Source organism: Anser cygnoides, chromosome 1, assembly GCF_040182565.1.
Source record: "Anser cygnoides isolate HZ-2024a breed goose chromosome 1, Taihu_goose_T2T_genome, whole genome shotgun sequence".
Taxonomy (NCBI): domain Eukaryota; kingdom Metazoa; phylum Chordata; class Aves; order Anseriformes; family Anatidae; genus Anser; species Anser cygnoides.
Genome location: NC_089873.1, coordinates 59644312 through 59788490, shown reverse-complemented (window position 1 = coordinate 59788490; position 144179 = coordinate 59644312). Strand labels below are relative to the sequence as shown.

General features: G+C 42.8%; 1 protein-coding gene and 1 long non-coding RNA gene across 2 annotated transcripts; one reads left to right on the top strand and one right to left on the bottom strand.

Moving 5' to 3' along the window:
• Positions 1-45085: 45085 nt before the first annotated feature.
• On the top strand, positions 45086-137139 carry STAB2 (stabilin 2). Its single transcript, XM_066997429.1, has 69 exons — positions 45086-45190; positions 49559-49692; positions 50477-50592; positions 55358-55443; positions 56329-56398; positions 58686-58781; positions 59085-59210; positions 60917-61113; positions 62118-62251; positions 67601-67734; positions 70392-70474; positions 70981-71130; positions 72361-72504; positions 73264-73326; positions 73419-73538; positions 73988-74041; positions 75158-75238; positions 76073-76225; positions 78614-78676; positions 79467-79550; positions 81057-81143; positions 81662-81773; positions 83014-83194; positions 84194-84287; positions 85090-85248; positions 85631-85726; positions 86454-86549; positions 87557-87604; positions 90024-90160; positions 90515-90629; positions 91575-91652; positions 91831-91923; positions 92027-92134; positions 94537-94668; positions 95694-95819; positions 97212-97268; positions 98825-98920; positions 99443-99638; positions 100199-100294; positions 101241-101286; positions 101980-102056; positions 103570-103695; positions 104249-104322; positions 106256-106327; positions 108249-108368; positions 108736-108783; positions 109913-109996; positions 110075-110221; positions 110629-110760; positions 111096-111155; positions 111680-111856; positions 111936-112025; positions 112845-112991; positions 114178-114234; positions 114980-115103; positions 115368-115517; positions 118071-118175; positions 118630-118737; positions 119385-119578; positions 121679-121820; positions 122185-122318; positions 123320-123485; positions 123709-123815; positions 124139-124258; positions 125157-125315; positions 127507-127614; positions 129760-129888; positions 134350-134469; positions 135131-137139. The coding sequence occupies exons 1-69, from the start codon at positions 45104-45106 to the stop codon at positions 135179-135181; spliced, it is 7656 nt and encodes a 2551-aa protein (XP_066853530.1). The 5' UTR covers positions 45086-45103; the 3' UTR covers positions 135182-137139.
• On the bottom strand, positions 76731-117525 carry LOC125185038 (uncharacterized). The gene is made up of 3 exons (XR_007169901.2): positions 116775-117525; positions 78348-78426; positions 76731-78266 (listed from the first exon to the last, which is right to left on the bottom strand). It is a non-coding gene; the product is annotated as an uncharacterized lncRNA (long non-coding RNA).
• Positions 137140-144179: the final 7040 nt, after the last annotated feature.

Below are 144179 nucleotides of genomic sequence, written 5' to 3'. Positions count from 1 at the left end.
GGACAGCGACAGGACCCGAGGGAACGGCATGGAGCTGGGACAGGGGAGGGTCAGGCTGGGTGTTAGGAAAAGGCTCTGCACTGAGAGGGTGATCAGGTACCGGGACAGGCTCCCCAGGGCAGTGGTCACAGCACCGACCCTGCTAGAGTTCAAGAAGCATTTCGACAACACTCTCAGACACATGATCTGATTTTTACATAGTCCTGTGTGGAGCCAGAAGTTTGCCCTGATGATCCTTGTGGGTTCCTTCCAACTCAAGATATTCTACGATTCTACGAACTTAAGCCAATGCTTTGTCCAGCCAAAGGCACCAGGGCACTTTCTGCACAGCTATTTTTGGCAGGCACTATAGCATTAGAGACACTAAAATATTTGGGATAAAAATGCTACCCTTTGCGCTGTGGGCCAGCACCAGCCCGTACTAGCAGTTGCACAGAAGTCTTCATAGGGAGCATGAAACTACACCGTAATTTCATGGGCAGCCTCTACAATGGCCTCTGTGAAAACTGATGCATATAGCATTAAAGGTTGTTACCAGGGTATTTTGCTTTCCCATGATAACATGCCTACCTCAGCTGGTTACTTCAGTAGCACCTGGTGCCATGTACACCCTGCATGGACCCAGCAGTCACTGCCATTCCTGGGATGCTTGAGCCCACCCCGCAGGAAGGAGACATTAGGAAGAAAGACCTGCAATAGTTGCTCAGAGACAAGGCAGGGGGGTCTCTGCAGCAAGCACCAGAGAATAAAAAACACTAAACACCATTAAACCTGCGCAGAGTTTCCAGTAGCAGGCCAGCGGTGGGAGTTAGGAACTGTCTACAGGCATCCTCGTATTTAACACTGTTTCACCCTTCACATTTCTTGAAGTCTACAGACTTCACGGCTTGGCACACCAGCCATAAACGTAAAGATTTTTTATGTTGCAGTTTTGTTGTGCCTTTACCACTAAGAAAAATGAATATATATATTAAAAGCCCAGAAACCTTGAAAGACAAAGTTTAGGGCAGCAACGACTGCACTGTCTGAGTTTTTATACATATATGTATAAACAGAGCACATATATGTTGCCCAAATAAATTTAAAGTTTCAATAAAACATAATACACCCCAAAATCAGACCCTCTTCCATTGCACGGAGGCCTCACAGTGTCCTTGCATATGCTGAAAAGACCCAGTGACAGCTGGCGAGGTCATTGTAAATGAGGGAAAAAGAGAGTCTTGTGTCCATTACCAAATGGCAACAACTAATCACTGTCACATCATGATGTGGTTCTGAACTGTCCATAGGTTTATTGTGGCCATTAACCTATTCAAATATTCTACTTGAGGAGAAAAAAGTCTGGGGCCCAGTCTGGATCCCTGAGTCTTCTGTAGTCCTTTCAACCACTACAAAGTCACTGTAAAACAGCACCAAATGAGATCACATCGATGCAAAACAAATACACTGAGGCAAGCTAGAGCTTGAGTATATAGCATATTACTGTCTACAGCACTCATGCTTGATCTTTTACCCTGCAAGCAATGCAAGTAGCTTCTGCAGCTTCCGCTGAAAATCAGGCTCTCTGGTATTTACTGGGCAGTAAGGGAAGCTCAGCAGGGAGCTGACTAGCCTCACACGCTGCTTCGCCCCATGGCAGCTTGCTCATGCCACCAAGCTTTCAAACTGATGGTACTTTATGGCCACCTTGCTATAGTGCAAATAGCTACTCTGGAGCAAAGAAAGGGTCAAACAAACTGCAGGAAGGAGGGACAGGAATTGCCTCTTTCCTCCTATTTTGGAGTTAATGCTCTTTTTTATGTATTTACATTATCTTAACAATAGGGGATTGATTCCCCCACTGATTTTCTTATGGGCTGTCAGCACTGTTGAGAATGACACATAAGCAGTATCATCACAATATATTTTAAGTGAGATTCATGAATCCAAGCAAACGTTAACTTAGGGATAGATTGTTGGGGGGGGATGTTGCTTGTGTTTGTTTTTTTTTTTTTTTGCCTGAAGGAAATGAACCGTATGAATGTGAGACAAAACAATATTATATTAGGCATATGCCTACACTGCATGAGGCTGACACTGCGAGAGCACTGCATGCAGCCACTACCATACCTAGAATAAAATCATATCCAGTAACCAAATAGACAGCAGGACATCCCACCAGTGAACATTACACAAATCTTTATATACAGAAAAGTTCCTGACATTATATAATCAACACTCTTCAGTGGTCAGACACAGTGGGAAGTCCCTGCATCTTTGCAGCTCATGACAGAACCCGGTTTATCCTCAAAGACAACGTAGGAAAGGATGAAGGTTAAGGCACATATCTGTGTCTGTGTTTCAGAGGGCTTAAAATTGCAACAGTCAGGGCACTCTGTGACTTTTAGAGATGACATCAGTTTTGCCTGATTACCCAGCTGTGGATGCACCCCAGCTATCCCTGTGCACCCAGCTTAGGTACTGTGAGAGTGGCAGGAGGGGCAGCCTAGCAGTGTTTTCTTCATCCCCCCCCCCAGCGCTGAACTGCCACAGTAACACCAACAGTACCTAAGCTACCTAATATGCATCCAGGTGATATATGATCATATGATCTTCACAAGGATCTTCTTCTCTTGGAGAGGAACCAACACTGTCCACCCAAGGAACCTAACCTGATCATCCCAATTTGCCCTTCTAGCATCTCCACTGCTGAAGATGCAGTGTTCCTGACTCGAACATGCTCAATATGTATCTGACCTGTCTAAAATAGTCTTTGTGATGCATCTCCAACTAAAAAATAAGGAAAAAATACTACTTTTAGTGTCTGTCTAGCTAATAATCACTTTAAAAACTCAGTGTCATTTTGTGGTTTTAAGGCATATAATTCTGTAAAGATGTGATCTCAGATGAAATTCCTAGGTGGTGCTCTAGCAAATGGTAAAATAATGATCTTTTGTAATAACCAAAGTAGTTATCTCATGGACAAATTCATCCCTTTGCACTCTTCTTAAACTGATATCATAAAAAAAAAAAAAAAGTATTCAGCATAGGAGAAATTGTCAGAAAAATATCAATGAAAATACAAACAATACTCAGTCAATGAAATAGTTGAAAATAATTTATCAGAGTATGAACCCACACTCTTGTGCATGATGTGTAGTGTACTGGTGACACTTAATGCATCTGCCCCTCTATAGCTGCATTTTATTTAACACTCTGGAAGTACAAATGCTTCCCCACTAGTGGAACCACATAGTTTCCAAAAGCTGTCTTCCATTGAGAGGACAATTGTTTTCTATAGAGATGAGAAACAAATACCCATGACCCACGTCACCTTGCCCCAGCAGGCTTTTGCTGTGGCTTCCTCTGTGCAAATACAACAAAGTCTGGCAGCAGTCAATCCTGCCAGCCCACACTGAGCCACCACAGAGTGCATAGCTATTTACCCTTCCTATTAATCTGTCAGTGTTCTAGTCAAACACGTAAAACAATATGGTGTGTGCATATCTGGACTAGTCATTGCTAAGTTACTGAGGAGCAACATGAATGACTGGAAAACCATGCAACAAACTATAACGCTAGATTTTTAAGGTATGGAATATTGAAGTTTTCAATTGTCAGTGCAAAGGAAGCAGCCATGGTGTTCGTAGCATGGTGACAATAATGTGAAAGCTAAAAAGTAGACCCAGTCTGCTTCTTTCAGTGTACAATAAATGGGTGCTGTTTGTTTTGCTCAGATGCAGATTTAATCCCGGCTCTTTTATAGGCTCCCTGTTCTGTGCAGAACAGGAAACAATTAGAAAACTTGGGATCCTCTTCGTCAGTTTACTCCACGCAACCAGACTGTTGCCACCATGCGGAAACCAATGACTGCAGTTACCAGGGATGTGGCAGGGCCCTATTTCGAAATTGAAATACTATTTACTTATGAACCCTGTTTGACAAACCTGGCTGAATCCAAAAACCACATAGTGGATAGCTCCATAGCATCTGCTCAGCCCTCCTTACTCAGATAAATTCAGATCAGTTGTAGCTGTTCTTGCCCAGAAGAGCATCTTTAAGACTGAGTTAGTACATGCTGTCAGACTGATGAATCAAGCACACTGCTTGCCTTTCTCAAAGCAATAATCTTATTTTAAGATGCTACAACACTCTGTCAGAGCTGAAAATTCACACTGCCTGCTATCTCTTTAATTTGTTTCCTTGTCATGAACAAAAGGAAGACCGTGTATATGAGAAAGCAGAAACAGAGGATATAGGTCAAAGGGTATATTCTGAGTGTCAGGAAGACTTTATCTCAAACCAGAATAGTCTTTCTACAGTCAGCAAAATCCCCAGAGCCAATGAGAACTGAAAAAAAAAAAAAGAAAAAAAAAAAGTATTACTGTAGACATTTTACTACATTAAATGACAAAGTACAATAGCATTATTTAGCCATTTTCAAAAAGCTTGGTTTATTCTTTGCTTTATGCTCAAGAAAGCAAAGTTCTACCTTAGTATTACAGGAAGACTGTTCTGCTTATGTGCATATGCCTGTATATAAATATGAATGTGTGATTGTATGTGTATATATACCAAATCATGCCAAGCAATTGATAATGAACAAAGGCAAATTAAGGATTCACTTCTGCAAACACTTCCATGTGTAGCTTTATATTTCTAACTAGTCCCATTGACTGCAGTAGTAGTATTTATACATGAAAGTATACAGATGGATAACCCTGAAAGGTTTTGGTCTCCAGATCTCACATGTGATTGCATTAACCGAACCACACAAAGCAGTGAAAAATTCCCAGATCAGGCTGAAAACTAGTGATTTACAAAGTGATAAACTGCAATAATTAATTATGTTGTAATTGTCCAAGCCAACATCTATTTGAACACAAAGTTCATTGCCTGATTAACTTCGAGTTGACCAAAATAAGCCACAGTATATATCTCTGCGGACTTCTGAAAGATGTATGGTCCAGGGGTGTCCAAAAAAGTGCCTGGAACTGATCAAAAGGCAAAGAATATATCTTAATCTCAGTCCGTGCTCAAGCAACAACTAGCAAAGCACATTGAAAGCAGATCCACCCTGCACAATCAATTCTCAAGTACTTTCAGGCAAAATATCACCTTTTCGGTAACTCTCTGCTGGTCCTGCTAAACTTAACTTCGTTATCACAAAGTGCAGGTAAGTGCATCAACATTTCAAAAAGAATCAGAGAACCACAGATTCATTGATAACATCTGTAAGGTGCTAAAGTCTCTAACTGCACATGGCATTGCTATTTCTTTAAATTTGTGAGGAAATGCCATTTATTCACAACCCTGTTATGGGAAGGCCCACACACACTTGGAACAGCAGATGCTCCCCTGACCCAACTGATGCTGCGTGCTAGGATCTAGGAGTGACAGTGTTACCACCAGTGCACACAGTCACAATCAGGTTGTCAGAAAACAATCCCAAGGTTTGTCCAAACCAGTATTTTTGGTTATGCTTTAGCCAAAGACATTAGATTGCCATTTAATTCAGAGTAATTAATGCAGTTGCCAATTTTAAGATAAGCATATCTAACTCAGAATGGGAGAGGAACACATATGTCTACATTTCATTTAAAACTCACAGGAAAGCTTCCCCATATCTTGCTCTCAGAGACTGAGCTACAACCAGTGTTTCTGAACATCCCCTAGGTCTAAATGATGCACACTTAACTGGGACAATTAGACTTGCTGAAACGGGTGAAAATTCCAGAATTGGAGTAGCAAGCCCTTGCTCAGTGATTGCACTGAAGTTTTAAGTGAGTCAAGGCCCTCTGAGTTCCACTGGAAAAAATATATATATTTTTTGGACTGTAGGTGTAATAGGACAAGCCAGACTGCTGTGAAGTTTAAAGTTTGTTTAATTCCTCATTTACCACAGTCACTTCCAACCTTTTCCTATCTGCAGGGCTCTAGAGATGCACAGAGTCACAGGCCTCAGAATACTAATCTTAAACTACCAAGCATTCACTTTGTGGGCCCCTCAGAAATGATCCACAGACCACAAAAGGAAGAACACCAAAATTGTGCCACTGTTTCAAGTGATCTGAAGGCCTGCTTTCCTTAATCATTTGTACCCCAGTTGAAAAAGTCTTGCTTGAATCCAGAGGTCCCCAAATGACTCAACACTTGATAGTTCCAAGCACTGAGGAAAGTCATAGAGCAGATGGGTGATGGCACTCTGATTTCCTTACCTTCGTGTGCACCAATACTGGTACAAATACCATACATAATTATATTGATAATTTAGAAGAGGTAGGTTGAAGTATGGGAGCTGTTAGGGAGTCTTTATCTCCCTTTCCTTTCCTTTTTCCTTTCCTTTCCTCTCCTCTCCTCTCCTCTCCTCTCCTCTCCTCTCCTCTCCTCTCCTCTCCTCTCCTCTCCTCTCCTCTCCTCTCCTCTCCTCTCCTCTCCTCTCCTCTCCTCTCCTCTCCTTTCCTTTCCTTTTTTCCTTTTCATTATTAACAACAGAGTTAATCAAGACAATAATTACCACTGGAAAAGTTTGGAGCAAGTTTAAGACTGAAGACTGAGAGAGATGGATACAGAAGAAGATGATGGTACAAGGATCTAGAGAACCATAGTAAGTTATATTAATGTTTTCTAAGTGCAAGAAAGTTTGTTTTATACAACATTTTAATTTTAGGAAATAACTTATAACTTTGGCTGTTCTGGGAGGAGGAAGAGGTTTCTTCCTGGGCAGAATTCTCCTGGATGCTAGTGAGCACCTTCACTACAAGTCTTAAAAGAAAACAGCTGCCTGTGCTAACATGGAAACATTATCTACCTCCAGAAGTTCTTGGGCTCTGACTCACAGCAGGAGAAATCCTGGGGTGCAGCGATGTGTACTTCAACCCGAAGCTGATGAAGCCAAGGAGCATTTTCATAGGTTCTCTTAATTAAACTTTGTTACCTTATCCCAACATTAAGGAGGAAAAGGGATGTTATTTAACAATCTAATCACATTTAACTGGTTTCTAGTACCTAGGTATCAAAAAAGTCTAGAGTCGAGGATTAGGCACCCTTGGGGTACGTGGTATAAATAAGCCCACTCCTCCACCTTCAGCACAGGTCATTGATGTGCAGGGCATTGGGATTTGGTGGCTGTTTCAGAGACACGCTTCAGGAGGAATAATAGAGTCTTAGCTTCTGCCACATCTCCTCAAAACAGCACTGATATCCTGACGGATTACTAGGTTGATCTTTCCATTTCTCTTTTCATTTCATTTCTCTCTCTCCCAAGCTCAGCATCCTCTAAATGCTGGCATTTGTATTCAGTAATATTTCTGAGGCTTTTTTAAACTCCGTAGTCTCAGATGAGTTAAAAAAAAACACACTATTGTGCACAATTGCGACATGCAGTGTAACTTGAAAACAATGTCTTGCCCCTCTATTTATATATATTTTTTGTGTCCCTTTACAGCTCCCTCTTTGCAAACCACAGGTGTTTGCAGGCATAATGCTCCCAATGCTGTAGAAAAGAGTTTATTGTGAAGAGCCTTTTCTTTGCCACTTGTCCTAAACCTGTTCGCAAAGTGCTACATGCGTTCTACCGATCACCATAAAAATCAAGGAACAAGAAGTCCTCTGTAAGCCTGCCCAGCAGCGCCACTATGACATTGGTTGCGACAGCTTTGTGACCCTGCATTGTTTTCCATTCATTCACAAGCCTTTTTCTCTGCTTTCCTTTTTCTTCCAACTCCCTTCAAAAAAAAAAAAAAAAAAAAAAAAAAAAAGGGTTGGGGCAAAGCCTTTATAGGCATTTTTATCTACTGTAAAAAAAGTGTGTGTGTGCTGGGGTAATAGATTGAAAAAAAAAACACTGTGACAGCTACTTTACAGAACACTGCATGGAGTTACAGTAGTTATAGTTTCAAAAACCACCTGCAAACAAGTGCAGATACCATAGCAAACTGCCCTTAGGATTTCTTTTTTCTTTTTCCTTACATGCTACTTCATTTTCTTTTCTAAGTTCCCTCTTGCCATTCTAAGCCCGAAGTTGCCAATGAATTTATGTGACAGCTATGAAGCTAGTATTAAAATTGTGAATAGTGGCTAACAGTGTTCATGCCCTCAGTGTTAGCATCCTCACACAGCCGTGAATTACAGGGCTGAGGCTGCTGAATGGGGTGGGAGTGAGGGGGGCATGCAGGCTGATGGCTGGGGTTTTCTCTTATTTATCTGTACACTAGCATCCGGAGTAGTGGGGGGGGCAGGGGAAGATGGGGACATGATGGAAACAGTAAAATGAGAACACCAGGGCTCAATCTTATGCATCTGTTGGTGGGAAAGGGACAGAAATGAGCAAAGAGAGAGACGAGGGGCATTTTCACCTGCTTGCCTGTTAGAGAAGGGAATGTAACCGGGAGGGGATGTAGCAGGGACAGGGAGCAAAAGGCCTCAGCTTTTGCTTTCATTTAAACCCGTGTTTGAGCATACTGAAGAAGTCATGGCCAAAAGAAGGTATAGGAGAGGACGGACATGCAAGGAAACAGAACGTCAGATAGGGGTCCTGAAGCTCTCCCTGCAGGGCAGGTGGGACAAATTTGTCCTTCCCCCAGTCTATTTTCTACATGCACACACACAAGCAAGGTTAAGGGGGCAGGATGAAGAGGAAACGAGGTGCACAATGAGCTGGAGGAGGGCACTGTGCCTTGGTGGGTCAGGCTGGGAGCAGAAGGGGCCTCTTCATCTCATCCCCTGTGCCGAAAGGCGGAGAGGGCAGGATGGGGGCTGCAGGGGACAGGGTTAAAGGGTCTTGGGGTGGGGTTGGCTGCCTCTAGAAAAGGCAAATCATGGGCACCCTTTGATTCCCCCCGCTTGCCAAAGACTTTTCAGCAGGGGAGGCAAAAAGAGGTCCCCCGCCAGAGCTGGAGCTGGGTGGGCAGGCTGAGGCAGGCTGCAACGAGGGCAGGGGAAACGGGGAGGGGAGGGGGGGATGTTATTAGCGGCAAAACCTCAAGACCGAAGTTGAAGCCGAAGAAGAGAAAAGGAGCAATATGATCAATATGGTTTCATTGTTGAGCCCCGCTTACCTCGGCGGGAGACCATCTGCTCCCTGTCAATGCATCACCTGCTTCTCTGGGCTGTTGGCTGGGCAACGTGCGGGCGGGGGGATTACGGGGGCTGGGGGCCCGGCGGGGGCTATCCCCCTGCTGCTGGGGCAGGGGGAGGCTTGGTCAGACTAGGTGGGAAGCCAGGCACTCCATGGGGCACGGCTACTTCCAGCGGAGGGGCAGAGGAGGGCAGAAAACAGCCAGGGCATTTCTAGAAATCGTGGCGGTTTCAGGAAGGCGCTTCCTGCCCCTGGAAGTCAGCGTTTTGCTGCACGCGCTGAATTTAGGGATGCATGAATGAGCCTGCCACAATAGATGCTCGGGGAAGAAAGGGCAGCAAAGGGGTCCCCGCAAAGCCAGACACGTCACCGCCACAGCCACCAAAGAAAAGCAAGGCACGGTGCTCTCACATCCCACCAGAAAGAAAATTCAGCACGGAGCAATACATTGAGATTGTGCAAGAGTATTGCTAAGTAATGCTAATGCCACCACAAAATCACTGTGCATTTCCATAGGCTGAATGCAAGGCTCCCCGCTATGCAGTGGCATCAGCCCTGATTTGACTTTTGGATGATTTTGAATATATTTAATATTACACACCTGCCCCCCCATTTTATAAGCAGGTAAATTGCAGCTCCCTGGATCCCAGAGAGAGCAGCACCAAAGTGCTTACCCACTCCATCAGAAACTGTCAGAAGAGACACAAGGTTGCTGGTGTGGGGCACCCCTGGCTCTGCATGAGGACGGGTCTGCCATGGGAGCACCCCAGCACTGAGCACTTCTGCATCTAGTGCAGGAGCAGGCACTGAGGGAAGCTGTGGGCTTGCACTGAAAAATGTGAATTGCCAATACTGTGTCAGAGGCATCAGCTAGGCAGATCTTGTGTGTTAGGCATGAGGTCTAGTTAGACTGTGTTTAATAATAAAAATACTTCCTTGAATGAAGCAAAAAGTAAATTAGCATAGATACCCATGTAAGAGAAAAGTGCCTGCTTCTCCTGTTCTGTGCAATATAATTTGACTGACTTAAGGGGAGGTTGTATTTCCATACACAGGGTTTTATATATATATGTGTTTGTGCATGTTTGCACACATACACACTGTCACACACGCCATCCTCTCAAGACACCTTGCAACTGCCTTTTCCCACAGCCCAGCTCCTGAAGCAGGGCCTGCTGCTCTCTTGTGTTACCGCTGTGGTACAGCTATTCCAAATGTTCACAGACACAGTGTTTGGGTATTTGGCTGCAGACACCGTCTGTGAAGCAGATTCCCCCAAAAGCAGGCTGAGGTTCCTCACCCTTTGGAGCAAAGGAGGGCCCATACGGGGTTATGTCTCTAAGTCAACAGCACCAGGATCTTGGGAAAACCTCAGTCTCCTGGCTAATGAACAAAACTCCTTGGCAACTCTTGCTGGTCTGCTGAGTTTCTCATTAGCAAGTTTTCAGAGCTTTTTTAACTCCAAATAAAAGATCCACGCAAGGATGAGGGGTGAATATATAGGAGTGCATAAGAAATTGAGTTAAAGTTCCACGCTTACAAAGAGTTTTCCTCTTTGGACATCACTCATCAGGGAGCAGATTCCTCAGAGTAAAAGCTATCAGCTACGTTCATTACAAACAACTGTATTTGGGTATTGTTATGCAATGCAAAGCTATAACTAAGTAAGGCCAGGCAACAATTTCCCATTTTAGAAATATCTCTTGCTACACGGAGCCGGTGCAGTCCAGTGGCATGAGCACAGAGAGGCTGAGAGTTTGCGGATGACATGACCTTCAGTGAATCTCATTCTACCACGGTTTCAGTGTCACCATAAGTCAAACAGGGTAGTGCTTAACTCATCCTTATAAGGCGAAATAAGGCCTACCAACCCAACACTTGTAAAGCTCTAGAGCTATGAGATACTACACACATTGTCATTAGAAAATCTGTGAAAATAACAACTTGCTGTAGCTAAAAGTACAGTTACTCTTGTACCTTACAAATAGAGCTGATTGAAGCACCACAGAATATTTTTCCAAACAATTAAATTAAAACATCCAGAACATACAACCCATCAAGATGGAGAAAGGTGTTTTCTTGTTAGTTTTCAATCACTGTTGAAGTAGTTTTTCATGTAACACCACGCTTGCATCTAGGAAATGTTAATGGAGTTTTCTATTGATATGCTGAACACAACAAGAAGTACATGCTTTTAGGTGTCACAGCTAATAGAGCTCACTGCTTGCATGAATCAATAAGGAGAAAACAGGCTCTGAAGGATAGAAAATTTGTTACCCAGAATATTACTTCTTTATTATTTATCATACAGATCAGAACAATCCATGCAGAAGGAATGTGGAATATTTGCATTCTGGGTTTACCTTGCGTTTTAAAAAGTATATTTCTAAGCCAACAAAAGGTTAATGCATCAATTATAAGGTAAATGTGGCAGGAATAGCAAGAATCACTTCTAGGAAAACTGAAATCAATAGGTAGATAACTAATACTGAGAAACAAAGATAAAGCACACATCTCATGACGATGTGTAAAGTGCAACTTCTGAAATCTCCTCTAACAGCTTGTTGGCAAAGTGATTTGTATCTCTAGTGCTAGTTTGTTTTCCTCTTTTTTCCAGAAGAAGTATTTCAATGAATTCATCACTTACAATTCAAGATGTAAAGTGTCAGGGTAGAAAGCTAAAGAACTGTCCTGGTTTATTCAAAGAAAGTGCTTCTCTTATTTCTTCACTCCCTTGTGCACAGATTCACAAAGGCATTGAGAAGACTACATCCACTAGGACATGAGACGCTGAACACCTTTCCCAGTCTGAACCTTGGAAAGACAAACAACTATACCTACCCTGGACAATGGGAGCAAAGTTAACGTTTCTGTGCACTTAAGAAAATAACACATTTAAATTGATGAATATTGCTACAGGGTATGTTGTTAGCTAGAATTCCTCAGCCTTTTTTGCTGCATAGACTGTGTTGATACAGTGCATTTGAATTTATACTAGACTTCTAACTTAGCAAACCATAGCACCTTGTGGAAAAACAGCATGTGTGAAAGGAACATGACATGCATTAGACAACATAAACATTGATTTGTGGACTGATTTCTCAAACTGGAGTGCTTTGTCACAGCAATAAAAGAGAGACCTGCTGAAGTGAGGGGACTACGGAATTTGGAAGTGTTTGGGCCAATCATGAAAAAACAGTGTGCAGGAGGTGAACTGGGAATTATCTTAAAACCTCCTTCCAGTCAGAGGCTGTGTACGAGTACTGAACTTTCTTGCATGAATAAAGTCTGGGATGACCAATGTATTTTGGCTGACGTGCACTCTATTTGGGAATTTCCATATAATATTGATTTTCATCTAACCAGCTAGCCCCTGCAAGACCCCCAGAAATCCACCTGCAAAACTGTATCATTATTCCTATCTAAGTAAACCTATCTAAAGAAAATAGCATTAGCCTGACTGACCATGTTTCAATATTTACGTGAATTAACCTTGTGGTGGAGAACTACAGAACCAGGACAATGGCCATAGAAAAATGCCTTTGGAAATCATATTTTCTATGACTGTATCGAAGATCATAGATCTGCTCAGGTCTGCATTATACATTAAAATGTTTAAGGATGGGGAATGGGGTGGGCTGCAGAATGGCTACTGCAGACTCTAGTCTCTTGTATGCCGTGTGGAGAGATTGAACTTCAAAGGGGCAAGTAGGAGGGAACACCTAAATGAAGATCTGCTGGATGATCACACAGAATAAGAGTGTATCTTTCCACTTTACCTCGAGTAGTAGCCTAAGGACACTAAACTCCAGTACTAGCAGTTAGAAATTATGTATACCCTGGCTGTTGAAAAAAATCCATGACAACAATGTTGACTTGACATTATGGCTCCCAGGCAGCCTTGTGCAGAAGCAAATACACTGAATAAGAGGCATTCTAATGGTGGAAAGTGACTGGTGATGAAGGAAAAACAACTTTTAAGGGATTAGAGAAGGAACTCTGACACTGTGTTTAAATATTTTTGATACAATATGCCACCATCTTTAAGCTGCCCTGTTTAGTATATGTACCTTGTACTCAGAAGTCTTCCTCTTAGCCAGTACTAGCCATGTTTCTGTCAGTGGCAGTACCTCCCAGGATCTCTGGGCAAAACTGGAATTGCGTGTAGCTTTTTGCAAGTGACCTGCTCTCACCAGTTTAAAACACATTGAAGAGCTGGTACCACTTTTACCCTAAGAATGACCTGTGTAAATTTATTTGCATTTTTGTCTGCATTTTGAAGTGAGAATTAGATTTGCAGCATCATTTAGTAGCTAGAAAACATTTCTAACATAAAAGTCTAGCAATGTAGTCTGACATCAAAAGGTCATTCAGAACTGCAGTTTCAAAACAGGGAGTAAAAAAAGCAAACCTGCTTCCTTCTGCAGCTGAGATGTTAATGGCAACCAGCAGTCAATGAAATAATGGGAAGAGAGAGGCTTACACTTAGCCAGGAGGTTAATTCTGGAGAAAAGGGAAAATTAGGCTTCTTGGAATGCAAACCTACAGCTCTGTCCCATGCAAATCACACTATTTCCCCTAAGCTTGGAAAACAGGTTTCAAAATACTGCTATAAGCAAGTCCTGCCTCCAGCCAGAGCTAGAAGTTCCTAAGGAGCTCCCAGAGCTCCCTGGTAGGGGACATGCACTCCTAAAGACACGAGGCTGTATGTGTGTGCTGAAATGGCATCTCCTTGATCTGGTGCCCACAGAGCACTACTTTCATTGGATGTGCTTAACATTAAGCACAGCCATTAGTTTTGAAATCCAGAGGGGGAAAGAAAAAAAAAAAAAAAAAAAGATTAAACAATCCAAAGTGCAAGAAGGCTTTTAAATTTTCTTGTCACAACATTGAACAATTTCAACAAACACAAAATTTTTGCACAGGATAACTTTGATTTTGTAGAACCTGACTGTTTGCTCAGGAAACCATTTTGACAAAAAGGTGATGGCTGCTCTCATAGTCAATTTGCCAATTCAGTGTTCCAGCTATCACAGAGTTACAGAATGGAACGTGGAAGACCCCCAGTCCAACCTCCTGCTTGAGCAGGGCCTGCTGGAGCAGGTTGCCCAGGACCGTGTCATTGGGTTTTGAGTATCTCCACAGATGGGGACTCCACAACATCTCTGGGCAGCCCTCATCATAAAAATAAATAAATAAATAAAGTGCTTTCTTGTGTTCAGAAAAAAATTTCTCATGTTTCAGTTTGTGCCTGTTGCCTCTTGTCCCAGCACCAGGATCAGCAGGATATCCTGCTGATAGCACCAGCTATCAAACAGGAATTTTCCCATACTTCCTTCCAAAAATGTAGGAAATGTATAACCTTCTCACATTTATCAGGCACTTCACTGTTTAAACTAAATTAGTACTCAGGGCCCCATTTAACCTCAAGTCTTCCTTGGGCGTTATTATCAGACAATCTCTGAAAAGAAAGACAGTTTCTGGTGCGAACAAGTTTATATTGTGACAGCTTAAGCTACTATACCTTAAAAAAGAACAATAATGAAACAATAAAGAGAAACAGATGCAGGTAACATCAGTAAGATTTCCTAGTTGCACAGGCCAGCTGTATGCAGGCTGTCATGCATAGGAATTATTTTAATGACCATTTGCTCTCATCTAGCATTTCAACAAAGAAAAGTGGGGGGAGACCTCAGAAAAAAAAAATCATCGGCAGAGAAAGCATAGCTGGGGACACACAAGTCATTTGACACAATCGGCATCACTGAATAAAATGAAGGAGACATAGGGTGTTTTTTAAAGGAACCTAGATGCAGCAAACAGGATGTTTCAGGCGGCAAAGTGAAAATAAGAAGCAAAATCAGAATACTGAAATATGTGGAAAGTTGCAGAAATGACTCAAAGATGATGGTGATATTCCGTATGCAATGCAAAAGGAAGACCTAGGCAGATACAGAGAGCACAGTAGGCACTCGGGAATCTACAGAGGTTAAATTAAACTGCAGTTGAGGGCCCAGGTGAAAGTGTCAGCAGCATGGATGGAAAGAGCACCCTACCTTCATGAGACATAACAGAGGAGCACCAGATGGATTTAGATATAGCACCACAGCAAAGGATAAATGAAAGACAAATTAAAGGCTGAAGAGAAGTTTTGGCAGCATGTTTTTGTTAAACCACTTGAGTCATGAAGCCTCTACTCTTCCTCACCAGAAGACTTGCACAGGTCTGGGTCTGAGCAGAAGCAATCTGCCCACGACAAAGCAACATGGAGGTCAGAATGTTTCCCATCAGTTTTGGTCGCCTTTTCAACAGAGGAAAAACAAACCTCTCTTGTTTGGGTCATGATAGTTACACAGGTTTGCAGGAAGCCCTTCCTGTTAGGATTCACTGACCTATATATATCACTATTTCTTGTGCTATTTTCATTTTTTTCTGACCCACATTATTAGAAGCCATATTCTGTGCGTACAATGCAAGGATGCAAATTTTTTCAGGGTCTCAAGAGATTATCAAGGACTAGTAACAGTACTTCCTTCACTCCTCTATTAATTGGACCCTGGAAGAGCAAAGACTTCCAAAAAATCAATTTCAGAATACAATAAGATTTAAATAATTTAAAAAAAAAAAAAAGTATACTATGTTGTGGTGACTGGTTGCCAGCTAGGAGAAACTTTCTGGTCTTCTCCTACCCAAGGAAACCCTCTGAACAACACATTTCAAGGACATATTTGGCCATTTTCCATCTTCACCTCTTGTCCAAACAATATCCATGAACTGTAGGATGAACTGTAGGCTACACCACTGTTTGCTCTACAGCTGAATGTGTCCACTGTATTCAAAAGCATGTGAAAATCAAACAATATTCAAAAGCCAAAATATGCCAGTGCTGTATGGGCAGCTGTACTGAAACTATAGGTCATAGTAATACATGGGATTATTTTTTTTAAACTCCCAGGCGTCACAGATTTAGCTCTGTGAAACTCAAGCTGGAATGGGTCGTCCTTATTTTCAGAACTGTTTCCATCCTCTCTGTATTATTTCTTAGAAGTTTATTGTTTGTAAGTTCCATACAAATATCCATAAAATCAGTAGTAAATCCACAAAATAAAATTTCATTTTCTCCAAACACCACAACATACAAACATTGTGTCATTCTTCATTTGCACTCAAAAGATTAATCTGTAATAAATATATGTTAGAAAAAGCACATAATACTGAAGTACTTCTTTTAACAGCTTAATTTCTAAAAAATCAAATCACTGGAAAGATAACAGCCTGTCCATTTAGAAGGTAACTTGCATTTCCCTGCAATAGACCTGTGTTGTCATCCTCTTGATGATTTTGCTGTGCGGCCTTGGATCCTGTCTAATTAATTTTGGGGGAAAAAAAATATTACTGGCATGCATGGGACAGTTCAAACTGTACGACGATATGTAAAGGGAGCCTAGAATTTACTCCCCTTTTTGCAAAATTACTTATGGTTGGCAATCAGAAAGCAGAACTCCCTGGACTGCAAGAATAATGCACATTTAATATCTCAGTGCAGCCTCTACTCACATTCAAGCCACGAGTGTACAAAGATGAGATGACGTGAAGCTCTTGCGAATACAACAATCTGTCCACACAGGTAAATAATATTGGGACTGAATTTAGTGATGAGGAAAAATAACTGTGAAAGACGTTGAGCCGGATAATTAGGTGGTAATGAATTCAGAGCTGCGCTTTGTATTCCACTCCAGCACACCGGAGGCGAGTCCAGGCGGGACACGGAGCTGAGCCTCCGCCGCTCCTGTCATGCATCACTGAGGCCGTACGCAGCATGGCCTCATGTTGATTATTGCTGCTTTCTAAGAGGTTGTCAAAACATGTACACTGCCAGCAGGAGACACACTTTTAATAAAACTGCTAGTCTCCAATGATATTTTTCCGTTATGAAAACAGCATCCTTTCATATAGCACGTGCACGTGAGCAAGAGAGCATGTAAACTTATGCAGCAGCATTCCCAGAAAACAGCATTTTCATCACAAGCAAATTGGGTGTTTACAAAAAGTAATGTTCTCTGTGCTGTCTGGTACATGACAATGAGATGATTTATTACAAACTGACAAATACACTCTATTTGCAATGTCAGTAACGTTTTGTTCTGTCAGTCTGTCCCTCCATTTTTCCAATCAATATTTCTTAACTCTGCCACTTTTGATGAGAACAGGCAAGTCCAATTCACTAATGTTTGTTTTGGGGTGGGTGAGTAGGTGGGTGTATGCATGCAGGGATGCATGCGTGTGTGAATGGATGAGGTGTGTAGCACTAAAGTTTTAGATGCTTCCAAAACAATATAATGCAAAAGTCAGAATGGCTCTAGGGGTGCGTTGGGTAGTGTCTTTTGTCTTTTTCTAACAGAAAAGAGGTAGAGATGGGACCCAGCCTGTCCACAACGCCTGCAAAAGTTATATCTGGAAATGTAGATGCAGAGCTGATGTATGCCTATCACCTATGTCCTATTTCAAAAACAAATGAAGCATTCAACAAATACAAATTTGGGTAATTTCTTTGAGATTTAGAGGCCTATTTTTCTAAGCTGAAAACAAGAGCTAAATATGCTGTGGATGCAGTGGGTGTGAGAAGAGGATGAGGTCTCCCTCCATCTAAGCAAGTACCAACAACCACTTGCCCTCATCTCATAGTGTAAATACAGATGAGTGCATAGGTGAAATTACAATTAAATGTCAGAATTTTGAGGCAACTTCTGAAGGGCTGGATGGACATCGCTGTGGAGGAGGCCAGGAGCCCCCTTTTGAAGTCCCTTGAATCACAGAGCTTCAGCCTGAGAGCTTGGCAATGGGAGCGAGGGCTGTGGTGACATAGTGCGTACACCAAGCATCCAGCCCCAGCACAGTGACACTTCTTTCATCACAGGGAAAGAGCAAAAGCAGGATAGCAAGTGATCACTGACCTTTAGCACCAGATTTTTTTTCCCCTTTACGATGCATTTTGTTAAAAGCTGCTTCTAGACAGCTAAATACATAGGTGTTATCTTGTTACTGCAGTCAATTAGGATTGATTTTGTTTTTATGTTCTCCTGTTTCTCATGGTCACTGACTCAATAACAGTGCTAAAGCTTAACTAACTTTCATTTTTTAATCCTCTAATAAATGACCTTATTTAAAAACAAGCTTTATATAACATTCATCAATACCAATGGGAAAAATAACTACAGCCTTTTCAGGAAAGACAAAATAAAAATGGAAAAAATGACTCCAAGAAGCTCATCTTTCACAAACCCAAGTCTATTAATGTATTTGCATTTGCAGGATTTGTCTTTTGGCCCAGTTTATCTAGGGTTTAATTTTAGGTAGAGTCCTTCCCTCTTCCATTAACTTGTTTTTCCTACCACTGTACTCTTCCTTTGTACATCATTCTGCTCTATAGTTTCCGCCACACATCCTTTGTCTGCTCATTGTATGGGCCTTTATTTCTCTGCTGAATTGTTACAAATGTCACAGAACTAGCAAAAGCCCATTTAATTTTTCTTTGCCATAGGAGAGGTTTAAAACCATGTAAAAAAATAAGCTGACAACAAGGAAACCCTTTATTTAAAGGGGAATGCTTTCTCTAAAGTAGTACTGTCAAAAAGGAAAAACATAAAATAAAATAAATAGATAAATAAATAAATAAAGGAATTGTCATATTTTTCCATGCCTCCTCTTTTCCAAGTACCAGAAATAAACTTTCTCAAACCTTGTTGCTAGAGAGGACAAGTGCTGCCCTCTCCTTGCAGCTCGGATTCAAAGATCTGAGCAAAGGTGGCAGTAGGTACAGTGTAGGTATTCCTACAGTAGTATTTGTCTAACCCTATCCAGTTGTGAGTCAGCAATGCTGGTTTTCTTAAGCAGTTGCTTTGTATTTAAATTGACTATTTTCTAAGGATTCCAGGATTCTTTTTTTTTTTTTTTTTTTTTTTTCTGCCCACTACAATGCCTTGAGCAACTTTCTGTCAGGGTGCCCAGTGATTAATAACCATTCACAAGCAGACTAAGATAAGTACTGTGCTCGATTCCTCAGCTGATGGAAATGTTTGTAAACATGGAAGAGAAGAAAAAAAAATTCACATTATTCTGTCATGAGTAGTTAGAGAGCAGGAAACTTGGATGCAGAAACACCCAGCAGCCAGGCATGCACCCATAGAAATGGTTTCCTCTCTTTGCTCAGCCAACAGACAGCAGGAAAAAAAGATTCAAACTCATTTTCAGTTGCTTTCCTTCATGGAGAAATATGAATGCTAATCACAAGGGTTATAGACAAATCAATAGGCAATGTCTATTAGAGTCCTAATTAGCATACATAACCCAATAATTTTGTCTTTGTAAGAGAAGCTGCTTGCTACAGTGTTTTGGGAATCATGCAGCAAGTAGTATCAAAGGGTATTTTCAACATGCTTTTAAGCCCTCTTTTGGGTCATGGGAATTTTTCCTGGATGGCTTTGAGGATCTCTCAGTTCTGGGCTGAGAGACGCATAAACAGAGAGCTTCCCCACATCCCAGAGCAGTTTCCAACCTTGTTAAACCCACCTGATCTCAATCAAAAGGCTCAATACAGTTTCAAACCAAACAGGTAGTTTCCCTTTGCACCAGCAATGCATTTCCTCTTTCCCAGACTACCCATGTGTCTAGTTCAAGTAGTTCCAGAGCAAAGATGAGCTCAGAGGGAGCTCTGATTTTACCTCTCTGTCTAATGCCTTTAGATTTACTGGCCAGAATCCTGCTGCTGGCAGCAAACTGGCTTTTGCTCCGAGGTCCTTCTGCTCACAGAAGTGGCAGTGTTGGGCATCCACACTGGCCTCGTCTCCCCTGGCTCCTAGACAAAGCCTAGGGATCGTTTCTGAACTGCTCAGTGATCTGAGGTGTTCAAATCCAGGGCGTAGTCAGGACCTGACTCCCAGGAAGTTAGTTGTCTCCCAGGAAGATAAAAGATTTAACTTCAGCTCACCCAAAAATGCTTCATCTTTCACTTTGGTTTCTGTTATAGATCTAACACAATACTCCTTGGTGCAGTTTCACACCTAGCCCACTCTGCAAAGATTTAACTGAAACTACTAAAGCACACCAAAATATAGAGCTTACCACTGCTTATAGAAATAATTAGACTTTTTGTTTTATATATAGTCTTCCTCTTTTAGAGGCACACAGTGTTTGCAAGTATGGAATGGTGCACATTTAAAGTCTCCCATATTTCTGGAGAATTTCACCACTGACAGAGCATTTAATTGCTGTTTTCTTAATTGTTTTTACTCCTGGTACACTGTGGTGTTTGGGGAATCCCCTGTGCCTGCAGGAGCACTACTTCATTCAGTCTGTTTCCTAACTTCCAGCACATGGTTTTCAAAGCAGTCCTACTTATGTCCAAGAAACTGCATCCTCAAAGGACTCCAAAATGCCAGAACATCCATATGTTTCACTCTTTACAGAGTAGATGCTCTTAGGCAGAGGCCATCCTTCCCTACATATAACTCTTAAACCAGAAAGGGGATAATCAACGTCATTATCAACATCAAGTTCGGTGACTGACAATGAGGCTATCTCTACCATGCAGTCTATAGTAGCAGGTCACCATGGACTTTGCAGCTAACTCCAGTAGTTCAGGCACCAAAACCAACTGGGCTTCAGCAGCACAAAATGCAATGCGAGCTGCAAAGCTCACTCAGCAGCTGGATAAATGATCATTTCCTCTCTCATGCTGAGACCAGGCTGCTATAGTTAGGTGCTTGCTACAGCTACACAGCAATAGTAACAACTGTGGTTAGCTGAGAGATAGCTCAGCTGTGTCCAGAGGAGTATTCATACTGTTTCATTACAGTTTAGCCATACTAAACATCATATTAGCAAGACCGACATGCTACTAATGCTACATTTGGATTTCCTTGGGCTCTTGTTGTTAGCCAGCACCACATATACATAGAGTGTTCTCAGCTCATTGTTGTTTGTATATCTAGTTTCATCAGTTTACAGGTTATGAACACAAATGTGAGTAATATTATGTATATTTACAGTAAGGGCCATATTCTACACTCAGCGGGTTTCACCCAGTTCCAGTGTCTATTGTATACAAGTGAGGACAGAAGTGAGGACACAGCATCTTCCTAACTATATTAAAAATTTGTGAATCAACAAAACTAAGCCAGACATATTTTACATTCATCTTGTAAGCAGTAAAGAATTCCCCTTTCAAAAAATTGTTCTTCACAAGAATAAACATAGTCAGGTGGGCTTTAGTAACAGTGCATCTAGTAAATTAGGTACACATGAAAAGGCACAGAGCACTTTTTAAAACACTTCAGTGAATTGGGTCTGACTTTTCAAAAGTGTGATCTTACAGGGTGTGCAGCTGATAAGATTTGTATTTCACTTGGAAAATTCATCTTTTCATGAGTGCTAATTACTGAAATAAAGAGAACAGAAATATGTTTAACAATGCTTTGCTAATGATCAAGAACAATGTTTTTTTTCTTTAATGTTTCAATCTAATTCTAAATTTTGTATTAAATGGGCATACAGATGGTTCTATACACTTTCTTAAAAGAATACTGCAGCTATCTTAAATAACTTAGTTCTAGATTTTTTTTTTTTCTGAATGAGAATAAGGGAAACAAGTTTTTCTAAACAATGAACTACCACACTTATATCTAATCCCACTCTTGTCTGTGCTTATATAAACCAGGACAATAACTAAAGCCAATAGGATGACATGGGGTCAAACCAGTTTGAAATCTGAATGAAGACCACACACTTTTCATCCTTTAGAAATCCTCATACCATTTTGTTGTTGATTCTCCTAACTAGGTTTCACTTTAGGGGATTCATATACTCGCATAAGACTGACACACACACACATGAATTTAAGTAAGTTGAAATGAAACAAAAATAAATTGAATTTAAGGGTTTCCTTCAAGGATAAGTCAGACAAGTTATAAGCAGCACGATGCCATTTCCTTTCATGATATACAGTTATTAAAATAGTAGTTTTTATGTAGATTATGAATTGCAAATTGCCATTTTAAAAATTCCTGGTTCTTTATTCACTTTGTGGTGAGCCTACAGGGCTTTCTCAGTTTGACCAAGTCCTCAGGGAAACAGCTCTGTCAGTCTACGGCAGCCAAATGATATAGTCATTGACTCAATAGAAGGGACACCATCTGAGAGCTCACAGACCTCAAGGAACCAGAGGTGGTTTGGGCCTGAGGTGGGTGAAAAAGGAAAAGAATGATTAGAGCAATAGCCCATCACCCAGAAAGTCAATAGAATTAGAAGCCAGGAAAAACAGTACCCTGTTCTGCAGTCAATGACATCTAAGAATCACTGGTTAACACTATCTTTTGAGGTCACAACATGATGTATTAAATAATAACAACCGCAGTATAACTGCTGCAGTAACTTTTTTGTGTGTCTGTATACTTTTTCCTTTGATGTTTAAATTCAGGTGAAAAATAATAACAGGAAACATTCAGTCATGATGCAACCTGTTTCCCTATTTCTTGTAGCTTCCCATGCTCTGCAGTTAAGAACGACTCTCCTTTTTAGTTGTTATAACATGATTTTCTTCTCATTTCATTACTTATTGTAGATCACCAAAATCACTGGTTTTCAAACTTTGTAACGATCTGGTAATAAAACTTAATAAAACCGGGAAGCACAAAAGACCTAGCTAATGCATTCTAATGCTGCAAATGTTAGACTGTTGGTTACTTTACCCTTGAATGATTAAGTTAAGCTTTTCTTTGCAGAAGTGTGGTGAAAATGTACTTCATCTGGCCTCTTAGTAGCTCTTGTATTATGTGTGCAGATCTCTGCCAAAAAAAAGGACTAGCTTTGTTAAATTATTTTCTTAGATGGATGTGCTGTAACCCCTCATATAACTAAACTAGAAATGAAAGTCTTTTCCTTGGTCCAACAGCTGCTTAGCCCTTAGCCTGATACAGAGTACTAAGGAAGTCCAGTTACAGTAGCTGTTGTTATTACAGAAATTGTTCCTTAACTCATGATTATTAACCAGCAGCTGCCTAGTTCTGGCCCAGGAGTGATTATGTTAGTTATTATGCTAGTGAACCACTGCTCTTGCCCTTCCTGCAGGCGGCTGGTGGATGCGGTGCCATGCCCTGGATTGCTTGGGAAAACACCACGTGCAGAGCTGTCAAAGTGATGTGTGAGCGTGGCACAGCAGAGCCCATTTAGAAGGAAGAGTGAAGATCTGCCAGAGCAGAATTGGTGAGCCTGTGGTTGTCGTGTAGAAAATGAAGAAAGAGGCAGATGCCCAGACTAGCCTTGAGCAGCCGGTACCCCTCCCATCCCCCATCCTGCCACCCCACATTAATTGTCCAGCATGGTACAGAATACCCCTTTGGCCAGTTGGGGTCAGCTGTCCTGCTTCTGTCCTCTCCCAGCTTCTGCTGCACCCCCAGCCTCCTCGCTGGCAGGGCAGTGTGAGAAGCTGAAAAGTCCTTGACTCAGTGTAAGCACTGCTCTGCAACAATTAAAACAAGTAGGAGACATTTCTTCTCAGAAAGAGCAGTCAGGCATTGGAATGGGTTGCCCAGGGAAGTGGTGGCATCACTGTTCCTTGGGGTGTTCAAGGAAAGGTTGGACGTGGTGCTTAGGGACATGGTTTAGTGGGTGACATTGGTAGCAGGGTGATGGTTGGACCAGATGATCTTGAAGGTCTTTTCCAACCTTAATGATTCTATGTTACACTGACGAGAGGCTAGAGCCTGAGCTGGAAAACTTCATGTGGAATGTGTGGAACAAGATAGATAAGGCTGCAATTTGCTAGGTCCTGCATTTTTGCCACCTAACCTTAACCATAAAAGTGGCCTAGAAGAAAGCTGGAGAGGGACTCTATCAGGGAGTGTAGCCATGGAACCAGGAATAATGGCTTTGAACAAATGGAGGGGAGATTTAGATTAGATGTGACGTGAGGAAGAAATTCTTCACTTGGAGCACAAAGCACACATGGGAATTAGGGCTGAATATGCACCTTGCTTCTATTCTTTTCCGTAAAGAACAGAATGAAATTACCTAAAAAACAGTGTTAAAATTAAACCCAGGGCACAGAATGGGAGGTGCAGGGCAGTCCCTGTGGCCAAGAGGCAGCCTTTCTCTCTGGCAAGCCAAATGGCCCAGGGGAGACAGCCCCAGAAAAGGGGCCCTCAGACCCCCAACCCTCCTCCTTGTCCACATGAGGGCATCTTCCAGGCCGCTCCCAACACAGCTGCCTTTGGCCACACATGGGCCACTCCATCACAGAGGCTTGCTGAGGTCACAGTGGCCACCACTGCCCCACCTTTGCTGCCAGCCCTATAAAACAGGACCCCTGCAGCTGGCCCACCATTCGCTGAGCATCTGGGCCCTCTGACTGCCAGCTTGTGTGGCAGGAAGAAGACTAGAAGCAGCAAGGTGAGCAGCAGGCCTCCTTGGTGTGCAAGGACTGCGATGCAGTCCGGTGAAGCACCAAGAAGGAATGCACCTGACCAGAAGGAAATGTATCATGGGTGGAGGGATAGCACCGGTGGTACAAGAGACACCAGTGCCCAAGGGACCTCTAGCGCCCAGCCCACAGACAGATACAGGCAGTATTATTGGAACCGCAACAATGCAGGGAACAGGTCGGCCCCTCAAACACCCAGTGACAGGGGGCCTGGGCCTTGCCATAGGAGCAAGGGTGATGTGGGGCGAAGCCAGGAGCATCAGGCAGAGAGCCGCGGGGAGCAGAGGCATGCCCATAGCACAGAACACAGTGCGGGACCCAGTAATGGCCGTAAACCAGATGGCACTGTCGGACCCATGCATGAAAATCAAGCCGACAGTGGCATGGGACCGAGGCGTGGGACTGGACAACCCCCTGGTTCAGCACCCTGGCCTGAGAACATTCCTGATGGGAGGCATCCCGTTTGGGCAGTCCCGGGCAAGGACTGGGTTAGCCTTCTGCCCAGCTCTGTGGAGCCCATGGAGCTGGATCCACCAGATGTGGAGGAACGGATGGAAGTGGATCCACCTCTGCCAGAACAGAGCTGGGACTACCACGGCATGTCTTTGTGCTCTGCCATCCGAGAGCACCAACAGCATCGCAGGAATGCCCAACGAGCCCCATACTCGTTGCTCAGGCTCCATCACAAGCATTAGCTTGGAGCCACCGAACACCACGGACATCCCGCAGGCTTACCTGCAAGATGTCCCGGCAATAAACAACCCTTGCCGATTCTCAGGGGTTGTGTGAGTGCTTCTTTTTTTGGGGGGGAATGAGATAAGGTTGCGCCAGGGGAGGTTTAGGTTGGATATTAGGAAAAACTTCTTTACCAAAAGGGTTGTTAGGGATTGGAATGGGCTGCCCAGGGAAGTGGTTGAGTCACCACTCACTGGAGGTCTTTAAAGGACGTTTAGATGTAGAGTTTAGTGATATGGTTTAGTGGAGGACTCGTTAGTGTTAGGTCAGAGGTTGGACTAGGTGATCTTGAAGGTCTCTTCCAACCTAGGTGATTCTGTGATTCTGTGATTTGAACTGCAATGGAGAATTTTCTTTAGATTTTTTCTTCGTGACATTTTCTGAGTTTTTTTTTTCCTAATTAGATTCATATTTTGTTTCAAGGTTCTTTTCCTTTTTAAATACTAGAGCTCATATCCCTCCCTGTTTGTGGTGTATAGATTTCTTCTGCAGCCTCAGATGGGAGTTTATCATGCCCTTCAACTGCTCATAGTTCATTTTAAACCATAGCTTTGTCCTCTTCAGTTTGAGATAAAAAATCCTTAAAATCAAAGGCTGCTAGTTAGAAGCGCCTACATTTGAAGTCTTCAGCTTTCTTTTTATTTCTGTGAGCCTTGGATGAGCCTGTACAGTCCCCTTTGTTCATTTATAACCACAAAGAAGAGATTCCCTTTCATTTATCAGAACCATAACCACTCAGCTAAAGAAGACAATTTTTATATGTGCTGTTAGGGAGTCACAGACATTTAATGATCTTATAGGCGCATTATGCGCCTCCTTTGAGACCCCTGCTGGGGCTCTGAGCACGGCCGGCCTACACGCAGCAGCCGGCCTGGTCCAACCAAGCTGAACCAAGGCCTGCAGAAGACGTCCGCAAAACATGCCGTCGGGACACTGCCACAGCGCCAAGCCGAGCACGAGCCTGGGGTAAGGCTGCCAAAGCCGCCAGGCTGAACAGGGGGCCAGGCCTAGTCCTGCCTGTGGTGGCATCCAAGCTGTCACTGCCACATGGTGCCCGGGCTGGCCTACAGGAGCCTGAGGAGGGGCACTTGGTATTCTGCAAGGAAGATGGCATTCGCCTATCCGTTGGGAATGAAGGAGCGACGGCGTTTCTATGGGTCCTGCGAGCCTTTTATTTCATTCAGCGCTCCGCTGCCGCACAGCGTGAGCTGACTGAGCCCCAGCAGAGGTTAACGAGCACAACAGCCATCATTTGTGAGGAGTGGGAAAGAGCCATGTGCTGCACCAGCTTCTTTTCAAGGCTCCTGATTTTTTTTTGTCTTCCCACTGGCACAAGGGCAAGCACCCAGCGTAGCTTGTCTTGAGGAGCTTGGCAGCGCTCTCCTGGCCTGGCAGATCTGATGAAGCCAAATAAAGTAATCTGTACATTGTCTATTCCTTCGCTTGGGTGACTTTTAAGATTGGAAGAAAAGGGGCAGGGGGGATAAGACACTTGGATTTGGGGCCCTGTTACCATTCATACCATAAGCATCATGCTTTGGACAAACTAACTGAAATTATCTATTGAAATCCCACCTGTTAAGTAGAAATTATTTTTGAGACAGCTCATTCTCCCCCCATCCTCCTCCCTTCTTTTTTGAGACCATCATTGCATAGATTTATTCTATTCAGCACTCACATTAGCAGATGTGAATGAGGGAATCTGACTGAGCCTGTCAAGGCAAAGAAAGCCATGAAAGAAAAGAGAGAAGAAACATTACACAGTGATAATGGCAGCCACAATGGAAATATGCTGGCGTGAAAACAATTAATGCAATCAGTGCTCTAAGTTCACAGCTTACCCCAAAACCAAGCAGCCCCTGGAAGCACGAAACACTGGAAGCTGATCACAACATTAGGACAAACCCTGAGCTGTGGTGGAAAGTGAAATAAAAAAGGCTTTGCTGCATGCATAAGGCTGCCGCTGCAAGAGCTTTAGCAAGCGGCTGCGTCGACGCAAGCTGCAGAAGCTGACACATGCCCGGGCCTTAGTTGATCAGAGATGTTACTGCCAGGCTTCACCACACCAATGTGCATCAACCCCTGCAACAGCATGACTGGCTGTGAGAGCTGGCCTGAACAGCTTTCCTCTCCTTTTCCGGTGCAAGGATTCGAAATATTTTTTTTTCTTTTTTTTTTTTTCCAACAGAAGGAAAAGTCAAAATCACAAAAAGGTTTGCAAATGATTAGCGAAGCTGTGTCCTCACTTCTGTCCTTCCCAGGGAAGGGGAGGAAGGGCCAGGCAAATTATTTTATTTTAATAAGCTCAAGTGCGCAAAAAAAAAAAAAAAAAGTCATTTAGAAAAGTTTGAATTTGCCGTTTCCTGAAAACAGGCTTTGCTGTGATTAAATACCAGGAAAGAAGAAAGAACATTTTCTGGAGGTTTCTAACTAGCCCAATTGCAGCTACAATTAACTTTAGAAGTTCGTCACAACTGGATTCACACAAGACTAGTAGCACAGCATAATACTTGCACAGCAGAAGCTCCGCTTTCCCACAGCTCACACCACTAATGACCCATGATAGCAGTATGGAGCAAACTCTTTACTAGTCTACATTGGCAACAGGCCTAAAATCAAATTAAAATTCATGACCTAATTTGGATAGTTTTGCCTTCTGGGATTAATATATGACAAAGGAAGAGAAGGGAGAAAAGTGGAAGTTTTCCCCTCTGAGGTGTTATGATGTAGAAACAAACACAGAGGGAGCCCTTCTGATGTCAGTCATCAGATGCATTGACCATCTAAACTGCTAAGCATCTCCTCAGCCTGCAGGGCAGAAACCTGGCATACCAGGGAAAGGAGCTGCCAAGGTTCTCTCCCAATGCTACCAATGATTTCACCCACTCATCTCCTCCATGTCTAGGAGCACCCTAGAAAAGGCACTGGATTTTACCCTGTGCAGCAATCTGATTTAATGTCTTCTCCACCTCAACTGGAGGGGCGTTCTTCAACATGCTGCACAGTTACAGCAGCACTTCTATACAACTGCCACCAGATCTCCCATTTGGTACGTGCCTGTGTATAATTGCTCAAGAGGACATCCAATGAATTTAGCTGGTCCCTGTTGTCTTTTCTCATGTCAGCATTTACTTTTAAAAGAACTTACTAATCTGAATTAAAATACTGTTTTTTTTTTAAGTGGAGGTTTTTATTTTTTATTACTTTTTTTTGGGGGGGGGCGGAGAGTAATTTACAAAGGATCTCTATTTTCTCAAATTACATCTGCATGTATTCTCTGGTAGGTCTCGAGGTGTCTCCCTGAATTACACTATTTCATTTGCATATACATATAGACAGTATGTATACCTATCTCCTTGTATAAATAGAAACGATCCCTCAGAACTCCAAGGAGATTCAAAGGAGATTCATCAGAGTCCTTTTTCTTTCGTTCTTTTTAAAATCACCTCTTCTCTTTGTCGTCATAAACAAGGCTTCCCCCCCCCCCCCCCCTCCCAACCCTTCCCCTTTTGTGAAGTGTAGGCTACCTATCAGTCACTGCTTTAGGCAACAAACTTGTTACACACTGAGGTGATAAATCACTGTCAGGAGGCAGCTATGTATCATTAAATGGGACTTCACCCCACATTAACACAGCAACACCTACAAGTGGATCTGCAATATCCTACTTCACCTGAAAATCCTAAAATGCACAGTTATTTTCCAGAAGTAAGAGACTCCAGTAAGCCTTTTGTCCTTCACATTATCCATGGGAGATGCACATTTCCTCTTGATCCCTAAAAGAGGCCAGGTGCCCCAGGCCAGCCATTCCAGGTCTGGCCCAAGAAATACTCAATGAAGAGAGGGGAAAGAGTAGGTGACATAGATAATCTGTCCCTAAAGATCAAGAGTCAAACAACAGTTTTACAGTTGCAGAAAACAATGTGTTGTAAGTCGGTGCAAACATTCAGCCCTATTGAAAACTCAGCTTGTTAGGAGAAGGTTTGTTGAATGCCAAAAAATAGACCAGGTATCGAGTGCCATAGCAAACATCAACTTTCTAATTTAAGTCCAAGCCCAGGCTTTGTACACATTTGAATTAGTTTACATTCCAAATTTTAATTTCAAAACAAAAAAAATTTATATACATCATTTGATTACCTTATGGCTCTGTGTCATCTGCAGTCCATAAGGCAATACTTAAGATATCCAAAGGAGCATATTTTCTCCACTGTTTTTTGTTCAAAATAGAGCAGACAATATAAACAAGATGTTATAAGCTTGCTATGCTAATTAGATTATTATTAGAATGTGCAACTTCTCACTATTTGACAAAAAAGGAGAGAAAATTAGGAGAGCTGCAGCAAGCCACAGCGTTTGCCAGCTCCCTATTATGACAGGGTGTAAATAGAGGTTAGACTCATGCTTCAGCCTGCAAGGAGGTCACATCAAACTGCTTTCACCCCACAGGCAAGGTGAAAACAAGACCACACATACAAAGAGGAATTGAGCTTCAGCTGGCATGACTGGAACCAATGCCAGTCAAAGAGTTCATTGAACAGTTCAATCATTTATCTTGACAGGATATGATTCTTTTCAGACTCCTTCGAGCACTCAGGCACAGCCAGCTCCTTAAATACTGACACAGTATTTAATAGCTCTAATGATCCACATGAATATTTTGTCTAGAAACTTAACTTTTGATAACAGCAGCTGATATAGCCTCTTACAGCAAACTGTGTTTATCAAACGTTACGGTAATTTATCACTGGGGAAAACAGAATGTTATCTTTTAGGGACAGACTCCAGTTCTTCTTTTTAAATGAAAGTTTTGAGAGGGATTTACAGTGGTCCATACCACACAGGATGCCAGAATATGAATCTGACAACTTTAATGCCAAAATCCCTCTGCCACTTGAGAGGAGGAAGCAGTGCCACTGGACCTCCCATTCAGCAGGGTGTAAGTGGTGCTTTATGCACCCACCCTGCTTAGTCTGAGTTCCAAGTCTGTAATTATTGGAGAATGTTCACATTCTCATTAATTACATTATTGACACATTTTAATTTCTCTACATGGGAAGTCGTTCTTTTAATAAAGAAGATTTAGCAAAAGCTGAAATTAGACCTTAGCAAGTCCCAGTTTTCTTCTAGCTTTGGCCCAGCTGAATGTCTCTCCAATAGAGGAATTGCCAGATTTCACAAGAGTCTTGCCTCAAGAGGGTACAGGGACAAAAGCTTGCAAATTCATAATAGAATTTCTTCTCAGATCCATTCCGTGCTTACCTTCTGGCACTACTAAAACTATGAACACCCTCCCAAAGCTGCATCACATCATGCAGATTTATATTTTACTATTGATTTTAAGGGACATGGGCCCAACACCAATTATTTTTGTCCTATCACCTCTGACATCTCTAGGCCAACCGGACAGAAAGCCTATTCTCTCTTTATAACCAGCTTTGATACATCTCTGTTCTTTTCTTACAACTGTCTACTAACTGGCACTTTTTCTAGCTGCTCCTGGATGGGGTTTGGAAATAACACCTTAAGTCACCCATCACAGGTTTTTCACCACTTCTTCTCAAAATATTTCAGTTATATTCAGGGGCAATTTCTGTACTCTTTGCTGGCACAAAACCACTCTTTGGGCTGCAATGAATACAGCATTCAACCTACCTGACAAATTCAGCTTTGGCATCATTAGCATCTCTCTAAAAACAGTGTGAACTCAGATGATGTAGGTCAAATGTGCCATCTTCTCCAGTCATATTTCAAACATGCTCCTAAACCCAAATCTGCAAAAGGGCTAAAGCACCACACCAAGGGCAGAAGTTAAGGACCTAGGACAAAGACCAGTCCTCACAATTCACCCTGAGCCCTGCAGCACAGCACTACATCCCACTTATAACTACTGGTACAACTGCAGCATTGCTTTTAAAAAGATATTTAAAGTCTTCACTTAGCACTTGGAGAATCCAGCTCACCCCGATACGTTGTACTACGGACTTATTGATCCAACTTTGAAAACTGCGCATTATTTTTCTATCCTGAAATTGTCTAGCAACACCTTCCTCCTACATTACTGCCTTTATTATAGAGGTACTATCTAGCATTTTTGTCATTAATTATCTCTTAGATTTGTGTTATTTAACAGACGTAGACTCATTAATCTCTCACAGAAAGCCAGATTTTACAAGATCTTCATTTTGATAAAGTTCATTGACATTAGTGCATTGAGACAATTAATTATTAATATTAATAACAGTTAAACTTATGTGAATCTCTGTCTGTTCATTCCAAAGTTTGTAATCACCGACACAACCACCAGTGTCAGAAACAGGGAAAATATTTGAAATGATATTTTTGGCCAATGGCTTCCATATGAAAGCTGTTTTGGAAAAAATATATTTTTTTTGTTTCATTTTTCCTCAAAGAAAAAATATTTCATTAAAAATGTTTTGTTTCCCAAAAGTGGGAAAATAAGTGCTTTCCACCAAACAAACAGTTACAGAGATATCCTTTTAGGAGCACACTTTTTCAGCACAGTAGCGCACCCTGTCCCAGGGCTGGTGACACTTTTTGCAGCAATGAGATGATGGATAGACAATGAAAGAGAGCTCAAATCTCCCATTTCCTGAATGACTGCTCTAAAAACTGGGCTGTTCAAGAGAAGACAAATGATAAGTGGTACCAGCAACGCCTCTGGCATGTGAAAATGAAAATATCTGTGTCATCAATGAATGATGTTTGTCCTGAATTTGGCACAGACCACACTCAAAGACTGCCCACTTTGTGGTACAGGTGGAGAAGAGCTGCCCTACTATTTGGTGACAGACAAGGACTATAATATTGTTATCACCAAAGTCAATAACACAACACAACACAAGCTTTCCAAGCATTTATGAAGGACAGGGAGGGATCTCTTCATCTCTCCATCAGGTTATTCAAGCCCAATAAGCGAGATCAGTTCATCAAAGGATGTTTCACCCCTTTTCAGGCTTTGTTGCACTCCTGCCAGACAGGCAGTGTTTCCAGGCACCCACTGTCTTGGCAATCAAGGGGCTCCTCAGGCCCTGGGACAAAAAGCAGTTGCCTGCAGGAATGGAGGTACCCATGCATGCAGGGTTTTTCTGTGGCTCTCACAGTTCCTACTGTGTAAAGAGACTGGGGTGTAAAGACACCCAACTCTGTTGTGATGCTGGGCATTTATATCTTCAGCCTCACTCAGTTCAAGTTTTTAATTGATACAGCAAAATGTCCTAAGCATTAACTTGGTAATAAACCAGAATCACTGAGATTTCTGAATATTTCTGCAAAGGACTTTGCATGACCAAGAGTCTAAGAGACAAAACATCTCAGTGCATCTACCACATGAAAGGCAATTACAGAAAAGCAATCTGTAGCACTTGCTGACAAATAATAATTTAGGAAATGGAAAACAAAATACACCTCACCTGGTATCATAAACTGTAGTTTCACCAAGGGATTTTCATGGTGTTATTAAGTTTGAGAGACAAGCTCAAGTGGTTTAAATAATAGAAAGAAGAAAATACAACTTCCACAATGTTATGTCTCAAAATACACCTCCTTATATGTAATATATGGGGCAGTCTCACTCCAAATACATCTGAGATTTTCTATGTCATGTTCTGCAGATGATACTTGCAGCTCTGTGCAGCTATCTAATTTCCAACCAATCTAAGACATTACGCTGGGGGCAGCATGAGGTTATAGCAACAAGCCAGTCAAAAAACAAATTATTCAAAGACTGCTCAAAATAATACTGTAATTCTATCTATTGTGCAACCTTTGCTTTCAAAGGATAGAACAATATGCTGCTCACTGGACAGGCTTTTCACAAAAAAAAAAAAAAAAGTATAGTTTCAATAGCCTTACCCAACTTAAAAAAAAAAAAAAGATAAATAAATAAATAAATAAATGGTTTGCTTTATTATATTGCTACCATATTATTCTTAGCTCTGCATGAGCCCCAGATAACCAAACACTTCTAATTTCTTTGCCTCAAAGGGCAAAAAATAAATAGCAATGCAAGTCTGCACCAACATCTTGCTTTTGGATAAAGAAAGGATCAATGACATACAAAGCTTTTATGGCAACATGATGACACATCTGAGCACCATGGCTAAGAGACTGAGATAATAGATTTTCTTGTCCAACACTTGCAAGAATAGGATGAGATGATTAAAGATTTGTGAACTCTTTAAGACAGACAGTCTGCTCTTGCAAGGAGTGTAGATCCCCAACTCCACCAGACTTACATCTAGGCATAAGACCCATTCTCTGGTCTGCAGAGCCCTGTACAAATGCCTTTGAAAGAAACCTAGTGAATTATTAACTGACTGAAACACAGGAAATAAAGGAAAGGAATAGAGATTGCCAATTTCTCATATTCGGGAGAAAATACTGGCAAGAAAGTGAATAACTCTGATTCAGGGGTGGACTTAAATCAGTATTTGGACTCTGTAAAAAGACATGGAAGCCTTGTGGCTCCATCTCTGAAACATCAGCTCAATGTTCAAGAGTGGGCAGAAGAGTATATTCAGTGCTAAGAATTTTAAGGAGAATTGAGAATGAAACAGAAACAATGCTGTTTTGTAGCCATATGAATCTATGAAGCACAGCCATCTTGAATGCTGTAGGCAGCTCGGTACATCCAATGTCCAAAGCATCAGAGGAGAACTCATGAAAGCTGTAGCTCGAAGAAGGGAAGAACTCAAGTCAGAGGTCCACAATAACTCCCATATGAGGAGAAACTAAATAAACCATAACGCTTGCACCTCAAGTAGAAATAATGGGCGCAGAGGGGTATGATACAATTTCACAAAGTCACAAAGAGTTTATTAGCTATTTCTCACACTCCAGCAAATAGAAATAACAGTATCTGACAGTAGCTCTGAAATAAAAGAGGTGGGCTTCTTCACACAGCATGCAACTGCATTGTGGAAGTCATTGTCACAAGATGCTATGGAGACAACAAATAAGAATGTGAAAAGTAAGAATATGAAACAGGTAAAAATAGCTGGTTACAGATGGAAGCCTCCACATTTAGCTTGTTTCTTTTACTCTTTTGCTAGACATCCAGCACTGGGCCCTGTCAGGAGGAGGATACCAGACTATGTGAGCCTTTGATTTTACTTGGTGCAGTTGTTGCTATCGTCCTGCATTCTCATATACATTAAGGGTTAAATTCAGAATTCCGCCTTCACTCAGGAGTTTTGCCAAGAACACAAGTTTGGGCATTTTGCCTCCTAAGCACTGTGACAGGAATTAGTTAAATCCGACTTTGTAAGGAACACAGTGCTTAAAACTTGTACTGCTGTCCTTAGTGCTGCTGTCTGTGGGTGCAGGACTGCCATCAGCATAATCTCCTTCACCCTCACTCTTCGATCTTGAAGTATGATAATAACCAAAGAACTTCTCCTATAGAATTCATCCTCACTCTTCCACCATATCTGCTCTTGTTACTTATCAGCAAATCTGGAAACCTTGCTTAATAACAGCATTCAGTCAAACTTTTCATATGGTGTATCCATCATCATACAAAAAAAGGCTGTATTGTATTGATCCTGAATTAACAATAGGGCACTGAAGTGCAAACTATAGCTGCTACTCTGTTTTTGCCAAAATTGTATTTAAAGTAGCTCAAATGCTGAGTAAATATAAAGGGAAATCACATACATGGAACAGGAAATTTTTAGGGTGATAATATACATTGCTTTGTGGTAAAAATTTCCAGAAAGAGTCAGCTTTTATGACTAGACTCAGATGCTATTTACTCACCTAAATAATTATTAGTAGGTTTTCAAAGGAGCTCGGCACTCAGTGTGCTGAAATCTTTTGAAAACCTGGTCATAATAGTCACAATGGGAACTGAGCTCTTTTGAAAAACTACTCACAGCTGAGAGTGCCAAGCCAGAGAAGGCTGGATCTCAGACAGAAAACTTGCATCATAACATCTCTTGAAATACTCAGTGGTTGATGGGAAAAGACGAGTATCTACTCTACCCTCTGACTGCAGCCGGCATCAGATGAACAACCGGTTGTGATTTTTCCATTATATTGATTTCCCAACAGGAAACTTGGGTTCCAAAAAATCCTCTTCTGAGAGAAGATATTGATTTTGAGGCATCAGTTTGATTTTCCCTCAGAACATTATTTCCACACTCAGCAGCTCCCAGGACCTCCAGGCAGCCTGTGCTTCTCAGCTTGTGGATCCACAGAAGCCAAACTACTGAACAGGAAGTAAATGCATTTCTTAAAAATTGTATATCTGTAGAATTCTGTCTAATGGAAACTCGGGAAGGAAACATCTGTGGTCATTCTAGGCCCAGCTCTCAATATCCCCATAAACTCTGCATCTCTTCATGCTTTCTGTTTTCATTGTGATCCTTATGCCCATGGCATGTTTTTTGAGTTACATAGGATCATTTTAGATGCCTCCCGGTATCCCACGTGGCTGCCAGCTGCTGCTCCAGAGGCCACAGCACACACCGGTCTTGAACATCTGAGGATATCTGAAGGGGCACTAAATGTCTGCATTTAGGCACCTGAATTGCTCTGAGTCCTTGCGTTCCTCAGCAGACTTTGAACCCAGTAAGCAAGACAGAAAGGTGACAGATTTTTATTTTTTTTTCCTGCAGTAACATTTCTTCATCTGGACCTGTGAATATTTATTTTCTGAGTTCAAGAAGAACTAAGTTATTCACAATCTGTATGTTTTCTACAAGAAAGAAAAGGCTGCTGCTTCTGGATTCTAGCTAACTGCTGCATGGGAAGTCTAGGAAACAGAGGGTTTTCTGCCCAGGTTCTCTCAACCATCAATTGCTAAGATATCTGGTCTTACCTATCTACAAATGGAAAAATAGAAAATAAAAAAAAAGTTGCACATGCAGAAAAGGCTAAAAGTTTTTAATTTATTTCCACATAAATACATTTTTTTGTTATTTTTAAAGGTAAATGCTTTCCATTCCCTCAAACTTTCTCTTATTGTAGAACCACAATAAAAGGTAATTTAAGAATTTCCTATTTACCCTCTCTACACATCTCATAACACCTGTAATAATTTAAAATCTTTTTTTACCTTGTGTCAATTCCACACAGGCATTTATCACTTTGTATTTTTCAAACATTACCATTTTCATTCCTCAGATCCTTCCAAACCCTTCTATTTCCCCCATGGGACAGGATGATCAGAACTAGACACCCCAGTCAGAGGGATACTCCACTGATACATATAACAGTGAAGCAAACAGAGTTTGTTACTAAAATATTCAGCACACATCTTGAATTACCTATTTGGTCTTCTCTTAGAAAGAAGAGATCCTTCTCTCCCAGAGGTCAAACCAAAAACTAACATTTTGTTCACCTTAGCATATTAACACTATTGAACAAAGTGAGGTTCACAATGTTATGCCACAGCATTCTTCTATAATAATGTAATTTTTCCAGCTGATACCTGAAGTTTTACTGTAATTTCCCATCCACAGGCAATAAGTTTTTATTATTATTTTTTTTATTTTGAAGTTTTAAATTCATTGTCTTACAGTGCTACTCCCTATCTCTAAATAACTACACACAGCTCGTCAGCGTTTGTCACATGTAACTACACAGACAGGGTACAACTCATTGGGGCTGCAGAGCTTTCCAAATTCTGGCTGGTCTAATATCACTGATAATGCACAAGGGATGCCTAAGGAGGGCATGAATGTGAAAGAGTGTCTTTACACTGTGAGAACATCGTTCAGGTGAAATGATGTTAAAATACATTCTCTCATCTTGAGAAACATGCAGTGCTAGATGAGAGACTTGGAAGAATATCTGGCAGGGCCAGGACAATATGCATCTGCAAAGACAAGCGATGCTACTACAGCCAAAGAGTTAACCTTGTTCCAGCTTAGGGTTTCAAATCATCAGGCTTCAGTTTCAATTGTGCATAACCTTGGTGAATTTTTTAAAAGTAAATAAATAAATTCAAAACTCATTTACAGGCATTGTTTTTTTCTTTGTGCATTTTTTTTAATATATACATGTATATACACAAGCATAGTATTTCCACTTCTGAAATTTGAAAACAAGTCAAGAACTCAAAACCTAGAAATCTTCTAATTTATAAACCCTCCATAACCTAGTTTTTTTCTTGTTTTGTGCTACTGCCTCTACTCGCTGACCTGAGTAATCCTCTCGGGGAAACACATTTAATTCTGGTCTCTTCATACTTTTAATTACTTGACTTCTCCAACAAAACTTTCAAAATTGTAGCTTATATATATATATATATGTATATGTATATATACATACATATATTGGACGTGTCATAAACTTGTCTACATTTAAGATGAAGACCAGGCCGGGTTCCCTACTAGTGCCTGCTCACCTCTGTACAGAGCCTGGCGACATGCATGTGCCCTTACAGAGGATTCTTTGCATGAGCGTGCTCAGCCTCATCTCGTTGCCAGCTACACTGGCTTCACACTTGTGTGCTTTTTAGAGTTTCCAGTGTTTTTTTACAGCTGGAATCCCTCGGTGTTCCCATTCCCGGCGGTGGCACCAACGTGCCAGGTGCTAGCCGTGGCTCGGCCTCTGCTGCCCCCCGGTGGCGCCGCGGGGAGGGAGCGCAGCGGCCCCGGAGCGGGCCCGGGCCTGGCCCAGGCCTCAGAGTGGGGGCAGGTGGAAAGGCGGCCGCTGCCCCCTGCCCCTGGGCTGCAGCCTGCGGCAGGACGGAGCTTGTCGGCCCAGAGGGATGGGGGATGCGGGTGAGGAAGGGAGGCCTCCTCCTCAGCATCGTTTCGTACTGCAGCCACCCCCCGCTGCCCGTCCTCGCCCGGAGTGGAGGCAGCCACCACCGCCAAGCCCTGCTTGAACAGGCAGAAAGGAGAAGAGGCGGCCAAAGCAGAAGGAAGAGTGGCTTGTCCACACCTGTGAGCAACAGAGCCAAAAACACAGCTGGAGCTTCCTTACGCCGAGTCCAACTCTGTGGCTTAGGGCAACGGTTTACAACCATTGCTGGGCCCGTGGCCAGGTGACCCATGCAGCCCCCCCTGCTCTTCATGCAACGCCTGATGTCCCTGCGCACAACGTGCTGCCCCTGAGTCACAGATTCAGGACTACTGAAAAAATGCTGCTGTATACTTGTAAAATCCATAGAGCCCAGCACAAAACAGAACCCAGTAGCCTGATGCAAACCACAGCGAGTTTATATATCGGAGGCACAAAGGTGAGGGAATGTATCTTTGTGCTATTCCATTTGTGGAAGTTATGCAAGCTTGTTTTTTGCACAATCTTCTTTCCCAAACAAATTTTGAAATGGTTTTTCCTAGACAAGATAATTGGCTGAAATCAATTCACTATAGCCGTAAACACCCATTTGGATAATTTTATAAAGGCTATATTTAAAAGGGAAAAAAAAAAAAAGTTGATTGTTCCTCATCATTATCTGCAATTCAGTTCTATTACTAGCGAATTATTTACTATATTATGCTAACTTTCTTTAAGTCTGACTGTGCAAAACAAAGTCATTACTATGAAAGCATACAAGCTATATGTAGGCCAAAATTACAGTGAACTACATTGTGAATTACATTGTCTAGAGCAAGGAAGGAAATCAGCAGGTAATAACACCACAGTAATAACAAAGCCTCTGCTTCTTCCCCTGACTGCATGAATTCCTTTATGTTACGGTGCCTGGGATTTCCAAATGTCCCTAGTTCTGACACAGCTGACTGCTAAGATCTGAAAGTTGTGTACCGTGCTCTCTCCTTCTTGTCTGCCATGGGGTTGGAGGAACTAATGCAACATTTGCAGCACCAGAAATCCATGCTCCACATCCCTCTGTCCACCCTAAGTACTGGAATCTCAGAGTTTTCCTGGTATTTTGGCCTTACACTCTGCAACCTTGCAGAAGTGTGGAAATACAAAACACACATACAAACAACCCTACTCTTCTTGCTGTCTGAATGTTTACAAACTATAAAACAGGTTTGATTGAGAATTGCCATCAAGATCCATTTGAGCCACCTTCTGATTTTGTGTAAGCCCACTAGGAGTCATTGCCAGTTTCCAATTTCCTTTGATCGCAACTTAAAGCTGAAGCTTCTTACATGCTGACATTATTACACAAGCAGGCAGATGTTAATTTTGTTTTTGTTTATTTTGGTGTATTTATCCACCATCTCATAATTGTGATTCATTTTATTCCAAATTTTTGTGAGGAGTACGTGTTATATTTGTAGTCCAATAAATAACACTCTTCAGAATCATTAAAACTGGTATGTTGCCAGGAAGAGTCACAGTGCGTGTTCAAAAAAGTCACGATACTGCACCAAGGCAACATCTTCTGCATTTATCATACCATTAGCTGGCAGCAACATGGGCCCAGAGTCTGGTCTCTCAAGAACTGCAATGCAGGAAATGATGCAGAGCAGACACAGGGACACAAAGATGGCTCCAGTAGTTCTTTACACCACCAACACTTCCAGGTCTGGGTTGCTACTTCTTTCCCTTCATCCCCATGGCATCGCCAGCCAGGAGACCTGTAGCCTCATCCCCCTGTACATCTTGGCCTGTCACACAGCTGAACACAGGCAATACTTCCTACAAATCTGGGAGTTATTTGTACATCCCATATCCTGCTGGACCTACAGGACATAGAGCCTTACCAATGGCTAGAGATGAACTTTCATTTTTTTAAGCAGCATGCTATTAAGGCATGAAAGGGTAGAAGCGGTAGCCCTGAGCATGATTTTGTGGTCATTCCTTTTAGAGCACAGTGCTGATTATACACTCAGCCTTACAGCTCACCACCTAACACCACCTTAAAATTCATAGTAAATAACATTGTCTAGGGTTGCGCTGCTGCTCTCCTGATGTCTCCCTAGCAAAGCCCTCTCTGCTATGGCCTCAGCTAGAATGCCTTTTGTTTACAATTTCACCAGCTGAAAGACTCTTTTGAGAACAAAAAAAAAGAGAGAAGAGAAAGAAAGCTGAAGAGGCCACTATGAGGATCTAATCTATGGCTAAGACCACCCCTTGACTGGCAGTCTGCATTGCCATCAGCTGTATGCATCGTGAACGCATTCGGGTTTAGATCAGCTGTCTGTGCCTTCTCCCTCATTAACACCGATAAAAGCGATGGCCTCTGCCGTGTGTGCGGCATTCCTCAGCATACCAGCTGCAGCTCTATCTTAATGCATCCTGTGGGCTTGGAGAATTAATTAGTTCTGATAGTCACCATGTTTCAAAATGACGCCTGTCATAAACCCACAGATAAAATTACACACCCCTAAAACTTTCCACATTGCCCATTCAGACTCTCCGTAGGCCACCATTGGCTTCCTCAGATGTATGGTACTGGAGGGATTTAATTTGCCAAACTTTTTTTTTTTTTTAAGCCTCTTTGTTATGTTCCAATTAAGTCTGTGTTAATCAAAGGCAGTATTTCCCAAATATTTCCCCCTCCCCTTTCCACAAGCCTCCTCCTAGGCAACTTGATGGCTTGTGCCCCCCTTTCTCCCACCTACAATTAGCATTCAGACGTTTCTCTGGGCAGAACCAAAGCCTCCCTCCCCCGAGGAAGCTTTCTTCCTCTGAGCACACTTTATCTTTTCCTACCCTCTGCAAGGTGCTTTATCAGTTTCCAAACAAAGAGAAAAATGACTTCCCTTGGACATGTGGAACCTCAAACCGCAGCTATTCCGACACCCTGAGGACAGTTTTGCTGTGATCAGTCTAAAACACAGGCCACATAGAGCAAAAAATAATAATTTATCTGATGCTCACTTACAAACTACTAAGAATATTAAATTTAGTTCAAGACTGCCCTCAGTCTTGCAATGGCTGCTCAATTCACCCTCTGAGACCTCACAAGTGAAGATATTCCCCAGAGAGAGGAGTTGGACCACGCATTGGGTTCCTCAGCAGAAGCCATTCCTGCAGATAGCATCAGGAAAGTGGCACTGGCTTTTGTTAGGCAGAGTTCATGAGCTTCCATGCTGTAATGATTGTTCTGCTTCAAAATGGTCTTACTTCTTTTTTATTTCTTTCTCCGATTTTTTTTTTTAATATTCTGAAATGGCTGAGCTTTGCATGAGTCTCTGAGAGCTCCTCATGTGTTGTTCAGCTACCTCCAGCTGCACATTCAGAAAGTTCAGGGAAGCAATATACAATGCAAGTCATATAGTCACTAAACAATTAATAATTAAAAAAATAAATGTAAGGAATGATGGAGTTATCAAAACCACATAGGGCTACGTGAGCACTGCAACCACCATGTCAGTATCTCCACTACTTTTTATTCACTTTTAAACTGACCTCCTGTGCCAGTTCCTTGCTCTGAGAAAGAACTATCTTGTTGTTATGGTGAAATAAACTGCGGCACAAAATACTGTTTTCAAAACCACCTACATAAATGAACCACTGCATTTTCTCTGGTTGGTTGACATTTTCAGCCCAGAAATAAAAGGAGCTACTTGGAGAGAGACAGTAGGAGGTTGAAGAAAGTAAAAAGGCAACAAGCTCATGGCTACTTGAAGTAGGAATGCAAGAGCAGGGCAGAGGAAGGCTGTGATGGTCTGCATTACACACAAATGTATACCACAGCAAATGGTATTTTATGGCACACACAATGAGTCTTACTAATCTTTTCCACTGGGCTGCTTGCAGCCTGAAGGCTTTCAGAGGTACAAGGATGACGAGTAGCTGAGACAGGGAGCATCCGAGTGGCCCATATTGCACCAGGGAGCCTTGGCTGGGCTCCTCCACCTTGACTTGCTTCCAGCTTTCAGGTGCATTTGTGCCCAGTCACCATCATTCCACATTCCTTGCTCTTACTACCTTTGCAGATAACTGCATTATCTAAATAAAAAAAAAAAAAAAAGGGAGGGGGGGAGGCAGGGGAGGGAAGAAAAAAACAAGGGAGCCAACTCAACAGACTCATTTCATTTTGACATTTGTAGCTTGAGGCTTCCAAAATTTTTGCTTTCCTTCAGGAACCAAAGAGATCCAAGACTTCTACACCACTTCAGCTGAACAGAGAAAGAGGCACACCACAAAACTAAAATAAAAAATCCTGCAAAAGTCAGGAAGATTGCAGAGTAGGAAATGCAAGAGCATGAAGGTTTCAGCCAAGATATAAGAGCAGCAAGAAAAAGAGCACACAATTGCTTCCACTGACCCTGGAAGAGAACAGTCCCAGAAACGCATGGGCTGGGCAAACAGGACAGGACACGAGCACACCAAGGGCAAGAGCTGGAGTATGTCCAAGACAAAGACAGCATAGATGCATTACTTCACTGGGTAGACATTGCCTCCAAGAGGTGCCTGGAGCCCTCAGCACTCCACGGCCTGGACATCCACAGGGGAAGGGGAAGACGTGCGTCCCAGCCTGCTGAGACCGCCAGAAGACCACTGCTTCTAGAAGCAACAGGTGAAAGAGCAGGCAGGGCCTGCTGCCTGTGCCAACAGCACACCAGCACAGAAAACAGCACTGGAGTCATCAGCTGCCCAGTAGCGTTGTCACCACCAGACAGGCCACTAAGGTGACTTCAAGGCTGCCATCAGCAATGATATCACAACACACAGGCTGCTTCAAGCCTCCTGCTCGCCAGGTGACATATTAGCCTATATTTTTGTCCAGGACAGGACAGGAGCTGGCCAGCCAGTTATAGCCAGCACCTGGTATAGTCTAACCCCTATGAACAAGGAAAATCCCCATCACCAAGAGCACAAAATGGTGGCCGGTCCCTCTGGAGCAGGGCAGTCAGCAAAGGGGCTAGCAGAGACCACACTTGACACGAAGGGAGAGGAAGGAAAGACAAAAAGGGGTTGCTTCACATGAATGCCTACATGGGAGTTAACGGCAGATAACAGAGCGCTGATGTGTGTTGGTTTTTATCTTGATCTACAGCACAGGAAAGGGACGTGCTTGATTTACAGCTCCTTTCAGCACTGCACTGTCTGAAGTGGCAACAGGCAATAAGCCCTGCTGCCCTCCAGCTACTACAGAAGCTGTCAACTCCTGCTGTGACACACATAAAATGTGCTTTGCCCAGGTAGCCATCCTGCCCAAGCTCCAGCAACCTGCCCCCACTGTTGCTGGTGGCACAGCTGTAGAAGAGAGAAGATAAGTTTTATTCCCAAACTTCACATTTATATTCCCTTGAAAAATGTTTTCCAGTATTAGTTTAAAAGCAGAAAGAAAGCCAGATTGCATTCCCACTCGTACAGTTTTCAAGGTAAACAAAAGACCTGGGATCCTCCCACAGGGAAGAAAGGCCAACTTCTAAGTAATCTCAGTGCATGGCATAAAACATCCTCATTCCAGTGCTGACTACTGGAAATGTGAGGGAGCAACGCGTCCTGCTGCACACAGGATGTGGTGACGAGCTGTCATCACTTGGGAGAGATCCTCCAAGGTTTTGCTCTTTTGGAGAAAAAAATGAGTGACTCCTTCCATTAGGCCAGATAGTACATTGTATGCAAAATTGAGGGTGAAAGGCCTTGACCTGAGAAAAGAGAAGTGGCAATTCTCAGGGCCATACATACTGTCAACATGCACGTCACAATCTCTGGCTGCTATCTTGTCTGAAAAAAATAGAAATGATTTACTTTCCTCAACATATAGCAGAAAGGAACAGGATTTGATGAGCATGCAGGAAACATCTTGCCTTGCCATCTCCTACCAGCAATTTTGCAGTATTCAGTCAGAGCATATAACATGAGTAGATTGCTTTGTGTATTATGTGTGTATTATCATTTAGTTCTTTAGGGAATAAAAAAAAAAATCTGTACAACTACATCATGCATTACATTTGTAGTCTAAAGGTGAATGCAGCATCTAGCCAAGACTACAAGAAGGAATCTGGAAGAAAGGTAGGAGAAAACACTGCGCTTACAGCCACTGTGCTTCTGTGGATTGTTCAGTCAAAAACATAACCTAACTTTAAAATACAGGTTTGTATGAAGAAAAAAATATATATATGTAAAACTGGCAAACTGGAGGCAGCCAAATCATTGAGAATTTAAGAAATGAGAAAGGCTGCCCTTACAAGACTGACCAGAGCAGCAGAAAAGAGCAGCACTAGAAAACAGCCAAAGAACTTGCTTTTGGCAACCTACAATGTCCTTTTACTAATCCCTCCCAATCATATGCAAGTAACATAGCTAAGTTAATTTTCTTCTGATAGTTCCAGGAAATCAGGAAATAAGACAAGATGATTCACCAAAAAGGCAAAAAGAATTTTAAAAATCACCCCCCACCCCCCTTTTTTTATCCAGATAACCAAAGCTGGAAAACGTTCTTTTGGCCTCCTGAGATAAAGTCAGGATTTCTCCCTAAACTACAGTCAGGGGACCAACCCTTGCATCATTAGGATTGATAAGACATCTTCCAGAGAGCCTTTGCTCTGCCTAAGATCAGTTGAAAAATGGAATGATAACAAGCACAGCAGTTGCTCCAGTCCTCTCTTCTTGCCCACCTAAAAGAAGAAAACATCTTCTGTCATAACAGTTAAACGTCCTTGGTTTTGTACTGTCAACAGCTTCAGAGAGAGGGATAAATGAACATAGCCCTGTCAGGATATCCTGTCATTCAGTTAGGAAGGGTTTATTCAGCTTTGCAGTGAACACTTTCAGCATAGACCCTGAGTTTTGGAATTTTTCCTGTTTGCAGGGAGGCTTCACATGCTCTCGCTTTTACTCATTTTCCTTCAGGAAGACAAGTGTCGTTTTAAACTACTTGCCTAAGAATCCCGAAGGAATAGCAACTCTAACAATCACTTTCGGTCATAATTTTAGTACTCATGTCTGAAGAGCTCTGAGGAAAAAAAAAAATCAAATTCTTCATGATGGAAAAAAATCCATTTGTTTTATACTTTTTGGCTTTTTTGCTTGCAATGAAACTGTGTTTGACATCGAAAGTCCCAGATCAGGTAAGAAGCAGCTTTTTATTCAAATAATGATTTATTATCTGTCTCTATTACACTATAGGAGTGGCGGTTCGTTCACTGTTATCGAGAGAATTGTTAATAGATACGGTACCTTATAGAAGAAAAAAAAACCTTTAACAGTCACTGATGCCATGTGGCACTGAATTACAAACCAATAGCTATATAATTCAGTCCTCTGAAATAAGATAAATGTATCTGTTTTGTCTGGCTGAGATTTTGACTCAAATGATGTGCCAAATATGCTGAAAAAGCCTCTAAAAATGGTAAACCTGACAAAAAAAGACTGTAGCTGACATTCATCAAAAGCAACAAAAGAAAACCATTTGAATTTCTGATAAGTCAGAAGATGAAAGCAGAAAATTTGTCATTGTGAATATCTGCTCTACTAACCAGAAGGAAGGAATACTATTTCAGAGATATGGGGAAAAAAACTAGGGAATCCAACCATTGAAAGTAATTTTGTGAAGTTATAAACCTATGTAAAATATTTGTAGAGTTTTGTGAAACTAGTGTATGTATCACATACAAATCCTATGCATCTGGGGAATTTCATGAAATCTGTTTTCACCACCCTTGTAGGGAGGCAGAAAGAGTTGTTTTACAAATCCAACCCAGGATTTTGTCCATGAGATAAATATGTACTAATTTAAACTGCCTCACAACATGATGCTTTATATGACTGTGTTCTGGAGAAAAAACACATGTAGAACAGAAAACAAGAGGACAGGGAGAAACTGAAAAAAATAAAAATAAAAAAAAAAAAAGGAAGCCAGTCATTTTTGTTTTTTTTTAATGGAAAAATACTTTGTCAAGTACAAACAAGTACTGGGAAACATGTTATTCCATCTCTCAGAAAGAGCCACTGACAAATCACCTTTCTTCCAATTTCCCTAATGGCAAAAAGAGAAAAGGAGGAAATGGGAGAAAGTGGAAATAACCCTGCCATTTTAAAATAGCTTTTATAGCTGGTGGGAGGGAAACTGTATACAACCTACTTTTATTTAAAATTTATCTTCCATAAAATCTCTTTGAATTTTCTTGTTCCAAAACTAAAATTTTGTGGGATGCCTTTTTTGATGAAAACTGCTGCAGTGAGATCATTTCAGCCGCTCCAACCAACAGCTTTTCAAGTCTGAACCGTACAGCCTCAGACTTGTGATGGCTTCCCCAGGCACCTGCGAGGAGCAGGGCTTAAACAGTCGACTTGGTTAAAGAAATGGAAAAATCAGACAATGCTCTGAATTTATGATGATTCTTCAGCATTAATGGTACTGATTTGCCTCAGTGGAAATATTTATAGGAATTAAGGTCCCCAGACTGCACGTATATGTGGTGTTGTTTCTTGTTCTGGTGCACAAGGAATTTCTCGTTAAGGATGGGCTCTTTGGTGGCTGCACTGGTCCTGAGCACTGGGATTTTGAAAAGGTTGAAGTGCTCAGGTCCCCTCATGTTGCTGCCTCATGATGCAGTTTTGGATGGGAAGCAAGGTGCAGAGATGCTCTAGCTGAGTTTGTGGGAGACACTTTGGACCTGAAGCCCAAAGAGCCAGCTCAGCCCTGGGTCCTGCCAAGAGGACAGGGAGGCTGCTCAGTTCACCTGGCATGGCACTGCTTGCTGTGGCTTTGCCTGTTGTTTACTCTGGCTGTATCTGCATTACACCCACGTGTGGAAAATCTGGAAAAGGGTCTCATTTTTATCTCAAAGATGCCTGAAAAGTATCTGCACTACAGGAAGAGGCTTCATCACCCAAATATAACTCCACCTCATTTGAAAGTTGCCCAAATCAGTTTTCAACAATACATTCGTAAAGACCAAAAACTGACAACTAAATAGCTCTCGAAATGTACTTACAACTGGGCAATCACAATCAAGCAGAGTCCCTCAGAGCTCATGTAACTTAATCTCCTTGTCAGCATCTGGGACACATCCTCACTATCCCCGTTACTGAAACGTGCTGCTGTCACAAACACTGAAGGAAGGATAACCAGCAAAGAGGAGAAGCTGCTGGGATGAAGGCTTCATGTCAGACTAGGAGGCTACAGCACATGTAGAAATCCTACCTTTGGAACCAGTGTACCCACCAAGGGCAACTGTAAGCTTCTGCAACAGCGCACATCCCACATGCACACAGAAGGTCCACATCTAGGCCTGGACAGCACAAGTGTTCATGTGCACTTATTTTGTTTGGAAATTCCTGGGCAGAAATACTGGAGGCTATCACATCAGCAACACAACCACAATGCAGTGGGCTCTGACATTGGAAGTGATGATTTGGGATAGACTCTGCATAGAAAATGACCCAAAGATCTGCTGAGGTGCTGCTGCACAAAGGGTTAGTGGTCAGTCTGCTGAGGTGGGGGACAGAGACCACCTTGCAGGGGGAGAGCACAAGCCCAATTCACATACACTGGCATTGCCCAGCCAGACTGGGTCTGACATTCCCTACCCAGAACGGCTGCTGGAAAACTGAGAAGGATCTGGAGGAAAGCTGGGGAAATGACTCAAGAATTGGGAAACCAGAGTCATAGCGGGGAATTCAAGCAATGCTATTTACTTAGGTGCACAAAGAACATGTACTTTGATCTTCAGCTATGTATTTATAGGAAGGGAGTAGTAAACCTGGTAACAGAACAGTTTGCTACTTGTCATGCAAACTACAGAAGAGCACTGGCAGGAGGCTGAAGCAAACCACTCACAGCTGAATTGTGACAGAAACAACATACCGCGTTTTGCTTCTCCACAAATTGACCAGCCATTTCCAAATCGAATGCTTTTTAAGAGGCCACTTGCTCAAAAAAAATTTCATGCAAGAACCTCCAGTATCCTGTATTATACTCCTCTGGCACAATTGTCCTAGTTTTATAATCTGTAAAGCTACCTCTAACCTCCACAGCCTACTATTAACATATCTAAATATTTCTAAATGGATGATGCTGCTGTAACCGGTCCCTGCATACATACATACACACGAGCATGCACACGTATGGAGCAGGCAGGTACAGCTTTTGAAAATAAACTTTTAAGCATTTCCTCCTGTCAGACTGGCAGTAGTTCAGACATTGTCTTAATTGACTGCTTGCTACTTAATTGAAATGCCATTCAGAGAGTTCACTTCAATCCTGCTGTATCAGATAGGAAGTCTGTCACAGTCAATATTGCTTCAGTGAGTTGAGACCACCTAAATGGTCCATACATAGACATCAGTGGGTAAATGGTTATCTTGGACTAGAAAATTAAGCACTTTACAATACTTCCTCTCCTGCAATGATAGTTTCATCTATTATTTTTGTTGGCTTTTAAAGACTATTTTGCATTACATCACTTCTCTTCACTTGTGAATTATGAACTTGCTTCTAGAAGTACTCACCAGGAAGATAGAAGAGGAAACCAGCATTAAGTGGAGTTCAGCAAACACTTTTGCTTTAAAATAGATGGACTGTTTTAGTAGCAGGAAGCAGAGACATTTTTGTTAAATAGATGTTTTAAAAAAATCTAATTTCTACACTTCAAAATACGGTGCCAAAACTGTGACACTGCCCTAAGCCTTATTTTTTTCCCCTTTTTGCCACCTTCTCAATTCATTTGTCAGATTTGCATTCTCGAAACTCCACAGCAAGCAGCAGGAGCCCTTGGCATTTGAGCTGGAGGGCTATGGCCAGATTTCCTAAGCTGGGCTGTTTGTGGCTTTCTCCAGGTGGGGGAAGAGAAGGGTCAGGCCTGTAACTTCTACCAGATTTCAAAGGAAAACTGGGCAACATTATTTTATGTCTATTTGAAAATACCAGCCATAATCCCCCATTTCAATACAGCAGTGCTGATAATACAAAACCCGCCTTTTGCGAGGAACAAAGGCTTGTGCCATGCTCGGCGTGCACAGAGCCACAAGCAACTTCCTCCACACCTAATGTTTGGTTTTACCGCTGGATGAAGAAGGCACTTGCCAGCGCTTGTTTGTCTCCATCCTGCTTTGGGATGGCGAGGCAGTTTCAGAATTAACACTCCGTACGCTGATGCTATCTCAGTAACCTCCATTTTAAGTCTGCTGGACTTAGCATTTTTTGGATAAAGTGTTCTTAATAGAAATGCTACACTTAATCGGGTTTGTCCTGCATGAACATATTGAGTGTATTTCATGCAGAGAATACTACTGGAAAGCCCTAGTATGTGGTATGCTACCAAGTTGAGCCCCAGAGCAGGGGTTTGTAACTGCTGAGCAGGACAGAGCTTGTGGCTGGGGGTGAGAGTAAAGCCTGAGCTCAATTTGTCATTTGTCAGCAAAGCCACTGGGGGCAGAGTTATATCAATTCAGGGGTCTATCCCTTCTTTTTAATGAATCTTTTCCCATTACAGATGAAGAAGCGATGTGATCAAAAGCTGCTCATTCGAATGAAAACTGAATGTGTACCTTGCTCTTTAAACCTCGAAACCCAGTGCCCTGCTGGCTACACCAAAATCACCAATGGGACTGGAATACCAGACTGCAGGTATTTCTTCTGTCTGAGCTTTTTACCATGAATGTTGCTCTCTGTGAATTACAAGATATTAATTTGTATCACAAATTATCACTTCTATGCAGTTTTCTTAAGGAAAATTTAAATATTATTTACAGCCAGCATTTATTGATTTCACCTGCTCCAGAATTCAAGTGTCACTTAGAGCACTTTATGTCTAAAGTTAAACAGTAAATGACATAAGAGGAAAATAAACATTGGTATCGATGGCCTATGAGATTTTGCTTTGAGTGGTATCATAAAATGGCTTCCTTATTTATTCTGCATGCTTGAAATGAATGAGAGCGTATAAACAATAGAATTTTCAAACTGCCAGACTGGGTGTGTGGGGCTAGACAGGGCAGGAAAATATCTCAAAAGAAATCTGAAAATTTGCCTGAATTTCAATTAAGAAAAAAAAAAAACTTATTGCTTACTTAGCATTTAAGTATGCTTACTTAGCATTTAAAAGAACCTTGATATTAAATAATTTTTCAAATGCTATTTCAAACCAAAACTTGGATTAAATTGTTGTGTTAAGGTTGCAGAAGTGAAAAAAAATAAATATATACTTTGCAAAAAGAATGTAATGAAGTTATTTTTAAGCCTTTGATATACAGTGTATATTTTAATGAAGAAAAAAAAAGTCAAAATCCGTACAACTAAGCTTGAAGTGCCCTTCTCCAACACTGAAGGAGGAAAAGGAAATTAGGAATTTTATTTTTCACCACAGAAGGCATTTAAATGCTTTAATGCAGCTCCAATTTATTTTCCTTAGGTATTATCTAGAAATTAAAACACACACACTTTCTTTTCCTGGATGCCGACATGCCTGTATGAAGGAATTTGAACAACCTGAGTGCTGCCAGGGACACTGGGGCCCAGACTGCATGGGTAAGCTCCTTTTGGACGTAGTTTGAATAGAAGTAAAGCAGTGATTTTCTTGCTTTCAGAAACTATTTCCATGAGAATTTTGCTCCTCAGAGTTTATTACAGGAGTAGAAATAAACAGCACTGGTTAGCCAAAACTTGGACAATTTGGAGAATATACATATCCAAAGATTCACCAAAGAATAAAAAATCATGGAAAATTTCCAAAAACCCAGGGATCCCCTAGATTTTGAGATTTTCAGAACAAATCATTTCAGTCAATGGCTGCAAAATGACTTTTCACAGAATCACAGAATGGTTAAGGTTGGAAGGGCCTTCTGGAGACCATCTGGTCAAAATCCCTGTTCAACCAGGGCCACCCAGATCTGGTTGACCAAGACCATGTTCAGGCATCTTTTGAAGATCTCCAAGCAGGGAGACCCCACAACTTCTCTGGGCAACCTGGGCCAATGCTCCATCACCCACACGGTAAAGAAGTGCTTCCTGATGTTCAGACAGAACCTCCTGTGTTCTAATTTGTGCCCTTTACCTCTTGTCCTTGCACTGGGCACCACTGAGAATAGCATGGCTCTGTCCTTTTTGCACCCTTCCTTCAAGTACTTTCACATGTTGATAAGATTCCCCCCAAACCTCCTGTTCTCCAGATTAAACAGCTCCAGCTCTCTCAGCCTCTCTTCATAGGAGAGCTGCTCAAGTCCCTTGATCATTTTGGTGGCCCTCCGCTGGACTCTTTCCAGTATGTCCATGTCTCTCATGCCCTGGGGAGCCCAGAACTGGACAGAGCACTCCTCATTTGTACTGAGTGGAGGGGAAGGATCACCTCTCTTAACGTGCTGGCAATATTTTGTCTAATGCAGTCAAGAATACCGTTAGCCTTCTTAGCAGCAAGCACACATTGCTGACTCAGGTTCAACTTGGCACCTACCAGGACTCCGAGGTCCTTTTCTGCAGAGCTGCTTTCCAGCTCTGCGGCACACAGTGTTCTATCAGATGGGAGCATCCCCATAACTGATTTTTAAAAATAAAGTTTTCAGACAGCAACTTTCAAGTTTTTATTTTAGGTCAAAAGTGCTTTCTTCTGAATCTGAAATAGTTCCAAATCTATTTAACTCTTTACTTTCTTACTCTAGGAGGGTCTTTTCTTTCAGGGTTTTTTGTTTGTTTGTTTTTTGAAGCCAGTGAATGTTCAAGGCCATTACTCAAGTAGCAACAATGAGGAGTACGTCTCCTCCAGATGCCTCTTCCTCAGGAAAATTATTTCAGCATCTCCACAAGTACACCAAATTTCAGGCTACTGATGCAGTCATCAAAACCTTTAAAGGATGTTTCCCTGCCCAGACAGAGCATTTCCTCCTTTAGTTCAAGGAGCCAAGGTCTGGTTCAATATCTGTGAAGTCCTTTTGTCCACAAAATAGATAAACAAATAATTTTAGTATGGCCTAAGCTCTGGTTTAAATGCAAGACATCTATCTACTAAAGAAAAAGAAAAAAAAGTAACAACAACAAAAAATCAAAATCCAACCAACATGTACTTTTATAGAAAAAATAGGAGTGTGGTGATCAATGCAGTATTTCTCTGAAGATAGCCACTTGTGTAGTAATTTACTCTTTTCACACCATATGTAGCCTAAATGCCCAGAAAGAGAAAAACATTTCTACATTCAACCAACCGATACTTCAGGGTGCTCCATGAGACCACACGAGGTGTATGGGTATTTGCAGAGAGGGCTCTGAGCTCTGCTCCGCTGCAGACAGAGGCTGCAAGGAGGCCCCCTCAGAAAGCAACACCTCTAAAAATCAAGGTCTCAGCATTGTTTCTGCTGTCATTTGGAGGAAGAAAATAGCTCTCTGCATTATCACAATCTCTCTAAGACCATACAGCATGCCTTGAAATGTTTGGAGGAAAACCTGTCCTTCCTGAGACTGGAAAAAAAATCCTGACTAGGAGTTTACTTCACCTTTAATATCTGATGGCAATGACAGAATTAGGTCTTAAATACTGCTTTGATTTCCTTAAACGATAGCACTTACTGTAACACATGGCATGAATGAAAAATGTTTCGTCTGTTTCCCTACCTACTAAGTGCCCTGAGCAAATCAGACATCCTTATGTAAACAGACATCAGGATAAAACGGAAAAGCAGAGGGGAAAAGAGCACAGCTTTCTAACACTATCACTGTGCACCTGCCTTTTCAGAACCTTAAGTGGCACCACCAGGCCAGCAAGAATATAGTTTTATAGAGACAGCTAATTTCTCTCCATCTCATCCAACTGCAAAAGCCAAAGCTGGCAGAGCTTGTACGGCCAACGTGTGTCAGCGATGAGCTCCAGTGTGAGCTACCCCTACCACATCTCATGTTGCCACACTGGGCACATATTTGCATGACTCCGATCAAAAGCCTGTGTACAAACCCAAATGTGCACAGTATGGGCAACTGAGGGGAAAGCATTGCAAGAACAAAGAATAAAAAAGTTTAAAACAAAAGGTCAAGAGGAAAGATAATACACCAAATTCTATCAAATGATATGGTTCAAACTATATCTTTACAAGTGCTTCAGTCTGCAGGGAGTGGGAGAAGATACATAATCCAAGAAGAGGATGCATTTGAAAACACTTGAGAAAGCAAAATTAAACTCTGTGAGAAAAAAAAAAAAAAAAAAAGCTGATAGATTTAAGCTTTTATGAGCTAGGCATAAAGATTTGCCCTGCAAACTCCTATAGTTGTAAAGAGCTAAGCAGAAATATCTCTTTCTTACTACTTTTTGAAAAGCATCCTGAACAGAAACCAAATTCTCCCAAACACCAAGGCTGGGCCAGGTGACCATGCCAGCGTCACCCCGTGTCGTGCTGGTGTCCTGGAGCAGAGCCATGGTGCTGCCTCCTGCAGCACCGTGAGCGAGAGGAGAGGAAGTGCTTTATCTGCCTAACTAAACTTGTCAAACAATGTGGTAATTTGCTAAGCTTCTGATAAAGCTGTCCCTTGGTGGTGGTATCAAAACAGGAGACGAGGTAGTGAAGACAAGGGGAAGTGGAATGAATACCGATAGCAAAATGCTGTCTTGTCAGCAGTTTTGAAGAGTACTTTCCTGGAATTTACATCAGTAACTTTGAGTTTTCTTTATCTTTGCACACTTAATAAAAGCATCAGTGCAGTTGAAATTGTTTTCATTCCACAGCAAACATTAAAGAGTTTGCATCCTCATCAGTCCTAAAGATCCATATACCTGTCACACCATACCAAAGATTCACTAAAAGCTACTTTAGAGATTAAAGTATATGTACTTGTCACTTTCCCTTGTTCCTGGTTATTTCATCTCAATTCTTAATAAACACTTTCGTTTCAGCATCTATGAGATGAACCAGATTCAGATTTTTACCTTTAAAAGTACTGATTTTTCCTGAGGAGCTTACTCAAATCCAACAGACCTCACAAACTCATCAAGAAATAAACAGAGAAAAATTGACAGTGTTATAAAGCCAAAGCCTTCACTAAAATTAGCTGTATGCATACGCACATCCACTTATTTGCTCATCACTCCACACAAATCAAATTCATTTTCATATGAACTTCCGGGTCACTTAACCACTCTAAATCTGGATTACGTTCCTCAGTGGGAGCATAAATCCAGTGCTGTCCACCCCAGCACACATAGAACCAACCAAGACTCTATAACCAATAAATCCACCACTAACATACAGCAGAGCACCTACAAGGTGTTTCCTACATTTAGATACCACCTGCATCAGGATTATGTTACCTAATGGGAACTCCAGCTAGGCTGACAGCTTAGAGGATGGAAGGGCTTACATAAGGGAGTTAATAAATCGTTTCCACAGAGAGGCTGCATGACTTAAAAATAAGGATATTCCTAATGAAAGGAAAAAGCAGACAGAACAATCTGACTAAAAACTACTCTGATCTTCATTTTCTGTAGGTAATCTCTTATTAAAAATGTGGATATTGAAAAATCTTAGCCAAAACTGCTTTGATTTGGAAATGCAATCATTGTTTCTTATCCCCTCCATCTGGCTGGGGTTTGTGGTCAGACATTGTCTCACCTGGTGTACCACCACCTATAATCACAGTTTTAGCATCAGGGGATCTGAAGAACATACCACATCTTTAGCACCCAAATGTTAGTAGTGACCACAGCCCATAAGAGAGAAATGGGTCATGAGATACCCATATTTCAATTTCCAGGGGGATTTGAATCAAACATCACAGTCTTATGGGAGGTACCAGGGATGAACTTTCCAGACACATCAAATGTAATTGGGGGGGGGGGGGGGGGGGGGTGGAGAGAGGAGGGGAGGACGGGACACATGACACAGCAAGGCTTATTTAAACCCTAACTTACATCAAATATGATCCTGACAGCAAGTTCTCAATCAATCAGTTGTATTAACCTACAAAAGAAGTGGTCACACAAACGTCACTTCTATTAAACAAGCTAACAGTTTAGAGGACGACAGAGGTGAATCAGCAGAGACTAAATCAGTGCTGTACTTTAGAATAAGAAATCTATTTTTGTGCAATCCCTTGATTACAGAACTAGCTTAAACTTTCCATACTAGAGAGTGGTGATGGTCTCTGGTGAAGCCAAGGTTCTAGTGAGGAGATTTGGGCAGATGCAAAACAGCAGCCATCACCTGATCACCCTGCCTGGCCCAAAGCCCTGCAGCCTCCAAGGTCCTCACCCAAACATTCAAGTGGGGCAGAAGGGTCAGAGCAAGGTGACTGATAACTTATATGTCGTCATTTCCAGCATGTCCAGGAGGAGCTGCATCACCCTGCAACGGGAGAGGACGCTGTTCTGAGGGCATAAAAGGGGATGGAACGTGCCTTTGTCAGGTACAGCCTTTTTCGTAAAGGAAAAAAACATAACATCAGCATATAAATGCCAGTAAGGAATAATAATAAATATTATTACATAAAATAATACATACTACATTGCATACATGAAAGGAGAGTATTTCAGAAATAGCAGAGGTGGCTTGCTTGGAGTTCAATTTTTGCTTGGTTTGCACTAAAATTCATAGTATTATTTCTACAGACTTAGGCATATTCTGGTGAAATTATTAAAGGGTTCATACATTTTGTTTTCTTGAAACATGAGGTTTGAGTTCTATTTTTTAGTGTGTGCTGCTACTTATGACTTTTTGCCCTAATTAGAAAGAATTATCTTTGGGACTATGCTCTCAACATAATGTTTCTCTGAGAGTGCAAAGTGCACTGTTTAATAACTTCTGTCAAAAAGATTAAAAAAAAGAAAACACAAATCTTTTTTTACCTCCTCCTCTACTGGTTAATCTTTCCATTACATCAAAAGCATATCCTTTGGCAACATGTGAAAAGTTGACAGGATAAGAAATAGTCAGGAAATACAACCTAACAATTACAGAAATGATTTGGTCCTTAGGCTTGATTATCATTCTCTATTGTTAACTTGATATTCAAAACATGATTTGATTTCAAGTGTAAAGTTAAAAATTAAAAAAAAAAAAAAAAAGAAAAAGAAAAAGCAGAGAAAAAATTATTCAAAAGAACATTTCCTAAATCTCAGTGGTCATTTCTGATTTGCTGACTGATCTTTTTTTTTTTTTTTTCCTTGGTGGTGGTGTGCTTTGAGGGTTTTTTGGAAGCTAAAGATGTTGCTTCCAGGCTACTAACCGTTTATCTGTCTATCTGTATACAGACGAGAGATTTAAGTTTTTATTTCCATTCTGTAATTCACAGGAAGGATTTGGTGGGATAGCCTGTGAAAAATGTGCTGAGGAGAATTTATTTGGTCCTCAATGCACATCAGGTAAGTTTAACCTTTCTGTGTTGAAATGGGGAAAAGCAGGTGAGTGCAAGCTGTATTCAGACACTAAGATATCACAGTGAAACAGGCAGGGCATTTAAAGTTTCCCACCAGGAGCTGCTCTCTGCTTCAAGAAATACAACAGGGAAAGAAAATAGGCAGCTACTCAATTCCTCATTCAGAGGGGCTAGATTCAACTCAGAGTCAAGCAGAGAACACTGTCAGTGTAGCATTACAAAAATATCTTAATCTTATCTTAAATATCTTTGTTTTAGCCAACAGTCAAATAAATTAGGGATTGGAATTATTTTTGTATTCCTGCAGTATGCCTCCCTGTTATCCTGTTACCCAGTTTTCATCCTAAATGATGGATTTTCATTTACTTGATCTAAACACAGGAGGTTGTTATGGTGCTTACAAAATATTGGACGGCAACATATTAATGCATAATTTATAGTGGCTTATGGTTTCTTGGTATGGCTTTTAAATTCATCTGCTAATTAGAACATCTGTATTAAGGCATGAAATACCCATGTGATATTGAAATTAACGGCTTCCACTGGACCATCCTCCAGGAATTATATACCTTGTTTCTAAATCTAGTTCTGCTCTTGTTCTCCACAATGTTGTGTGCCATGGAGCTCCACAATTCAGTAAAAACTGTGAAAAATGGTGGCTTTTATTTAGTTGTGGGGTGTTTTTTTGATCATTTCACTAGTTGGCCATACTTCCATTAGGAGTAGTGGGACACTGAGGGAGGGATCCCAGCTATTTGCACTACTTAAAATGAAAATAGGTCACAAGTGTATACATTTGTATATTTTCCTGTTTTGCCCATTTCTTAATGATTTCTAGTATTTTATTTACCTTCCTCAACTCTAATGAGCATTAGACAAGTTCAAAAAATTGCCTGCTTTCTTAAGCAGTAATAGTTGTTTATCTCTAAGTAAAATCCTTTTGTTCCCTCAAGATCTGCATGAAGTTACTCCTAAAAAAAGAGTCATGAACAGCCCCACTTTAAATAATCTGTGATGGCTTTTCTATACTAATCCTACACCATGGCTGATTTAAAAGTTCTTTTTCCACCAGCCGTCCACTGGATGCCAGTGTTGATACACAGAAAGGCAAGTAAGACGTTTTCATGAAATTAGGGTACTTGAATGAATTCAGTATTGTAAATGTAATTATTTTCCAAGCAGCTGCTGGAGGATCCAACTACATTTTAATTTAAGGATCATTTTACACCTCAACTTGCAAATATTTGAGCTTATCCAAGTTTTCTAAGTACCTACAGTTACCATGCATTTGTGACTGACTGCTTTTCCACAATACCTTAGATGTTTCTTCTTTTTATAGTAGGACTACTAACATAGGTAAAGTGTTAGAAATTAATTAAGATAGGTGATTTGCATGAACACAGCATATGTTTGTAAATAGAAGGGGGTAAACTACCATCACTGCAGCTTAAACAGGAAGTCACCAATACAACTTTGTACATCTTAGAGGCTTTTTCAAGAGGAACTGTACAGGGTATTTATAAAGGGGTATTTATAAAAAGGTATTTATAAAAAGCACTATTACCATAATTGAAACAGTTATAAATATAAGGCTTTTTAAGAATACATAAGGCTTCAAAAACCACATATAAATGGGTATTATAGACTGGACTCTGAATCACAGAGCCTTGTGCATGTATTGTCATAAGGTTTATAACCTGAAATAACAGAATATAGGAACAAAAAAGACCAAAGTCTGCTTCAGATCTAGACCTACACAGTGACTAACTATCCTTTTAACTAAATTAATTCTGTTTAGGAAAAAAACAAGTCACAAAAGTCATCTCTTCTGGAGGCTTTTGAGAGGGAGGCAAACAGAATTAAAGCAAAAATGAACAATTTATTATCCATTTGTTAACAGTTATAAAAAATATTATTTACATGTTATATTAAATTTTGGCTCAAGATTGTATGCTAAATTTTTCAAGCTTTAAGGTAATAGCAACTGGTCAGTCAGGTATTTAACACATCCTGAAGATTTTCAGGCCCTGGGGCTATTATCGGACTGCAAAAATTAGTATCTGTTATTTGCTGATATATGCAGATGCAAGTTTTGATCTTCTCATTAATGGAAACCTATGATTCAAGAAGTCTGATCAAAGCTTGGTTTGAAAATTGTGCTTTGTAATATTTAACAGCTGTTGGCCAGGACACTATTTACTATGGGTAACCACTAATGATGTCTTTCCAAACACCATCCTTATTCATTGAATCTAATCCATCTCTCCATGTAGTTTGCAACTGTGTCCATGGAGTGTGCAACAGTGGAATTACAGGGGATGGAAGATGCACTTGTTTGTCTGGATACCAAGGACTCAGCTGTGATCAGCGTAAGTAGGCTGTTTTCTATATAAGTTATATTCAGTAGCTCTGATAGAGTTAGAATTGGTGAGGACAACCATAAAATTAGTCTTGGGTTACTTACTTAAGCAATCAGACATACACTGAACCTCAAACACTGCCCATGAACTCCCATAACCATTGTCACCCTTTAAATCACCAGAATAAAGATGATAGCAATGGGACTGATGGTCCCCAGACCAGGTGGACTTCCAGCTGGTATACTGAAAGACGCAATGTCTCCTGGCACAGGAGTATGCAGACAGCTTAATCTGTCACCCTTTGTCCTTCAGCAATAGCTGAATGTGAGGCCTTGCGGTGCCCTGCAAACTCAAGATGCACCATCTCAGATGAGGATGGCAGAAGACTGCAATGCACATGTCTGCCCAACTACCACAGGGACGGTACACAGTGTGAACGTGAGTAGTATTAACGTACCCTGAGTTCTTTGGAAACAACATTGTTAGTATTATAGTTCAGATATGAAACACTTCTGAAACAAATCTCACCATCATCCTGACTTAACTGTTCTTGGGTTTATATCTCAAAGCAGTGTCAGGTGCACAAGCTAGATTCCTTCCAGATGAAGCTAAACGCTAAAAAGTGCTCCAGATTCACATCAGTCCAACTGCTGACAAACTTCAGTACATACAACCAGAATAAACCTGTTAAGCCCCCTTGAATGGCATGGCATGGATCACAGAATCACAGAATTGTAGGGGTTGAAAGGGACCTCAAGAAATCATTGGGTCCAACCCTCCTGCCAAAGCAGGTTCCCTAGAGCAGGTTGCCCAGGTAGGCATCCAGACAGGCCTTGAATATCTCAAGAGAAGGAGACTCCACAACCTCCCTGGGCAGCCTGTTCCAGTGCTCCGTCACCCTCATCGTGAAGAAGTTCTTTCGCATGGATACTGTGTCACCTCTTGGGATCTCTTGGTCCTAACTGTGGCATCTCTTGGTCCTGTGTAGTAGTCCTCTCTGAGTAGACTTGACCACCATCCAAGAGCAGGACATCAGAAAGTGACTCGTCAGGGAATGCAAGGTTCTACTAGTAGGCAACATAGACAAGCAACCAGCAGAGAAGGATGCTAGCATCCTTACCTCTTGAGTAAGCCCACATGAATGTTGCTCCTCTGCCCTACCTACTGTCCTTTGCTACTGGGGTCACCTTTGGCTTAAGCCAGTATGTTTTACTTTTGACTGGCTGGTAAGCAGAGGACAAGCAGCTCCAGCACAACTAAGTACGTAACAGAGGATAGCAGTGACTGCCCCAACTCAGCTAGGAGGTGGCATTGTTCATGGTCAGTTTGAGCATACAAATGTGTGCACGTGTGATTCTGCACTGGAACAAAAGAGAAGGCTTGAGAGAGTGAAGCTGAGCATTGCCAACTCTCTCAGTCCCAGCTGAGGGGTACAAAAGGGACAAGGAGAAGGGAAGACGGTGAGTACCACCCTTCCAGCTGCAAGATGTGCTTGACTATGTCCTAAACTGGACACAAAGGTGTGTAAAGTTCTCCAAGCACTGCTGGATTATGAACAAGGACAAACAATGCCATTGCCTTGGAAAAAAAAAACAGCTCCTGGAAATAAACAGTGAGCTTCCAGTCCAGTCCTAAACCTACAACAGTGTGGAAGACACAACTAAAGAACTTGCTGGCCAGTTTTCCATACAGCTGAATGGTTGACATTATATTGTTTAATTACCGGAAAGAAAACAGCAGACCTATTGTATTGAAAAATAGTTTCCAACTGATCTAGCACACACTTAAAGCCTTTACTGACTTCATATCACATACCTGACGTACTGTAGTTAAAATCCACCACAGAACAGGAAAATAGTTGTAATATTTTAACGAGCACATTATATCTTTTAATCTGTTTATAACATAATTTGCCAAGTTAAGAGATCATTTCTGTACAAAAGCAAACAGTTGCTATGTTAGTAGGTTAGTATAAACACATTCCTCCTTTCTGTCTTTATGTCGCCACGATACTTCAGACTTGGCTGTTATGAGAAGTTTAGTCTACCCAGCCTTTGTTTGACATAGAGATGCTTGAGCAAATCCTTGTCTTCAGTTTTAGAGTGGTGGGCAATAATTCTTTTACTTTTTTTTTTTTCTTCAAGCTATCAACCCATGCTCCAAAAAGGTCTGTGATCCTAATGCCAACTGCATTTACCTTGGACCAAATCATCACAAATGTACCTGTCAAGAAGGATACAAAGGGGATGGTGAAGTCTGCTTACCCATTGACCCATGCCAAGCAATATACGGGAACTGCCCTGCACAGTCTACCATTTGCATATATGATGGACCAGGAAAGGTTAGTATTGAACTTGTGCTCCAGATGTTTCGTTTGTCAACTGCCCAGGAAAAGAAATTGCTTTGTCTCCAGAAAGACGCCGTGAGGGTACAGGCACAGGCCTCAGGGAGGCCAAGATCTACTCCTAGCTTTGGCATAAGCCCTGCAGGTGGCCAGGAGGGACCCCATTTCTTTCTCTATTTACACATGCTAGTGTGTTTCCTTCTGAAGATGGGAATGACATTAGTGTGGTCTTTTTTATGGAATGTTTTGGCTCAAATTTGTCTCCTCTAAATGGAGGCACTGAAATGAAGCTTCTCAGAGTTAAATTTCTGTGACTGCAAGGACCAGTAGGGTCCTTACACAGATGCTGCAGCTAAACACATAAAGTTAGCATAACTTGGGTCTTTAAGAACTACTGATGAATGGCACCATGTAAAGACTGCATATTATTCATGCTGTCAGGAACTGGCTCAAGTTTCTGTGTTGTACTTCTGACACTGAGAAAGCAAAACTTCTAAAGACCATGCCTGTCTTGCCTGGACACCCTGAGGAGCAGAAAAGGGAGTCAGTTACCCAGGGTTGTCCTGAAGCTCATGGTCATGTAAGTTTCCCCACTTGGGGGTTTTTCAGCAAGCTGCACGTGGCTGGCACACACGGGCTGGTGTGTACTGCTGATACGCCTCACCAGTAAATAATGTGCTTTGGCACTTCTTTTGAGAGGCTGAGGGCTGTGGGAGCAGAGGCTTTAACCTATCCACACTGATTTTTAAATGTTCTCTGGTCACAGAATTGAATCTAAAGGGCTTTAACTGAGTGTCAGTAGTTTTCTGGAGTAGATAAAGCCTCAAAGGGAGTTCGATAAATAGGGATAAGCTTTATACTTGCAACTGAACTCACCAGGTGATTAACTAAGGCTTTGAAAGTTCTCCATTTTTTTAAAACCTAGTAGCAGAAAGTATGCTGAAACCTACAGTTTGTGCATGTCTGATTTTTCTCTCTCCTCTTCCATCCCTCTGATGTAGTCCCACTGTGAATGCAAGGAGCATTATACAAACTTTGTACCTGGGAAAGGATGCAGCATGATAGACATTTGTGAAACAAATAACACCTGCCACAAAAAAGCTAAATGTTCAATGGTTGCACCAGGACAAATCACGTAAGTCTTTTTGCTTTTTAAAGCTTTCACCCAGTTTCTCCCTCCTCCTGCAGTAAGCATGCAGTTAAAATAAATCCAGTGGATGAAAGCCTGCTGAAGTTATCATTAATAGTTTCATTATCAGGGACGAATTATGAGATTTAATGGGGTTAGAGTGAACCGGTTAGGACATGCTTAATTTCATCAGTCCAATCACTAATGCCTATTAAGTTTTATTTTTATTAGCTCTCAGAGGTCATTTCTACATTAGTAAATAAGGGCCAAGACCTTTTTTCTGTTCCTAAGGACAAGCAGCATGGTCTGACTCACAGCTAAATACTCTTCCTCCCCCAAAGAAGAGTAACTGCCTCTTGGCAGAGGTCCCTGGCACATGCTATCCCTTCAGCTGTGCTTGGGCATTGCCTGGGAAAACGTTGTGTGCGCCAGAACCATGCCAGGCAGCATGCTGAAAATTAATCAGCATTAATTATCCCAGGACAGCACTGGAGCTCTGGCCCTTTTTAGTATACTAATGCAGATACAACCAGGGCATCTGTTCCCCATGCTGTGAAAGCAACACCCGCCTTCGCAGATTCCTCAAAGCATGTGGGAAGCTGCGCAACTTCTGTCAGAATTTGTTTTCCTGTAAAGAAATTTGCTAAGCAGATGTTAGGAGGAAAGTTGGCTTTAACACTGGACTTAGCAATGCTATATTAAAACAAGAAACTGGAATTACATGTTTTTATAGGCCAGTGACAGCTAGTACTGAGCCTACAGAGGTGTCCCAGAAGTGTTAGATTTTGGGAGCTGAGAACTAGAATTTGAAAGAGAAGATAGGCCATCAGCTGTAAGCTGGGGAACAAATTATTTATTTTATAGATTTACAGACAGCAAGTGTTCACATGGGAGAGCATTCTTATTGCCAGTGCTTGCTTCATTATTGAGCTTTTTCTTACAATTAAAAATTAACATTGCTTTTGTGTAAGCTATCGTGCATTTCCAACAAATTTCTCTAGAATATCCCCTGGTTTATTTCTGCAGCATATTGTACTGCTCAGAAGTACACTTGGCTGCTGCAGCACACCAGCAGAGCCAGGTATAAAACTTTAAAGATTGAAAAGTATTTCAATGTGAAATCAAGACCAAAATGCTAATTTTTGTGAGTTGAAAGATTAAAAACAAATTCCACAGCACACAAATCAGCACCTTTTCTTCCTAATGCATCACTGTTTCACTGTTGCAACTTAATTTTCAACCGCTATGTTGGTGGTGGTGGTGTTTGTTTTGTTTTGTTTTTTAAATTTTAAAATGGGAAATGTTAAAATTTATGACAGTGCAAATTTATGACTTGTTACTGAAAAAAGCAAACAAATGCCTTGCATGTCATTCATTTCATGACCTTTAACAGAAAAAAATAAACACAGAAGAAAGTTTTAATGTGATTTGAATCCCACTCCTATCTATTTGGCTGTACTGAATAATTTCCAGTTAAGGTGAATCCATTTACACAAGAGGAAATTTGCAAAGAAAATAATTAATTGGTGGATGTGGACACAGTAAATTGTTTCTGATACATGTAAAAGTATTTTGGCTGCAGCCCAGATTTTAAATGCATTTGGGGTTAGGGAGGGGGGATTGTGTAGATATGCTTTTGCGGTTTTTTGTTTGCTTGGTTTTTAAACTTCTAAAACAAAGAGCTGTAACAGAGTCCACAAACCCATGTTTCTTCCCTTCCATTTATTTTAATTTTAAAAAGACTGTTAGCTTCCCACATATTGTTGCTTCTGCTTTCTCCAGAATCAAATTATTTGTACTTACATAAACATGTAGAAAAGACAGATGTTTAGAGTTTATTAACATAACACAGAAACCTCTTGGAAAATCAAGATCATCTCTGTTTCTGCTCCCAAATAGATCTTTTCTGAATGTTTCTGAATGAGTGCTGACACTTTCTATAGCACTGCTTCAGCCAGTAAATAGCCTTGCCCAGAAGCTATGAAGCTTCAGCTGATGCAGAATTACATTGAATGTTTGACTGCAATCTCTCTGCTTTCTAAGCAGAACTGGCTTTCCCTCAGCTAATCTCCCATTATTTTATTTTCTAATTCCACTCTTATTTTTACTCTGACTCTGTCTTCAGTGTAGAAATTCATAGCTTCATAAGGCAAACCCTCTTTTTTAATAGATTAAAGTAAATAGAGACAGAAAGCTGAGCATCTGTTTTTCCAGAAAGATATAATTCTGCTCCCCTTCTTAGGTAAGCTGAAGTCGCGGCAGCTCCCCAGTCTTTTTCCTATGCTGTCCATGCATCGTATCACGAGAACAAACAACTCAGTTTAAGCAGTCCAGCAAGATTTTTTTATAAAGCTGTTCCTCTTCAGAGGCACCCAGCCCTTATAGTACACAATGCATTCAAAGCAAAACCTGTCCGGCCATACGCAGTATGAGTTGTAAACCAGACCCTCCAGGCAAACTAAGACAAAATCGATGCAGACAGCTACCTAGCTGATCCTTCCTTATCCCAACCACACAGAGTAAATTACTGCACTGGAGAGGGTGAGATGGTGGTCAGATTGAAGGCTTCAAGCCCATGCAATAAGTGCTACTCTGTAATTGCTAAATGCTTTCTTTTGGCAGCCAAATCCAAACCATGTTACTGGATTCATACTCTGTTATAAGCAGTATTTTCCTCAGAAAATTAATTTCAAACTGACTAGGAATTTCTGCAGTTCATTGTACCCCTGGAAGTGATAGCCAAAAATTTAGTGTTTAACCTCTCTCTTCTTTTATGGTTGTTTGCTGAAAAAGAGAGATTTATTTTGAAACCTTGATCTAATTTGTTCAATATTTCAAAGGTGGTTTCTTTTTTCTACTAAAGTGTTCCTCAGCTTCTTTAAGGCCTCAGGTTTTCCTTCTCCACTCAGAAGCAAAGGGGGCTACATACATCAGTACAGTGATATTTATCCCATCAGTCTCCACCACCACAAAAGAAAAGGGTCAGCCCCCAAGGAGGAATTGCTTCTACCTCCCAGCCCCAAACCCTTCATCAAGGCTCCAGGCTTGCCCTCTACCCAAGAGATCCCCTTAAAAAGGAGGTGGCTCACCATCCAACTTGCATTCTAACAATTTACAATGCTTCTAGGCTCCTATTTTTACCCAGGACCAGAAAGAATCAAAGTTTGAGCCTCTTGGTCAAAATCCTAGCTTATATCCCCGAGTCTATATGCAACCCCATCAGATTGCAGGGACTGTGGAGATTTTAGAATAAGATTGCTATCATCAAGAAAATAGCTATGGTAAAGACACTTTCCATCCAGACATGAGATAACTAACATAGCAAACAGGAGTTAACTTGGCATCAGGTTGATATTTCTGCGGGGTGTGATTGGCAAATCTGTGTATGTAACAGCCAGCACATGGAAATGATTAGGTCATTATTTATATAAAGGAGATTTTTCAGTTGTGTGGAATAATGTTTGATATCTAATGATACTAAAAATAATAATAATAAAAAAGTCCACATAAATGTGTCATTATGGATAGGGCTTACATAAATACTGAACATGCTGGAGACTTGATTAGGAAAAGCATTATTAAAAGCCAACGTTTGGCAACACAGTTGTTTAACCAAATATAGTTATTTAGCCTCCTAAATATAGTTAGAATTTCTTTCTGTGCATGCTACATGTTGACAAGTGCCTGCTTTAATTTTAGCACTGGAGATGAGTAAATCACAGAGCTGACACTTCCAGCTCATCCCCTAGGTGCAGCATTTCTGAAGGGTGCAACAGAAATTGCTGACTGGCAAAAACTGCAGGTGTTGATAGCTGCTCAATTTGAGGCAGGCTTAAAGAGCCCAGATTTTCAGAAAGTACTAACCACCTCTCCTTGTCCATAGTCAGGCTGACACAAGGTCGAGGCACATGCAATTCAGTTGCTTGTTGAAAATCACAACCACTTGTACCCATCAGCACCTAATACAAGCACATGTCGCCCTGTCAACAACCAACAATTTCTTCCCCACCTCTCTTTGAACAATGAGTCTTTCATGGCTTTAAGGTCCAATTTTCATGAGGCCTGTTTCCTCCCTTAGGAGACGGAAAACATCAGATTGACACTAATGGTTGCTTTTCCATAAATTTCCTTTAGATTTTGCCTTGGCTGCAAGACATTACCTTAAACACAGCCCACCTCCAGGCAGCAAGGCTGTTGAGCCCTTCTCAAGGTTTTGCCCATCACTCGTCTGGGCACCACAGCCCAAAGCTGCCCTGGAAGTACATAGGACTGGGCCTACCATGCATCACTGAGACCACTCACAGGCTGGCATCACCATGGGACAGCCAGGGTGTCACAGCTGACATGCTGTTGCCAGTACAGACATAGCAGCAGCACAAAGTATACGTCTGAAAAAGCATGAGGTTTCATGCTTCTGCAGCTTCAGAAGAAAGATAACGTTAAAATACCAGTGTCGTTGCCAAAAGGGTTGTGTTACTTAAAAGGCATCATAACACACTCAACCACTTTGCTTTATTGAAAGGACTGACACCTCTGGGTGCCTTTTCTACCAGACAGGTGCATACATCTACCACAAGGATCAATGAGCTGCTACCACTCCCTTTATGCGTAACCACCATTACTCCTGTCAAGTCACCAGTACTGACTGGAGGCTTAAGGCTTTACATCACCTCCCTACTGCTGTGGGGGTGACAACTCACACCGTTCCACCACAGCCTCTCCTTGCCCATGAGCAGGCAGGCTCCGTGGCTTGCTGGGCTCCAGTGACCACCATGTTCAGGAACCCCAAAAGGGATGGCAGGCCACACGCTGCACCATGGCCAAGGGGATCACGTAGCCAGAGCCCCCTGTCAAAGAGGCCCTACAAGACAGACACCACTAACACGCCACTGCCCAGCTGACAGGACATCATGTCAGGCAAGTGGTCATCACACTTCCCTACACACCTGCAAAGGTAACTTACTGAGCCACTGCTCACACAGCTATAATTTTTTAAAACAACAGGGATTTAAGGGCACTTTTGCTGCAAAGTGATGCAGTTTCACATTCATCACACTGCAGAGTTGAGACTTAATATAAGCCACAGAAGTGGCTACAGGAGAAAGGAAAATTTACAGCTAGCCAAGTGATAATCAAATTAATATCATTATCCATTAAATGACAAAATGCATACACCATCCTACCACCAACTGTTACCTTACAGCATGCTGAAGGAAAGATGCAAAATTAAAATGCATTATTGTTCCTGAATAAGCCTTCAGAAAAGTAGTTAATAACACCTGGAGCATGCTTAGCTAGAGCCTTACTGACCCCACAGTGCATCAACACACAGCTAAAGCGGCAATCCCTTCGCAGGTGTACGTGCCAGAGGGGCTTTGTGGGGAACGGGTTTGTGTGCTACGGAAGCATCATGGAGCGCCTCCAAGACCTGAACACCGAAGTGGGAGGACGGTGGCAAGGCAAGCTGACATCCGCCTTGTCGCTCATGGGTAAGTGAGCACACAGTCACCTCCTGCCCTGTCTTCCTCACCACGTCCCTGGCAGCAGGATCATGCCACCAAAGGCACAAAACAGTGCACACCGCTCACCACAGACTTCCTCTGGACACTTAAAGCTGCCTTTGCTCACCATGTTAAGCAACCTCTAGAAATTTCCAAGCATAAGTGATAAATATGGTCCCATGATCCCTCACACATGATTTGGTATGACCAGTGGGTTTTGCCTCACAGGAGGATAAACCTCTCCATCCCTAGCCCCATTGCTTTGGATAACTGATATTTGATACAGAAGAAAGCATGGAAACCCACCAAAATATCACAGTTACCAGCTGGGTCTTTCTTTTCCAGTCCCCAGCCATCAGCAGTGGCATTGCTTTCACCAGGAAAGAGGAGAGAGGAGAGGGGAAGAGACCATTGCCATCCATAGCTGCCATCACCCTCAGGACCTCCTTTCTGATCCCCACCAGAACACATTGACCACAGCTGGGGGACAGGGGTCTCCAGGTTTCTAAGTTGTCTGCAGAGATAGGTGGAGCCCATTAGGGCTCATGGATGATATGTCCACCACCAAAGCATCTGAAATGTCCTGCAGAGCTGTAGGATAGGACTGCCAGCTGCAGAGCAATCATTTCTCCATCAGAAACTCTGTGTTTGACAAAATCCTGCTAAACCACAATCCCCCCAAAGGAGTGTTTCAAACTCAGTGCATTGGCATTTTCCAACATAAATTTGACCTTCTCCATTACCCTTGTTTTAGGAAAGTATTTTAGTAACATAGTAAGGCATGGAGAAGCTAATTCTTCAGCCACGCTTTAGCACATTTGGGTATTTAAATACCAACTCGTATTATCCCACACTATCTATTAATAAATTTATATCCATCATGCCATAATATTCAAAGCCAGCAAGGCAGCTGTCATTATCCTACATATCATCTAATTGCACAGATCAGTGATAATGTATCAGATAAAAATGATGAAATTTGAGAAATGGGAGGAAAGGTGTTAACTACTTAAATTAGATCATAATGTAAGTCCATTTCCAATGCAGATCCAAATACTTGCTCTGTAGCTGAATTTTATTATTCGAGACAAATGCAATCCTATAATCGGATGAGCTGCAAATCCTTGGTATTTATGAGGTTTGAAAATGCAACAGGAGAGCAGCAGAAGGACACATCCCAGAAAGCACTAAATAGGAAGGATGGTGGCAGCAGAAGGAATTTCTGATGACAGGACAAAGATTTTAGAAAACGTGCATTTGTACACAGAACTTTTCTTGGGAAATGAAAGGCAAATAAAATGGCAAAAAGGTATAAAAAAAATTAAAGGATTCTTTTAGCTAGCTAGATGAGTCACCCTCCTCAAAGATGTTCATATCTGTTTGAAATTGTGGCACAAAACCAAAAAATCTGAGGTGTCCAAAGAAATGAGTGCAGCCTTTAGCATTTATTGCAGCCACCTTGTGAATAGAACGTAACTATCTTTACCACCTTCTGTTGCAATGTCAAAAATTTAAGCCATGAACAAACACTGCTAGAATCAAGGTGGATTTTTGAATTAGATTTACAAATATGAAAAAATCCCTCCTGTTTAATATAATTTGCTTGGTTCTTCTCACTGAGCCCAGCAACTAAGAAAAAAGGCCCTCGATTACCAACCAGAATAGAGTAAGAATCCTACATAGCTGACCAAGGACAAAACCTGGCAATTGCCGTCACATTCAGCACTGAAAACAGGTATACATTGCCTCAGCACTGAGAGCTAAGTTGAAATTTTTCTGTGTTTCTCCTTCTGTCTGAAAAGTGCGTGGCATGCTGAGTGCTACCATTTGTCAACAACAATCCAAATGTTATGTTATTTGGTTAAATTTTGGACTTATATGTGCCATATGATTCACCAGTCAGCAGCTATAAAGACACATTAACTGCATAGGTTATTTTACAGTACATTCACTCCACATTAATGTCTTTCAAAAACTAAGAATATAAAGCAGAATAGTCCAGACAATGTATTAATTTTAAGATATATTCTGTGGTACAACATACCCATAATGACTATAAAGATGCTTTTTTTTCACTTCTAATTTTAAAACTCTGGGAAAAGAACTGATTATTAGAAATATTTAATGGCTTCAGCTACAGACTCAATAGTCTTCTATGGCTGTCTTGGAAATGGAAATACCATCTGGGTAGCAAGCAAACTCTAATTAACTTGCAGTACATCAGCTTTTATTACCAGCTATGTGTTTGCTGATATTTGCATTACCAGCAGGTTGTCAACCGCATATCCCTCACCCCATGAAGCCTGAATTGATTTAAATCAGGAAGACATTTCCCTGCAAAAGCACAGCTCTAAAGCAGTGCTGTTTTCGTGGCCATCACCCTGGCTTGCATGCCATGGAATCCAGGGTACTAAAAGCATTCTGAGTATTTTGCCTCATCCTGGGTTTAATACGCAGCAGCACCTGGATTTAACATTCCACTGTCTTTCAACAATTCATCTTCTAGAATCTTAAATTAACATTTCGTAATCACAGATACTATACTTGCTTGTTCTGCCCTTGCATACCTCACACAGACTATAGAGTCCCTTCCTTTAACGAGCTTTTAAATACTCAATTATCTTTTTTTCTCCTCTCCTTATAAGAAAATGTCTATGAATGGCCACTGAGTAACCTGGGACCATTTACCGTGCTTGTACCAACAAACAGGGGACTCAAAGGTACCAATGTAAGTAAACAACTAGGGTTTTGAATGAGAGAGATATAGCTTCTTCAGAAATTTAATCTGCATTGAAAGCACTTTGATTCAACAGATTCAGAACTTTTTGCTCTAGTACACTTTTGGCATACCATTTAAGTCTAGAGACCAGAGACTGTCTTTTTACTGTTTGAAATAAAAGCAAAATAGTTTGGTGAATCAGGGTAGAATGCAGTCATGTTTTAAGTAAACTTTGGATTCTCCCACGTGTATGCTTGAGGGTTTTTCACTTGAATTAAGAGCTGAATTTTCATCAGAAAGACCTAAAAGTGATCCTTTATATAAGAGTGATTAAAAAAAAAAAAACGCTTTTACTGGCAGGGTGGTTTGGTGGTGTATTTTTGTTTGTGTTTTTGTTTTGTTTTGAATGTGGCCTCATTTCCAAAAGCTTAACATAGAAAAAAGCATTCACTATGATTTATTTTTTTTAGATGAAGCCTGTATTAAAATAAATCTTTCTTTTTTTGTTTTTCTAGATAAAGGACCTTCTGAGTAATAAACTGAAAGCACAGTACTTTGTGAAACTCCATATAATTGCTGGTCAACTGGATACCAGTAGCTTGAATAATACTAATGTAATATATACTTTAACTGGCAAGTCAGGAGAGATATCAAGGGGAGAAAAGGTAAGTGACCTTCCAGCCTACATCAGCAAGGATACTACTTCATGGTTTTAATTCAACAAGCAGTATAAAATGTCTTTCCTCTGTGAGGCATCAGGCTGCAGAAACTTAAAACCTCACTGGCAACAAAATCAGTGAAAACAAAAGTTACTTTTATAACTGCATCATTGCTGAGTAACCACAGCTCTAAAATGTAGAGTTAACACAGCTCATCTTAAGTCATCTTAAATCTGCAGACATAGCCAACAGAGCTAGAGGGTGCATTAAAAGAGCACAAAAACTGTGAGGTGGTGTGGGGAGGTAAAAGCCCAGAGCTTATGCTGGAAACACTGTGTTCAGCTCACACAGAGCAAGCACTGACTGCATTGCAGATCCCATCTTCCACTGAGTATCAGCCTGGACATCCTTTGAACAATGCAGGAAATAGAAGTCTTCAACATAAATAAAATTCACATGGCAATTTATCATGAAAAATGTGGGGTGAAGTTCATCACAACCCTGTCTATTTGATGTTAGCAAACATTAGGGCAGTCTGATGCCACGTTTTCAAAAATGTATTCTCTACAGCTGTTATAACAGATTTTATTAGATTTTTCAAGAGCTATTCTTCTTGGTCCAGTAAATGTCTTTTAATGACTTGAGCCTGTGTAAGAGCTGAAATAAAGTACTTCTCATGTTTTCTAGTAAATCAGTGGCATCTGAGAAAATAGATCTATTGTATTTCTTTAATGAGCACACATTCCATTTGTAACAGGAAAATATCATTGCTGTCTGAGGCATGCTAGCTTCCTGCAGGCTTCAGAACAGTGCACAATCAGCAACATCTTGTTGTTTTAAATATACATATAATATAAGGAAATGGTTTGTAGTCCCTTAAGATTATGGGAGTTGACCCATTCACTGCAATCACATTTTAAATCATTTCCTGCCAGATTTTTATTAGTAGCAGTCATCAGAGCTCTCTCAGGTATGCTGCTCCCAGGTCACTCCCCCATACCTGCTTCTCTTCCAAACTTTGCTGTTCTGAAACAAAATAACAAGGTCTCAATCCAAATTCAAAGGATTTTTTTCCATTTCCTTGATAGGCATTGGAAGCAACCTTTAGCCTCCCCAGATTTAAATGGCCCAGATGTTGGCGATGGAAGCAGCTGTTAGATATTATTCAACATGCATGCTCTGCCTGTTGTCATTCCATGATAAAGAGCTCACTACTCACTGCCTGTCTTCTTTCAGGATAATCAGCTAAGAATTAGAATCCAGGGGGGAAGGAGGAAAGGAAAACTTTTGCAGGGCAATATTATTGCTTCCAATGGAATTTTGCACATTTTTGACAAATCCATGGACAACATAGAGCCAACATTTGAAAGCAACAAAGAGGTGAGACGTATGCTATACACATACAATGTTGGACTTTCTTTTACAACAGTTTCACGTTCGTTTAATGCAAAGGAGTGTAACTGACAGCAGCTAGACAAACTCTGCTGAGACACTGAGCATCAACTCAGAGAAACAACATTCAAGGTGGAAAGTAGCAATCCAGTTTCTAAGGCAGACAGACACTTTCTCTTCTGCCAAGCTGGTCCATAGACATGGTTGTACTCACAGCATTTGAGTTGTTCATTCACAATCAGTTCATTTCACTGAACAGAACAACAAACTAGAACAAGGAACATTTAGATAGATTCCAGGCAAGGCTTGTATTCAAACCAGCACACACACACACCAAAGGCTAAAATTACAAAAACTTTTAAGTTGGGATGCTTTGGGTTTTTTAGTGCCCAGCTTAGTGTTCAGCAGTTATGTGCTGTTTTTGTGAATATTTTCTTCTTCTGCCCTTTTTCATTGAGAATGCACAAATAATAACTCTTCACACATACGTGTGTATGTTCTGTGCCCACACAGTATTTCAGAACAATGACAACCTCTAACTCTAAGCCAGCATTGCATGAGGACTAGAAGACCCTTTCATCTCAGTTGTTTCCAGACAGCACATCCACACAAACCACATGAAGAAACAAATACATTCAGATCTCTAATAACTGAGATCCATACAGTAATTCAAAAACTGTCTTATAAGAACTGCCGTTCATTCTAAGTAACCCAACTAAAATAAATCTTATGTTCATCTTATTTTAGGAAACCATAATGTCAGTGCTTCAAGATAATGGAAAACACAGCCAATTTACATCTTTGATAGAGGTAAGGATCCAGAAAAGCAATTCCATAAAGCTATTTCAGGATGTTTTCCAACATTAATATGTAATTTCACTTATACTCTTAAACCAAAACAGAAAACTGGCCTGGGAATGGATTTACAGCAGGAGAACAGACCTTACACAGTCTTTGTTCCAAGTAACGGAGCTCTGAGTAATATGAAAGCTGAGGATATGGATTATCTGCTTTCTGCAGAGGTACAGACTTTCTATAGTACAAATTGTTCTTAGAACTCTCTGCCCTAGGAGGCATCACCCCTGTATAGGGGGATGATCAGCGGGAGCGGGTGCCACAGGGGCCCTACCGACTGGGGTTGCCACTGGTAGGAGGACCTCAGCGTCATGTCCCCTGGCTACCCCCTGCCTCTGCTGGTGGACACACAAGTCATTGAGGGCTGAGAGGACAGGGTGCCTCTGGGGAAACCAGGGATGGCTCACAGTATGTGAAAGGTCCATGTTGAAAAAAAAAAAAGTGACAGAGGGGCAAGAGCATGGACTGGCAGGACACATGCCATGAGCTAAGCACCACCACTGACTCGGAACTTTCCAGCTTCAGCTGATGACCTCATGCCCATGCCCTCTCACAGGCCAGGTTGGGTTTGCATTACTCACGCTGGGCTAAGAAATCCTCTTTCTTGTTTTTGCAGGGTTCATGGAAGCTGCTGGAGCTAGTCCGATACCACATTGTTTCCAATGCTGAGGTGAGTGTGGATGCTTTACTGGCTCAGGAGCATAACAGCATTTTCAGATCTTTTTCCACTCTGAAGGCAGTGGTTTTCAAAGAATGACATCCACTCAGTACACCACACAGCAAGGCTTCAAAGGAAGGCAGCAATGCCTTTGCTAAGGGCAGTCACACCTAAAGGTCCGTAACAGACAACACAAGCCTTTTACCCCAGGCCTACCAATCCAAGTAAAACCCTGCCAGGAGACATGGGGTAGTTCTCAAATCATGGCAAATAAAAACTGTTGTGTAACACTAATGTGTTACATGCATGGAACTATTCCTACTTTAAAATACACCTTTTGGTAATGGAGACTTAGCCCAAGCTGTAAAATATATATATATACACACATGCACACAGGCATCCTGAACCTGTTGGGGGTGATGTCAGCTTAGTAGGGCTACAGGGATGAGTAGCAGGAAGAGAAGACTTGCTATTGAAATAAAGTTCTCTCTGATCCAATTCTGCAAAGATTAGCATCTGTCTTCCATTTATCAGAGGGGGATGGTTTTGTCATCTTCTAAAAAAGCTCCCTGTATTTTTATTCCTTTCTGTGCTGGAAACAAAAAGCAAAAAAGCAGAAGCCAGCCCACCACCAACTGAGGCTGAAAGAGGGTGAAGTTCATTCCCACCTCAGCCCCTGCTTTGAGGAAGGAAGGACGTGCTCACGAATCCTCACGGACAGGGCCCAAAGCAAAGGTCACCCCCTGTCCACAGCACAAGACCCACGCACCCCTTCACGGGATATCAGCGCTGCCATTTCCACAACAGTCTAAGGATGCAAACAGGGCTATTTTTAGGGAGAGGTGATAATTTTACTTAAACTGAATGCTATAGATAAGAGGGAATATTAACGTACTTTTGAGCAACAAGCTGTTCAGATGCAGCAAGCTCAGCTGAAGTTTAAAATAATCATTCTAACTTCACTATGCTAACAGGTTAGCCAATGCAAAGCTGCCCATAGGGCTAGAAAAAAAAATCGCAGTAATTTGCTCACCCCAAAGGTAAAAGTGTTCTTTCTTGTGAAATCCATCCGGACTTGAAAAGAATAATGATGTTACATTTCTTTTAATCAACTTACATTCATTTCAGCTAGAGGTTGCCAGCCTCATCTCAATAGAGCACATCCGAAGCATGGCGAAGCAGTTCCTTTACTTTAACAGGACCAGCACTGTAAGTCCAAGGCAGCTTTCGCCTGTGACCGGCTCCCTCTGAGCTTGGCAGCTGTTTGCATGTGGAGGGGAAACAGGGAGGCTGGGGGAAAAACTAGAGGAATTACTTGCTGTAATGAGGCAGAAATTTCCAGCCTGACATACCCAGAAACTGCTAGAGATTAGTGCTGTAAAGGATATAGGGCAAATGACTGGTACGTAAGGACAGCCTGCAGTCTCTTTTCTTATGATTAGCCCCAGTCCAGGAATGCTCTTTATTTATGCTCTGTATAGTTTTTGGAATTGTTTTAAAGACTTCTCAGTGTGTATATAGATATTTTTCATTCCTTTTAATACTATATTCTCTGATCCTGACAAGCATAGTGAACACTTTTTAAAAGTGTTACTTTGCCAGTTAGTGCTTTTGCTGAAGCAGACTACTCAATATATTGAATTCCCCTCTGTTCTTTGCATATTTTAGCCAAAATGTGAGTATTCTAGAGAAAATCCCACTTTGCTCCTTTGTCAGAGCGGGCACCACAGAACCCAAGGCTATGTCCACTTTTACCAGGGTCCTGGAGCCATCAGCGGTCTTCCTATTTTGGCCAGTCTTTTAGTCACCAGTTCCACAGGATAACAATGCGGATTAAGAGGAAAATGTTAGAGGCCCCTGCCATAGACCAAGTAAATACCAAAAAAAAGGGGGCAACTTAGGCATGCTTCTTGCATTACTAAGTGTAAAAAAAAAATCTAGATATACGATTAAAAGTGAGAAATATGACTAAAAAAATTAAAATGAAATTATCAGAAATTGAGAAGCTATAAGATTTATTAATAATAATTTACTGTTTCATAGGGACAAGTCTTGGTAAGCGGAGAAGAAATGGAAGAAACAGACATTGTTGCAAAAAATGGTCGCATTCATACCCTTGCAGGAGTTCTTATCCCACCCACCATCATTCCAATTCTACCACATCGGTGTGATGAGACAAGAAGTCAAGTTGCAATGGTAAGGGAATTACAAAAAAAAACAACATCAAAAAATCAATAGCTTTCAACTACTCCATGTAACATGCATTAAAAAATGGAAAATCGATATACCAATGAAATATAGCCACCCGGTTAGCAGTGCAGTACAGATAATTTGCAAACAGGGCACTCATTTGAGCGCACCCAATATCATTAAGATTCATCTAGTTCCTGCACTAGTCCTTTAAATATGTTGTCTCTAGTCAAGCATTCTCCTCCAGTTCTTGCATCCCACTTGTGCATACAAGTGCACCTTAAGCAATGACGAGTTCCCAGGAAATCTACTTAAGACCCATATTTTAATTTCTACTAACTATGTAGGAAAAGGAATCAAGTTAAAATAACTGATTTAATATTAGTATATGAGAAATCTGTGATTTTCAGAAGCCAAGACTTCTCCTAGGCCTACTTTCTGCCAGTTTTCTTCAAATTAGGATTTATAAAACTATTTCATATTTCAGTGATTGGATTTCAAAGACTCACAGAATGTTTGAGGTTGGAGTTGACATATCTTGTTCAGTTTGGTAACACATTACAGGCGTTTACACTTGGTAACAGATGCTGCTGTTTCCGGTAAGAAGCCCAGGCATCAAACTGAGCTTTTAGTTTGCAGTAAGCGTGGCTCCTGTGAGCACTCACTGGACAGAGTTCAAACATGTATCTGGGCCAGTAACAGTTCTGGTACAATAATGCAGTACAATTACCAGCTGAACTTACAAGAGCCCAGAACCACAGCCTCGAAACAGATTCTCAGCAGAGCTGGACAGCATCAAAATTTGATGAAGAAAACACAAGAGCTGGCAGCAAAGTACTATTACCTGTGGCAGAGACTCAAAAGTGCCACATGCACAATATATTCATAAATCAAGCAGAGCACCAAGCAGCACTGACACCTAGAACACTTCAGTAATTTGAATTCCTTACCAGAAACCTACCTATAATCAATTTCTGGCATTGCTCAATGCTAATGTAAGACTGAGAAAAACAATTTAAAGAAAAAATAAATAACACCTGTCACAAAAATACTTCCTCAAACTCAAGTTAGGCACTTTGTCAGCTCTGAAATTTTCATGCGTAGTTAAAAATACAGTTTAATATCCAAAGCTTTAAAGCAGAGCACTACTGCCAAGGAGAATACCAGAATGGAGCAATGGCTTTGCTATTCTTTGCTGACATTTTGAATCTTGATCACTCTCAGAAAATAAGAACAATACCACCTTGTAAATACAACTTGTGGTACCAGTGAGAAGCGACAAGGTTTGTAAGACCTGGCAGTTACACTCATCTACAACAACTGTACATCCCTAAAGGCAGAACTATAACACTAACACATGCATATCCACGCAGCTGCACCTGAATACTGGTAATAACTGCCAGACTCAAAATATGCAGAAAACTGATGGAGTACAAACAGTACAAACGCATTAGTGTCCAGCACTCTTAAAAGCTTAACTGAACAAGAGCACTGCTTATTAATGGTTTCACGAAACACACAGGAGGCACTCTGGCTCCTCAGCACATGCTGAGTGTGGGGACTTGGGCTGACCTCGTGGGCTGACTTGGGGTGACCTCTGAGAGGACATGCTCTGACCACTGGAGCAGCAGCTGTCCTCAGACGTCTTCTCTACCTCCTCGCAGAGATCCTCACTCCCACAGCAGACTTAGTGGCAGGGAATATGCGTGTGTGCTTCAGATGCTTCCATGCAAAGATGGTATCTTAGTCTGCTGCTGAATATGGGCAGAGCTCTGAAACAAGACATTGCACAGAAATGCAGACACGTTTCCCTGTCCCCATCCTACGGCGTGGCTGTGGGGACAGAGAGGAATCTCATCCTCCAGAAGAGGGAGGAGCAGGTACACGTCATGGCTGAGACCGTCCCAGGTGGAGAAAGGAAGTGATAGGTGATGCTGAGCAGAACTGAGCATCAGGGAGAGCAATGCCCTCAGAGGCACTGCTTACATACAAGACAAATTTCAGTTGAGTCTCATATGTAGACAGCATGTACAGATTTGTGGTCTTCCTAGGAAGGAATAAAAATTATTATAGAAGTTAAATATAGACTGCACCAGATCCTCAGACAATCTTAATTAATGTATTATACCATGTCGAGCAAAGGACACGCGTTCATTTGTGCCCATGGTTGTCTTCTGTTTAGGAAGCTGCCAGGTCTTTAAAAGAACCTGCGAGAAGGAGCAAATATCAGAGCCAGCACATATAGCTGCTGTTCAGTTCCAGATCCATGCTGTAACAGTTAAAATTCACAGGAAAGACATACTTAAAATTTACAATATCTATTGTCCATAAGTATGTATCTCAGTAGATGGTATAAGGCCTTGTCAAATGAAAATCCTTACTGTCTCCATCTAGGGTATCTGTGCAAGTTGTTTCTCACATGCATTGACTCCCTGTCCAGCGGATTCAAAGCCAATCGTAAGTGACATTTCCTGACAGATTCCCCCCACTGTACAAAATGCATAGATTCCTCTGTGTTGTTTGCTGCTCTCCCAATACAGTGAGAAAAAGAACCAGATAGCAATATGAAGAACTGCATAAACATACAAATACAGGCAGTAACTTAAACTCTTTTTGGCAATGATCTGGCATCAGGTAATTTCAGCATTACTTTGCTGTAGCAAGATCCTTCATAGACTTCATAGCAGCTATGACTTTTTTCTCAAGTAAAAGATCTATTTAGGGTATGGATTGGCAGAAGAGAGAGGTGAGGAATGAGAATTGCTATGATTATCCTTTGAGAGTTAGTAAATGAAAAATAGAGGAGGGATACATTTAAATTAGGCCAGACATCTGTTAAAAATTTCCTTTTAATTAAGCATCCTCCCAGAAGTAACTGTCTGCAGTAGAAGCTTCGGAATGGACAGAAAATCTTCCATCTGCTTCCCTCTAAGAGATGCAAATCTAGCTGCATGTTCCTCCAGATATAAAAACTGAGTCTAGCTGTCACAGGAATTTTATTCCCCATGTTATAAAAATTCACTGGTAGTTTGTCCTATATGCCATATTCAGTAATAACCACAGGTAAAAAGGAAAATCATATTATGAAAGATATGCATAATTCTATAAATTTTAAAAATGGGAAAATGTGACACTATGACAAAGTGCTCTGTTCCCCAGTTAAATTATGCTTCAGTATTAAGACTGTATCACAGCACTGTACATTGCTTAGAAATACTAATGCTTCGATTTTTTTTGCATATTTCAGCCTTTCTTAAAGAGGAGATGCATTATTGAAGGCCCAACCTTTCCAAAAACTGGCTGTGCTAGATACTGCAATATAACAGTAAAGGTACACAGTTATGGTTCCTTAAGGTGGAATGTATGTAAGTTTTGCAGTGGGTTGTCTTTTGCATTGTGAACTTTATTTTTGGAGTAGAGACACATGGAGATGTCCATGTACTTTCCATATCACTTTTCTACAGGTGGCTGAGAGCAAAATGCCTGCCAGTATCCCCTCTACTACCTGAAATAACTCCTCTCCACAACACATGTTTACATCAGTACCTCCACAATGAGGTTTTTTTTAGCTGCCATGTGTTATTGACAGCAACAATCTCATACTAACTGAGAGGTTTTCACATCAGGCTTCTAGCCAAAATGTGATGGTCCCATACAGCTTCACTCATGAAGAACAGCAGAGTGTGGGATCCCTGGTCCCAGCTTTTCCTGTCCCAGGACTTCAGGTGCTACTTGGTAACAATGAATGGCAAACAATCCCAAAAACCATGCCTCACTTGCTCTGCTTGGCAAGCCTAGTCCTCATAGAAGCCTTTGGCCCGTGGGAGGGGCTTACACCTTCCCTGGCTCCCAGGACTCCTAAACAGGCTGCATGTCTGTAAGCTCTGAAAACCTTTTGCTAATTATTTCCTTGAATTACACATGTAAATGAGGTTCTTTGTTTTTTTTTCCCCTAATACAGTTTCTGTATTTCTGATACATAAACAGATCAAGCAGCCAATTCATGAATAGAACAAACAACACATCCAGGAAAAACATTTAGGGCTGTGTAATGATAAAATCCCATATTGATGCACTGGGGGAAGGAAGAAGATCAAAGCAGCATGTCTAGCTTTCACAGCATCTCTCAGGGGTAAAATATCTCTTACAGTTCTCCATCTCAGATGCAGAGGAGACAGACTGACTCAAATTGCACTGCACATCATAAGGCAAATATGAAAGCACACACAAGTCAACATGCAGATATGTCCGTAACTGGTGACGGGACATGCATATCTAATGCTGATGAATTTGACAATAGCAAGGGAGGGTATGCAGTGGTTTGCCTTGTCCCTCTCATGGGCTGCCTATACCCCTCCTGGTTTTAACAAAACCACTGCAGATACAGTTCAGGTTCAACATAAGCTTTTTATGAGCCAGTTACCCCAGCAGACCTTTGCCAGAGGACTAAAACCAGATGGAGAGATGTCTTTTGTGCTCTGCCTCCACACAAAGGCTCTAGAAAAAAGGATGCTTTCAATGTGCTGTGCGGTACCTGCCAAGGAAGAGCAACCTTGAAATGTCAGAGTCTGGCCCAGATGTAGAGGCCAGGCTCACTCTGGCCTCTTCCAGTCAGCCCAGAAAACAGATTTCATGCCGTCTCCCTATTCCTGCAGAAGATCGCTCTCTTTTATTTTTTCCCTTCAGAAACTGCTGCAGCCCCCATCCCTGAGACCAGCCCTGGTGTCTCCCCCTAATCAGCCCCCTGTAAATACAGGGTAACTCAGGCTCCATCTGTCCTGCTCGGAATGAAGGATTATTTCAGATGACAGGCAGCAGTATTTGCTTCATTTTGCAGGAACCGAAGTGTTGCAGAGGCTTCTTTGGCCCCAACTGCAGTCCATGCCCAGGAGGTTTCTCCAAACCCTGCTCAGGAAATGGGCAGGTAAGCATAGCATCCTGAAATATCGTGCATTCACTCGACACTGGGGAGGATGGACTGTCTCCCAGAAGTCCCTGAACTCCTGCACTGCAGGAATTAAGGGCTCCGCAAGAGCTGCACACTGCTTTTACATCCAGTGATGGCATGAATTTCAGGTTCAGCTATTCAGAGGAGGGAAAATGAATTGGTCTCTTCTCCAATTGACAGTTTCACTGGTCCCAATACGCAGCACATGTGCAAGGCTGGGGTTAAGTGACCCACTGATGCTTTTACTTTGCACAGTACAGGGGAACGATCAGATCGCTATTCTTGTTTTTAAACTGCAAAGGTAGACACTGCCACAGAGTATAACTACATGCACAAGGAAAGCTTCTGCACTAAAAGATTTTTCATTAAAGCTGAGATTCTTCCTAGTAGTCTGTCACAGGCACAGCATGGACAGGCCTACAGCATCTTCACAAAGGAGAGATAAAGACGTATTTCAATTTATACATAAAGATCACCTCTCTTCTATATTGCAGTGCATGGATGGCCTGTATGGAAATGGGACCTGCATTTGTGCTGAGGCATTTCAAGGCTCGCACTGCCAGTTCTGCTCAGACCCTGGCAAATATGGACCTCAGTGTGACAAAAGTGAGTACAGCCACACTTCTTCCACTCAAGATCATGGGATTTTTCTTTGGACCCTTGCCACTGTGGCAGGAGGTAACGGCTAGATAAATTGTATGTCTAGCAGATAAGCTGGGTGTCTCTGGGGCAGGTTCATTTCTTATTTCAAAGGGATGCACATAAGCCCAGAGTCAGTGAAAAATCTTCTCACTGGTTTAAGCGGGCTTTCTGTAAGGCTCATTGCTCACTTTATATTGTGTTGTTCCTTTCCTTTCTGTCTCCCTCACATGAGTAATTGAAAAGAAAATCTTATCTATTCATTGCTGTTCTGCTGTTGCTCACACTTAGAACAGAATCTGCCTGCAATGACAAAACATATGCAATCTAAGAACAAATTAATCTATAAACAGATTGTGTTTAGGGCCACCTAATAACTATCCCTGCTAAATATTTTCTGATCTTTTGAATAGTTTATAGTTCTGTCATCTTCTATAAACTGTGTCAAACTATACTGCATTTTAGAGTCTACAGAATAGGTGACATCAAATATATTTATATTCCCTGTCTCTGTAATTGTTTTTTAATCTTTTTGCTATGAAACAGCCTGTCATTCAATAAACACAGCTCACGCTAAGGTTTAGAGGTACATGGATAACAACTGAAAAACAAGTTCTGTCAGAAGAGGTGGTATTGCCTAAGCTCCAGTCCTGGCCAAGCAGTCTGTATTGGCTTAACTAGCCACTACTGGCACTTCTTGGGATTGTAAAAGCCTCACCTACCATGCCCACTGGGCATTGCTATGCCTAGCAGCAGCACTCAGCCTATCCATAGCAGTGCCAGTAGGTCTGTGCTGCTACCATGTGCACTAGTACAGGCATTTCTACATTATATAATTTGTAGGATTGTGGACTCAGTATTAGAAGGCTTCTTACATCGTTGAAACTACACCAGAAGTTGTGCAATGAAAAAAATTTTGCCCTGATAACCTAAAACAGTATTTTTCCCCCTCTCTCTGAAGTACTTTAAATTTCATTGATAGATAAGTGCCCTACAAAGTCACCATAAATTTTAAATAGTTATCTATAAAAGACACCTGCAAAGACATGGATACAATAAACAGTAAGTCCCCCCAGTAAAGAGAGACTTTAAAAATACAAAAGGTTAGATTCTAGAATAAAAGAGGAATTGATTTATAAGAACTTCTTTGTAAGGATAGATGCCTTTTCCCACTAGAGAACTGCACATTTTGTTTTATCTCTGGTAGAGTGCCTCTGCATTTATGGGAAGTGTGATAACCGAATAGACAGTGACGGGATCTGTCTTCCTGGATCATGCAGAAGTGGATACACTGGGAAACTCTGTGATAAGCCCGTTGTTCCCTGCGAGCCCTCCCTACGGCTCTGCCACACACATGCAGACTGTCAGCTTAGTGATGGTGCAGTGAGGTAAGTCAGCAACTCACATCTAATTAATATTAACGAGGATGTGGCTCTTTCCAACTTTCTTGATCAAGACCGCACCTTGTAGCAGTACACAAATATCAGCCAATGAGCTTTGCAGCAAATAAGCATAACCATGCACTGCATCTATCTTCATTTACAAGACAGGAATTAAGGGTTCTCAGTGCCCCCATCCTGTACATCATACTTACCCCCCATCCGATAGATGCATATGGATCTGACCCTTGTCAGAAGGCAGCCTTCCTACTAACAGCTACAAGGGTTCTTTATTTCTGACCTACCCTTAGTGAATTAGGATTTTGAGCTTTGCTGAAAAACACTGAAACTCCCACGTGGTTTGGGGATAGATAGATTGATCCAATTAGCTCAAGTACAATTTGGATGCCACAGCACTATGGGCTTGGACTGGCAGGACTGGTTACTAAACTCTGTTACTACAACAGCTACAACTTGCTTATGCTCACCTTCACTGTCTCATGCAGCACATTTGCCTCTCATCACAGTGCATTTGTAATGAGTCACTGTATGAAAGAGAATGAGGATGTGCATGACTGAGCACTTCAGAAATTCCCTCCAGTATGGTTCAATCTTGGGGATGGGGGACCAGGGAAACAGAGGAGCTCAATCTTGCATGCACTTCAGGGGGAGCTATCTGCTGAATCAATAAAGGAAAGAGCAACCACACCTCATAATTAATTCAGAGCTATTAGCTCACCTTTGCAGAGATCACATGAGCACAGAATTAATTTCACCCCCCATCTTGTACACAGAGAACAGATCCCTCATTTGACTTAACCCAGTCACGTATTTTGGAAAAAAAAAAGAAAAAAACACAACGTATGCACTTAAGCTATTTGCATTGTGAATCCAAGGTTACCGATTTTAAGCTGCCTATAAATAGCATGTTATAGTGGGAAAACAATCCCTTCATTTTACAGCTGTCCTATCACATTTAATGACTCTCCCCTCCTCTCATCTCTATAGCTGCGTTTGCAAGCCTGGCTACGAAGGAGATGGCATGACCTGCAGCAAAGTTGATCCCTGTGCTAGTTTATACCCAGGTGGCTGCAATATCAATGTAAGTGTGGGCTTTTCCCACAGGGCCTGACAGCACAGAAAAGCAGGCAGTAAACAAGGTTTGGCTGAAACTTTTGCAAAAAGCAAGTGTCACAATTTTTACTGCAGTTTCAAGTTATTTCTCTGATAGTGGCATTGCTATTGCTTAGACCTAAAGGCAGATGTCACCTAACTGTCCTGAACAGTGCCATGGAATTTCCAAGGTAAGCTTTGACACATTCTTGACAAAAAGCAGCAACACAGCTCTGTTTTATCCCACAGTGAAGATAAAAGAGGAATTTTACTTCATTTCAGAAATGGCTACAAGACTTAAAATATTTTCATTTTGTTACTTGGGTATGCACTACTTTAGTTGTTGCCCTCTCTCATAGGAACTGCTCGAAATTCTGCATACATGGGACTTTCCCTACAACTGGCATTTCCTGATCCCTGTACACGGGCCTAAGGTCTGATCCCAGAGACATTAGCACACAGGGATTTTATTTCCCTTCCTGTTCTGGGATCGGATGCTGGCTGGCTGTTAGCAGGAGCTTTGCCTTTTGGTCCCTGCCAGAAGCTCTCTGGATTAAGGAGGATTTGATGCTCCGTGGTTTTCAGAGGAGGAAACTCTCCCCCTTTCTGCTGCCATAGCCAAGGGTCTACCTCTTTGCACCAAGTGTCAATTTTAACCAAAGGATCACAGCATGGTCCTGCTGCTGGTTGATGTGGGCAGGCCTCCCCAGCCCAGGTGCTGACCTCCAGGTTTGCATGCCATGGCCTGTACAAATGGAGATGATTTTGTCTGGCCTCTGCACCCTCCCCAGGCTGAGTGCATACAGACGGGCCCAGGAGAGTACCTGTGTGCTTGCCAGGCGGGATGGACAGGTGATGGACAGGACTGCTCAGCCATCAACAACTGCCTGCTGCCATCTGTTGCTGGGTGCCACGAAAATGCTACCTGCATCTATGTTGGGCCAGGCCAGGTAAGTCCCTTCGCATTCATTCCCACCTTCCACACCCGTTCTCTGGCAGTTTTGCTCTGCCAGCATTTTCCACCCTTGTTCATCAACAAGTTCTCCCCTCCCTCATAGCTACAAACCCATTTCCACACAGAGCAGCCTCCTGCCACTCTTATCCCTGTGCTCACTATGTGCTGTCATTCCAGCAGCAAATACTGTTAAGTAAGCATGCTAGGTGTCACGTATGAAGGTCTTCTGGATGTATTAGTCAGTGTCATTCCACTCAAGTCAGTGGAATGACTTCATGGAGCCATGCAGAAGTACCAACAGGCTAATCTGTTGCATCTAGAATATGTACACAGTTTTAATCATCATAATGTATCACTGTCTTTTATTGAAACAACAGAATGACTGCAAGTGTAAAGATGGATTTCGGGGAAATGGAATTGAATGTACATCCATAAACTCATGCCTGGAACAAAATGGAAAATGCCATCATCTGGTGAGTAATAAGTCATTCCCCGAACAAAGTGTTCAGATAAATATCACACCTCACCTCCTGCACATACCATAGAATTTCCTTTTTATTTCAACCCTGCAACTTCTGCTCAAGATGGAACAAAGCTTTCCACGCAGTGGTACAGCCACCAAAAATGCTATGTGAGCCTCATCAGTTTGGTGCATACACCGAACACAGACCACAAAGCCTGCTCCCAATTCCACCTGTACAGAAGGGCTATCTCAAGCCCAGAGTAAATGCATGCTGCTTCTCTGCCAGCAACTGCAATCTGGATGCAATAGTCTGTTGAGATGTTTACCTGAGTCACACATCTCTATGCAGGCATCTATCAGCTTTATCAGTAGCTGCATGCAGTCAACCTGCAGACAGGACACAGAGACAGAGCTAAATCAAAAAGTCCAGAGGAGCAGAGGATGGATCTACCTTAGTAAGGCGGAGGGACAGGGCTCAGTTTCTGTAGGGAGGAAGTAAGAAAGGGCAAAGCAAACGTTTACACGCCTCAATTTAGGACGGGCGAGGGAGCTAGCGCCCTCATCTGGTGGAGTTTGTTCTACAGGGGAATGAAGGAAGTCCATGGAAAATAGAGAGATACTTTGCTAAGGTTATGTCTGTATATGAATGTATATCAGGAAGGGTTTACAGGCTATCTTTGCTGTGGAGTAGCCTCCTGAGTATCTGACAATATTTTTTCTGTCTTTCTGGTTCAAAGGCAACTTGTCAGTTTGAACCTTCTCATGGCTGGGAATGTGTGTGCCCAAAGGGCTACGAAGGAGATGGTAGAATATGCTATGGAAGTGCTGCAGATGTAAGTAAGACAATCATCATCTCTGAGTACAGGACCTACTGCACGGTTCTCACACTGGATCTTAACCAGATAGCAAAAACATTATAAACAGTTAGGAAAAATATGATGCCCACCAGTGCTATCTGCAGACTGTGTTCTTTCTGGAGACTCTTGCCTGATACAGAAATGATCTGTTGTGTTTAAAAACATACCTTGGAAAGGGGCCTAAGGGATCTGAGGATATTTCTTTAAAACAAATTTTAAAATGCCAGCCCCAAAGTCCTAACTTTGTAGGTGCTAAGTGCTCATCCCCAACTCGGAGTGATGGGCTCCCAGCTCTTCCAAAATTCTGCCTTGAGCTATGTCTCAGTTGAGATGGTCAATTTATCATGTTCAATCAAACCATGCAGATTGGCAGACAAATAAAGCCAAAACAAGTACATTGGCAAAATAAATATGCATTTAACAGTATAGGAAAAATGAAAGTGTTAGCAGTCACAGTCATAGGCAGTAATCTTACATGCCTCTTAGCACTATCTGCCTTCCTTGCTCATACCATCATCTATCTCTGTTCCAAGCACTGTGGCAGAATTAAGGCTGTCTTCCTGCAAGATGATGTGTAAGATGCTGTACAAACACCAACCAAAACAACATATCTTCTTTAAATCCATTTTGCGTTAAGAAATTATTTATGTTTAGATTCACAGAAAATAAATGCTTAGCCTGAGGTCAGTATCCATTATATACTGAGGTCAGGTGCATCTAATTACAGCTAATTATATCTAATTAAGCATTAGATGGCCCAATTTTCAAAAGAGTTGTTAACTCACAACTCCAATTACCAGAAGCTAGCAGCATTAGAAAAACATAAATGTCCTCCCTTTTCATGCATACGGAAAACCTGCTTTTCCATGTCACATCAGCTGTGCCAGACACAGTGTATTACTCCACAAGGTACAGCAAGGGTACTTTGGTACAGCTAGTTAGAACTCACGTACTCATTGCTCTCTGTTTCTGTTTCCAAACAGGAGTTATCTAGCCTGTCAGAAGCAGCTGCATTTAACCAGTGGGTTAATGTAAGTAGATTTCATGGTTTATATTTCAGCATGTTCAAGTCTGCAGAAAAACATGAGCTTTTTAGCCTTTAGAAATGGGAACCCCAAAGCAATATTCCCATTCTACAGCAGAGGCCTCAGCTCTGGATAGGTACTGAAGTGCCTCTCCCACCAGTCAAAGGGAAACTGATTAACTGGTCCTTGGTTTATGTTTGAAAACCAATTTCTGATCCCAAATCCAAGCAGGCAAGAAAGCTCTGCAAGCAGAAGAGTTAGTTACAAGTGCACTTTCTGAGGCAGGGGGCTAGCCGGGCTATGACCTGTTCTGTACATAAATACGCCTTAGTTCAGAGGACAACAGCAGCGTACAAGCAGAGCCTGAATATGCCACAAGGCATGTTCAGGTCCTCCCATCTTTCCTCATGTAATAAAATTACAAGCAAGTGGAGAGGGAAGGCAGTGCCTTACTGTCCCTATTTTTACTGAGCCCCACACTAGGAAAATGTGACTGTATAGCTGGTCAGTGTGCTGCTGCTGCAGCAAGCAAGAAGGAAAAAAAAAAAATCAAACCCTGTCTGAGCTTGACTGAGGTCCTGTAAAAAAAGAAGCAGATTAACTTGTTTGGCTTTAGATCAGGGAAGAAACACCAACTTAGATTACCGCTGACTTTATTTTCACATGCTACCACCTATTACTAGGGCAGCGGTAATATTAGAGGTCCTACCCCACTGAGATTGGCATTAGTATGAATAAAGATCAAAACCAGTTTCTTCTATAGAGTTTAAAACCTAAATATAAGAGTTGTATAGAAAGTACATGACAAAGTGAATGGAACAGCGATACATTAATAAATAGCACAAGAAGCAGAAGTTATGGCATATTAGCTGCTTTCGTGCTTTTCAAACTTAGGCTGCTCAGGGACCATTAAAGCACATGACTACAACAGGGACCTCAGGGAGCTACTTGAAAGCAAGGCCAGTGTGGCTAATTTAAATCAGTTATCTGCTTGGCCCTGGGCTCAGACTGCAGCACCAGCAGCTCTAAAGAGAATGAAGCTAATGAAGCTAAAGAAATGAGCACAATAGGAAAGGCTGACCACCTGCTAATGAATGTGCTCTTTAGATAATGAAGCAGGAGAAAAAGAATTAGGGAGCAGATTCTGTATAATCTATTGAAACAGAGACATGGAAATTCCTGCTATATTTCAAAGAAATAGTATTTCTTATATAACAGTCACTACAAACATGAGCAAGATAGGGAGGTATATCCATCTGTGTGGTTTTTAACTTCATACGTGAGCAGGAATGTGATGTTTACCACATTTCATAACCAAATATTTTTCTTGCTGGTCAGGAAGGATGAAAAAGGGAAGTCTGTTTCTATTTCTATATTTAAATATTTGGAAGGTGACAGTGATGCTAGCTAGAAAAAAAAAAATCTTAGAGACAAAGCTCCCAGCTATTAGGAGGAGATAATTCCCTTCTTGACTTAAAAACCAGTATGCATACTGAAGAAACATCAGAATAAGCCAGTTTTCAGGCAGCATACCAGCTACAAATAGGTAGAATGCAAGCTCATATGGCTTCCTCAAGTTTTGCAGTATCAAAAATGGCAAGTTGTGGAGCCTGCAAAAAGTTTGGAGAACCTCATCTTCACCAAAACCACATTCAAGACTTCAGCTCTCCTCTTCCCCCTACCCCTCTCTCAAAAGAAAAAAAAGCACACAACTGGAAAAATCCAATCCAGAGAAGACACTTTCCATCTGTAAGGCAGATGCTGACATATGGGAGACGAATCAGTCCTTGCATACTACAGAGCCTACATCCCCCAGCTAAAATTAGAGCTGTCAGCAGCAAGCCCCACTGCGGCACTGGTGGGCATGGATGTCCCTTGGACATCTTAAAGAATCCCAGCCACGTTAAACAGTCTTACTTCAAATGTGAACATTGTGTTACGTGGGTTTCTTATTTCATGGATCTCAATGCTTCTATCTATTAAGTAGAGTGGAGTGCTCTGCAAGAGCAGGTTACTTGAAGCTATCAGTAACCAGTAGTACTTTGCAGACTGATTAATTAATTGATTTATTTTTTTTTTAATTCAGGTAGATAAAAAAGATTCCAGGAAACAGGCTAGCTTTTGTGGGAGTTGAGTTCTCTTGTGTGTCATGATTAAAAAAAGAAAAAAAAAAAATCAATTCTGACCTAAACTTCCCTGTTGCCCTTTAAATGCTGGCAATCTATTATGTAAAATATAGGCACTCATTTACCATTTTTGTACAGCTCTAAGTACTTTTGTTCAAGTCATTGCTCTGTATAATAATTTTTCCTTTCCAGGCCAGTCCCAAAACACGTCACATACACCACCTTGCTAAAAAGTCACGAGTTGCTATTTATAGGTCGTCATTAAGATGAATTATTTTACCTACTTTGCTTTCATGCAGGAGGCTGAGATAAACTCAGTGTTGTCCACCACCTCAAATCTAACTGTCCTCGTGCCTTCTCTTCAAGCAATTGAAAACATGGATGAAGATGAAAAAGCTTTTTGGATGTCAAAGAGTAACATCCCAACTCTACTGAAGTACGTTGATGGTTAGGTTTTGTTTTTAATGAATTGCTTTTAATTCCAAACAAGTCTTTATTATATGAAGCCACTATGGCAAGACAGCTCTTACATTTTTAAGGGAGGGCCATGCGATATTCCTTCTAGTTACAGTGCTATAAATCTCTGTAGCAACTCCAGTGAAAAAAAGACGTTATTTGTATCATGCCAGAAATGTTTAAAGGTCAAGCTAAGATCAGAACATAGCTGAACTAGGCACTGTTCAAAATAATTCCTGCTTTAAACCACAGTTTTAGACACACCTAATGTATTTATCTAGAAAAAGAAAAATGAGAAAATACAAAACCTTAAAATCCAGTTAATTTCCTTTAGGTATCATGTATTGACAGGAGCTTACAGCTTTGCTGATTTCCAGAATTTATCGTCCTCTGATATGCTGCCAACATCTCTACAGAGCAACTTCCTACGCTTGTCTAAAGAAAATGGGGTGAGATGACCTGCAAACCACTGTGGTACCATACACCAGACCCTGACCATCACTGCCACCAGCATTTTTGTGTTACAAAACCATACAGACATTATGTACCTGTATTTTAAAGACTATGCCACAAAATTAAAGGAACAGATCAATTACAGGGGGCCCTCTGGGAGGAACATTAACTTGGCTTTCCCCACAGATTTTCTCAGCTGAGATTTGTCAGCAGTATCATTTATTCCTAATGTCACAGTAGCTGCTGCAAACTCTGAACAGTCTCGTAGCAAAGCGGAAGCATAGTCCCTGCCCAGCACAGCCTGTGAACTAATTTAAGATAAAATGCATCAGGGAAACCCAATAATTTATTTTTGAGAACTGGGAAGGTAGGAGGAAGCAGTGGTGCTGCACACGTCTGCATGTGCAACCCGATAGTCCCAAACCACACAAAGGTATTTTTAAAGGTAAATAGCTACATCTGAGAGCCCTTCCACCTCAACCTTTTTATTTAGTGCTCCATGTTCTAAGGAGGATTTTCTGGAAATACATATGGCACATTTAAGCACATCAGCCCCGTTACAGGAGGGAAGAGTTTTCCCCATTGAAGGAAAAACCATGAATGGGGTTCTTGAGGAATGCACAGACATGGGAGCGTGTGACAGCAGTGGTGCGGACGGGATTCCATCCTGCCATGGGCAGGGGTGAGTGCACCAGCCCCAAGTGACCACCCCAATGTTACCCCATGGCTTTGCTGTCCTGCACATGGGGAGTAGCACAGAGTCCCCACATCACCTCTTCTGCACATGTTTTCCTGAGGACAACCTGGCCTCTGGCCTGGCACTAAGCAGGGCTGTGGTGGAGCCCCAGGCCAGCGTTTGGAAAGGTGTGGAAACCCACAGCCAGGAAGCTGCAGCCCCCACAGTGCCAAAGCAAACCCCCTTTCTTCTCCTCTCCTTTCAGAACCTCACTGTCGAGGGCGCTCACATCGTGGCTGGCGACATCGCATCCACAAATGGGATCATACATGTTATTGATAAGGTATATGGCCAGGCAGGGACGATTTGTTCCTCTGCACCACAAGCAATGGAACATAGTCAACTGCTCTTGCAAAACATTACTTGTGTAGAACAATATTTTCTATTGCATCTGCTCCTTGCAGCTGCAACCATAGCATGTGCACGTGTATTGACATGGGATCTATCTGCTCTTTTTCCAGGTTCTGACTCCCCTCCGAAGCACTGTCATGCCAAGGCTGCTGGCCCGCCTGGAGCAAATGCCCGATTACTCCATTTTCAGGGGCTACATTATCGTAAGCTTTCACACCTTTTTAAGTATAAAGGTTTGCATTTGAACTACTGTCAGAATATCAGTGATCATCCTCTTTTGTTTGTTTTAAATGTGTTTCACAACAGCAATACGGCCTGGCAAACGAAATAGAAGCTGCAAACACGTACACGGTGTTTGCTCCAAATAACGATGCCATAGAAAATTACCTAAGCAAAAAAAACGTTTCTACTCTGGTACGTATTACTCACAGGATATTTCTTAACAACTCAGTTTCTCATTTCAGTATCAAGTGGATGAATTGAAAGGATACAGAAATAGGAAGAGGGATTAGTTTTCCAGGAATCCAGTAAGTTTGTTTTTACCACCAGAGGAGATGAGGAGGGGTGGATCCACATGTATTTTCCTGGCTCGCTAGAGGAGCCTAGCTATTTGTTCTGGGTTTTGTCCTTCTCTAAAATAAAACAACTCCAATAATATCCAAGACATTTCATCACTAGACTTTCCCATCTTACACCCTAAAAGGAGATCAGTACAGGAATGACCAGGAATAACACTGAAATTAATTTCCTAGGTGAACAAGTCCAGTCCCCCATCATCACTGGCAACACCATCATTAATAATGCCCCAAAATATTCTGACTCTTTCTTAGAACTAGTGAGACATTTGTCCATGTCACTCCTGCTGGAACAGCATTCACAAGCCACTTCCTGCAAACCATTTCTAGTCCTATCTTACAAGCACTGCTGGCCAGTCCCGGGGTTCAGAAAAATATCTGAAGTTTTCCTGGCTAGAAGAATTTCCTCTGGCAAACCCGTTGCTGCTGCCCTCTCCCAGCAGCCCACACCAGGCTCATGCCCGACCCCGCTACCAGCTCCTCATACCAGCACGGATGTGGCCATCCCACCTCTCCCATGCCAGCCTCTGGCCTCACTCCCAGAGCCAGTTTATATTATTTTGACAGCACACCTCTGGCCAGTTCATATTCCTTTATTCTGATGCCAGCATCATGCTTTAGCTGAAACAATTTCTGTTTCTCTGGCATTTATGCCTTGATATATTTACAAGTCCAAACGGCCTTCTCAGTCCTGTCAGTCTTCTCCCAGGTTATGCTGTTTCCTGGGTCATCCCAGCTCCTTTCTTCACATTTGCTCCGGTTTGAAACTGTTTTACTGAATCCAAGTATCAAGAATCACCCCTTGCAGAGGAGGCTTTACTCATGACTTGCACAATGACATTAATACTTCCCTGCCCCTTCCATAAATACTCGCACTGTGCACTCTCTCCCCACTTCCACAGTCTCCATTTACAGCCAGGAAGCTGAGGAACACAGAGTTCAAATGACTCATCCCAAGACATTTACCTCCAACCAGTAGACCCATGACAGCAGTCCTGTTTGCTACCTCACCGGAAGAAATCACACATGATCAACCCAAATCTTCTCACATGACTTTTGAACACTATTTTAGTTAGTTTTAATAATATCCTCATTTCAACATCACTATAAGAAGCATCTGTAATAAATCTTTGAGAGACACACATGTAGCTTTAAGGCATCAGTCCTGTTGGACTCGTGTTGCACACAAACAGAAGTTATTTTCATTTTCACTGCTTACAAGTATGCTTCTTCCACCTTTCTTCTATGCTCCCAGCCTTGCCTGGTGTGGTGATTTGACAAAGAAAATCAGAAAGCAACAGGAAGATGAAGTCTGCCTAAGCCTCATTCTTTTTTACAAAACACCTTGTGAAAACTTTCCTTCAGAGGGAAGAGCTTAGCACAGGGAAGAGATGCCATTTCTTGGCCTCTGAGGAAGCAAGGTTTTGTTCAGAGTGACTTCTCACTCTGTTGGTGATTAAACATAGAAATGAAGATGGATCAGAGTTAACTTTCCTTCAAAGTATACATGTCAGCAGGATTAAACATTGGACATTGATGGAGGTCTATACATTAGCAGTTAGCTCTATCCTAATTGCCACCTTCCTGCCTGCCTGCAGATATTTCTTTGTCAAGCCTGTGGAAAACAAAACAGAATTGGTCCCACCTATGAGATGTAAAGGCCACTACTTCACCCTGTGAGCAAAGCTAGGCAATGTCACAAATCTTGCAGCCTGGGGTTACTTCATGCTTTCACACACCTCTGAAGGAGCCAAAGAGCAAGTAACAGTATGAATGTTCAAAACAAGGGGACAGTAGGCAATGGGATTAGCACAAACATTCATTTAAAGGTTATTCAGGGTTTGCCACAGGGAGAAGGAATGGGTAAGGAGAACATTATAAAAACATTCTTGAATGAGCAACTTTTGATATCAAATGTAAAGTTCAGAGTGTATCCTAAAAAAAATCATCTGATTAACTTTTCAGTGCATCTGTCAGCCAGCCCTATGCACAAAGACACTGCCAGAAACAAACAAATCTTTGTCCCCATCAGTTCATTAGCCTTTTATCCCCCATGACCAGTAAAAGTTGCTTTATGACAGGAAAGCAGACTCTGCACAGTAGAAAATACGAAATAACCTGACTGCTGGAGAAGCTTCTCCTTAAATTCAAGCGATTTTGCTCATACCCTTTGGGAAAAGTTTTCCAAAATAACTTTTCGTGCTTTGTTATGTAACTCTGAATTTAATCGTGCGTTTGCAGGTTGAGGATCAAATCCGATATCACGTTGTGATAGATGAAAAGCTCCTGAAGAATGACCTGCACAATGGCATGCACAGGGAGACCATGCTCGGGTTCTCTTACCACATTGGGTTCTTCCTCCACAACAGCCAGGTACTGCTGTCCTCACTTTCTCGATTTTGTAGTAAGTAAGCAGCCAGAAAGAGCTGTGCACACCACATCAGCTTCTGGGACTTAACAGCACAAAAGATGTCACTCAAATGGAATGCCTCTTTCAGACCTGCTTAATTCAAAGTCACCCTGGAAGGGGTCTTTGATTGGATTTGATTTCAGTTATGCTCTTCACATTCATCATCGCTTCTTAGAAGCTACTGTGGTGGACATGCATCTCTAGCTGCCACAAGCTTGCATTATAAAGCAGTCATTAATCTGACTTCCAACAGTTATTAGAAACCTGCCTTCAATTATAACACATGAATTCTATTTTCTGTGGATTTACTCCACCTTCAGACCTAAGAGCTCAAAGCACTTGGCAACAAATATGAATTGCCTTTCAGCACCACTCATGGGAAAGCCAACCACAGAAAGATTAAGCAACCCACCCAATTCTGTGGCACAGCCAAGAAGGGAACTTCGTTGTCCTCCCTCTCTGTCTCAGAGCTTCCCCTGGGCACAGGCAAAGGAGAACAGGAAGCTCCTCAGCAAAACAATTTCAGCCCTGCTGCTTGCTCTGCAGAGCCTTGGAAAAAACAGCTTCTCATGGGTCTGAGGAGGACATAAAGGGAGTGTGGGGTAGCAGTGAGATACTGGAAGCCCTCCTTGAAGGAACAGCTGCCAGAAGGTCTTCCCTGAACCTCCCTCATTCCCCACCTCCCCAGCTTGACTTGTTTCAGACTCCTTCAAACCCTTTACCTTTACACCCCACAGTGGAAAAAGCAGCTCTGCCAAATCCTGTTGCTACAGATCTTCAACAGGCTGCACCTCATCTCAGGCCTTCCAGTCCAGCAAAGCGCTTAAATGCATCAACTGGGATGTGAGCAAGTGCTTGAATTTGACTGCACTCTTCAGTTTTCCTGAAGCAAGCCATATGCACTGTTTTTTCTTTCACCCACTACCACTCCTGTTACCATATAACTACAAAATATCTCTGCTGCTTTCTGATTGCATTTCTTTTGCAGCTGTTCATAAATGATGCACCTCTAAGTTATGCAAATGTTGCAACAGACAAAGGAATTATCCACGGATTGGGAAAAGTCCTGGAAATCAAGAAGAATAGATGTGATATTAATGATACTGTGATCACTGTAAGTGGTTCTGTTTGTATTGATGCTTGAAGGCCTATCAGAGGCCATAGTAAAACACAGCTAAAGCATACAGGATACATGACACTATTTGCCAGAAAGGAGTGCATGCAGTTTCCACTAAGGATATTCCTACCAGAGTTTTGGCAACAGTAAAAACTGATTTGATTCTGCAGTCGGTATACTGACTATACCAACAGCCTGGATAAAACAGAATACCACAAGAATAAGCCAATTCCTAAGTTTTAATTTTTCAGTAAATGATTATGCACTATGTTGATACATCTTCTCAGCCAGACCACTTATTTATAAAGTTGTTGGAGGTGGGGGCAGTGTAAAATATTTATATTAAGGGAAAATGGGTTCTTTTCATTCCAGATACAGATTACTTCTGCATATACACATGAACTCCTTGTGCCGTCTGAGTAAAACATTCTCCCCATTTTTTTTTTCCCTTTTTGCATATGAAATATAAATGGTTTTAAATTCCTATGAAGAATAAGATGCGGTTTCCTCAGACTGGCAGAGAAAGGTTTTCTTTGTCTTTTCTCATGAACAAGTGAAATAGGACAGCAAACCAGCAGCATACCTTCCTTTTTATGGAGCATACAACAGGCTAGACGGGGCAGACAAAGTGAGACTTGTGCTTTACCTAAAGCATATTTTACAGGTTTATGAACTTTTGTAGACTAATAGTTTTCCTTGGAATACAACCCCATATTTTATTATATTTCACTCCTGGCTTTTCCTCATCTTTGCTCAGTTGGGCACTAGGCACAGTCCTTTGCTTTCTCATAGAAAATTATCTTCCCTGCTATGTTTTAAATGCACCAACATACTTAAACATATTTAAGCCTTTCTAAAAGTAAGCACAGATTTAGCTAATAATATTAAACATTGTATATCAGCTATATACCATATACCTAGGGGGTTTGCAGGACCTGACCTTACAGGTGTGAATAATTCTAGGTTATATCTGCATACACACATAGCATAGGACCACATGAGATTTCTCTAAACTGCCATTGCCCTTATGCCACAAGTAAAGTGCCACATATCCAAGCTTAAGATTTGCTTCATACTGTGATTTCAGGGGGTAGGTCTTTGGAAAGCATCACCTTAGAAGAGCATAGCATAACCAAAAGAGCTTTCCTTCTCCTTTCTCTGGGAGGCTTCCTGTGAGCAATCCCTATAGGTCAGCTGGTGAGGATGTTCTTCTTTATTGAGCAGTCCAGCTACTCTCACCACCTTTAACAAAGGGTTTATCTTGACTGTGCACCTCCTGACTCACCTTGGAGCTGGGGAAATATAACAGGAAATTATGCATTCTTCTATTAAATAAGATGCCTGTAGCTCTACACAGTCTTTGTTAACTACCTTCTATTTGCATTTAAGGAAAAGTGCAGAATTTGTTCACAGCCATCAAGTTGTCCCCCAGGAACAAAAGAAATAGTAAGTACTTTATCATCAGTACTATTGTCTTTTTTTTTTTTTAATCAAAACTGAGCATAGATGCATTCAATCCTGGTTTTGTTTGCTTTATACAATTGCCTCAGTTTCAACAAGTCATCATGGTTACTTTGGCCTGCCACATACTTTACTCACAATCAGCAGACTCAATCCACTCTTGATCTAAACCACCTTGGGAGCAAGGGAGCAGACTCAAGAGCAGCTTAAAAACAGTTTTATCTTGAAAGACTAGTTTCTAGTTTACACTGGGGCACCTGAAGAATCCTTTAACTGCAAAGGTTAGCTCCACCATGTAAAACTATGAGGGAGCTGAGCATGGTCCAGAGTGTTTGCTACAGCAGTAGCTTCTACCCTTCTGACAGAGAGTACAGAAGGGCAGTCAGCCTGAACCCAGCACCGTGCCATGTGTTACAAACATACAGAGACCTGGAGGGTTTAAAGACTTCAGGTGCCTAGGTCCCACACATGGGAACTGTGAGTATTTAGCAGGCCCTTGTCAACCACAGGGAAACCTAGAGCCTCTTTGTGTCTGAATTTCATAGAATCATAGAATGGCCTGGGTTGAAAAAGACCTTACAGATCATCTAGTTTCAAGCCCCCTGCTCTGGGCAGGGTTGCCAACCACTAGAGCAGGCTGCCCAGAGCCAAATCCAGCCTGGCCTTGAATGCCTCCAGTGGTGGGGCATCCACAACCTCTCTGGGCAACCTGTTCCAGTGCCTCACCACCCTCTGAGTGAAAACCTTTCTCCTAATTTCTAACCTAAATCTCCCCTGTCTTAGTTTAAAACCATTCCCCCTTGTCTTATCACTATCAACACATGTAAACAGGCATTGCCCCTCCCATTTATACTCTCCCTTCAAGTACTGGAAGGCTGCAATGAGTACTCTGGGAAAGCCCCTCTGTTGGGATTATATAAACATATTTTCCTTTATACTTTATAATTATTCTTTTTTCTTTTAATTAGACTAGTTGTGTCAGTAATAGGATTCCAAAAGAGATCAAGTCCCATACACCCAATTAAATTTGGCTGGCACAGCCCTACCAAAGTACTCATGAGTAAAACTCAAACACGTTAGCATTTAATTTTTAACGAGCAGCTGGATGCTTATCTCAATCTCCTAACAAGCATACAGCCAGACTGGTACATCTTCTCCTGAAAACAGACTTCCCCTACTGTTTCCAGACCTGGAAGATAACGTATTAATAGCTGTTTTTGCAGTATTTTGACACTCAGTTTTCCAAAAGAGAGCTGGGAAGAACAGGAAATGTTGCAGAAAGAAAGTTTGCACAGAAACTTATTCTGAGCAGAGGCAGTATTAGACATCTTTGCCACAGGGCACTTAGTTAAATTGAACATATATTCTCCAGCAAAAATCATTTTTGCTAACTCATTTTTATTGCTACAAGTATTTCCTTAGCTTTCATTGCAAATGTATGAGTCAGCGACAGCATACATAATGTCAAATTTTTTAAAACATTTGAAAGTCGCTGATCCATATTACACAGAAGTGCAGCTGTTTCTCCAATGTTCGCCCAGGCAGGGGAGAAGAAATATTGTGTCTTCTCGGAAAGCAACATGAGGATGTACACCGTCCAGATCGGATGCCAGCCAAAGTGCGCTAAAACCGTCATTGTGAGTACACCGTTCCTGTCACGGGAAAGCCAGAAATCCCCATCCTGAAACTTCACCCTCCTCATAACTGTCTCTAAACACACACACAGCACGTCCAGGTGATCCCTAATGGCTGTACACAGAGGTCTTGTGTTTGTCTGGGGACTGGATACAGCAGAGATCAGAAGGCTAAAGGCTGCTGATGGCTGGAGCAGGGGAAGGAGTGGGATGCAGAGGGAGTTTGGGAAGGGTAACACCATGTTTGTCCCTAGCAATTCCTCCACCTTTCCCTGGGGTGGCAGAGGACACCCACATCCCAACAAGGACTTGGGGTGGCAGCCTGAGCCCAGGCACAGTAAAGAGTGAGGCCACAGACAGCAGAGCTCAAGCACTGCTAAAAATCCACACCTACAGCTCCCTCCACCCAGCAGCAGTCCCGAGAGATGGTGCCCAGTGGCCACATGCATACAGCCATGCCTGGAGGGGCCAGGGTCCCCCTCTGCCCTGATGCTGACCCTCAGCATGGTGTTTCTCTGCCTGCAGACCAGGGAGTGCTGTGCTGGCTTCTTCGGGCCACAGTGCCAGCCCTGCCCTGGGAAGGCTGGGAGCGCCTGCTTCGGCAATGGTGTCTGCATGGACGGCATCAACGGCACTGGCACCTGCCAGTGCGGAGCGGGGTTTGTTGGCACGGCCTGCGAGAGCTGCAGCGAGGGCAAGTACGGCCGCAACTGCGATCAAGGTACCGAGTGCCCCGAGCCACACTTGTGAGGGGGGTGAAGAGAGGGTGATGAGGACTGAAGGGAAATGATGAGGCCTGCAAGATGCAAAAGGAAGTCACTGTGGTTAGCGACCTACATGGCCAGCTTTAAAAATAAGGTGTTTTCCCTCAGGTTTTTCAGCTGACCTGGGGGAAGTCCCATGTTAAGTCTCCAAGGGGAAGGTGAAACCTCCTGAGTCCTTCTAGCTGCATTCATTCTATATCCTGGAATGTACATTGCTTTCAAGATAATAGGCCAGTCCTAGAAATATCACTAACTTCTTTTCTTTCCCTGTTATGGCATTTTATCACTATTTTCTTGATAGAGAAGACCTTACTTAAAGACAGCGCCTCCTACACTAGCTCTTTGCAGGCTTAGAGTGGCATCCAGCATGAATAACCCTCTTTAACACTGCTTTTTCACCAATGGTTCCCATTAAAACACAGTTTCAGTCCCTGTATTTGGGAACAGAGGAAAAAATAAGAAAAATTTGAAGTTAGATGCATTCTAAACACTGGTTTCCTCCCATCTCCCCCCACAGTGTGTGCATGCGTCCATGGGAAATGCAGCAGCGGGATCGATGGGGATGGCTCCTGTGAATGTGACGTCGGCTGGAGGGGAGTGACATGCGAGAGTGGTGAGTGCCCCTCCTTTGTCTTCTGGGGAAAGCAGCGAGCATTTCAGGAAAGGACAGAACTGCAGCAGTGACCAGAGCCCAGTGTCAGGTGTCCGAGTGGCCAGAGCCCAGATATCCGGCAGCTTCCCATAGGCCCGTGCTCAAGGAATTAATCACTGTACTAATAGCAAGTCAGCTGCTCATGAGACTTAAATGCCTTACTTAGCTAATTCTCTAGCTGTGACACCCTGTAGCTGTCCCAAAAGAACATCCTGTTTATTAAGGCTGTGTATTTTGCAGAGCAGAGTTAGCTAGCATATTCTAATCCTCAGGTCCTCCTTCCAAGTGTTTTGATAAGTTGATTTAGCTATACAACACTGGATATTAAATTATGTTCTTGTTAATGCAATAAAAATTAACTAGCAAATAAATCAGTTTGTCTTGATTTAATACAGCTCCTATACCCAATTAAATTACATTTAGACATAATTGAAATGTATTAAATATCTATTTCAGAAATCTGTATAATAAATTTTATAAATGCATTAATAATAGCATTCAATATCTATTGTAAATTTGCTCAGGACAAAAACAGTAACGAAAAGAACTTTATAGCTAATGCTGACAGAATTTCAGTGGAATTTGAGCAACTTTCAGTTCCTTTGGAAACCCTAAACTTACGTAATTAAGCTAACTCTGTGCAAGACTCCAGAGTAAAGATAAATGACAACAGCTGAAGTGTTTTCCTGACAACATGCTGACATGCCTTTTCTTCAACACCACGTTTAAATGGTACCTGCTGATCTGTAGAGAGAGTCATTTAGCCAGAGGGAAGGCCTGCTTGCTTGTAAGCAAGTGATTGCCTGGTGCAGGAGCCAGAGCTCTGCATGGTGGTCATGTAAAAGTGGCAAACTAGAAGGAAATTGACTTGAAAAGGTCTGATTCCTGTTTTTTTTTTTTCTTGCAGAAATCAAGGATGATGCATGTAACACCTCATGCCATACTAGTGCTAAGTATGTATAAAATCTACTTTTTTGGATGAGGGAGGAGAAAAAGGGGATCTCTTGCAAAAGTATGGCCTTGCTTGCTCTTTTTGAAGACTCCTCAGCAACACAGATAACCCTCTTGCTTTTCACCTCAGAGATAAGGGGCAACGTTGATATAATATATTCAGCGATGAGGCAGAAATGTTCAAAAATATCAGTGTTAAAAGGGAAAACAATTGAGATTTAGGGGGCAAAGGGAGGTAAGACATCCCACCACACAGTAAAGAAAGACATTTAAACCCACGCTTGCATACAGAAGGCTAAACTGTACCCCCCTGCACTTCTCCCCCTAAAAAAAAAAAGAAACACACCTTGAACCTGCGGTACTCAGACACCCAACTACCACCCCATGAATATCAGTTCTGCTGTGTAAGTTGAGTGTACACAAACAAAAATTTGCGCAGTTTTTGGGTGAGCAGGATTTTCTGAGGTTCTGCATGAGAAAATAGGACAGCTGATAGCCAAAACATGCATATTTAATACTTAAAATAACATATCTAAAACACTTTCAGAGAGCTTGGTCTGGCTGAGTTCATTTTTATGGTTGTCACTGCAACATACTATGTGGTTAAACACTTCTTTATTTCTGTGCAACTTTGGAACAGTGCAGAGCAAAAGACCTGACTTTTTAATGTCACCTGCCTCTTTTCATGTGTCTAGTTGCCTTCTCCTATCGAACGGGACTGCCTATTGCAAGTGTGCAGCTGGGTTCACAGGGAATGGGACATTCTGCACAGGCAAGTGGACTTTGTCTCCTTGTTGAAAAAGAGTGCCTGAAATGCACTGTGATCACAGTGAAATAGTGGAGCTGGTGAGAGATGAGCACTCCCCTATGCACCAGTTAAAAACAGGAATTGCTGCCAGTTTGCTCAAAATGAGTGAAAGTGCAACAGGTGCAGATTCATAGCAAACAAAGGGATCAAAACCTTCAAGTTGTGCGGCATTGTGCTAAGGGAGGCCAGAGAAGAGGGAACATACTGTGCACAACCCAGGCCCCATTGTTTGCAGAGTAATGAAACCTGGATTATGACTTTTACTCCTTTTCCAACAAAGCCCAGCAAACAGAGACCAATTCAGGGTACAATAGCACTTCCAGCTATTGAGAGCCGTATACCCCTGCCATTTCCTCAGCCTTTTGAACTTGCACAGATTTCTGGGGTGATAAAATTGACTTCTGGAGCAGGGAGATCTGAGACACCCTCAGAAAAGGGCAACAGCAGCTTATCCTAGCTGTCCCTCCAAGAGCCTCAGATATCCAGATTTATGAAGTAGACTGTTTCCAACTACAGTGGCTGTAATGTTACAGTTTCTTTACCTAATCCGTAACTGATTAAAATCCTAATGCTCTTAGGAACAGAAGCATATCTGCCTGACAATGGCTGGCAGGGTCCTAATCAAAGACCTTAACACTCTTAACTCTGGATGCTTTGATTTTTTCTTCTGGCACAAATTACCCAAGGCCATTTTAATGTACCAGTATGAAATCTCCCATGCACAGGGGGATGTAGGTCACCCTATAGGGGCTCTGTGCTCGCCCATAGACCCCTGCAGAAGGATTCCCAGGCAAACACCTACAGAAGTCATCTACCCAGGCTGGCTGTTAGAGCTGCTGGAACAGCCATTTGAGGTCATTTGAGACAAAAACTAAAGTAATGTTTGAGCTAGTTTGATTCACAGTGGAGATCAGAAGAGGCCCCCTCCCTGCTTTCTAGGTAGCCAGGCAAGATCATTTTGTGAGCCTCTGACTCATCCAGGGCTGCAGAACAGGACAAGCTTCCATCTGAGTAAAAACCAGGATTTTTTCCTCACAGGAGGGCTGGGTGGTATTAGAGTCAAGACCTCCTATTAGAGTCAAGACCTCCTGCAAGAAAAGGCCATTTGATCTGTGCGCAGAAAAGGGCATGCTAAGGAAAAGCTCCAAAAGCCTGTTTAATCTAGAAAAGAGTACAAAGGGCTCTTTTTTTGTTGGAATGTGCAGAATCATGAAATGGGAAGTTACCAGAAAGCAGTCCTGGATGAATTCTTGTCTTCCAGACCAGACACATCTCAGCTTTCCCTCTTGCAGTAAGAGATAATAATAATAAATAAATAAATAAGAGATAATAAATAGCTAGCACTAATGACATCTATGACCTCCTAAATGAGAAACATTCAGAAGATGTCAACAAATCCCTTTAGGAGTTTGAGACAACTATCTGAAAGAAGCTATATAAGCATATTGGTTTAAACTGAGTTGTCACCTCTGTTCAGCTATTGATGCTTGCGAGACCAGCAATGGTGGCTGTTCGGACAAAGCAGAGTGCAAAAAAACAACGCCTGGAAATAGAGTGTGCATCTGCAATTCTGGGTACACTGGAGACGGACTAGTCTGCATCGGTAAGCATTCCCAATGTCTCATATATCACCAGGAGGGAAATTACAGGAGTGAACTTTCCTGTACGTGGAAGGAGATCCGTGTTCTGCTATGATCCTAAATGCAGTTTCCTGATACTAGAGACCTTGGTGCCAAAGGCACCTCAACAGTCTTTCTTGCAGCATCACGTGGTTAATACTACTTGACAAACCTTGTCACCCAAAGCAGCACAGTGTGACACCAAAATTAATAAAGATCTACCTCTCAGCAAAGATAGCCCCATCACTGGCAGGTTCATGTGCTCATGTTCCTCTGACCATTGCAGACTAAAAGACTTTGAGAGACTGCTGTACCATACCTCTCCCCAGGTATGGTTTTAAAAATGCTGACAGCAATGTTTTAGCTTTTACCAAGGCAACTACAAGGGCCACACTGATAATAACTAAATCAAATGACTTTCATTGATTCATAGCTGTCCAAAATCTGCATTCCTAGCATGCTTAACTTAAGATTCACCCTTCTTGGGTTTTCAGAAGTCACTCATTTTTATTTTTTGCTACTGTTTGTTTTACAAAGAAATAAACCCCTGTCTGGAGAACAATGGTGGATGTGACAGAAATGCAGAATGCACCCAGACTGGACCCAATCAAGTGAGTACTTTGTCAGCACAGATAAATAAGACTGGCCAACTGCTTACAGCTTGGGGTGGGGGGGAATATTCCCATCTCAACTTTGTTTTTAAATGGAAAACTGTGTTTCGTACTAAAAATTCTAAAAAGTGTATGCTTCCCTCAAAAAATGTATTTGAGGGGGAATCTGCACAAACATGAAAAATTGGATGTCATTGAGAGAAATGACATTCTATGATTCTATGAAATCCAAAACTGCAGAGGAAAGCAATATTATGCTATTTCAAACAATTGTTTTTCCCCCTTGGGAGGTTTTCATGTGAAAACCTGTTAGTTTCAAAGTATTGCTAGACGTTTCTTTTTACTATTATGGAATTTTTCCATGGACAGTTTCTATTTCAGACTAACCCTTCTCCCAACATAACTCAAGCGTAACACAAAGAAACAAAAGAGACTGAATCACAATTCTGCTACAACGGTTACAAAATACCAGGACCTCCTCTTCCGGTGTTCTGCAACTCCCATGCAGAAATATGGAGTATTCTCCAAAGAAAGAAGTGCAAAAGGGCTAAGGGGAAAAGGGTTAACAAGAAACAAATTGGCCCAGGCAATCAACTGACAGATTAGTGTTTCTATTTTTATACCAGATCCATAAGAAGCTGAATTCCCCGACTGCAGCACTTCCTTGTCATCCCTCTACAGTTTCATATTGGTTAGTGAGGGACTGTAATCCTCCAGGAGGCACTGTACAGCCATATTTATTTGGGAACAATGCAGAAAACAGATCAGGAGTCAGAAGCCAGCTCCTGCCTTCCACTTGTCCAAGGACAGGAGGGGCAATAATCCCCATCAGCCCTTTTAGCCTGTACTGATCAATTAACTCTTTCCTTTGACTGTCATTAGCAAGTGAGCACATTTCTGACGGGAACACAGAACCACTTACTCCTTCCCTGGCCCTCTGAACAAGACAGCAAAGAGTTATTTTCTTCCACAAACCCTCACTGGTAATAGAAGTAGTGGCTACAATATAAGTATTTATCCTTCCTCACCCATGGGAATAGAGTTAACATGGGAGCAGTAATAACCTCTGCTACAAAATCACTTCCCTGCAGAGCCAAGCCTATAAAGGCCAGAAAACACTTTTGCTTTCTGTAGGAGTTTCAGCTGTTCAGATACATAAAATTCTGCTATTACACTGCCTATCACATTTTTCTCTGATACAGAAAACTCCTTGCAAATTCAATCTCCTACATATTAAACGTGCATTCTAAAATGAGGGCATCAAGCAGTGAATTGGAGAGAAGTCATTTTTTTGCAGCCATGTCACAGTTATCACAAAAATGAAAAAAAAAACTGCAAACCAGAGCAATCTTGACATAAACATCAAATACGTTGCCACCAAGTGCAAAGCTATCAGTAACATCAGGACACAATCCCAAAAGCATTTTGCAGATATGTTTGTTTTTGGTTTTTTTTTTTAAAGAGATGAAAAAGAGAGAGATAGAGAGAAAGAAAGAAATACCAATTTAGAGAGATAAAATGGGGGAAATGAATTAGGATTTTAGCCTGTTTTACTGACAAGATGACTATCTGCAGATGTCCAAAGGGTCATTTCAAGTGACCAGAACAGCAGAGGTGAGACAAAGAGATGGACAGGCAGAGAAGGGGCACATAGGGTCTCTTGGAAAGTGTTACTTCACAGTTTCAGTCTATGGTTTCTCAAGCTGGCTAAGAAGCATCAGCAGAAGAGATGAAGTACTTTTAGCTTAATAAAGTTTAAATCATCTCACTAAGAAATGGGATTCTGAGTTCCTCCCATTTACCAGAAGCGTTAACTGGGGGGGGGGGGGGGGGGGGGGGGGTGAGAAATGTAAATTAAATTAAATATAAATGTGTTGAAAAAAAAAATCAAACACCTTTCCCTATATGCATGTTTCCTATTTTTCCTCTGTAGGCAGTATGCAATTGCTTGAAGGGATACTCTGGAGATGGCAAAAGATGCACATACATCAGCCTGTGTTCACAAGTAAGTATCACTTTAAGGAGAGTACAGCCTTGTGATAACCATTACCCTCTGGGGTTTGGTATGCATTCAGAACTAAGTCAGATAGGTAGATCACTCCTTCTATGCCCAAAAAACACTTAGATTAGTATCTAGTTTTCAAACATGTTTAGTTCAGTTCTTGCTTTAGTGCTGTTACTATATTGGAAACTATGCAGTAAGGACTTTTCCTGGACCACAGCCTGGACACAATACAAGGGCCTGGACTCATCACAGAGTCCCAAAAACAACTTGAAATCAGATCTAGAGAAACAGACCCTGGTCTGTAATGGTAAATTGTAAGTCACATCTCCTAAGCACATTTTTTGTTACTGATAATTCAAATAAAAAGCCAGTATATCTAAATGTGTGTTCGCAACCCGAAGGTTGTGAAGGAAAAACCAACATTTTAGTTAGTATGAGGAAAAAAAATGCAGTTTCTTGGCAAAACAATTAAAGAGCATGGGACAAATGATAAGAGACAGAAGCGTGAACTACTATAACGTGTTACCTATAATGACCAAAAAAAAAAAAAAAGAGGAGATCTTCAGGGGCCAGTTCTAGCTGTTCTAGGGGCCAGGTGATTGGAAACCAAAGAAAAGAACCTATGATAGGTCAAAACCACCATGTATTTTTAATATTCTCCTGTCACTAGGCCCACTAGTGTGATTTGGGACCATATCTGGGCAGCCTGATCAAGAGGAATGACCAAGAGTCCAACACATCACCTTCTCAGGCTGAAATATTTATAGCCAAATCAGAGCAGCAAGTCCTCACCCTTGCTGGGTCATTACCAGTGAAATCCATTTTAGGGCAAACAATTGGAGGCCTGGGCATGACTAGAGTAGATGATTCCAGTGGAGGTCCCAGGCCACACTCTCACCTGGAGCAAAGCTCCCATAGAGCAAGTGAAAAGCCAGAGCCCCACAGACCGACATGCATCCCTGTAGATGCATCATACAGTGCATAACAACACTGCAAGCTGCAGCAGAGGCAGGTTACTGAACCATGACAGAGGACACAGGGTGGTAGGTGGGTGGGAAGATTAAAACTTCTCTTCATCGGAAGGTCAAAAGAAAAAAAAAAAAATTCTCCGTGCAAATCATTTCTCTTCTTTGCCTCCCCAACTCCACAAGTTGCAACCCAGGTTTTCCTATGACATTCCCCATCCCGACCTTCATCTGTCACTGCAGACTGAGAATTAGCCACATCCATTTCACACAGTCACTGCTAACCACGTGTTCATGAGCAATGTGGTGCTCTGCACCAGCCGCATTGCTCTGCTTCTTGGCAGGCTGCAGCAGGGATATATCTACTCTCCCATACACATTAATCCTTGTGCTCAGAGCACAGTGACAATAATTCTCATCATCCCCGACTGGCCTGTCAGCAGACTTTCTCTAACCTTGAAAGGTTGCTGAGATGAAAGAGCAAGGGCAAAGTCAGAAGCTGGAGGACGGATAGCTCAAAATTATGAGCCACTGTTTCCTATGCTTTTTCTTTTTCCTGTGCCATGGTCTGGCTATTTTGCTTCCACCTGGCTAATGATGCCATAAAAAGAAAAAAAAAAGAGCCTTAAAAATGTTACCATCAGACTAGAAATTAATCTGTCTTCAACGTAGCCAAACCTCTGTGCAGCAAAGCCTCATAAGAAGCTATAATAAACCCAAAGGAGTTTCTGCTCCTACTCAGGGCCCATAGTAAAGGATCCCTGAGGTAAGCATCACTGGGAAGGACACCACAAAACAAACACGTAGAAAGAAAACAAGACAACTTTCTCAGTTTTTCCTGATTTGCTCTCAAGTTCAGTCCTCTTAAGCTATATATGTGCAAAAAAAAGTGATGACCTAGAATTGTTTTATTACACCTGGAAATGAAGGAATATTTTAAATTTTGTTCTTACCAGAATAATGGAGGCTGCAGTGAGTTTGCCATCTGTAATGACACCGAGCTAACAGAAAGAACCTGCACCTGCAGACGTAACTATGTTGGAGATGGATTTAAATGCCGAGGCAATATCTACCAGGTAAAGCATTGTACATGTCTGCTTGTTGTTTTTCAGATAGCTATTTCATACAACAGCTGTCTCTTGAAGACATGCCTATTTTTTCTTGGATGCCTTGGTAAATCTAGCCCACAGTTTGCAGTTTGTAGAAAACAACTACACTGATGGACAGTTGTTATGACTGCAGTACTAGCACATTAACACTGGTATTTTTAAGTTTCAAAGAAGCCTGTTAATTCATAGAGCAAGGTAAGATAAAACAGAGTGAATGCTTCCCATCGCTCCTAAGCCAAAAATTCCTTCTTTTTCAAGTGCTGCATTTGGTAGGATTCTATAGATGTTGCTCCAGATTTGCAGCATTGTTACAAAGTCTTGTTCTTGGTTCTAGGAACTTCTCAGGGACTCCAACACATCTAGGTTTTATTTTCACTTAGAGGTAAGAAAAAGGTTTTTTTGTTTGTTTGTTTTTTGCATTGAGGGTGTGGAGGGGGTGGGAACAGGCAAGGATCTGTTGTGTACCAACACCCTTCAACGTAATCAGGACTGGATTTGGATCACCAGTCCCAATCGTCAGTCACTAATACCAGAGATGCTCCAATTTAAACTATTAACTGCTATTAAAAACCTCTAGAGAATTAATAATTAAGAAAATTATGGGAACGTAAGACCTCTAGACCAGGCATAAAATTGAAGCATTTACCTGTTGGTCTGAGATCTTCCAGCACTTGTCTGAATCCTGAGGTGAGCAAATATCATTTTTCTACCACCACTGTTGCATTTCCAGTTTGCTACACCATTTCCCATTCTCCTTCTGAAACATCACAGGATGTTGATATGCTTTGCTGATGTGCATTGCCAGTTATTGCTGTTTTCCAGAGAACAGCATCAGCAATTACCTGCTTACCCATGAGGCTCAGAACAGCATGAATCTATGTATTGGCTTACTAGTCAAAGACATATTTTAACTTTGATTCTGCTGCCATGGTAGATGAATGAATTTGTCTCACCTTAGCAGAGCTCTCTGCTTATTTCAGGTTACCAGTGGTCATTGCAATGTGCCTGCAATACTCCAGGTCCATTTGTACCACTAGCAGTAATCAATTTATGCCTAGGTATGAGCAACCATGTATCAGCTAAATGCATGTACAAACACATTCAAACATCTGTTTTTAGACCTCTCAAGATTAACGGATTTATTCAGTCTCCTTGCCCAGAAGGAAATAGCCCCCTTCATCATCCCTACACTTAGCATTGATTGAGAGCTTTCCCTCTCATTGTCCTGTTCATTATTGTAGAGGAAACGGGCTAAGCTATAAAACAAAAGAATGAACAAAAGAGAGAAAAAAATATCAGTTTTATGCACAGTGGTTGCAGGTGGGGATGAGAAGGAAAGCCCACACCATAGAAAGAAGTTTCTCTCCCCCTCACGTTGCAGTGAAGGGAGCTGAGCGTGTGGCAGCAACAGGGCTGTGGGCACCACGTCCCACACAGTGGGGTTGCCCTGGCTCCACATGAGCTATGTGCACTAACGACTCTGTTCTGCTTTGTCCTTTTAAATCTGGCAGGCCTTGTCTATCAGAGATATTGCTGGCCCAGGCCCTTTCACTCTGTTTGTGCCTCACACAGACGTATTAAACAGCAACCCACAAGTAAGTAAGAAGGCTGGGAGTTTTCAGATTGAGACACCTTGCTCAGCTGCATCTCAACTCCTCTGCTCTCTATTACAGGTGAGGGACTGGCTCGCCAAAGGGGAGATGGCACAAATCCTTCGGTACCACATGGTGGGCTGTGCCAGCCTGCTGTATAGCAACCTGAAGACAGTCAGGAACGTCACCTCTCTGCATGGGGACCAAATACAGATCACCTATTCTCAGGTAACAGGGTGAGGAAAAGGTAAGGGTCTGAATAACAAAACTATCTGCTCTCATTTAACCTTTTTAAAAACTGTAATGTTCCTTTTCCTCCTCTGATGCATAAAAATAAATTGTATTAAAAAATTAAAAATTGTCCATTCAGGCAAAATATTCAGTACTTACCTGCTACATTAAGACTGGAGTTGTACCATCCTTGCTTTGATGCGAGTTGTCTTACCCTCCAGCTCTGGTTTGTTTGTGTTCTTCAAAAAAACTCTCTTATCATGTTTGTAAAACCAAGAAGTAATTTATTAAAACAGAAGCTACTATTTGTTTCCAAGAAAGGAGGGTCACTCTATAATAGAAATTTGGCATAAGCCTCAATGTCCAACAAGGTTCCACAGGAAACATCTTTGTTGCCTTTTCAGAATTCAGTGTATTTGAACAATAAAGCTGAAATTATATTCAGTGATGCTGTTGGCACAAATGGCGTGATTCATATCATAAACCAAATCCTGGTCCCATCACATATTCAGGATTTCCCCCCAGGCCCTAAGAAGGTGAGTGCAGCTTTTTGCCGTTCTTATCTCAGGGGCTTTTATATCTAACTGTAACTCTAGTTATCATGCAAGTCATACAAAAAGCAGCATTGCTAAGACAACCTTATTTGTCAATGTCAAGTTATTTTTATATAAGTTTAACGTTATATTTAAAATTCCTCTTATACTGTTCTTAGCATAAATATAATTCCTGAGTAAATTCCACATGAGGCTTTTACAATGGCTTTGATTTCATAACAAAAAGCTTACAGGGGAAAGCAAGCTAATATCTACTTTTAAAATATCCGTATGATGTATTTATTAGATAAATCTCCTGACTATTCCTTTCTTTGTAGGAAAGCCTAAAAATGGTTGCAGCCAAACATGGGTACATCCTATTCAGCAATTTGCTAGAGGTAAGTGAACAAGAGTCAGCAGCCATCAGGCACAGGTTTTAAACAAATACAAGCAACAACAACAACAAAAAAGCACAGACAGGATGCACAATATCACTAGCAGGATGGTGCTCAGTGGAGCCAAAGGACTCACAACAAGGTACGTGACACCCCCAGTCACCACCTGGCTCCCTCCAACAGACATGGGGGAGATGTCAAGCAGACCCACCGCCAGGTTTCCCCTTCCAGCCCAGCTCTGTCCTACCACGTCAAATTACGTGGCCAAGGTTTGGCCCAAGTATGACTTTAAGCCCAAAGCTAGGCCTACAACATGATTTTTGGTGGACAGATGAAATGCTTCTGGGTCATTTAACTCAACTTGGGCAGCTCAACTCTGTTTTTTAAAGTCATGACATTTGCAAGCTGGTGACCAGGCAGCCCACGTGGCCACTGCATCCCAGTTATGCTAGCATTCACCTCGTAAGGTCAATATCCTTTTAGAGGGAGCATTAATCTCATACACATAGAGTTTTGGCATGTTGCAGAAAAACAACCTGCTTGGGCTGATCAACGATCCCATTCACAAACCCGTCACGCTATTCTGGCCCACGGACACAGCTATCCGTGGGCTGCCACAGGAACAGCAGGATTTCCTCTTCAAGAAATCCAACACGGACAAACTGGTGCAGTACCTCAAATTCCACATCGTCCGTGACGCTGAGGTAAGACCCATGCTTTTTTAGGACTATTGCCAAGGCAAAGACAGGGAAGCCTGGACATGCACATCTCCCTTGTTTCCAGGTTTTGGCCTACCAACTCCCTCTCTCCACCTCACTGAAGACCCTGCAGGGCTCCAACCTCAGCATTAGCTGTGGAGATAACAGGGAGATTGTAAGTATTTTCCCTGCCAGCACCTCTACCCCTTACCTCTGCCATTGGATTCACTCATGCAGACCCCCCTGTGCCTGTGCACAGTCCATAGAAAGGATCCGTAATACCAAAACTTAATTTCTCCTTGCCTGTCCATGCCAGTAGCCACAAAACTGCAGCAGCCACCCCAACCCATTCAACAGGCTAGATGGTTTGCAAGATTTTTTGGAGTTGTCATTTTCTCTCTTGTAAGATGCTATTTGTTCAAAACAGCTCTCAGTTACCTCAAAAGACAAATACCATCACATTAACTTCTCCTACAATGAAATACACAGTGAAGAACCGTTAGGACAAACCTGGCTTTGGCAGAAGCCTCATGGATACAGCATCTGGGTGCAAACTCTGGTTTGCAAGCATTCACAGGCTAAGATTGTAGGCAAGTATGCAACCCATCAAGACAAAACAATGATATGTTTTTCCTCTGCAAACTGATCATACCCACACATTCTCAGGCAAGCATCTGCCTCTGCACATGTGGCTAAGCTTAAATGCATATAAGGTACATCCGTGGACACTCTGTCAGCTTTAGGAAATGGAAAGGATCTGCCATCTGTGAGATTGTAGCACTGTAATCTGTAGGAAAAGAGGTCTCCAAATTGGTTTTGGGCCCCCGCAGCCATCAGGGTTACCTACAGGATAGTTTGACACACCATTGTGCATCAGAGCATTCCTACAGAGGGAGGATCATCCCTGATTCCCATCCAGGATCTGGATCCAGTCTGACCCCACAGAAAACTGCCTCACCATTTTTCACACCACTCTCCCCATCCCCTCTCTCAGGGCGCCCTTTTCCTGAATGACAGACAGTGCAAGATCGTGCAGCGGCAGCTGGAGTTCGACGGGGGCATCGCTTATGGCATTGACTGCCTGCTGACGGACCCCAGCCTGGGGGGGCGCTGCGACAGCTTCTTCACTGTGGAATTCATGGTCAGTCCAGCTTTTTTGATCATTCTCCCACACACTGAAGCCACAGCCCACAGGCCAAACGCTGTCCTCAGAAGGACAAGGGGCAATGCTCACAGCTGCTTTGACACTACCAAGGTTAAGTCTCATCACTTCAGTCTGGATTCACCTGTGCTTTGTCTCCACCACACTGGTTAGAGCCATGCCCGTGGTCTCTCATATTTCTTGCTTTCACATAATCTTTCTCAACACACCTAAATAGGCACTGCTAGCATGGAGGAAGTTTCGTCCACGAACTTCACTGTCACCTACAAACAGGAAGTTTTGAAACTTGCAGATCTCCAGATGCTCCCAGCACACACAGGGTACCCATACACTGTTAGTGAGGGCCATGTTGGCATCCATAGGAAGAAGGAAGGCTTCTGGAACTCATCACTGATATTGAACACCCCACTGAAAGCATTTTTCAGAGGGCAGGCACTTGTTGCTAAAAGTGGACCAAGTGATGGTGGTGAAACAGGGATTTCCTGACAGGCTCAGGCAGCTTTGCATCCTCCTTCTCTCCATGGCTAGTGATTTTGTTTCTGAAGCTCTTGTTAGTTTCAGTATTTCCAAAATGAAACATTTTTAAATGGTTTAAAGACCAAATTTTCTTTAGTTTAATTCAAAACTTACAAAAAATACTTAGAACTAAATACTTTTTCATGTAATTAGTCTGAAAAAAAAATCTTGGAATTTATATTTCAGTTATAAACCCAGTGATTTTGCATAGCCCATATGCTTCAGTTACCTTTTGTTTCATGAGTTTGTTAAACAAAATGGATATAATGCCATCAGGTCAGGTCAGTGTTTCCTGGGAAGTAACTGATTACCAGTACTCCAAATTAGACAGCCAGGTCTGATGCACGTCATGTCAATATTTATTTGAAGAATATCCATATCTCCCTTGCTTGCTTGTTTAGATCAGGAGTAAATTTCTTCTGGTACAAACATTTGTTTCTTGCATTTCTAGGCACTAAATTTACGTAACTATTTTGTTGTCATTCTACAACAACTTCAGAGAAAGGAGAGAAATCTGTTTCAAGCATGACAAACCCACATTCTTTTCTGCTCACATTTACTGCTCACATCGAACAGACACTTCTTGTCAGTTTGGAATTGCCTTTTGCTGTGACTATGTTTATTTTTTTCCCCCTATTTTGTACAACAGGGGAACTGTGCTAGCTGTTTCAGTGGTTCTAAGTGCCCTCCAGGGACAAAACCAAAGGTAATACACTAATCTTGCATTTAAGCAGCCTAACTTGCTCTTCTCTGTACTTCACCTCTATAAATACCTGAGGGGACAATGTAAAGAGGATAGCGCCAAACTCCTCTCAGTGGTGGCCAGTGATAGGACAAGGGGTAATGGGTATAAATTGAACCACGGGAGGTTTCATTGCCATATGAACAAATTCTGTACAGTTCGTGTGACAGAGCACTGGAACAGGTTGCCCAAAGAGGTTGCAGAGTCTCCTTTGTAGATATTCAAAACCCGCCTGGATGTGATCCTGTGTAACATGCTCTAGGTGACCCTGACTGAGCAGGGGGGTTGGACTAGATGACCTCTGGAGGTCCCTTCCAACCTCAACCATTTTGTGATTCACATACGCAACTAGAATAAGTTGCTTGGCAAAAAGAGTGAAACCTCAACAGTGAAACCATACTCTAAAGTGACACGATAAAGTCCCAGGGACAAAGCTGCCCCCACGCATGCACCCACATAGCGAAGGGATGATCGTTGGCCTCACACAGCATCTGCCATAGCAAGTGCTTCATTTGACTTCAGAGCAGCCCCTCTGTCCTCATTAACAGAGCTTAGCAAGCTGGGTGAGAAGACTGCGGCCTCCCACATCACATTTTGATTCAATGTATAGCAGAAATGGCAATTAGAAAAGAAAAGCAACCCAGACCTCCACGTAGCACTCATCTTCCTGTGTTTTCCCCCTCTCTGCACTGCCACATGTGATGCCCAGGAAGGGATCCACCGATGCACATACGAGACGTACGGGCTGCGGAGGGACGGGTGCCGCAGGAACTGCTCCATGCTCATCCACACAGCCAAGTGCTGCAAGGGCTACTTCGGGCCAGACTGCCAAGGTAGGACCCCCTGAGCACAGCCTTTCTGACAGGATTTGTAAGAGCATCTCAAGGATCTCAGCACCTGAAGCTTGCTGTCAGAAACATCACAGCTGCTTTTACAAATCCTACCAGAGATGCATTTATAGGTATTTCCGTGTTCAAGATTTGACAAAAAAAATAATGAACAGCAACAATGAATAAGCATGCACTTGAGCTCAACAACCAATTTCTGTTTTTCTTCTCTCTCTTTAAAACAAACAAAAAAAAAAACACGCTTTTCAGCTTGCCCAGGGGGTCCAGAGACGCCATGCAATAACCACGGCTCCTGTGATGACGGATATGCTGGGACAGGAGAGTGCCGCTGCAACAGCGGCTTCAATGGGACTTCGTGTGAGCTGTGTCTACCAGGCAGATACGGCTCCAACTGCAGACGTGCGTTTAAGTTTCCTTTCCATACTGCTGCCCACCTCAAGCCTAAGCTATTTTGTCAGTGATGGGTTTTTAAGCAAACCAAAAAATGCTTCCTCCCTCCAATGCTGCAGTTTCTCTTGAGCACTTCCTCACACAGAAGGATGGCTTGAGATCTCAGAATGGAGGAGGAGAAGGCAGTAGGAACAGAAGCTTTCCTTCGCTTTCCCTGCAGGGCTTTTCCTACTTTTGCATGGTGTTTAAGTAATGTGAAATGGAGGCACAGTCACCAAGCATTTTCAACTACAGCACAGCCTTCTTTCACATCTCCATAAAGGGCATGGCAGCATTTTAGCAATACAGCTCCTTGAGGATTGCAGGAGGCCAAGGCCCTGCACTACTTTTGCAAAAGAAAAGATAAAAAGCACTGAGATGAAGGTAGCTTTTGTAGAGGGACAGCAGCCAAGAAACCGCTCACATAATCCACTTTGCTGTGGTCTTAAACGTAGCTGAGTTGGAACCAGGATCAACATCACCCTTTGAACTCGAATATTTTCTCAACATAATACCTTCAGAGGGGAAGCTACCATCTTAACACTTCCATCGTAACTGTGTACATCTGTAGAGCTCATGAAATGCATAGGGTCGGGGGGTTAGAGACTAGATACCTTTAGGTTGAAAGCAAGGTATCAGGCTTGGATACCAATGCTCAGGACTAAGTTTATCTCCAATTTTTCCATTTTATAGGACACCATAGCGTAAATTCCATTTAAGCTGATAGATACCATGATCAGTTTCAAACTAACGACAAAAAAAAAAAAGTCTTATAACCCCTTCTTTTTAATGCATACTTACATCAACCAAAAACTAGGTAAATGGACTAAAAGAAAGTCAGAGCATGAAACTCCTTTTGAACAGGACCAAGTTTTCACAGAATGAGAATTTCACCAAATCCCACATCATTATACTCATTAAACAAGAACATTTGAGGAAGAGAGATGAGGCAAGAAAGGATGATACTTCATTATATTATAAAACAGAGAGTTATTAATAATTCTTCAAGAGGGACTCAGCATGAAAGTTATTACAGCACCAAAAGAGTGGGGGAAAGACATCACCTATGGATTAAAGTAACCCCTCATGCTTCAGCTACAGGGCACAAAGGCTAACGCCCCACATATGAAAGGAACAAAAGGAATGCAGAAGCTTTAAGTCATGAAAATGTCTAAAACCTAAAGAACATATTACAGGTAACTTATCTATACAGCAAAGTTCACTAACCTCATTATCTGGCTTCCTTAATCAGACAGACCTTCTCTCTTCCCACATACCTTACATCTCTCTGGCTAAAAGGCTTCCCCACAACTAGCAGGTGTTGCAAGTTAGGACAGGATCAAGCTGGGTCTTCATCTCAACCATTAACTCCTTCCTGCTGTAGTTTTGTGAGATTTGCTACTCCTATCACTGTGCAGTTCAATACTCATTATCAGAGTCACATTGAACTAATGCTAATTATAAAATCGTAAGATCACAGGATAATTCAGGTTGCAAGGGATGTCAGAAGCTCTCCAGTCTAATCCATGCCCAAAGCAGGATCAGCTCTAAGCTCAGACAACGTAGTTCAGGGTAGATAGAATAGAATAGCATAGCATAGCATAGCATAGAATCAGTAAGGTTGGAAAAGGCCTCCAAGATCATCTAGCCCAACCAAACCCCCTCCGCCCTCCACCACCAATGTCACCCACTAAGCCATGTCCCTAAGCACCATGTCCAACCTTTCCTTGAACACCCCCAGGGACGGTGACTCCACCACCTCCCTGGGCAACCCGTCCCAATGCCTGACTGCTCTTTCTGAGAATAAATATCTCCTAATTTCTAACCTAAACCTCCCCTGGTGCAACTTGAGACCATTCCCTCTAGTCCTATCACCTGCAAGAAGAGGCCGACCCCAGCTCCCCACACCTTCCTTTCAGGTAGCCGTAGAGAGCAATAAGGTCTGCCCTGAGCCTCCTCTTCTCCAGACTAAACAACCCCAGATCCCTCAGACACTCCTCACAGGACTTGTGTTCCTGGCACCTTCACCAGCTTCGTAGCCCTTCTCTGGACATGCTCCAGGGCCTCGATGTCCTTCCTGTAGTGAGGGGCCCAAAGCTGAACACACTATTCGAGGTGTGGCCTCACCAGAGCTGAGTACAGGGGATGATCACCTCCCTGGTCCTGCTGGCTGCACTATTCCTGATACAAGACAGGATGCCGTTGGCCTTCTTGGCCACCTGGGCATACTGCTGGGTCGTTCATGTTCAGGCAACGCCCCCAGATCATTTTCCTCTGCACAGCTTTCCAGATCTTGTTAGGGCTTGCAAATCTCTGAGAATGGAGACAGTCCTGCTGCTCCAGGCAGTTAGGTCCACTGCATGCCTGGCCTCATGGTGAAAAACAGTGAGGTTAGACTTAGCTAAATTATTACTAGGTAATACTGTGTCTGAACTGACAGTCTAGGGGATGCTTCTCTAGGGAATTAGTTTCTCCTCTCCCAGTGGCAACTGTATAAATGATCTTTCTGCATTTCTTTTGCAGTCTGCGAATGCAAGAACAATGGGCAATGTGAGGAAGGATATTCAGGAACAGGACGATGTTTCTGTGAAACAGGATGGACTGGCCGGCTGTGTGAAACCAAGCTAGGTCTCTGCCTCACCTCCATGGACCCTGTCACTTGGAGCTCTGGGTTGATAGCACTCACAAGTCAACAGGGGGGTTGCATAGAGGAGAGTGAGAAAGTGCTAATAATATCAGAAGCTGTCAGTGGAGGCCAAGGGAGCTCCCAAGAGCACTGATTTGCAGAGAGAGGCCGTGTACATAACTGCTCCGGACTGTGAACGAGCATCTTCACATCCCTGCCTCCCCTTGCATGAAATAGGAATATGAGCACTCGCCTCCCATGTGGAGGTGCTTGGGGCTATGTGAGGGAAGGTATTATCCAAGAGCTAAGCAGTCATAAAAATTTTTCACAATGTCTAGTTAGCAAGACTGCTGTGAGGGCTTTCCTTTCTGCCCAAGGGCATTGGGCATTGTTCTGAAACAAGGGCATTGCTATATAAATACCATTTTCATATCTGCTGTTTTACCTTCCTCACAGCTCTGCTGCCAGTGTGTTCCCCAAGCTGCTCCACCAACGCTGTCTGCATGGAGAACAACACGTGCCAATGCAAGCCGCTTTACGATGGGGATGGGATCACATGCACAGGTGAGCTCACTCTCACATTCATGGCTGCTACAAAATGCGGGTTTACCATCCACCAGGAAATGTTGGTGGCTATCAAGCCGAAAAACTTCTGAAATGCTGTGAGTGAAACAAATTCAGGAGATGTACACACCAGTGCTTTCAGGGGCAGGTGGCTGGTTGCAGCAGGCTTCACCAAGCCCGAGTATGAGCAAGAACCGTGCTTCAGTCATGTTTTGGAGACAGCAGGGTTTTCAGCAGTATTGCACTTACAGGATTGTCTTTGCTGACTTTAGGCAAGGCAGTTCCTCGGTAGCATCGCTGCAGAAATAGTCACCTCTGAGCCAGGTGTCTCACATCCTCAAAGTCACCCTGGCCAGAGCAGAGTCCCCAAAAGGCAGGTCTCTCAAACTGCCAAGGGGCAGAGCAGAATCTCTGGGTGTTGGTGCCACATCTCCTAAAGCAAGTATGTCTGACAAGGGCTTCAAAGCCCTCAGGAACAGCAATTGCACAAGTTCAGGAGTGCCTCAGGACACCCAAACAGTATTTTTACCCAAACAGGTGTTCTAGTGTTTTTAGTGTACCTTAAAATATTTGGAGGTGTTTTGTCTTTGTGAAGAGCATCCTCTTTAAAGCAGACTTCACTGATGCACTTTCTTATCTCTGCACAGCTGCAGACCTTTGCAAACAAAACAACGGCGGGTGCCACAAGGCAGCCGAATGCACACAGCTCGGGGTGAAGGTCTTCTGCAGCTGTCAGAAGGGATACAAAGGAGATGGCTTTACATGCCTTCCTATAAACCCTTGTGCTGACGGGTTCAACGGAGGCTGCCATGAACATGCCATTTGCACCGTCACAGGACCTGTAAGTTGAATAATTTTAGTTTCCACAGGAAGTCTGGGGCACTTCTTACTGGTGCCAACAGAAGTCTTTTTTTCACCTGCACCATGCTCTGTACCTCTCAAAGACCCCTGTTTTCCAAAACAGTCTTTACATAACTCCAGCCTACTTTCCACATCGGCTTGGCATCCTTTCAGCTGAGGAATGAGAAAGAATTTGAAACCTTTGCTCTAAGGAAATAGGTGCTACAGCTGTGGTGGTTTTACTCCGGTGGGCAGCCGAGTTCCACCACGGCCGCTTTCTCACTCCCCCTCCTCAAAGGGAAAGGGGGAGAAAATAAGATGCAAAGGGCTCAAGGTTTGAGATAAGGATGGGGAGATCGCTCAACAGTTATTGTGACGGGCAAAACAGACTCAGCATAGGGAGATAGTAAGATTTATTGCTTTTTACTAACAAGCTAGAGAAGTGAGAAACAAAGGAAAGAAACCAAAAACACCTTCCCCCCCATTCGCTCTCTTTAACCTCCTCCCCCTGAGTGGCACAGGGAAACAGGGGAATCGGGGTTGTGGTCAGTCTATAGCACTTTGTCTCCGCCGCTCCTTCTCGGTCACTCTCGTCCGCTGTGCTGTGGGGTCCCTCCCACGGGATGCAGTCCTTGCTGAACTGATCCGGCGTGGGCTGCCCACAGGCAGCAGCTCTTCAAGAACTGCTCCAGATATGGGTCCGTACCACGGGGTCCATCCCCCAGGAGCAAACTGCTCCAACCTGGATCCCCCACGGGCAGCAGCTCCTGCCAGGTCACCTGCTCCTGCGTGGGCTCCTCTCCACGGGCTACAGGTCCGGCCCGGAATCTGCTCCGGCAGGAGTCTTCCACAGGCCGCAGCCTCCATCGCTGCAGGTCCACCTGCTCCACCGTGGTCTCCTCCACGGGCTGCACCGTGGAATCCTGCTCCACCGTGGTACTCCATGGGCTGCAGGGGGACAGCCTGCTTCACCATGGTCCTGGCCACAGGCCGCAGGGGACTTCTGCTCTGGCGCCTGGAGCACCTCTCCCCCTCCTTCTTCACTGACCTTGGCGCCTGCAAGGCTCTTCCTCACTCCTCTCACTCTCCCAGCTGCTGTGTGGTGTGGCATTTTTTTTTTCCCTTTCTTAAATACGTTCTCACAGAGGCGCAAACGACATTGCTTATTGGCTTGGCTCTGGTCAGCAGTGGGGCCCTTATCTAACATGGGGCAGCTTCTAGATTCTCACAGAAGCCACCCCTATGGCCCCCTGCTACCAAAACCTTGCCACGTAAACCCACTACAACAGCAAATGTGACATTTTACATGTGCAATTTTTCTGTTCTCTTTTAGCTCTCCCTAATTGGTTATCCCTATTTGCAATAGGAGTTTGGTAGCATGAAATTGTAGGTATTTTGATTGCTAAATCTAGGAACAGCTGGGAGAATAACATCACTTGTTGGTTGACCAGACGCAACTTAGATAGCAATTGCAGCCACATGACACAGACTTCTTGGCATGCAAGGTCAAAGTTCTTCAGGAAAACTTGTGGCAGTGATTTGATCCAGTATTTGTCTTGGTGCTTTTGGGATCATCTGTCCGTTCTGTTTTGGTGATTTGTCTGATGCGTCTTCCAGGAACTATCTAGAAAAGCCTTGCTGCTAATCTGTTCCAGCTGTTAACCATCGCAATCCCTGGATGTCACCAACTCCTGCTTGGTTTATAGTTCTCCATGTATTACAATCAGTGGACTGCTAAACTCCTTTCATGCTTCCATGCCCAGTCATTTAAATATCATTTTGATTGGTGTGTCATCCATTTTTCTTAATTCCATGTCGTATAATTCTCTGATGCATTATTAGCTTTGCAGATGGAATTCTGCCTTGGTATTAATTTAGCAAAGCACCTAAGTACGTGCATAAATGTTTTGCTTAAAGGAGTAAATGTCAGTGTGACAGTTTGCAGGCTGTTGAATCACGGCTGTTAGTAGCAACTTTTCTGTTTGCCCATTGCTGGCGACATCAAGTGACATTTTTCCAGCAGTTCAGAACGTCACTTGAAGTACCACTTTTATGTCAGTTAAATACTTGGCTTGGCCTTCTTCATTCTCTCTCCAACCAGGACAAACGCAAGTGCGACTGTAAAAATAACTACATCGGTGATGGGCTGAACTGTTCGGTGATGCAGCTTCCTCTCAACCGCTGCTTGCAAGACAACGGGCAGTGCCACCCTGACGCGGACTGTGCTGATCTCCACTTCCAAGGTGAGGATGGCGCACAGGGCATGCCATGGGACAGGGACATCCTCGTCCTTGTGCCACCGCGCCGGTGTCAGTGGATCTGGCCAGTATCCTTGTGTCTAGAAGCCCTCTCAGTCCTCTACCCATGTCCCCTGGAAACAATGAGATGTAAGCATGATTCAGCTTAGAACATGTGCATAAATACTTCACAATACTGGATTTATGAAGCAGCAGATGAAGGCATTCCAGATAGAAATATCACGCATGACCCCCGGTCTGTCCTAACTACGTTGCATAAAAGTCACAGGTATTCCCTACTGCGGAGTTGACTTTTAATCCAGAAATGGAAGCCCCACCAGGAAAAGTTGGTTCCTCTCTCTCTTTACAGATACCACCGTTGGAGTTTTCCATTTGCGGTCCCCACAAGGGCAGTACAAAATGACTTATGAGAAGGCAAAGGAGGCCTGCGCCAACGAGTCAGCCACCATCGCTACGTATAACCAGCTGCTGTACGCGCAGAAGGTGACGCAGCCTCAGTGTGGGAGGAGATTGCTGCCATGGACATAGCCACAGTGTAAACAGAGAGGAAGGAGCAAAGGAGCTGCTCGATGCTTATAAGCTTATTTCTCCCTCCTGTTTCTAACCCCCCCCCCCTCCCCAGGATATGTTTGGCTGGGAGCAGTTTTTGGACTGGTTAGTGTGTTCATGCCGGCCCATATGACACTGAAAGTGATTCAGTTGCCAGATTCTTGTTTCTAATTTTCCAGATGGTGAAGTCAGGGTTTCATGAGGGTTTTAATTATTAGGTCTTCTTAAAGAAATGTACACTGCAGAGTTGTGCTGTGATTTTTATTTTATTTATTTATTTATTTATTTATTTATTTATTAATTTCTGGGGATCTTTTCTCCAACTGCTGTTAACATAACAGAGCTATTTCCACATTATTGTCTTTTTGTTGATGTCAGTGGGATGAACATCACACCTTGGGTTTGTAAATTTTGTTTTCAGAAGGGTGAGTCAGATTGACTGTGCCTTTCTAGCTCCTTCCCTGTGAAGGAAGGAAGGAAGGAAAGAAGGAAGGAAGGAAGGAAGGAAGGAAGGAAGGAAGGAAGGAAGGAAGGAGGGAAGGAAGGAAGGAAGGAAGGAAGGAAGGAAGGAAGGAAGGAAGGAAGGAAGGAAGGAAGGAAGGAAGGAAGGAAGGAAGGAAGGAAGGAAGGAAGGAAGGAAGGAAGGAAGGAAGGAAGGAACGGAGGGAGGGAGGGAGGGAGGGAGGGAGATGCTCACCATTTAGAGAGACCACAACCAGCCTCCTTCTGCAGCAGCAGAAGGCTGGAAGTCTCGGGAGCAGCAGAAGCTGGGCAGCCTGCAGATAGAGAACTTACTCAGATTCCCAAAAAGTGGGCTGGGAGGTCTGGTGCTGCTGGAGCACCACAGGGGGCTTTCCCTATCCACTGGCAGTGCCTGGACCCGCCACCCAATTCTTCCTTCTGTGCTTTCTCCCTTTTGGCCGTGCCGGCTGCAGGCGAAGTACCACCTGTGCGCTGCTGGCTGGCTGGACAGCGAACGGGTGGGGTATCCCACTGCCTTCTCCTCCCCAAACTGCGGTGCTGGGTATGTCGGCATCGTGGACTATGGGAGGAGAGTCAACCTGAGCGAAACCTGGGATGTCTTCTGCTACAGGGAGAAAGGTGAGAACGCCCTTCTTGGCATCACTCTGCAAAGGGGAGCAGCAGCAACAGTTTTGGTACCTTTGGTCAGCCACAGAACAAATAGATAACCCTGCAAGAAATTCTCTCTTTTTAATTAAAATAATAATAATAATAATCTGTTGCTGAACAAGTCAATTTTCAGGCACAGGGCACCTAGAAAAGGTTGCTGGCCCACACGGCTCTCTGTGTTTGTGCTTTCCAGAGGTGAACTGCACCTGCAAGCCAGGCTACGTGGGGGACGGCTCGTCCTGCAGCGGGAACTTGCTGCAAGTGCTGATGTCCTTCCCAACGCTGACAAACTTCTTGTCGGTACGGCCTGCAGCAGGCATGCGGCTCCGGTGGGGTGAGCAGAGCGGGTAACCAGGTTGTCTCAGCATTGGCTTCACTGTAGTGCACAGCAAATGCAGGTAACAGCAAGCAAAGTGGGATGGAGCAGTCTAAATCCACACCTGCTAAGTCAGGAATTAGTCGCCATGTCTTAATTTCTTGTTCCAAGTTTTGGGTTTCTAAAATACATTTGGAAATTAAATGCTTCTGCAGCTGTAGGTTATGAAGGACCCTGTGCACTGCTGCTGACGTGCACAGGAGCTCACGATTGCCCTCTACTAAAGCTGGATTTTGTTTCTGCCTAGAAAATCATGGCTTACTCCAACAGCTCTAGGAGAGGGAAAGCGTTCCTGCGGTACCTCACAGACCTGTCAGTGCACTCCACGCTCTTCGCTCCAAATGATAGCGGACTAAGGGAAAATCAGGTAAGGGTTGGTTTGTTTCTTTCAACTTCTTCATTTTAATAACACTTTTTGAATGGCCACCCTTATGGGTTTCTGCATCCCGATGCAATCTCAATTTAAAAAAATAATAATAATAATATGACATGACTTCCATGTAAACCGATATAGTTTAAACTTTGCATCTAGAAGAGGTGAGTTCACCATCTCTGCTTCTCTTCTGCAGTCAGGAGTACAAGGTTTCCGGGCATGTTTGAGTCACCACAGAGAGTTTTCCATCAGGGATCTTAATTACCCATCTGTAAAGGTGTCTGTCTGAGATGAAGTCTCCCCTGGCTTATTAATGTTAAGCACAGTTATTTGAAAAAACAGTGCACAGCTTTGGGATTTCTCACAAATGCATTAAAGGAAATTGCTCCTGGTTTCATTTCTATGCTTCTCCTTTTTAATTTCCTTCAGTCAAACATTGCCTCCAACAGCTGAGGTAGAACTCCAGCCATGGGGGGATGAGGCCAGGACTTCTCCAGCTGTCCCAGAGTGATAAGCCAGACAGGTGGAAGGCTGTGAATTAGTTAAAAGAATCACACAAGTGATTTCATTTCATATGGGTTTATGCTCTACCTTACAACTTCAAGCTATTTTAAGCATCTCCGAGGCTCATCATTTCAGGTCAACACACAGAAGAGTAAAAGCTTTTGTGCTAGTAGAACCAAGGTGTTGCCTCCTGCAGGTGGTGGTCAGAGGCCAGCAGGGCCAGAGGATCCATCCCACTGTTCACTTGCACGTTTCCCAATAGTCTCTGTCCCATATTGCACTGGCTGGAGCATTAATAGCAACAGAGAAAAGGATCATAAGCATGGGAGTAAATCCAGTGGATTAAATAGATTGATTCACGTTTCTTGCATTTCTCTTTTATTTTTAGACACTTACCGGGCGAGACATTGAGTATCATTTATCTAATGCCACAATCATGTTTTATGACGACTTGACCAATGGAACCACTCTTCTGACCCGTGCTGGGGAAAAGCTCCTAATTACAAACACCAGGGGCCAGGAGTACCCAGCTTCCACCACTGAACAGGTACCTTTTTAATATCCCCATAAAATCTCCCATCTTCACACTTTTTCACTCTCATCCTGCACCCTCTAATCAGGTGATGCACTGATCTGGGGAGTACTCCTGGGGCAGGCAGGAGCTGGGACTTCTGATAGCAGCCGTCAAACTGCAAATTTACACGTTTGCAAGCAGCCAAGCTCCAGCCTGCACAACTGGAAGGAAGTTGCTCAGGCAGCCTGCAGGAATCGCAGCATGGGGATACAGGCTTGAGTCAACCCTTCTCAAAGATGGGCAGGGTTGATGGAGAGGGCAGCGTGATAGCAGGAGAGATGGGAGCAGCAGCTTATCGTTACAGAAAGGTGTTGGCATTTGTAAAATTACTTGGTAATTTTCTGCTAGAGGGAGAAGACCTCAGCATGGCCTTCTTCAGAGCAAAAGCAGACAAGGCTATTTTATTGCTATTTCTTTTTTAACAAAAAATGCAAAAATCTACATCCTTTTTGTAAATGGAAAGTATCCTTTGATGTCTTTTGAGGAGTGGCTGAGGGAACTGGGGTTGTTTAGTCTGGAGAAGAGGAGGCTCCATGGAGGAGACCTTATTGCTCTCTACGGCTACCTGAAAGGAAGGTGTGCGGAGCTGGAGGTTGGCCTCTTCTCGCAGACAACCAGTGGTAGGACTAGAGGGAATGGCCTCAAGTTGCACCAGGGGAGGTTCAGGTTGGAAATGAGGAGACATTTCTTCTCAGAAAGAGCAGTCAGGCATTGGGACGGGTTGCCCAGGGAGGTGGTGGAGTCACCGTCCCTGGGGGTGTTCAAGGAAAGGTTGGACATGGTGCCTGGGGTCATGGTTAGTGGGTGACATTGGTGGTAGGGGCGTGGTTGGACCAGATGATCTTGGAGGCCTTTTCCAACCTTAATGATTCTGTTATCCTTTGAAAACACACCAACTTTTTTTTTTTTTAATTATTGTTGAGAAAATATTCACTGCCCAAGCAAATGACCTCTGTAAGAGCAGCCCCTTGAGACTGAGGCTGAGACTCTGCTGCGGGTGATGTTGCAGAGCTGAATATGAAAAGAAGTAGCCCTGCTTCTTGTGGGCTTGCAGTCAGCATGTGCTCTAGAGGATGGCACTTGATCCAAGGACTGCTGAGCACCCATCATTGCAGCTGGGGTGGGGATTTACACAGACACCAACAATAAGGAAAGAGGTGCTGCAGGAAGAGATGCACAAATGACAGATTTGCTGGCTTATTCCTTTTCTCGTTCCCCTTGTTTGGGAAAAAAATAAAAAATAAAATAAAACACTCCTTTAGCATGAGATTTATCATGCACTTGATTTATATTTGAGACCACCTTATACTGCAGACCCGGTAATCACATTAATGAAGTACACCCTCGTGAGAGATCAGGTGCACCAGCACAAGACTAACCCCTGTCTCTGTGTCCCTCTTTGACATGCTAGGAGCTCTTTCAGATCACTTTGATCTGATACCAGAGTTAGAAGAGTTTCTCCTTAAAAAATCCCCGGTGTTCCTTTACCTAATGTCTTCCAAAGCTGCCAGGGGAGACTCTGAGCCATTAACGCAAGCCTTGCTCCTGCCCTCCAAAGTTGGTTGGAAACCTGTAGCTTTTCGTCCTCCCTGGAGGACCTGAGCAGGCCCCTTCTTCCATCCTAGTGAGCTGTGGAACAGGACCAAAGTCCTGCTCCCCCGTGCTAGGCCACCAAATAAACTGTGGGCTGCAGTTTCCAGTCAGTGCTGGCCCAGTTCCCAAATCAGCAACCTCTGTGCCAGGGCATCCTCAGCACAGAAGGCAGCTGTAACAGAAGCAGGCAGCTGGGCACTTCTCCTGCCTCTACACGTGTAACAGTACTCCTAATCTTGCCACCTGTACAAACATCTAAAACATAAATAAATTAAATAAATTGAAAGAGAGAAAGAGGGAGAGAACAAAATAAAGAGAAAGAAATAGAGAAAGAGAGAAAGAAAAGCCTGAAGGCAATATACAGGCAAGGATGATGGCTACTTCATGCACAGGAGAACCATGACAAGCCTGGGATCATCTTAGGCTGGTGTCCAGTGAGGCAGTGGTGGAAGCCCACCAGTAACTTTTCTCAATATATCAATAGCTGATGTGGGGAAATAAGCTCAAGCTTTGTTTCAGCCCCAGAGGCAGGAGGGAAAAGCTCATCTCTCATTGTTCTCTGTCCTTGCAGAACGAGATCAGATATGTGGACGGAAGCGCTATTGTTGAGTGGGATATAATCGCTTCCAATGGGATAATCCATGTCATTTCAGAGCCTTTGAAGGCTCCGCCAGCACCTGTAAGTACATGGTGACTTGTTGGGTGGTGGTAGGTGCCTGTGGCTCATATCATACCAAACTCAACACAGACATCCATATATTCCCAGTTTCCCTTCCATATATACAGTATCAGTTTAAAGGGATACTTTGAAAGATTTGAAAGAAATTTAGAAAGTGAGAGTAAGGTATTAGTGAAGCTTGGTCTTCCCATATTTTATTTTTTCTTCAAATGAATCACTAAGACTTGTTTCCCAATCATCCAAGGTTCTATAAAACTCCATCTGAGTTGTTCTGAAAACACCTTTCAAGCTTCTAAGGAAAACATTTGACTCTTGACTTTGCACTCATTCCTATCCAAAACAACAAGATGCTTTGAAAACTCTGATTTTAGTTTTTTTTCATGCATGAAATCTTGCCATGTGTCTAATTAACCAGTCATCTCACCACTTAGAAAGACCAGACCAAAAAACAAGCAAACAAACAAATAAAAAATAAATAATAATAATAATAAAAAAATAACAGTGCATGGCAAAAGAACAGCGCAGAAAGGGATGCAAAGGGATGCTGTCCTTCGAGAGCAGGCAATTCAAGCTAGCTGCTGCATTGCTTCAGTCTGACGTTACAATGGTACAGGGCCCCGTCCTTTGGATGTAGGAACATAATTCTCTTTATTTCACACCAGCAAAGCATGCTGCTTTGTATGAAAGGGAACATTTTCTCCACCCACAATGCAACCCGGGTGTCTCACAGAAGTGAGACCTGTCACCCTTGGAAAAAGTGCACAGCAAGCATCTGCAGCACTTTTTTTTCTTGCCACAAGATATTTGCCTTAATAAGAAGGATTTCTGTTGAATCAAGGTAATCCATTCTGGTCCCTCTGTCCATGGGCTGGAAGGGTCTCACTCACATTTCTGGCATGTCTATCCCAGCTCTGGTTTAGGCAGTGGCTGCCTCTTCAGTCCATGAAGTTAATTCTGTTCATACCCTATTTCTCACTTCCAGTTCGTTCAGAGAATCCCTTTCTCCTGATTGAAAATAGTAGGCAATTTCTGTCAGTCTATAGCAACATAATATTGCATTGTTTATAACTCCTTTCACATGCTAGAGGGCAACTAAACATTTCTAATATTTAGCTGTCCATCTGCACCATGTAAATTACTTTGTTTTCTAAAAAAGAAATAAAGAGGGTGTATCAGTTAGGACAATAATGTGATTATTTTGCCAGGGTAAGTTTAGTAATCACTTTTCTAAGCAGGGGGACACAGAGCTAAGGTATCACTTGGAAAAGCCAGAGTAACTACCTATGAATCTCTTCCCCACTGCAGACCCCTCTTCACTTCCAGGATTGCCAGCAAAGAGCACCATACTCTGGGGAGATACATTCCAAGTGCCCTGCAATCTCTCAGGCAAAATTATCATCACACCAGCTCTGCCAGTCCCCTTCGTGACACCAGGCTCTATCAGGCCACAGAGCTGCAGAAGGAAACCAAAGCCCTAGTGTGGAGGCATTTTTCCCATTTAGACTAAATCCAGAGGACACGTGAATTTCCTTCAGCTCTTCACCTACGTATTTATTAAGAAGTTATGTAGGAACATAGAGTCTATCCTGGAACATGCAAAGAGCTGCTTGAATTGGCACTTTACGTGCTTGACTGAAGAACGATCTCAACTTAAAGGCAGTGAACATCTCGTAGCAGCTTGATTTGAGCCCTGGTAAGCATGGCTCAGAGGGTTGTCTGTCTGCCCACACAAAGCAGTGGAGAATGAGCCTGAACTCATAAAGAGACCTTTAGGGTTTACACTACAAGTTTTGAAAGCCACCTAAGGGACTTTGGTACCCACTTCTCTGCAGACCAGTGTGGTTTCAGTTTCTGTGGCTACTTTGAAAACCGTGACTGGAAAAAGATGACTTAGACATGCCCTGCATGTTCAAAAACATAAACAAGATGAAGCTGCACGGGAGCCAATGTCCAGTGTAGACTACCTAAGAAAAGCTAGTTTGCAATTATTATCAGAAGGCCATATTAAACTGTCTTAGGGAATTACGTACCAGGAAACTACTGCAAAAGCAGTTTGTGAACTAAGGTGTAGCTCAAGGAGATGCTGCATGTGCTGGGTGCTGGAAGGTGACCACCCCGTAGCTCACCCTCTTTCTGTGCTTCCAGGTTCCTCTCCATGCCACTACCGGAACAGGGATCTTCTTTGGCATATGTCTGGTTATTGGAGTCATGGCCTTTATTGGATACTCGTACCTCAGATTCAGAAGGAAAAACACAGGCTTCCAGCACTTCAAGGTAAGAGGCAGAAAGGAGTGAAAAGCAGGGAGCCAGCACTTCCCCACACCCACCACATTTTCCAGAGTCACGGACTCCAATTTCTCCTTGTGCTTCATTAAGCCAGATGCATTCTAGATCACGTTTTTTTCACTCATGCTTGAACTGTTCAGACTAACACATGGAGAAGGTGTTCAGGTGAGAGCACATGTTCATGGAGAAGGTGTTCACTTCCCAACCTGGTCCGCCCCTCTGACTACTACCCTCTTTTGATAGTCCAGGCTGGCAGTGATGATATTGATGAGAGAAGCCTGAAGGCTATCAAACGGGACTTTAGGGGACTGGGACAGTTAGTGGATGGAGCGGGAGTACAGGTGGTGTTTTCATCTATCCCTGCAGTAGCAGGGAGGGGTACTGAGAGAACACGGAAAGCCCACCTGATTAACACGTGGCTCAGAGGCTGGTGCCAACACAGAAATTTTGGGTTTTTTGACCATGGGGTTCTTTACTCGGCACCCGGCCTGATGGCCCCAGACGGGTCCCTATCTCCAAGGGGAAAACGGATCCTAGGCCAGGAGCTGGCGGGGCTCATAGAGAGTGCTTTAAACTAGGAAAGAAGGGGGATGGGGCTGAAAGAAGGCCTGTTGGAGCTGTGCCGGGGGGAACAATGGCAGAACCGGGGAAGATTGCAATGGCCCAGCTGAAGTGCATCTACACTAATGCACGCAGCATGGGCAACTAACAGAAGGAAGCCATCGTGCAACGGGAAGGCTATGACTTGGTTGCCATCACGGAAACGTGGTGGGACCACTCTCATGACTGGAGTGCTGCAATGTCTGGCTATAGGCTCTTCGGAAGGGACAGGCAGCACAGAAGGGGTGGTGGTGTGGCTCTCTATATTAGAGAGTGTTTAGATTTTGAGGAACTTGAGGCTGGGAATGATAAGGTTGAGTCCCTGTGGGTTAGGATCAGAGGGAAGGCCAACAAGGCAAGCATCCTGGTGGGGGTCTGTTATAGACCGCCGAACCAGGATGAGGAGACTTATGAGGAGTTCTACAGGCAGCTGGCAGAAGCAGCGAAATCGTCAGCGCTTGTTCTCGTGGGGGACTTCAACTTCCTGGACATATCCTGGAAGCACAACACAGCCCAGAGAAAGCAGTCTAGGAGGCTTCTGGAGAGCGTGGAAGATAGCTTCCTGATGCAGCTGGTTAGAGAGCCTACCAGTGGAGGTGCCCCGCTAGACCTTCTCTTCACAAACAGTGACGGACTGGTGGGAGATGTGGTGGTCGAGAGCTGTCTTGGGCAGAGTGACCACGAAATGGTAGAGTTCTCTATTCTTGGCGAGGCCAGGAAGGGGACCAGTAAAACCGCTGTCTTGGACTTCCGGAGGGCTGACTTTGAGCTGTTCAGGACACTGGTTGGCAGAGTCCCTTGGGAGGAGGTTCTGACGGGCAAAGGAGTCCAGGAAGGCTGGGCACTCCTCAAGAAGGAAATCTTAACGGCTCAGGAGCGGTCTGTCCCCACGTGCCCAAAGACGAGCCGACGTGGAACTAGACCGGCCTGGCTGAGCAGAGAGTTGTGGCTCGAGCTTAGGAGAAAAAGGAGGGTTTATAATCTTTTGAAAAGAGGGCGGGCTACTCAGGAGGACTATAAGGATGTTGCGAGGCTGTGCAGGGACAAAATTAGAAAGGCCAAAGCTCATCTGGAGCTCAATCTGGCTACTGCCGTTAAAGATAACAAAAAACATTTTTACAAATACGTCAACGCAAAAAGGAGGACTAAGGAGAATCTCCATCCTTTACTGGATGCGGGGGGAAACTTAGTTACAGAAGATGAGGAAAAGGCTGAGGTGCTCAATGCTTTCTTTGCCTCAGTCTTTAGCGGCAAGACCGGTTGTTCTCTGGATACCTGGTACCCTGAGCTGGTGGAAGGGGATGGCGAGCAGGATGTGGCCCTCGCTATCCATGAGGAAATGGTTGGCGACCTGCTACGACACTTGGATGTGCGCAAGTCGATGGGGCCGGATGGGATCCACCCAAGGGTACTGAAAGAACTGGCGGAGGAGCTGGCCAAGCCGCTTTCCATTATTTATCGGCAGTCCTGGCTATCGGGGGAGGTTCCAGTCGACTGGCGGCTAGCAAATGTGACGCCCATCTACAAGAAGGGCCGGAGGGCAGACCCGGGGAACTATAGGCCTGTCAGTTTGACCTCAGTGCCAGGAAAGCTCATGGAGCAGATTATCTTGAGGGTCATCACGCGGCACTTGCAGGGCAAGCAGGCGATCAGGCCCAGTCGGCATGGGTTTATGAAAGGTAGGTCCTGCTTGACGAACCTGATCTCCTTCTATGACCAAGTGACGCGCTTGGTGGATGAGGGGAAGGCTGTGGATGTGATCTACCTTGACTTCAGTAAGGCTTTTGACACTGTTTCCCACAACATTCTCCTCAAGAAACTGGCTGCTCGTGGCTTGGACTGGCGTACGCTTTGTTGGGTTAAAAACTGTCTGGATGGCCGGGCCCAGAGAGTTGTGGTGAATGGAGCCAAATCCAGTTGGAGGCCGGTTACTAGTGGAGTCCCCCAGGGCTCAGTGCTGGGGCCGGTCCTCTTTAATATCTTTATCGATGACCTGGATGAGGGGATCGAGTGCACCCTCAGTAAGTTTGCAGATGACACCAAGTTAGGGGCGTGTGACGATCTGCTCGAGGGAAGGAAGGCTCTGCAGGAGGATCTGGATAGGCTGGACTGATGGGCTGAGGTCAACTGCATGAAGTTCAACAAGGCCAAGTGCCGCGTCCTGCATCTGGGGCGTAACAACCCCAAGCAGCGCTACAGGCTGGGAGATGAGTGGTTGGAAAGCTGCCTGGCCGAGAAGGACCTGGGAGTACTGGTTGATAGTCGGCTGAATATGAGCCAGCAGTGTGCCCAGGTGGCCAAGAAGGCCAACAGCATCCTGGCTTGCATTAGAAGCAGTGTGGCCAGCAGGTCTAGGGAAGTGATTGTCCCCCTGTACTCGGCTCTGGTGAGGCCGCACCTCGAGTACTGTGTTCAGTTTTGGGCCCCTCGCTACAAGAAGGACATGGAGGTGCTCGAGAGAGTCCAGAGAAGGGCAACGAAGCTGGTGAGGGGTCTGGAGAACAAGTTTTACGAGGAGCGGCTGAGGGAGCTGGGGTTGTTTAGCCTGGAGAAGAGGAGGCTCAGGGGAGACCTCATCGCTCTCTATAGGTACCTTAAAGGAGGCTGTAGAGAAGTGGGGGTTGGTCTGTTCTCCCACGTGCCTGGTGACAGGACAAGGGGGAATGGGCTAAAGTTGCGCCAGGGGAGGTTTAGGTTGGATGTTAGGAAGAACTTCTTTACTGAAAGGGTTGTTAGGCATTGGAATGGGCTGCCCAGGGAGGTGGTTGAGTCGCCATCCCTGGAGGTCTTTAAAAGACGTTTAGATGTAGCCCTTAGTGATATGGTTTAGTGGAGGACTTGTTAGTGTTAGGTCAGAGGTTGGACTAGATGATCTTGGAGGTCTCTTCCAACCTAGACGATTCTGTGATTCTGTGATTCTGTGAAGGTGGGGAAGGCTTACACATCTGCCTTCGGCACTAGCTGACCTTTGCCTGCTGCACCCCTCTGGGGTGTCCTACCAGGGCTCCAGCTCTCACTGACACTTCCAACACCAAGGACTGGCCAAAAGCTTACATCTGAACAGCACCAGAGCAGAACTCTGCTTCACCATAAAGGTCAGCTTCAGGGAAGCAGATAACTTTCAACCACTTGAACAAGTGAACTTATTCTATTCTCTTCCCTTCCCCTCCATGGCACTGCTAATAGTTTTATGGTTCTGAGGGTTGAAACATTTGACAGGAAAAAGCCTGGATTTAAAGACAAGCAAATTGAAGGGCTTATCAGGATTGAGAAGTACAAATTTTTATACCGATGAACTCTCATGCCTACTTTCACTCAACTAACCTAGCCTTACATAGTATCATGACAATGAAAACCAGGCACCAGCAGCCAAGCTACTCAGAGAAGAGAAGGATGACAGTGTTACAACATACACCAGAATCCATCCAAAAGAAAGTCTACCTGGAAGGAACCAGAAACCTCCTCTTATTCTAGCTTCTGCATAATATAAGTTGTCTTCTAGAAACAAAACGGGAGCCATAAGCCAGGGCAAATGCTTGTAGTTCTATGTGGTAGTAATGAGAGCGCTCAGCCATGTCCCTTTCATGGTAGGCACAATGCCAGTGCAGTACTACTTCTCCCATTCCTTGGAGAATGACTTAAAAAGAAGGGAGGAAAAAGGTATCAGTGCTAAGTGATCCAAGATATTACAGCCAACCAGAACAGAGTTCATGCCTAGAGGCACAGATTTAGATGATAAAGCAAGTTCATTCACAACGCTGTGCTAGTCAGTGGGGAAACCTAAGTGCCCCACTTAATGCATGGAATGAGAAGGATGGATTTTAAGCAGGTTTGTGTGATTTTATGTAGTCAAAAGATGACACTGACAGAACATCACTGGACAAGTCCCAGCCTTCAAATATCACCAACCCCTCCTACGAAAGTTCTTCTGCACTGACTCCACCAGAACCTACGTATGATCTTTTCTCAGTAAGTGTACATTTTGATTTGAGACACATAACTAAGATCATGATAAGAAGAAATGACTCAATAAAGTGAAAATGTCCACTTGGGAAAAAAAAATGGGCGGGGCGGGGGGTGGGAAATACCATTCAGGATCCTGGCTTTCTTATCTCAGCCCAGCTAGAAATGGCATTGGCCCACTTGAAGCAAAAATGAGGCTATGGCCTACAGCTCCATCTCAAGTAATGACTCATGAGGCTGCGACCTACCTTCAAAGAGAGCTGAATTAAATTGGACTTCAAATGCTCCTAGATGCCAGTGATGCATCTACACAAACTTTAAAAAGCCTTTTGTCTTTCCTTCTCTTTGCCGTAAACGCAGCTGAGTTGCATGCTAGCAGTCTTTGACAGAGTGTGAAATGCAGCAGGAAGGGGGTGGGAAACAAGGGAAGGAAAGTCTGAATAAAACCAGAATGTAGAGATAGCCTCAATGGTCCAATTCAGCAAGACTCCCATATACACAGAGAGTTTAAAGAACACAGTAAACCTTTCTGCATGCAGTAAAGAAACTTGTTTGGTGCAAAAGTAGCAGGTGCAAACTGCCATCTGTGTGGACAAATTGCCAAAAAGGGAAGTTCATTTGTTGCACGATGTTCAACTCTGATTTTCTTTTTCCTTCTCTCCTATAGGATTCAGATGACCAGCAGCTTGTGATGAGTGGTCCGCATGATCAGAACTAAAGATGGAATTTGGCATTAGTCAATTGTAAAACACACTTCTATTTGCATTCACTGTGAAAAAAAGCAGCACCTAGAGCTTTCAAGGAATAAAATCTCATTAAAAATGAAAAACCAAAACAAAGAGTACAGCCTTGTTTAACATGCAGTCTGTAGGGTTTGCAAAGTTACCAACCTCAGAAGTGCTACCTCTGTCTCAGAAATATCGACCATGAGTGCTAAATGCAAAATTGATTCTTGATTCTTGATTCTTGATTCTTGATTCTCTTGATTCTTAAACCATCCAGAGACACTTCTCTATGACAAGCGTAAAACTTTCACTAGCTTCCTATTTCACTACTTTCATTCTTCTGTACACAATCAAAATCTTCAAGTCAAAAATCTTCTTCTGTACAGCCATTTAGTCAAATGGCCTCAAACACTCAGGGCTGCTAACTTGGCAAATATCCTAAATTTGCTATTGCTCCAGCTCTGTGCCTTTGTTTTGGCTTGGTTGTAAATACATCCACCTAGAATAAAACAGAACATGTATGAAACCTGTATTTTTAAGCTGAGGGGATTTTTTTATTAGTATCCTTGTTTATAAGGATTTCAGAGAAGGAAATGCAAGCTTCCTGTCTGTCCCACTTGTCTGCTCTAAAGCTTTTGTCTTTCCTCCAGCTTTCCTGGGTTTTGTTTACATCTCATATCACTGTGCAAAGGGAAATATTAAGTGTATCAGCTTTAGCAAGAAGTATAGGGTATATGAGGGTATTAAAATAGTAACCAATTTCTACTTGAGCCATTTTTGTGAAAAAGTAGATACTGAAGATGAGCATACCTTGCCATTTCATGACCGCATTCAGATTTTCAGGTCTGAAAGGAGCAGAAGCTATCTGTTTCTTCGCATACCACATTTGTGCCAAGCACATTAATGTTGCCTTTCAACCAATGCACAGCAATAGCAGCTATCTGCACCTTACTATTAAATGTCGATCAGACCCTACTTTGATTGCTAGAAACCACAAAACGGCAAGAGAAGAAAGATTTTATTGCTGGCAGCAGCAATGTTCAGCTAAAACATACCTCCTGGTGTTTTCTGCACGGGGGAGAGGGAGAGAAGATGGCCCTGCAGGAAAGCATCCATTGCCTCTGAGAACATCCCCAGGATGCCTCATATCAGAGCAAGCTATGCAGGCCAACCCAGGGTTGACAACGCAACTATCAAGGACAGCCAAGGGAATCTAAAGTGTAAATACGACCGAATGAAAGCCACAGATGGAAGTCATTTCCCTAACTCCTCTTCATGCCCCGACACATTCCTTCTTGATTTTCTCTAGAGACAGTAAAACAAAATTTTAGAAGGGACACGCACCCTTACATGCACACGTTTGGGGGAGCTTTCCCCAGAGTTTTGCAACAATACAATTCCTGTTCTTTCCTTCATAATGCTTCCATAATTTTTTTTTTATGCCATGTTGTTTCAAGAAGTCATGCAACATAAACAAGATTCTACTTGAGCTGCCTGCTGTCACATAGCTTTGTACGGACGTTTGATGGGTTTGTAAGTTGAAAGGGAGGAAAAATCATCTTGAAACAAAATGGGCAGTATGCAGGTAATATCATCCAACCCAATCAGACTGTTCCTGGTTAACACAGGAAAATTAGACAAACAAACTGACTCCTAGCCAGCTTTCAAAGAAGAAACACAAGAGCTATAACCAAAACATTAGCAAATGCAATAATGCAGAACTGAAGAACAACACTCTTAATTGCTGGTAGTGACATGAAGAATGTACAGTGGGTTTTGTTTTATTTTAAACAGTGCATTGAGATCTGTAGAGCATGAAAGATGCTACGTATATTTAACACCAAGTTCAGTTCTAGCTGAGCATGAGGATAAAAAAAGAAGGCAAACTGGGGACATTTCCATCCCCAAATTTCAGCTGACAGAACAGCCTGCATCGTCGAGTTATCACAGAATCACAGAATTATCTAGGTTGGAAGAGACCTCCAAGATCACCGAGTCCAGCCTCTGACCTAACACTAACGAGTCCTCCACTAAACCATATCATTGAGCTTTACATCTAAACGTCTTTTAAAGACCTCCAGGGATGGTGACTCAACCACTTCCCTGGGCAGCCCATTCCAATGCCTAACTACACTTTCAGTAAAGACGTTCTTCCTAACATCCAACCTAAACCTCCCCTGGCACAACTTCAGCCCATTCCCCCTCATTCTTTCACCAGGCATGTGGGAGAATAGACCAACACCCACCTCGCTACAGCCTCCTTTAAGGTACCTGTAGAGTGCGATAAGGTCGCCCCTGAGCCTTGTCTTTTCCAGGCTGAACAATCCCAGCTCTCTCAGCCACTCCTCATAAAACTTGTTCTCCAGACCCCTCACCAGCTTCGTTGCCCTTCTCTGGACTCTCTCGAGCACCTCCATGTCCTTCTTGTAGCGAGGGGCCCAAAACTGAACACAGTACTCGAGGTGCGCCTCACCAGAGCCGAGTACAGGGGCACAATCACCTCCTTAGACCTGCTGGCCACACTGCTTCTAATGCAAGCCAGGATGCTGTTGGCCTTCTTGGCCACCTGGGCACACTGCTGGTTCATGTTCAGCCGACTATCAACCAATACTCCCAGGTCCTTCTCAGCCAGGCAGCTTTCCAACCACTCATCTCCCAGCCTGTAGCGCTGCTTGGGGTTGTTGTACCCCAGGTGCAGGACCCGGCACTTGGCCTTGTTGAACCTCATACAACTGGCCTCAGCCCATCGGTCCAGCCTATCCAAATCCTTCTGCAGAGCCTTCCTTCCCTCGAGCAGATCGACACACACCCCTAACTTGGTGTCGTCTGCAAACCTACTGAGGCTGCACTCGATCCCCTCATCCAGATCATCGATAAAGATATTAAAGAGAACTGTCCCTAGTACTGAGCCCTGGGGGACCCCACTAGTGACTGGCCTCCAACTGGATTTAACTCCATTCACCACGACTCTTTGGACCTGACTACCCAGCCAGTTGTGATAAATATTTCTTGTATGGCCCCACCAACAACTCTCCTCATAAAGCCAAACTACCTTCTTCTTCCACCAAGACAGCAGGACTGTCAGATGAACTTACTCATTTCAGGTATACTCTTCTGTTTAAACACACCACACACACACACACACACAAGGACTCACTTTAGGAGCGTGGCATGTCAAGTTTCAAATAGGAGCACAAGAAAACCATGAACGTAAAATCCATAAGCACCTCTCAGGACTTCAGACTGATTTCAAGCATACAGGAAAACTGCGTATGAAATGCTCTACTTATTTTACTCTAATTTACTCAAATTACTCTAAATTTTCATATGTACTTTAAGAGGCAAGTAAACTGCAGACATATAATACCAGCAATTAATTTGAACTACCAAAATTATTAAAAGAACTCTTAAGAAATACCTTGTTTTCAGAAGCCTTTATGATAGCTAAAGAAGTTTAGGACTGTAGGGAACAGGTATTAAATCTGAACTGAAAGTGTTGAAAGTTATTTAAAGGGTACCTGTTTGTAAATCTGGCCTTTCTGCAATTTGTGAATTTTGTCCCAAAACATTCCTAAAACACTCCCCTTTCATTCACATTCCAAAAAGGTCTTGAACAGAATTATACTGCTGTAAAAAGTGACAGAATTTCTAGGTAAGTATTTACTGTGAAAAATATTCATCTTTCTAAAGGAAAATGTGCCTTATAGCATCTAAGTACTTTGTGAGAGAAAAGGTAAAGCTCCAAAACTTCAGCCTTAGCCAGGTAAATGCAATCTATCTACGCAGTATACTGATAAAAACTATAACAGAGTTTGAGAACAACCATTGAGAACTAAGGCAGGGAACCAGCTTCCACAGACAGAAGGCAGAAAACAGTGACAACGGTCTGCCATTAAGAAGGAGTGATCCCAAAAAAGAATAAAAAATATTTAAAATCTTGCCCAATACCTTATTTTGTACAACTGAACAACTGAAGGAGGCGTCACAGGACTGGGGGCTGGAAGGACAGCAAAGGGTTTTTTGAAATTAAATTGACCAGTGGTCAACGGCTGTCCAGTGCTCAACAGTTTTATGTCTGGGTGGAGGCCGGTCACAAGTGGTGTCCCTCAGGGTCGGTCTTGGGACCAGTTCTCTTCAACATCTTTATCAACGACATAGACGATGGAATTGCGTGCACCCTCGGCAAGTTTTCAGATGACACCAAGCTGAGCGGTGCAGTCGATACGATAGAAGGGATGCCATCCAGAGGGACCTGGACAGGCTGGAAAAGCGGGCCCATGAGAACCTAATGAGGTTCAACAAGGCCAAGTGTAAGGTGTGGCACTTGGGCTGGGGCAGTCCCAGGTATTTATATAGACTGAGCGAAGAAGAACTTGAGAGCAGCCCTGCAGAGAAGGGCTTGGGGGTCCTGATGGACAAGAAGCTGGACATGAGCCAGCAGTGCGCACTTGCAGCCCAGAAGGCCAACTATGTCCTGGGCTGCATCAAAAAAGGGGTGGCCAGCAGGGAGAGGGCGGTGATTGTCCCCCTCTACTCTGCTCTTGTGAGACCCCACCTGGAAGACTGCGTGCAGGCCTGGGGCCACCAGCACAAGAAGGACATGGAGCTCTTGGAAAGCGTCCAGAGGAGGGCCACTAAGATGATCAGAGGGCTGGAGCGCCTCTCCTATGCAGAAAGGTTGAGGGAGCTGGGCTTGTTTAGCCTGGAGAAGAGAAGGCTCCGGGGAAACCTCATTGCGGCCTTCCAGTACTTGAAGGGAGCGTATAAACCGGAGGTGCAATGCCTGTTTACATGTGTTGATAGTGATACGACAAGGGGGAATGGTTTTGAAATAAGACAGGGGAGATTTAGGTTAGAAATTAGGAGAAAGGTTTTCACTCAGACAGTGGTGAGGCACTGGAACAGGTTGCCCAGAGAGGTTGTGGATGCCCCACCACTGGAGGCATTCAAGGCCAGGCTGGATGCGGCTCTGGGCAGCCTGCTCTAGTGGTTGGCAACCCTGCCCAGAGCAGGGGGCTTGAAACTAGATGATTTTAAGGTCCTTTACAACCCAAGCCATTCTATGACTCTGTCATAAGCTGTTTAGTCACTCTCTACTGACTAAATACCCACCATAGCTCATAGTATCTGATTTTGGAATTCCTTGTGAAGCATGGTCCCAAAATGAACCTGAATGTTCGAAGAACGTACGCTTCAAATAAAAACTGTGAGTCAATGAGACTAATTAGGGGCAGCGTTCTCAATAGCATCATATTGCTAAAGGTTAGCTGGCATATTAGTGTGAATCAGTTTGATAATTTCCATCTTCATTTATCTACATTTAGAAATTGCTAATGTATTTTTATTTAAACTACAAGGTTGGTATAACTATTTTTTTTGGCTCTCCTCTGTTCCCAGAGTTAGTTCCTTCAATTATGAGTAACATGCTGAACCCGGATGCTATTTTTTCAAACAACGAAATGAGCCTGTCAGATATTGAAATCTATGGCTTTGATTACGACTACACATTGGTCTTTTATTCTAAACATCTGCACATGCTGATCTTCAATGCTGCTCGAGATCTTCTTATTAATGAGCATCGGGTAAGTGAAAGTATTGGAACTACAGTAAATTTATGAATAAAGAGTATAATGGGTCACTTCTAGCTGAGGGAGACATAACTCATCTTGTCATGCCTCAGTCCTAGCTTGGCTCCTTTGTAACACATTTTGAACAACAGCTACAGATGAACCCCAGAAGTCCTGGTTTATTCTCAGCTACAGTTTTGAGCAGAGGAGAAGCTGGCAACAGTTAGGGAACAGAGTTTGTTTATTTATTTATTTAACATAGTGGTGGCAATAGGGTTCTGGTTTTGTTTTTTACCTGATTTTCAATTCTAGTAGTCACCCTAATGATACAAGAAGCTTGAAAGCTGTTTTTACTGTTTTATGCATTGATGTAAGTTCACTGATTAATTTTCATGTGGAATATTTTAGCCCGACTCTTACGAAGTCTGTGATTGTGCTGTGTGCCTGCGAGGCGCTCTGTATGATTCCAGCCGTTCAGCTGAGTTACCTAAAGGGGCAGAGCGTGCAGTGACACCGTAATCAGAGGCTGGATCCAAGAGAGATCGAAATAAGTGTTTAGCGCAGCAGTCCCCTAAGAGGGAGCACTGATTTGCTGTCTGGCTGAGCAGCGTGTTTGTTTTGGTGACCAGTCAACATCCAGGCAGCTTGGAGCTGGTTTGGGGATGGCCGAAGGTACTGCGTGTCAGGAAGCAAGGAGGGAGATAGATGATTTTAAAGGTTGTGGGGAAAACGGAAGGTTTGCAGGGAAAAAGACTGAAGAAAGCGTGGACTGGAGAAAGTAAAGGTAATTGCAGTATAGGAAGTGCATGAAAATAAAAGACATTAAAACATGGACTAGTTTAATTAATAAAACTGTTTGTATATTTTATGTAACCTAAATGTGAATGTGTGGTGTTATTCTACTTTCATGTTTTAATCCAAAGGTTAGGAGCTATATATAAACATCTATGAATATATCTGGAAGAACAAACAAAGCTTCATGGGCACTACAAGCATACACAACTTGATCCCCCTAAAATTTTGGCACGTCTTGGTAGCAATTTCTGTAGAATGCATAAATGTATTTTATAAAAGCTACTTGGTTCTCGCAGGAACCTTTCCAGTAGCAGTAGGAAGAGAATAATTTAAACATGGCTCAGTCTTTACTATTTGAATGAATGCAGATAGTAAGACCTTTACAGTTCTTGTTTCAATAGGAATCTCTTGAGCTGCAGTGAATGAAGCTACAATTGCTTTCTGAGACAGCTTGCTGAAGTATATCGTCTCTTGAAGTTTGAGGGGCAACAGTTTTTCTTAATACCAACTTCTGGAGCTGGTTAGTGGTTTTCTTGACGTTAATGTTAGCAAAAACCTTCTGGATAGCAGTGTTCACTATGACAGTTACAGTCAGCCTGAAAGATGACCAATTTTGGCCATGGCAGTTTAACGTAATTCATCAGAAATTACAAAATACCTTGTGGGAAGCAAGGAATTTTTGAAGTGCATCCAAGAGATCAATTTAATGCTAATCTCAGAGGTGGCAGCAGGTGTTGAATGTAAACTCTTGGTCTTGGATTTGTGTCTTTCCTAACATATGGGCCTTGTGCCACCTTCTCTGGCTTGCTGTTTCAGTATATATCGCCCTACCAAGAGTGGTGTTGGGGGCCAAGCAAACAGTGCAATTTTAATCATTATTTTGTTTGGCTTGGAAGGAAGCTTTGATTTGTGTGCCAGGATAGGCTCAATCTTCTTCTCATATGTACTGGCATGCGTGCAAAATGACAGCTTGCCATGAGAATAAATTAAAATAGGAAAGTCAAGTATGCAGGAATTTGAAAAAGTCAAAAATAATTTTTCCTGCTCATACCTGGTTTGGCCACCTTGAGCATGTGCAGTACATTGCAGACTTGAATTGAACACGTTCTGGACCCTCCCCTGATATTTTCCCATGTTCCCTGGCCAAATTTACACATCCTCCCAAACTGTCTTTAGGCTTGCAGTGTTGTTCTTTGTTCAAGTCAGGAGCCTCACCCAACGTTCTTTGGAACCAATAGTAGGGATGGCAGTTGAGTTGTTGACAGAAGGTCTGTTTTCTTTAAATACGGATGCCTGTGCTCGGTACAAGCATGATCTGCAGCAATTGCAGAGCAAGTCCTTTTCAGCATAGATGCAAACTTTGTGGAAAATGTAGGATTTCTTTATTTTACAAGTAGCTAGAGCCTCTACTGTGAGGCTGTCTAATATACCTATCCTCTGTCCACCAGGCTTGTAAGAAAGCCATGTACCTATGGAGACTTGTAGGAAAGGTGGAGGATATGCCTGCGGTATGTGAAGTTCTAAGACCGATGTGGATGGTTAATCAAAGAAGTGAGTTTTCTCAAGCCTTGTCACAAACAACTGAGGCATTTTACCTTTTCAAAACAAAAGAACATAATCCTCAGCCTAAGGAACACACCTGATTTCTTCATAGTAAAGCTATGTTTAAATTATGACAAAATTACACTCAACTGAAAATGGGCCTGTACTGAAAATGCTGGAAAACTGCTAGGTGGTGTGTCCTCCCTGTGCTATCAATAAACAACCCAAAGGAAAAGCACTCCATTCATGTGAATCTCTAATTTTTTTAAGTGCTACAAATGCTGTCCAGTGTACAACCCAGCACGAATTTGTGTAAATAAGACCACAAAGTGATGAACTGTAGGTTTTGAAATAAATAATTTTGCAAACATCCTGGATTCAGAGATAAAGAACGTTTTTCTAAATAAATGTGCTTGTAATGAGGAAAAAAGCACAGAAGGTGGAATATATGCAAGTGTGCCTTGGCATATGACTAGAAAAATTGTTTTGCGTCCATTCCATTACATAGCACTGAAAGACACCGATGCTTCCTAGTCTCTGAAAATGGCAGGTTTCCCAGAGCAATTCCTCCTTCCCAGACCGTGCACTTAGAGTTCCTTGCCTTCGCCCTTGGTGGTGCTATCTTCAGGAAGCCTCTGGTTCTTAGGTACCCTTAGGCTGCACTTGCAGGAGGCCAGCAGCGCCTTCCAAGGATGCTCTGCGTTGCCAGGCCCGGTTCCCCAGCTGGCAGGCATTCTCCGCTGCCAGGCTTTTAGGAGACTTTTGCTGTCAGCCTTTTCCCCAGTGGGGCCAGGTCACCTCTGTGGCTGCTCCCGTCCCCAACAGTTTCCCATTCCCATGATGACTCCTCATCCCCCAAATGACTTCTCATCCCCAAGTCTCCCTTGGGGACCGGCCACCCACAGCCGTTCCCCTTCAAGAGCAGACATCCCCAAAACAATTTACGGCGCAGGCAGCGGGCAGCAGGAGAGGGCTGCATTCAACACCCTACCCCACTGATCGATGCAGGAATAAGTGCAGGCAGAGGCTTTGCAGGGTGGAAAAGTCAATTTAATACTGGGGTAATTGTGGCTGCCACCCCCAACCC

Bases quoted from the DNA above. Each gene is read 5' to 3' on its own strand.
- STAB2 (XM_066997429.1), top strand. From the start codon at position 45,104: ATGATGGAAAAAAATCCATTTGTTTTATACTTTTTGGCTTTTTTGCTT. The intron at 100,295-101,240 runs GTGAGTGCCCCT...TTTTTCTTGCAG, and splicing joins GGGAGTGACATGCGAGAGTG to AAATCAAGGATGATGCATGT. The intron at 112,992-114,177 runs GTCAGTCCAGCT...TTTGTACAACAG, and splicing joins TCTTCACTGTGGAATTCATG to GGGAACTGTGCTAGCTGTTT.